Raw genomic sequence first — 133,289 nt, 5'->3', positions numbered from 1 at the left:
CCTAAGGTTCATTAGGTGTTCAACCTCTTACCTTTCTTCCTTTTCCATAAAAAGAAAAAGGAGAAACCAAGATGGGGGCATAGGTAAACATCTGAAATTGCTGCCTTGCACAACCACTTCAAAGCTAAAACTTAAAGACAAAACTACAACTTAAAAACAGAACCACAGGAAGGCTGGCTGAGTGGAAATTCTACCAGTAGAAGGAAAGAGAAAAGCACACGAAGACTCAGAGGAAGTGAGGAAGTGCAAAGGTACGGAGGCGCGCACGGAAAGTGTTGGCAACTTAGTACGCGGTTGTCTTTCTCAATCAGGAGGGAGACACAAGCTCCTGGCTGCTCTGAACTCCCGTTCTGGGAGAGACTCTGGGGACCCAGACTCATACGGGGAGAAACTGGACTGTCTGGGAGCGGTTGGAACTCGAGGGCCGCTTTCTCTCAGAGGTGCTCACAGTGATTACTGTGGAACACTGAGAACCCGGGGCCTCTTAGTGCAGGTCTGAGGAGCAGCCATTGCTGTTTACTCTGCCCTGTTGATTCCCAGAGACCCCGGCTCACCCAATCTCTGCACAGAGGCTTTTGCATATGAATCAATTTGTCCTTTGCAATCTAAAATTACATAAAAAACTACAGCTCGGTCAGAGAGACCCAGAACATCCAAAAGAAGGCCCAAGGCCCCACAGCAGCTTGCATTGCTTCACAGCTGGGCCTCATCTGGGCACTTCCAAACCCCAAACAAAGAAGAGGAATCTGCAGATCTCTCCATAGCTCCCACTGGGTGGTCTCAGGCAGAAGCTAAATTAGCACCTCCTTGAGATCCAAAAGCCAGTGTACCCAATGGTCAGAGTGGGACCATCCAGATTACAACTCCTCAGATCCATAAGCGACATGCTCAGGGGGCACTCAGTGAGCACCAAAGCCCCAATGAAGCAAGTATTGCCCCATAAGGGTGTCTCCAGCACAGAAGTTCTTCCATCGTAGACACAGCTGATTCTCACAGTCAATGGGCCTGGAGGTCAATTCCTCCCAGTGATACCAACAACAATCAAGGCTTAACTACAACAAGACTGTGCACACAAGAGAGTCCACCGCAGGTAACTGGGGAGGCTGAGCTACTGGGCCCTAAAGAACACCTAGCACATAAAGCCACACTATCAACACAGGGAAGCAGCCAAATGCGGAGACAATGAAACAGGTCACAAATGAAAGAAATGGAAAAGGGAAAGGAAAGGAAGGAAAGTGAAGGGAAAGGAAGGGAAGGGAAGGGAAGGGAAGGGAAGGGAAGGGAAGGGAAGGGAAGGGAACGGAAGGGAAGGGGAGGGGAGGGGAGGGGAGGGGAGGGGAGGGGAGGGGAGGGAGGAAAGAGAGAGCATTAGCCAGAAATGTCCAGACCTTATCCTCTGCTCTATGCTGGTCTCAGAGGTCCCTGGTTCTGCTGCCTCCACACTCCTAAAGGATGAAATTTCAGTCAGAATATAAAGAACCCTAGACATCACTTTCTGAGTAGGACTTGATGACTTATCCTTCGGGCTAAAGGAAGCAGAGCAACTGTTGCCTGGATAACCAGTCCTTGCAAGATGGGAGCAGAAGTAAAGGCTGTTTATGACCCGATGAGGATGGAGAGCTGCTGGTTGACTCCCAAGCTCACAAAGAAAGAAGGTGTCCTGGGACCACATCAGGCCTAATTAGCAGTTTTAGAGAGGCTGTGTGGGGGTGGGAGAGAAATCCCAAGACAGCTGGTTGAAATGAATCTGAGTAATTGCTCCAATATTAACATTGCAAATTTCTTGAGAAATGAATCTGTTTACAAGGCATAAACCAATTCCACATCAGTAGCAAACCTAAAAGATGCCCTAAAGGTCTGAGCCAGCCAGAAATAATGAAGACCTCCTATTGTGCAGCTTAGCTCTGAGTCATCGAGGTCTGGGAAATCTCAAGCATGAAGCTTGGATTACGACGATCCCCAGATTCCTAGTGACTCCAAATACTAAGTGGAAGAAGACATAACAACAATTTATACCTCAAATTATTTCTCTTAATCATATTTTCAAATGTAATATCCAAAGATAACAGATGTGTAAGAAAATAAGATTCCAAAAGCAAGAACCAATAGCTGTAGGCATACAGGTTTATCAATCTTCATTTTAAAATTACGGCTTTTTACATTTTGTTTAAGAATTTTTGCCAATGTTCTTCTAAAGAACATATTGCTTAACCTGTCACATTTAGATTTGATAGGAACCTAGAATTGACTTTTGTCTCAGGTGAGGGAGAGGTCAAGGCCTTTCTTGCAGGTTTGATAAAGGCATGCAACGGGGTATGTGGCTGCACTTTAAAAACTACAGAGTGTTAAGACAATTGGAGGGCTTGTTATGTTGCCTTTAAATAATAAGGAGTTATATTATATGTTTGTATGTGAGGGAGAGTAAATAGAGAGAAGAAAAGAAAAGGAGGAAAGAGCAAGCACTAACCAGAAATGTCCAGACTCTGCTCTGTGGTGGTCTCAGAGGTCCCTGGTTCTGCCGCCTCCACTCTGGTAACCTGGTAACTACTGTTCTGGTCTCTGCTTTGATGAATTTGACTCTTCTAGATCCCATATATAAGTGAGATTTTGCTGTATTTGTCTTTCCATGTTTGGCTTATTTCACCTGGCATAATGATGTTCAGGCCCATCCATGCTGTTTCAAATGGCAGAATTTCCTTCCTTTTTAAGGGTCCATAATGTTCCATTATGGGTATACATCATACTTTCTTCATGTGTCTGTGGATGGACATTGAGGTTCTTCCTATATTTTTAATACTGTGACAAGTGTTGCAAAGTGCATAGTAGTGCAGGTATAAAAAAAAAAACAAATGAAAGAAATGGAGGAAATATAGTTCAAAACCATAGTTATAAGGTTTTTCAAGAATTTTCTAGAAACCACTGATAAATTTAGTGAGACCCTTGAGGGTATGAAAAAGGACTAATTAGAAATTAAGCATACACTGACTGAAATTAAGAATAATATACAGAGATCCAACAGCAGACTAGAGGATCGCAAGAATCAAGTCAAAGATTTAAAATATAAAGAAGCAAAAAACACCCAACCAGAAAAACAAAAAGAAAAAAGAATAAAAAAATCTGAAGATAGTGTAAGGAGCCTTTGGGACAACTTCAAGCGTACCAACATCAGAATTTTGGTTGTGCCAAAGGAAGAGAGAAAGAAGATATTGAAAACCTATGTGAAGAAATAATGACTGAAAATTTCCCCCAACTGGTGAAACAAATAGACTTACAAGTCCAGGAAGCACAGAGAACCCCAAACAAAAGGAATCCAAAGAGGACCACACCAAGACACATCATAATTAAAATGCCAAGGGCAAAAGACAAAGATAGAATATTAAAAGCAGCAAGAGAAAAACAGTTAGTTACCTACAAGGGAGTACCCATATGATGGTCAGCTGATTTCTCAACAGAAACTATGCAGGCCATAAGGGAGTGGCAAGAAATATTCAAAGTGATTAATAGCAAGAACCTACAACCAAGATTACTCTACCCAGCAAAGCTATCATTCAGAATTGAAGGTCAGATAAAGAGCTTCACAGATAAGAAAAGCTAAAGGAGTTCATCATCACTGCCAAAGCAGTATTATATGAAATGCTGAAAGGTATTCTTTAAGAAGAAAAAGAAAAAGGTAAATATAAAAATTATGAACAACAAATACATATCTATCAACAAGTGAATCTAAAAATCAAGTGAATAAAAATCTGATGAACAGAATAAACTGGTAAATATAATAGAATCAGGGGCATAGGAAGGGAGTGGACTGACAATTCTCCAGGGGAAAGGAGTGTGGGAAGAGACTGGACAAAAATTGTACATCTATGGATGAGGACAGTGCGGGGAGTAAGGGCAGAGGGTGGGGTGGGAGCCAGGGGGAGGGAAACTATGGTGGGAGGAAAAACGAGGAACAACTGTAATAATCTGAACAATAAATATTTATTTAAAAATTTTTTTCATTGATTTTGGTGATTAAGGGAGAGGAGGAAGAGTTAGAAACATTAATGTTGAGATAGAATCATTCATTGGCCTCCTCATGCATGCCCCCCACCTTGGGATGGGGCCCCCCAACCTGGGAATGTGCGCTTGACCAGAATCAAACTCAGGACCCTTCAGTCTGCAGATCCACGCCCTCCCTTTCCATATGTAATTTCCTTCTCTGAAAGTGAAAAACCAGCCTTCAATTATCTATAATATATTTACTTATTTGCTTAATCCTAGAATACATGGAATATAGTTGCATAATTGCTAAGTTTGCTGTGGAAAACAAATCTATTACATAGAGTTCAATATTCGTTAATATCTGAGAGTATGGAGGCAAAATACTGGTTCAAAATGTACTCCCCTTTTCACTATGTCTAAGAGGTTTTATTAGTTTATGACCCCAAGAATAACCCGTGTGTCACCTGGCTCACACACATGCAAACACCGGGAATTAGCATGCCTTTCCTTCTTTTCTGGATCAGGAGGTGAGTCGAGTGAAAATGGTGTCACATTTCTGTCTTGTTAGAAATTCTGAGGTTACTGGTAAAGGTGGACTTTCCTTTTGTGAGTCCACCTGGACTCGTGATGCTGTTATCTGGAGAGATGGTCACTGTGCTGCAGGGGGGCCTGTCTGTGAGAAGATGTGGCCTTACCATTGCCGTCCTCTTCTACTGCCCCATATGTCACACAGAGGCCTCAGGTCAGAGAGAGGGAGGGCTCTAATGCTTATGCCATGTGGGGACAGTGTAATGAAAATTGGCCACAGGAAGAACAGTATGGAGTTTCCTCAAAAAACTGAAAATGGAACTCCCATTTGACCCAGTAATCCCACTCCTGGGAATATATCCGAAGAAACTAGAAACACCAATCAGAAAGGATATATGCACCCCTATGTTCATAGCAGCACAATTCACCATAGCTAAGATTTGGAAACAGCCTAGGTGCCCGTCAGCAGATGACTGGATCAGAAAACTGTGGTACATCTACACAATGGAATACTATGCTGCCATAAAAAAGAAGGAATTCTCATCATTTGCAGCAACCTGGATGGAATTGGAGAACATTATGTTAAGTGAAATAAGTCAGTCAATGAAAGAAAAATACCACATGATCTCACTCATTTATGGATAATAAAGAACATTATAAAATTGAACAAAAAGATAGATACAGAGACAGTAAAGCATCAAACAGACTGTCAAATTACAGGGGGAAGGTTAGGGAGAGATGGGGGAGATAAGAGATCAATCAAAGGACTTGTATGCATGCATATAAGCATAACCAATGGACGCAAAACTCTGGGGGGTGAGGGCATATATGGGAGTGGGGTGGGGGGGGCAATGGTAAGATATGTACACATATAATACCTTAATAAAAAAAATTGGAGAAAAGAAAAAAAAAAAAGAAAATTGGCCACAGGAGAAGAAAAGAGGTACTTGCAGGAGAAAACAAGATGGCAGCATAAGTAAGCACCTAAACTGCTGCCTCGCACAACAATTTCAAAACAACAACTAAAAGACAGAATGTACATCATCCAGAACCACAGGAAAGCTGGCTGAGTGGAAATTCTACAATTAGAAGGAAAGAGAAAAGCTCACGGATCAGAGGAGTGGAAAAGCTCTGAGGTAAGGAGACGTGCACGCAGAGAGAAAGGGCGGCCAAGTGCCTGGCTGGCAGGAGGGGAAAGGAAGCCCCCGACTGCAATGAACCCCAGTTCTGACTGCACTGAACCCAAGTTCCGGCCGAAACCTGGTGGACTCAGGCTCATACGGGTGGAGTCTGGACTGTAGAGAAAGGCACATGGAGACTCAGAGACTTGGATACTCGGGGGAGCCGCGGTGGGCAGGGGTCTGGAGATGCACATGCACAGAGAAGAAGGGTGGCCGAATGCCTGGCTGGTGGAAGGAGAAAGGAAGCCCCTGACTGCACTGCACCCCAGTTCCAACTGCACTGAACCCCAGCTCTGGCCGAAACCCCGTGGACCTAGGCTCATACTGGTGGAATCTGGACTGTAGAGAAAGACACACGGAGACTCGGGGAGCCGCGGTGAGCAGGGGTGTGGAGGCGCGCACGCGTTTAAGCTTGAGTGCGCACAGAGAGGTCTGACTGTGGAGGTTGCTGCAGGCTTTTCCTAGTGGAAGGGAGTGGGAAGCTCCTGACTGCACTGAATCCCAGTGCTGACTGCACTGAAACCCAGTTCCGGGTGAGCCACTGGGGGACCCACTCTCTTACAGGGGGAATCTTGATTGTCAGGTGGAAACTCAGGGGAGCCGCGAAAGGAGGCGTGTGAGCAAGGGTAGGGCTTATGGGAAGCCAAGACTATCTGTTCAGCCCTGAGTCCTCGCCCCATCCAAACTGAGCACAGAGGCTTTTGCAACTTTGCAAGTCTGATCCTAGAAGGATGTCTCCAGCACAGGTCTCCCGGTGTAGACACAACTGATACTCACAGCCAATTGGCCTGAAGGTCAATTCCTCCCAGTGATACCAACAACAATCAAGATTTAACTACCAAAAAAAAAAAAAGACTTAACTACAACAAGGCTGTATACACAGTCCACAAAGGGGTGCACCAAGAGTGTCCACCTCAGGTAACTGGGGAGGCTGAGCCATTGGACACCTAGCACACCAAGCCATCCTACCAATTCAGGGAAGCAGCGAAAATGAGGAGACAATGAAACAGATCACAAACGAAAGAAATGGAGGAAAACAAACGACTGGATAGAGTTCAAAACCACAGTTATAAGGTTTTTCATGAATTTCCTAGAAAAGGTCGATAAATTTAACGAGACCCTCAAGGATATGAAAAAGGACCAACTAGAAATTAAACATACACTGACTGAAATAAAAAATATTATACAGAGACCCAACAGCAGACTAGAGAATGCAAGAATCAAGTCAAAGATTTGAAATATAAAGAAACAACAAACACTCAACCGGGAAAGCAAAAGGAAAAAAGAATCCAAAAAGTTGAAGAAGGTGTAAGAAGCTTCTGAGACAACTTCAAGCGTACCAACATCAGAATTATGGGGGTGCCAGAAGAAAAGAGCAAGATACTGAAAACCTATTTGAAGAAATAATGACTAAAAATTTTCCCCACCTGGTGAAAGAAATAGACTGACAAATCCCGGAAGCACACAGAACCCCAAACAAAAGGAATCCAAAGAGGACCATACCAAGACACATCATAATTAAAATGCCAAGAGCAAAAGACAAAGAGAGAATCTTAAAAGCAGCAAGAGCCCTAACCGGTTTGGCTCGGTGGATAGAGCGTTGGCCTGCGGACTGAAGTGTCCCAGGTTCGATTCCGGTCAAGTGCATGTACCTTGGTTGCGGGCACATCCCCAGTAGGAGCTGTGCAGGAGGCAGCTGATCGATGTTTCTAACTCTCTATCCCTCTTCCTTCCTCTCTGTAAAAAAATCAATAAAATATATATTTTTTAAAAAAGCAGCAAGATAAAAACAGGTAATTGCCTACAAGGGAGCACCTATACAATTGTCAGCTGATTTCTCAACAGAAACTATGCACACCAGAAGAGCGGCAAGAAATATTCAAAGTGATGAATTGCAAGAACCTACAACCAAGATTACTCTATTCATCAAAGCTATCATTCAGAATTGAAGGTGAGATAAAGAGCTTCACAGATAAGAAAAAGCTAAAGGAGTTCATCACCACCACACCAGTATTATATGAAATGCTGAAAGGTATTCTTTAAAAAGAGGAAAAAGAAGAAAACAGTAAAGATAAAAATTATGAACAACAAATACATATCTATCAACAAGTGAATCTAAAAATCAAGTGAATAAAAAAATCTCATGAGCATAATAAACTGGTGAATATAATAAAATCAGGGGCATAGAATGCTAGTGGATTGATAATTCTCAGGGGTAAAGGGGTGTGGGGGGGTGCAGGAAGAGACTGGTCAAAAATTTTACACCTATGGATGTGGACAGTGCGGGCAAGGTAAGGGCAGAGGGTGGGGTGGGAGCCAGGTGAGGGGAGCTATCGGGGGGAAAAGAGGAACAACTGTAATAATCTGAACAATAAATATTTATTAAAAATTATTTCCATTGATTTTTGGAGAGGAAGGGAGAGGAAAAAGAGATAGAAACATTAACGATGAGAGAGAATCTTTCATTGGCCTCCTCCTGCATGCCCCCATCTTGGGATGGAGCCCCCAACCTGGGCATGTGCGCTTGACCAGAATCAAACTCAGGACCCTTCAGTCTGCAGGTCCATGCCCTCCCTTTCCATATGTAATTTCCTTCTCTGAAAGTGAAAAACCAGCCTTTAATTATCTACAATATATTTACTTATTTGCTTAATCCTAGAATACATGGAATATACTTGCATAATTGCTAAGTCTGCTGTGGAAAACAAATCTATTATATAGAGTTCCATATTCATTAGAATCTGAGAGTAAGGAGGCAAAATACTGGTTCAAAACGTACTCCTCTTCTGACTGTGTCTGAGAGGCTTTATTAGTTTATGACCCCAAGAATAACCCATGTGTCACCTGGCTCACACACATGCAAACACTGGGAATTAGCATGCCTTTCCTTCTTTTCTGGATCAGGAGGTGAGTCGAGTGAAAATGGTGTCACATTTCTGTCTTGTTAGAAATTCTGAGGTTACTGGTAAAGGTGGACTTTCCTTCTGTGTGTCCACCTGGACTCGTGATGCTGTTATCTGGAGAGATGGTCACTGTGCTGCAGGGGGGCCTGTCTGTAAGAAGATGGGGCCTTACCATTGCCGTCCTCGCCTACTGCCCCATACGTCACACAGAGGCCACAGGTCAGGGAGAGGGAGGGTTCTCATCCTTATGCCATGTGGGGACAGTGCAATAAAAAGTGGTCTGAGGAGAAAAGAGGAACTTGTTCTCATCATACACAGTGAAGAATGGGAAGTCGTTCTCGAGGCAGAAAACTGTTAACTACAACATGAGGCTGAGAAGGTCTCCTATGAGAAATGGACAAGGACACAATTCACATAGCATAGACAGGCCTAGAACAGAGACACAGAGAGAGCAGGTCAGTGGCTGACAATGAGGCAGCAGAACTGAGGAATTCTTTAACCCAGAAACTCCGAGCAGCACAGTCTGTGGCTGTGTCACTTATTAGCCCTGTGATTTGGGAGTTTGGCTCACTCTGCTAAGCCTTAGATTCCTGTTCAATAAAATGGGATAACAGAATTAGTCCATCATGGTAATGTTTTAGGAACGGAGAACTGTGTAAGCCAGTCTTACTATATTTAAGTCTCAACAAACTTTACTTCTTAGAAACTCTCTCATGGTGAAAGGAGCTCCTATTCTTTGAAAGGTCATCTAGTTAGTGCAAATTTCAACTCAGGGCTCTTGTCACATTGCAGTGCTGCCTCTAAACTGACTGTGAAGATCAGTCTCAACTGGTTCATTTTTCCCTTCCCCTTAGTGCCTCATCTTGATAATCTCTGAAGCTCACTCTGATGTCCCCAAGAATGACCTATTTCCACATAGTCCTCTAGCCCCCTGCTTATACTGCCAACTCCTCTCGGACAAATGAGCCAATAATACACAGTTGGGAGGATAGCTTCTCTTCAATAACAATGCTGGGAAAACTAGATACTCACATCCAAAGGAATGAAATAAGACCTTTATCTTGAGTTAATTGTTGATTTTATTTTTTTTCCAATATGAAAAACACTTATCCTACAAAGCAAAAACGACACAAAATGAGTGAAATTCCAACCCGCATTTTTGTTGTTGCACTGCCCATTAAAGAAAATTGCCAAAATTCATAGAAATGGCAGAACATATACTCAGACATTTAACCAAATATAGAGATAGCAATGCACATCTGAAAAAGTCTCACCATAAATGGATAGAAAAAATGCAATCGAACAATGATATAGCATGATGAAGTTACAAAAAAGTTTAAATAAAGGACGACTGACCAAACCAAATCTTTTCTAGGACGTGGAAGAATTAAATCTGTCAAACACTGCTGGAAGGATGCAAAAATGTGCAATTGGCTTAAATCACAACTTCCTAATTTCTTTAAGTTAAACATTCACCTCCCCTCTGACTTGGACATTGCATTTTGAGTTATTGATGAAGATAAATGAAACCTATCTCCATTTTAAGAATTATGCACAATCCCTATTAGGCCAGTGATTCTGTAGCAATGATGCTTTCCCCTAAACCCTACTGTCCCTACACCCAAGTGACCATCACCCATAGAATTGCAGACATTAGGACACATGGCCATTAGCAAAATCTATGAAAGTGATTCCCTTTAAAAGTAATGGCACACGCTGTGAACACTCTGATAACAATGAAAGTGACTGTTTCTGTCAAAATATTTCCCACATTCACTGCAATCCTGAGGCCTTTCTCCTATGAACTCTCTGATGATGATGCAAGTGTTTGTTCACGGCAAACGATTTCCCACATTCGCTGCATTCATAAGGTCTTTCTCCAGTGTGAATTCTCTGATGATAATGGAGGCCTTTCCTAGTGGTAAAAGCTTTCCCACACTGACTGCACTCATAAGGCCTTTCTCCAGTGTGAAGTCTCTGATGAGAACGAAGGCCATCGCTAGTGGTAAAAGACTTCCCACAATGATTGCATTCATAAGGCCTTTCTCCAGTGTGAATTCGCTGATGACGATGGAGGCTACTCTTATAGGGAAAATATTTCCCGCACTGACTGCACTCATAAGGTCTTTCTCCAGTGTGAAGTCTCTGATGACAACAGAGGCCATCACTAGTGGTAAAAGATTTCCCACACTGACTGCATTCATAAGGCCTTTCTCCAGTGTGAATTCGCTGATGACGACGGAGGCTACTCTTATAGGGAAAATATTTCCCACACTGACTGCACCAATAAGGTCTTTCTCCAGTGTGAAGTCTCTGATGACAACAGAGGCCTTCACTGGTGGTAAAAGATTTCCCACACTGACTGCATTCATAACGGCTTTCTCCAGTGTGAATTCGCTGATGACGAAAGAGTCTACTCCTATAGATAAAAGATTTCCCACAATGACTGCACTCATAAGGCCTTTCTCCAGTGTGAAGTCTCTGATGATAACGGAGGCCATTACTAGTGGTAAAAGATTTCCCACAATGATTGCATTCATGTTTTTCTCCAGTGTGACGTTTCTGATGATTACTCAAATAATATTTCCTGACAAAAGATTTCCCACATTCACTGCAGTTATAAGGCCTTTCTCCAGTGTGAAGTCTCTGATGATAACGGAGGCATTTGCTAGTGGTGAAAGATTTCCCACAATGATTGCATACATGTTTTTCTCCAGTGTGACATTTCTGATGATATCTCAAGTGACATTTCCTGACAAAAGATTTCCCACATTCACTACAGTTATAATGCCTTTCTCCAGTGTGAAGTCTCTGATGATAATAAAGGCTTGAGATTCTTGTAAAATATTTCCCACATTCAACACACTGAAATGGCTTTTCTCCACTGTGAACTCTCTGGTGTTGGACGAGGGTAGAACTTTGACTAAAGGATTTCCCACACTCATCACATTTATATGGCTTTTCTCCAGTGTGAACTCTCTGGTGTTGCACAAGGCCTCCCCTTTGGCTAAAGAATTTCCCACATTCGCCACACTCATGACTCTTTTCTTTAGAATGAACTCGCTGGTGTTGAATAAGTATGGAGAGTTGTTTATAGCATTTCCCACATTCACTGCACTCATATGGACTTTCTCCTGTGTGCAATTTTTGATGATAACGGAGGTCAGAGATTTTTGTAAAAGATTTCTCACATTCACGGCACACAAAACACTGTATTCCATTACGGACACTATGACCCTGAGCAAGCATCCGGTTGCAGCCAATGGCTTTCTTGCTGAAATAAAACTGCTTTGCACATGCCCCACACCTCAACAGTTTCAGGCTGTGTTGTGTTCCCTGCTGCTCAAGCAAGTGAAAAATGTCTCTCAGGACTGGCCCACAACTCTCACAAGGGTGGCTCTTCTGGGAGGACAAAGCTACATTGGGGTTCTTTGCCTGTGACAATCTCACAGAAACATGCTGTTCAGTAGGTGCCTCCACATCCTCTGCTCCACAGCAGCAACCTAGAGAGGATATGAGTTCAAAGTTCTCCAGCATCACTTCCAGGAACAGGTGTCTCTGAGCCTCATCAAGGAGGCACCATTCCTTCTTAGAGAAGCGCACAGCAATATCCTCAAAGGTCACACCAACCTCTGCTTGGGGCCTCTGTGGGTTGAACAGGGTGAGGGTGGCAGGAGAGGAGGCAGCCAGCGACACAGTGGTCCATGTCCCAGGCCCAGCACTGGTCACCTGGGATGCTGGTTGGTGGGGACCAGGACTCTTGCGCCTTCTCATTCTGCAATCTCCACAAAGACGTGGTGCTCAGGATGCTCTCACTGACGAAGGTGATCCTGATAGAAGAGGAAAAGCCCATCACAAGGAGAACACTGGAAGTCAACTATTGACTTTATTTATACCTAGGCATATGCCCTTGACAGGAATCAAACCTGGGTAACCTTCAGTCCACAGGCCAACCCTCTTCCAATGAGCCAAACTAGCTAGGGCCAATTGTTGACTTTAAAAATGGTAAACAACTCCTCTGCAAAGCTTTCTATAAGCACCTCAAAGAATCTGTATGAGCTAGTGTAGCTTTAAAGGAGTTAGTTTACCCATGTGCTAAAATACACTTGTTGCCTGGGTTTGAAGAAATTTGGATGAGATGAACAAACTCATGAGTTTGGCCAAAGAAATACAAGAGTTGCTATTGATTTCAGATGAAAAGGTGTCTGGGGAAGATGGACATTCTCACAGAAGTAATTACAGAGAGATATAAAATAACTTTGAGAGAAACATTTTTTTCTAGGATAAAAAAATTTAAAATGGATAAAAAAGAAGCAGTAACAAAAAAGACACTCATAACATTAAAAATACACTAACTATAAGGGAAAAACATTTCAGTAAAAAGGAAAATTAAATATATCATGTTTAGCTAAAAGTAAAAACTCTGAAATTGATGAGGAGTTGAACAGTGGCCAGAATTGGAAGGAAGGCCCATGGAACCACATGTCACCACTTCCTCTAGCTCTTAGTGCCACATCTGTCAGCTGTCACAGCACTGGCTCACGCTAACAAGACTTCCCCGAGTCTCAGCAACAGATGAAGAGGAACAGTTACCGTGGCACTGGAGATAATTTTGTGACGACACAAAGTCCTGTCCTACCTAGAGAAGATAAGGCTCTGAGAGAATTCTTGCTCTAGATGTTCCCCATCTGCAGAGCAGAGAGGCCTATATGAAGCAGTCACTTAATTGAAGGGGTTGTTTCCTCAGGTAACTTCTCAAATTTATTGTCAAGAGCCTCCTTCTAAATGTAGACTTACTGTCTGCTCAAAATGATAGTGTTTAATATGGAAAGTGAAACTGTGGAAATTTAATTAAAAAAACAACAACTAATGGATCGGTACACTGGTACACCCATCGGCACATTTGCACCATGAAGCCGGGTAAGAACTTCACATGTGCACTAGCTCAGACTACAAACTCCACCGTTAAGAGGGGGACCGACTAAACCCAGTTTTCCTTGGGCTGCTCTGTCATGCTAGTCTGCCTCCCGGGAATCCTCTGAGTCCTGGGAAATCTCAGAGAATTGCCATTGGAGCTGAACAGGTTTCAGTGAGGCTCAGGGAAAGTAACTGGATAAACGGCAAAAAAAAAAAAGTCGGTTCAGGCAGTAATTTGGTTCTCCTGGCTCCAGGGAATGGCAATTTCCATTAAACTAAGTAGTGACATCACAGAGAATGACGAGGAGAGCCCAGCTGGAGAGAACTGAGTTTCAGGCAGGGAAACTGAGACCTCATCATGCCCAGGATTTGATTTCCTCAGGAGGGAGGTCATCCTGACAGGTGGGAGGGAGCAGAGGCCACTGTTACATATTCCTCTACTCAGGCCTGGACATATTTCTGAGGCTAAAATCTGAACTATGGACTAGAACTCACCTGAGGAGTGTTTCATGGATCTTCTTGGGGAAGAAGAGCAGCTGGAGCTCAGGTAGCTTGGAGGAAGCACAGAGAAAAATATTAACCTGAATACTTCTTCCAAATTAGATTTTTTTAAAAAATAAATGTTTATTGTTCAGAGTATTACCATTGTTTCTCCTTCCCCCCCCATATCTCCTCACCACCCGGTTTCCACCCCCCCCTCTGCCCTTACCTCCCCACCATTGTCCTTATCCATAGGTGTATGATTTTTGTCCAGTCTCTTCCCGTAACCCTCACACAGACACCTCTTTCCCCCTGAGAATTATCAATCCACTCCCATTCTATGCCTCTGATTCTATTATGTTCACCAGTTTATTTTGTTCCTCAGATTTTTAATTCACTTGATTTTTAGGATCACTTGTTGATAGATATGTATTTGTTGTTCATAATTTTTATCTTTACTTTTTTCTTCTTTTTCCTCTTTTTAAAGAATACCTTTCAGCATTTCATATAATACTGGTTTGGTGGTGATGAACTCCTTTAGCTTTTTCTTATCGGTGAAGCTCTTTATCTCACCTTCAATTCTGAATGATAACTTTGCTGGGTAGTGTAGTCTTGGTTGTAGGTTCTGGCTATTCATCACTTTGAATATTTCTTGCCATTCCCGTCTGGCTTGCATAGTTTCTGTTGAGAAATCAGCTGACAGTCGTATGGGTGCTCCCTTGTAGGTAACTAACTGTTTTTCTCTTGCTGCTTTCAAGATTCTCTCTTTATCTTTTGCCCTTGGCATTTTAATTATGATGTGTCTTGGTGTGGTCCTCTTTGGATTCTTCTTGTTTGGGGTTCTGTGCGCTTCCTGAACTTGTAAGTCTATTTCTTTCACCAGGTGGGGGACATTTTCTGTCATTATTTCTTCAAATAGGTTTTCCGTATCTTGCTCTCTCTCTTCTTCTGGCACCCCAAAAATTCGGATATTGGTACGCTTAAAGCCATCCCAGAGGCTCCTTACGCTATCCTCACACTTTTGGATTCTTCTTTCTTTCAGCCTCTCTGGTTGGGTGTTTTTTTCTTCCTCATATTCCAGATTTTTAGTTTGATTCTTCGGGTACAGTGGTCTACAGTTGAGTGTCTGTATATTCTTTATTTCAGACAGTGTATGCATAATTTCTGACTGGTCCTTTTCCATTTTTTTGGTATTTTCATTAAGGTCCTTAAAGTTCTCTTCAAGTTTCTCAGCCGTTTTTAGAAGATTCTTGAGTAACCTTATAAATGTGGTTCTGAACACTGTGTTGTCCATTAGTTTGCTTTCCTCTATCTCTCCTTCTCGTGACATACTTCGGTGTATCCGCATTTTGGCTGCATCCCTGTGTTGATGGAGTGGCTTGGTGTGGTCAGTGACCTATAGGGGCCGGTAGCTCAGCTTCCCCAATCACTCTAGGTGGTCGCTCTTGGTACACCCCTTTGTGGGCTGAGTGGAAAGTCTTGGTGTAGTTAAAAGCCTTGACTGCTGATGGTACACTGGGAGGAATTGACCTCAGGCCAATTTGGTGCTCACAGAGTCTGCCTCTTGAATGTGTCCTTTATGAGAGTGGTTGAAATCTGGTGTTGTCCACAACGACCACTAGATACCCTAGTGTCTGGATCTCCAATGGGGTGCATGTCTGAGGCCTCCCAGCAGGAGCTACAGCAAGAGCTAGTTTTCTCCTCTTTGCTTGGGCAGTTTTGGAGCAGTCTGACTGGAACTGCAGTTAATTTGGTTGAGTTGCCATAGAACAGGCCATTTATATGTAAAAGCCGCTGTGTGGAGCCTGGACGGGTTTGTAGAATGTGCGGGGCGGGGTCTCAGGGCGGGGCGGGGTCTCAGGCCGTCACTAGGCTGGGGTGTGGCCAACGGCCATGGCTGCCTTCAGCCGTCTCTGCCTTTCCACGTTTCCAAGTCCCTGTGTCCCGCGCTCCAGAGCAGCAAACCCTGATTGCTGGGTGCACCTCTGCAGAAAAGTCACTCTCACTCTCCGACCGATGGCCGAGAGTCCAGCTTCTCCCCGTAGGTGTCTGGGTCCCCTGCGTGTCCCCAGAAACTGGAGTTGAGAGTGATCGGGAGTTTGTCTCCCTTTGGTTGGAAGAAGAGCCGCGCGCCCAGTCGCCTGCCGCCAGCCCGCTTCGTGCGCACCTCCGTACCTCAGCTCTCCAGCGTTTGCACTCCCTTCTCTTCTTAGTTGTAAATCTACCACTCAGCCAGCTTTCCTGTGGTTCTGGGTGGTAGACGTTTTGTTTTTTAGTTGTATTTTTGAAATTGTTGTGCGAGGTGGCAGTTTAGTTGTTTAACTTTGCCGCCATCTTGGTTCCTCGGTGTGAAAATCCCAAATTAGATTTATTATATGCAAAAATAATAGTTCTTAATATAAAAAGTAAAACTCTCGAGATTTAATTTTGAAAAATTAATGGATCTCTAAACTGGTACACTCATTGGCACATGCACGGTTTCACAAATTTCTCATTTTGGGCCTCAAAGAACTAGGGAAATGGTTTTATTGCATGAAAATGTTGATTTCTTTGTCCTCTTACTCACTGCAGTAATTTCAACTGTATACTCACTCTGTTACACCTTTTTTAAAGTTTTATACCAGAGGCCTGGTGCATGAAATTCATGCACATTCAAAAGGAATTAGAGGAAATACTTTCATATTGCTATTTGCCCTTTCTCTATAATAGAAGTGTCAGAGATGAAAGAAAATTAGTAAAATGTGTATGAAAATCTTCCTCCTGTCAGAGTCTGTGGTGTGCCATGGGACCCCAAGTCAAGTCCCCAACCCCCTGCGAGCTCCTCGAAATTGCGCAAGACCCAGACCCGGCCAGACCCACTCCTGTCAAGCCTGACCAGTCAGGGTCGCAGCCTCAGGTCCTCTGGCCCCAGTATTGGGCACAGCCTCAGGTACCCCGTCAAGTCCTGGCAGGTGGGGGGCGTGACCTGAGGTTCCCCGGCCTGGTGCCAGGGCTAGGGTAAGTGATGTGAGGTCCCCAATAAAGTCCCGCCAGACGGGGTACCCAGCCTCAGTTCCCCCAGCAAGCCTCCCTGCTGGGTGGGTGGTGCAGGCTTAGGTCCCTCCTGATTGCTCATTAAGTCTCATTACTGGTACTCAGCCTCTGCTTTGGTGCAGCCATCTTGTGTTACGAAACCCCCCCCCCCCCTGCTGTGGGCGCCTCCATCTTTGGGTTAGTTAATTTGCATATTCCCTCTTTAATAAATAGGATATTTGTATTGATTTCAGAGAGGAAGGAAGAGGGAGTGAGAGAAAGATTCTCATGATGAGAGAATCTTTGATAGGCTGCCTTTTGCACGCCCCACACTGGGGATTGAGCCTGCAACCCAGGCTTGTGCCCTGACTCAGAATCAACCTGTGACCTTCTGGTTCACAGGTCAATGCTCAACCTCTGAGCCTCGCTGGCTGGGCCGCACAACTGTTTAACCTTGCTACTGTTGCTTTCAACCTAGGGACTGGCAATCTTGCCCAGGACATGTACAGCTTAGAAACTGACAAACACCTCAAGTGGAAACTGCACATTGAATTTTGGGCTCATTTCTCTAAGGTTCCCGCTTCCATTTCCAATCTGACTCCATGGTATCTCTGATCTCCAACTTCCTTCTTCCCAGCCAACTGAAATGCCACAAGCCCTGGCCACCTCTTTCAGCTTGGTCTCTGTTCCCTGCTCTATGAGTTAGTAAATGTTCTGGGGGGAAAGCACAGGTAAATGTGGAGCTTGCCTAGGTGCTCCCACATTCTCTGCAGCAATTTCCTTCAAGTTCTGTCTGATGTGATTTTTCTCTAATACCTTCAGTTGCTCTAAGTATTTTATTCAGCTTTTCTACGATATTGAGAAGGCAAACCCCTATTATATGAAAACTGCTGTTTGAAATTTTAACCCTGCTAATTGGCTTCTGTAAATTCTTGCTTGCTAAGACTACTCCCACTTCAGCAAGGCCATAAAACTTTCCTTAGACAAGGTTATCAGTGCTGGCGCCAGGCTAGGCCTCTGGTTGAAATCTCAAGGCCCAGCACGTACGGGCTCTTTAAGAACTTGCAAAAGGGGCCAGAACCACTCCATATTTGGGAGACAACGAAGGTAAAATGATATAAATAGGGAGAATTCCTGCATGTTTGGGCCCAGAATTTGAGAGACATTTTCCTCTGGCCCCGCGCGTACATAATAAATGTAAATCTATCTCTCTAAGTATTGCTTTGTTCTTCTTCAGTTTTCTGTAACAATATAAGCTACACTGTCACCCTCCGATGTGGAGGTTGCATGCACTCCATGCTCATCCATAAATGTCCTAAAGCTCCAAGGTACTGACTGGTTTAGGTTTCATTCACTCCAGATTTCTGACTGTTCTCTCACCCCTTCCTTACATGTTGGAGAGCACAAGAGACTTGGTTGGAAAGTTTGTAAGGAGGACATTCTGATAAAAGGGAAGTGAGCGGAAGGAAGGCTGCCCTGTTTATTGGAATTCCGACTTAGAGGTGTGTTGAAGGTGGCGCATCTAATTATTTCTTGACCTTTCCAAACAAGTCTGTGCTTATGCATTCCCTGGGTGTTTACTGGAATCGCTATGCTTAATCCCTGGATGCCCTTGCCTAGAGGGCAGTGTAAACACGTGTTCCCCCAAGGATCTAAACTACTCTAACATATAAGCCAAGAGTTTGTTTGGTTTAATTACTTTCCTTTTGAAATTCCAAGGGACTAATGCATTATTTTGGAAGCAGGTAAGGGGGGACACTAAGCATACCTCTCCTCTGTAACCTGTGTTCCCACTGCCAAATCTAAAACTTTTCGGGCTTCAGTAAAAGTGGGACAGGATGTACCTACAAACCGCTCTTGGCCAAACCCAATGCCCTCATGTGGTTCTTAGGGTCCTCACGGCGTCTCGGTGGCTTTAACCCAGGGGAACACTCCGCTCTTGGGGAGACTTTCCTCCCTTGGTCTTCAGAACACTTTCCCTTCTGTCCTTCCCTTCGCTCTCCATCTCTCTGCCTCCCTGCCCCTCGTTGCCCAGTGCCCGTCCGCGGGGCCGCCTCCCTCTGCCCCGCCAGACTCACCTGCCACACTTCACCTGTGCGTTTCCCTTTGTGTCCCGCAGGGAGCGGCCGCCGGCGCTCCGCAGGCTCTCCGGGCCCGGCTCCGCGGGGGACGGGTGGGGGACGGGCCCAGCCCTGAACTTCTGAGGAGTCCGCGGCCGCCTCTCAGACACTGAAAAGCGGACGGGGAGGGCCAGGGCGCACCAACACCGCCGGGCGGGCGCGCACCTCCATTCCCTGGGAGCGGACACGTGGTAACCGGAAGCTCCGTCCTGGAGACCCGCCCTCGTGGGCGGGGCTAACTGGTCCCGCCCCGTCACAGGCAGAGCCAGCCCCACAGTCTGGGCTGACTTAGGCGCTCAGCCGGACCGGGGTGCTGGTGAGAGGGGATGGAAGCCCCGTGGTGGGATCAGGTCCTCTGGGCGGTGCTACCCCGTCCTGCCCGGTTAGAGGCCCAGCCCCGAGCCCTGGTGCGCTCAGTGAGCGCTGGTGGTCTGGGTGCTGTTGTTAGAAATGCTCTTAAAAGGGGCCACGGGAACTGGAAACCGCTCGGCAAGGCAAAGTTACTTCTCCAAAAGCGTGCAAGGCCGACAGGAAAGGGAGCGGGCAAAGCACAGCCAAGGGGAAGGCCGGTCTCTGTAGCTCTGACCCATGGCTACACTCTGCTCCGATTGGTTTAGGGCGTGGTTTCACCATCTGGCGCGAATGGTAATTCCAGCGGCGCCCGAGGGGTGGGGTTGGTACTTCAGGTCCCACTGAAAACCGGGAACTGGGGCTTAGCTAAGTACAAGGAAGGGAAACCGCAACAACAAAGTTGATCCAAGGCTAAATAAGAAGGAAATAAAGTTAGTATCTAAACTATTATTATTTTGATAGAAAAGACCCTTTGATTCGTACATTGTCACTGCATCTGGTGGCTTAACTCCTCCTACCCCTGCGGGTCCTCAGTGTGGGTCCCACTCAGGGCGTCCCAGGAACAAGGAAAGGAACCCTTCCCTGGCCACCCTTTAATGAAACAGACAGTATGTGTATCTTTGAGGGGGACTAGCTTGGTTAGGGGTTAGGTATAGAAATAGTTCCATCTGTTCCATGCACTTCAAGGGAGTTGTAAAATGAGAGTGCAGGAGGGAAATATTTTTTTCTCATTAAAGTTTTTTAAAATTGAATTTATTAGACTGACATTGACTTACAAAACCATACATGTTTCAAGTGTACAACTCAATAAAGCATCATCTTTTTAGCATAAAAAACATTCAAACCTGTGAAGAATTTTTGTGAGTTTACTTGAGCCAAACTGTCCGCAATTGCTAGGAAGCAGAATCTCTAAGTATTGGGATAATGCTCCAGAAAATGGCAGGAGACACAAGTGGGTTAGATGAAATCCATTGGTGATGGATCAGGGAGGCGGGAGAAAACAAAGTGGGAAGGGGAAACCTGTGGGATTGGATAAAAAGTAAGATGATAGCCGAAAGCGGTTCGGCTCAGTGGATAGAGGGTTGGCCTGCGGACTGAACGGTCCCAGGTTCAATTCCGGTCAAGGGCATGTACATTGGTTGCGGGCACATCCCTGGTGGCGGGTGTGCAGGAGATAGCTGGCCAATGATTCTCATTGATGTTTCTAGCTGTCTATCCCTCTCCCTTCTTCTCTGTAAAATATCAATAAAATGTATTTTTTAAAAAAGTAAGATGATAGACACATACTCCTTTTACTTAGGTGGAGGCAGGATAATGAACAGTGAACAATTAACATGATTACAATAACAGGGAAGGAATTTGTGATATTTGTCCTGGGGCCCAGGGCATTTGGTTGTGTCCTGAGGGGTCCAGAAAAAAGGTAATTAACAAGTTACCTGACATTTCAATGTTGTGTTATATAGATGTAAAAAAAGAATAGACTCAGTTAAGGTAAAGATTGACCTTGCCAGGGAAGATAGCATCCTAGGATGTGATTACCCAACATAAATGTTTTAGATGAGGTTTTAGTTTAAAACTGTCCTTTGTGGATACTTTAGGTCTTTGAGTTTGCATGACTTCTGTGCAGGCTTTCCCAGAGCTTGTCAGATTAGCATGTGGCCACTCCCCCCCCTCCCCGCATCTGCACACTGCATTGTGTGCCTATTTCCATAAACAAAGTCTCTTTCCATTCCCATTTATACCACCCTTTACCACCTCCTCTTATCCTTCTTTCCCTTTTGCTATATATTTTTTGGATAATCCTGTCACTTTCTTTTATCCAGTCCTCCCCCTGAGCCCCCTCCCGACAGCTGTCAGTGTGTTGCATGTATCTATGCCTGTATTTTTCTTTTATTCATTAGATTCCACTTATGCCCAGTTGGTTTTCCTCAGGGGATAGATTATTGGCATGTGGACTAAAGGATCCTAGGTTCAGTTCCGGTCAAGGGCATGTTGGGGTGCATGTGGAAGGCAGCCCTTGGATGTGTCTCTCTCATGTTGATGTTTCTTCCCATCTCTCCCCCTCCCACTCTCTCTAAAAATCAGTGGCAAATATTGTGGTAGTGTACCCCCATCTTACAAAGGATTCCTTTAGAAGTCGAATTATGGAGTCATTTATTAAAGGCCAGCGGCATACTAGGGGCTAAAGCTCCAAATCTCGCAGCCCCGAACAGCTTGCCACATCCAGCTTATATTGGCAGAATATCACAAAGTTATCGATTACATCTTTGGGTCTGGAATGAGGAACCTGTTTTGTGCAAAGCTTTTACAAAAGCGAAATTGAGAAAATCAGTAACCTAAATTATGAATCAATGGAAACATTATCTGGGACCACCTGGGCAATTTAGAATAATTGTGTTGTCCAGATTCTGGGATCACTGAGTCAACAGGGATGCACTATCTGTTGCTACTGAGACAATTTAGGATAATTTGTGCTCTTCTGATTCTGGGACCACTGAGTCAACCAAAACTCAGTTATCAGTAGCTACTCAGACAATTAAGGATAATTGAACTGTCCTGGTTCCCAGAAGAATGTGCTTTGATGACCAGTGAGATCACAATCAATGGGATATTCAAACCATCATCAATTGAGTATTGGGATAGCATACATAAGTTCAGAAAATCAAAATAATTTTCTATTGTTTTAGCAAACAAATAAGTACAGAACCCAAACAGCAGTTTCTACCTGAGATGATTGCTACCATATTTCAATATCCTTGGGTGAGAATTAACAAAAACTAAAGCTTACACATGTGAGTGAGATCACATGGTATTTGTCTTTCCTTGACTGACTTATTTCACTTAGCATAATAATATCCAGGTCTATCCATGCTGTCCCAAAAGGTAAGATTTCCTCTTTTATATGGCCAAATAATATTCCATTGTGTAAATGTAATACTCATCTATGGATGGGCACTTGGACTGTTTCCATATCTTGGCTATTATAAATAATGCTGCAATAAACATAGGGGTGAATATATTCTTTTGAATTGGTGTTTTGGGCTTCTTAGGATATATTCCCAGAAGTGGGATCACTGGGTCAAAAGGCAGTTCTATTTTTAATTTTTTAGGAAACTCCATAACAGTTTTCTTTTTCTTTTTTTAAAATAAATTTTATTGTTCAGATTATTACAGGTGTTCCTCTTTTTTTCCTCCCATAGCTTCCCTCTACCTGATTCCCCACCCCACCCTATGCCCTTACACCCTGCCACTGTCTTCATCCATAGGTATAAGATTTTTGTTCAATCTCTTCCCGCCCCCCTCACACCCTCTTCTCCCTGAGAATTGTCAGTCCACTCCCTTTCTAGATTCACTTGCTGGTAGGTATGCATTTGATATCATTTTGTTGTTCATAATTTTTATCTTTACCTTTTTCTTCTTCTTCCTCTTCTTAAAGAATACTCTTCAGCATTTCATGAAATGCTGGTTTGGTGGTGATGAACTCCTTTAGCTTTTTCTTGTCTGTGAAGCTCTTTATCTCACCTTCAATTCTGAATGATAGCTTTGCTGGGTAGAGTAATCTTGGTTGGAGGTACTTGTTATTCATCACGTTGAATATTTCTTGCCACTTCCTTCTGGCCTGCATAGTTTCTGTTGAGAAATCAGCTGACAGTCATATGGGTGCTCCCTTGTAGGGAATTAACTGTTTTTCTCTTGCTGCTTTCAAGATTCTCTGTCTTTTGCCCTTGGCATTTTAATTATGATATGTCTTGTTGTGGTCCTCTTTGGATTCCTCTTGTTTGGGGTTCTGTGCACTTCCTGAACTTGTAAGTCTATTTCCTTCACCAGGTAGGGAAAGTTTTATGTCATTATTTCTTCTAAGAGGTTTTTAGTATTTTGCTCTCTCTCTTCTTTTGGCACCCCAAAAATTCAGATGTTGGTACACTCGAAGTTGTCCCAGAGGCTCCTTACACTATCTTCATATTTTTGGATTATTTTTTCTTTTTGTTTATCTGGTTTGGTGTTTTTTGTTTCCTCACATTGAAGATCTTTGGTTTGATTCTTGGGGTACGTTGATCTACAATTAAGTTTCTGTATATTCTTTATTTCAGACAGTGTATACTTAATTTCTGACTGATCCCTTCCCATTTTTTTGCCATTCTCATTATGGTCCTTGAAGGTCTCACTAAGTTCCTCAGAGGTCTCATCAAGTTTCTCAGCGGTTTTTAGAAGATTCTTGAGTAACCTTATAAATGTGGTTTTGAACTCTATGTTGTCCAGTAGCTTGCTTTCCTCCATTTCTTTCATTCTTGACATGTTTCTTTGTCTCCACATTTTGGCTGCTTCCCTGTGTTGATGGAGTGGCTTTGTGTGGTAGGTGACCTATAGGGGCCAGTAGCTCAGCTTCCCCAATCACCTGAGGTGGACGCTCTTGGTACACCCCTTTGTGGGCTGAGTGCAAAGTCTTGGTGTAGTTAAGTCTTGATTGCTGTTGGTACACAGGGAGGAACTGACCTCCAGGCCAATTGGCTATGAGGACCCTCTGTCTATAATGGAAGAACTGCTGTTCTGGAGACATGTTTATGATGCAGGACTTGTTTCAGTGGGGCTTTAGTGCTCACTGAGTCTGCCTCTTGAGTGTGTCACTTATGGATGTGAGGAGTTGAAATCCGGTGTCTCACACTGACCACTAGGTACACTGGCTCCTGGATCTCCAATGGGGTGCAGGTCAGCTACTGTCTGAGGCCTCCCAGCAGGAGCTACAGCGAGAACTACATTTTTTTCCTCTTTGCTTGGGGTTAGGAGGTTTTGGAGCTGACCTAGCTAAAGTTTATTTGGTTAAGCTGCAATAAGGCAGGCCATTCATATGCAAAAGCCACTACTTGGAGCTTGGGTTGGTTTGTAGGTTGTGCAGGGCGGGGTCTCAGGGCATCACTAGGCTAGGGTGTGGCAAACAGCGATGGCTGCCAGTCAGCCATCTCTGCGTCTCAGACCACATCCCAGACCATGTCCCCGCGTCCCAGCGCAGTAAACAATTATTCCTGCGCACAGCTCTGCAAGCAAGCCACCCCCACTTTCCAACCTGATGGCAGACAGTCCAGCTTCTCCCCGAAGGAGTTTGGGTCTCCCCATAAAATGGATTTCAGAGTAATCGGGAGGTTGTCTCCCTTTGGGTTGTAGAAAGCAACGCCCGCCACCAGCCTGGATTGCTCGCGCCTTCGTATCTCAGCTTTTCAGTGCTTGTTCACGTCTCAATGCTCTTTTCCCTTTCCTTCTAGTTGTAGAACTTCCACTCAGCCGGCTTTCCCATGGTTCTGGGTGATAGACATTTTGTCTTTTAGTTGTAGTTTTGAAATTGTTGTGTGAGGCAGCAGATTAGGTGTTTACCTATGCTGCCATCTTGGATCCTCCCCATAACAGTTTTCTACAGTGGCTGCACTAGTCTGCATTCCCACTAACAATGCACAAGGGTTCCCTTTTCTCCACATTCTCACCAACACTTTTTTGTTGACTTTTTGATGATAGCCATTCTGGCAGGTGTGAGGTGATATCTTATTGTGGTTTTAATTTGCATCTCTCTGATGATTTGTGATGTTGAGCATCTTCTCATATGTCTATTAGCCATCTGTATTTCCTCTTTGGAGAAGTGTCTGTACAAGTCCTTTGTCAAATTTTTCATTGGATTGTTTGTCTTCCTGGTGTTGAGTTGTATAAGTTCTGTATATATTTTGGAAATTGATTCCTTATCAAATGTATCATTGGCACATATGTTCTGCCATACCATTTTGTTGATGGTTTCTTTTGTTGTGCAAAAACTTTTTAGTTTGATGTAGTCCCATTTGTTTATTTTTGTTTGTTTCTTTCCCTTGCCCTACGAGATATATTGACAAAAATATTGCTACCAGAGATGTCTGAGATTTTACTGCCTTTGTTTTCTTCTAGGATTTTTATGGTTTTGTGACTTACATTAAGTCTTTTATCCATTTTGAGTGTATTCACGTGTATGGTGTAAGTTTGTGGTCTATTTTGATTTCTTTTGCATATGCCAAGATTGATGAACCTTTAACCAGATTCATCAAGAATAACAGAGAGGACCCAAATAGATAAAATCAGAAATGAAAGAGGAGGATTAACAACTGACAACACAGGAATACAAAGGATTGTATGAAAATATATGAACAACTATATGTCAACAAATTGTAGAACATTAGTTAAATGGACAAATTTCTAGAAACATACAATCTCCCAAAACCGAATCAGGAAGAATAAGAATACTTGAATAGAGAGATTACAACTCACAGAAATTGAAGCAGTAATAAAAATTTCCCAGGACACAAAAGTCCTGGACTGAATGTCTTTGCAGTCAAATTTTACCAAACATTCAAAGAAGAACTAACACCTATCCTTCTCAAACTATTCCAGAAAATTTAAGAGGAGGAAAACTCCAAGCTTTTTTTATGAAGCCAGCATTATCCCAATTCCAAAACCAGATAAAGACACTACAAAGATAGAATTATCGGTCAATATTCTTCATGAAAATAGATGTAAAATCCTCAACAAAATATCAGCAAATTGGATCCAGTAATACATGAAAATATCATGCACTGTGATCAAGTGGGATTTATGCTGGGGATCCAAGGTTAGTACAATATTATCAAATCAATAAATGTGATACATCACATAAACAAAATGAAGGATAAAAAACACACAGACTTATCAATAGATGCAGAAAACACATTTGATAAAATCCATCACCCATTTATGATAAAAATTCTCAGCAAAGTGGGAATAGAGCATACCTCAAAATAATAAAGGCCATATATGACAAATGTACAGCCAACATTATACTCAGTGGCCAAAAGCTAAAAGCATTTCCTTTAAGATCGGGAACAAGACAGGGATGTCTGCTTTCACCATTGGAATTTTTAGCCACAGTAATCAGAGACGAAGAAATAAAAGGCATTCAAATTGGGAAGGAAGAAATAAATCTATATACATAAAGGCTAAGTGTCTGACTGGTAACTATGATGCACACTGACCACCAGGGGGCAGACGCTCAATGTAGAAGCTGCCAAGATGACCACTGGTTGGCACCATGGATCTGGAGGCCACAAACCAGCTCTTGGCTTCCCACAAGTGTAAGGTGACCAGATGTCCCGCTTTTGGCGGGACAGTCCCAATTTTTAGCAATTTGTCCCGTGTCCCGCGGCATCTTAAAAAAGTCCCGATTTTTGGAAAGAATGCACGACAAGCTAGGGAACGACTGGAGAATGGGAAGGGAATATACGGTTTTCAGCGGCCAAGTGGCTATTTAGCCAGGATATGAGTTTTATATTATTTTTGTTAATTTTATAATGTTAAACTTTAATAATAACAAATAATTGTTGAGAACTGATTATCGAGAACTGCTTATCAAAGTTCGCATTGTTGATCACTTGTTAGAATTCGACCACCATTGTTTGGACTTAATGAACAATGGCATTTTTTGGGATTGGCAATGACGAAAACATTTTGTAACTGTCTCTCAGACGATACACATCGTACTGCGTGCTAGTAAGCTAGTTAAACAAGTGATGTCATTACAAATCAACTATTCAGATAATTTAGGTAATTTATTTATTTATTTCATAAATACATAAATTTTCTTGAATTTCGCAGACAGTACTCATATTATTTATATTTTATAGTGGCGGCAAAAGGTCTAGCGCCGGCCATGAAAGTGACACTTACGACTTACGTTATGGCAAATTCATGACCTTTTAAACAACGACAGCAATCTACTAAAAAAAATTCACTCAAATGAGAAATATGCCAAAGAATAAAATAATACTATACATAATTTTTTATTTATTGTACTAGAAGCCTGGTGCATGAAAATTCATGCACTGGAGGGGGCGTCCCTCAGCCCGGCCTGCCCCCTCTCACAGTCTGGGAGCCCTCAGGGGCAGGAGGCAACCCAGCGATCAGGGGAAGGCATCGCCCCCATCACACCTCTGCTGCTGCTACTGCCAGCAACAGAAGCCTCGGCTGGCCCTGGTTACCTGAGCCTTGGGCAGCCCTGAGTGGCTGGGCAGCTGCCATCTGAGGCTTGCCTGCACCTTGGGCTGGCTCTGGGTGGCTGGGGGGCTGAGAGGACTGGGGGACTCCAGAGGCAGGCGCACAGAGCGTGCCTTGCTACGTGCCTGCCTCCCCAGCGGGGCTGAGGGGACTGGGTGCCACCATCTTGTGGCTGTGGGCACTGCCATATTTGAGGGCAGGGAATTCAATTAGCATATTCCCTCGTTATTGGCTGTGGGCGCCGCCATCTTTGAGGCGGAGCAGTCAATTAGCATATTCTCTCCTTATTGGCTGTGGGCGCTGCCATCTTTGAGAGTGGGACAGTCAATTAGCATATTCCCTCCTTATTGGCTGTGGGTGCTGCCATCTTTGCGATGGTGTGAGGGTCAATTAGCATATTCCTTCTTTATTAGATAGGATTTGTAAATTGTATTTATGTTGAAATTTAAAAAAATATATTACAATACTATTTTTGCGTTCTATGAAAATTTTTGTTGCTCCATATAGACTAAATTTTTAATCAAGAACCTCCCCTCCCCCCCCGTCAATGGTGTCCCGCTTTACCAATGTTAAAATCTGGTCACCTTACACAAGTGGGACACAGATCCTGCCTCCACCCTGGAGCGACACCTCACCAAATTGCAGCCGATGCTGCACAGACCCCATGGTGCAAAATGCAGACCATAGCCCAGCACAGTCTGGAAAAGGTCGCTGTGGGTGCCGGTGAAGATGTCACATAGGAATGCCCGGCTTCATTTCCCTAGTGACTAGCCTCCTTGGAGTTTTTTCAGCCCTGGAACACGACTTGCTTTATAGCCAGGTGTAGACATTTTACAGTTTAACCAAATGTCTTTGAAGCATTTCCATGTGCCTCATCTCATTTGATCCTCACAGAAGTCCTGGAGTAGGTATATAAGAGACTTGGTAGAATCCTATTTTCTTTTCATTAGCTGGGAAATGGAGATTTAGAACATTTAGAAACTTGATCCAACTGAAAAGAAGTAAGAAATGGTGGAACTTGAAAATGACTTCAGGTTTTCTCACTGCACCGAATATAGTCAAACACTGCTACAGTTAAATATTTCACCCTTTGTTCTCCCTGTGTTATCTACAATAATAATCTGCTTTGTGTTTATATTTACTGCTGTGTTGCTGACAGTTACCTGAAAGAGAAGTTGGGGTGCTTCACTGGGCTGAATAAAGTTTAGCTAAATCAGAAAGCAGGTCTAATTAACCAAATATATATATCTCTCGCTGGTGCCAATCGCACACATGTGTTTTTATCTTTCATGTTCGAACATAAATTTGGTTGACACTTGTATTATAGAGAAAGGGCAAATAGTGATATTAAAATATTTCTTCTAATTAAGTTCCTTTCAATGTGCACAAATCCATGCACTGGGCCTCTAGTGTTTAGATAATTTATTATAAAGTGTAATGGAAAAAGTTGTGACCAGGCAAATGAAATAGAAATGTGGCTGAGGTAATCAAGACTCACATGTCTCCTACTAATTGTTATGTTTGTACAATTCTCTATCCTTAGACATCAGAGTTGAACATTATTAATGACTCTGGAATTTGAAACTATGTGAGTTTTTATGTAATTCTTTTCATGAAAAATAAACCTTTAAAAACCACGAGTCCATATTAATTGTAAGTACTTATATTCCCACTAGAGGCCCAGTGTATGAAATTTGTGCACGGGGAGTGTGTGTACCTCAGGACAGCCTGCACCCTTTTCAATCTGGGACCCCTTAAAGGATTGGGCCTAAACGGGCAGTCGGACTTCCCTCTCACAATCTAGGACTGCTGGCTCCCAACCGCTCACCTGCCTGCCTGATTGCTCCTAACCCCTTCTGTTTTCCAGCCTGATCACCCTGTAACCATTCTCCTGCCTGACTGATCGAGACCTAACTGCTCCCCTAACTGCCCTCGCCTACTGGCCTGATCACCCCTAACTGCCCTCCCCTGCCAGCCTTATTGACCCTAAGTATCCTCCCCTGCAGGCCTGTTTGCCCCCAACTTCCCTCCCTGCTAGCCTGGTCACCCCTAACTCCCTCCCTTGCAAGCCTGGTAGTCTCTAACTGCCCTGTCCTGCAGGCCTGGTCATCCCCAACTGCCATCCCCTGCAGGCCTGATTACCCCCAACTGTCCTCCCCTTCAGGCCTGGTTGCCCCCAACTGCCCTCCCCTAGCATCCTGGTCACCCCTAACTTCCTTCCCTTGCCAGTCTGGTCACCCCAAACTTCCCTATTTTGCTAACCTGGTCACCCCTAACTGCCTTCCACTGCTGGTCTGGTTGCTCCTACTGGTCTTCCCTTGCAGTCCTGGTTGCTCCCAACTACCCTCCCCTGTTGGCCAGGTCGCCCACAACTGTCCTCTGCTGCTGGACTGGTCACCCCTAACTGCCCTCCCCTGCAGGCCTGATCACCTCTAACTGCCCTTCCTTTCAGGCCTGGTCTCTCCCAACTGCCCTCCCCTGCTGGCCTGATTGCCCACAACTGCCCTCCCCTGCCAGCCATCTTGTACTACAACCATTCTTTAATAACTTGGCACCATCAGCATCTCCAGGAAAATCTGCATTTTCCTCTGTCTCTGTGAATGAGAAGTGATGTCTGTGGTGGTCTTCCCAGGTATGGCTACCTCAAACCACACTAGTGTTAGCCACACAGTCTTCTACTTGCTGGGCATCCCTGTCCTTGAGGACCAGCACATGTGGATTTCCATCCCCTTCTTCATTTGCTATGACATGGCCCTGCTTGGCAACAGTCTGCTCATCTTCATTATCCTCACCAAGCCCAGCCTCCATGACCCCATGTACCTCCTCCTCAGCATGCTAGCTGGAACAGATGTTGTCCTCTCTACGTGCACAGTACCTCAGGCCTTGGCCATCTACTGGTTCCATGCTGGGGAGATCTCCCTGAACCGCTGTATCACTCAGGTATTCTTTCTCACTTCCACTTTCATGTATGAGTCAGGGATTTTGCTAGTGATGGCTTTTGACCTCTACATTGCCATTTGCTACCCGCTGAGATACACAGCTATTCCTACATATGCACTGATTGGGAAAATTGGTCTGACTATCTTTCTGAGAAGTTTTGCTACAGTATGTCCCATAATATTTTTTTCTGAAAAGACTGCCTTTTTTGCAAAAGTAATATTCTTCCACACACTCTTTGTGAGCACATTGGGTTGGCCAAAATATTCCTGTGATGACATACGAGTAAACATCTGGTATGGACTTTTTCTTCGAATGTTAACAATTGCTTTAGATGTTTTTCTAATTATTGTTTCATATATGCTTATTCTCCGTGCTGTCTTTCACATCCCTTCCCAAGATGCTTGCCATGAAACGCTCAACAGGTGTGGCTCCCACATCTGTGTCATCATCCTATTTTATGTGCCTGGGATCTTCTCAGTTCTCACTCAGAGCTTTGGATGCCACATTTCACCCCATATCCATATCCTGCTAGCCCATATCTCTATTCTGGCTCCTCCTATGCTGAATCCCATTGTTTATGGAATTAAGACCAAACAGATCCGGGACCAGGTGACTCATATCTTATTTTCAAAACAGATATGACTTTGGGAATGGAAACCAGACTAGTTTTCTCAACATTTCTAGTCATACATTGAGGTAAGATTTAGAAGCTTCTAGTAGGTGGGGGATAGTTAAGACTACATACCTATGTAGTTTATAGACTGCCTCATGAGTATATGTTTCTGGAGCAAGTGCACAGGGGACCTTGGTACATGCTTTTCATAGTCCCTGATCAATACTAAGAGATCAATTTCTTTGTGGCTCAGTGAGTTTTCTCACTCAGTGTCTGATAAGTAAACCACTCCTAGTCCATAGCCCTAGATAGGTATTTGGAAAGTGATGAATTGTTGATAATTACTGGACTATTCTTTATTGGTTTGTTTTATGCCTTGCTGTGGTGAAATAATTCCCATTAATCTTATTTACATTGGATGTTGCTCTAAATATTATTTCATTTGCCCTCTCTATCATAAAGTTTTTTGGTTTTTTTTTTTTCTATCATAAAGTTTTATTCTCATCAGGATCACCTCCATCTGTATACATTCCATTATTTGTCCTGAAATTTAAAGAAAGGTAGAGAGGGAAGCAGGCACAAAACTTTGGCACCCACATCCTCCTATAGTAAGGTGACCAGACGTCCTGCTTTTGGCGGGACAGTCCCGATTTTTGGAAAGAATGCACGACAAGCTAGGGAACGGCAGGAGAACAGGAGAACGGGAAGGGAATATACGGTTTTCCGCCACCATGTGGCTATTTAGCCAGGATAAATAATGCACTAAAAATTGTGGAATACGCGCTGTCCTTAGCAGGAACTAATGCTGTGACTGAACGTGTTTTTTCTACGGTAAATAAAGTGTGGACATCAGAAAAATCACAATTAAGTGTTGAGACTTTGAAAGCCATTTTATGTGTGAAATATAATTTAACAAATTCTTGTGAAAAATTTCATGACCTTTTAAACAATGACAGCAATCTACTAAAAAAAATTCACTCAAATGAGAAACATGCCAAAGAATAAAATAATACTATACATAATTTTTTTATTTATTATATTTGTAAATTGTACTTATGTTGAAATTTAAAAAAATATTACAATACTATTTTTGCGTTGTATGAAAATTTTTGTTGCTCCATATAGACCAAATTTTTAATCAAGAACCCCCTCACACACCCCCACACACACACCCCTGTCAATGGTGTCCCACTTCACCAATGTTAAAATCTGGTCACCTTATCCTATAGCCTTTCCTTTGATTTTCCTTTTCTTCTTCTTTCTTTTTTTCTTTCTTTCTCTTCCTCTTCATCCTTCTCTTCCTCTACTTCTTATTCCATCAGATCTTCCTCTTTCCAGTCTTCTTCTTATTTCTCACTCTCTATCACAGTAAAAGACTTTGAAAGAGTTGTCTCTACATTCAGGAATCAATATCTTTCTCTATTTTTCTTCTTCTCACCCCAGCCAGACAGTTTTCCTATACCATGGCACGGCCTGTCACAGTAACATCTACATTACTGAGTCCAATGGTCAATACTCAGTTACATCGTTCATGACACATCAGCACCATCTGACACAGTGAAACATTCTCTCATTCTAGAAACTCCTTATTCATTCCATCTTAGACAGTGTATTAGACATAAAATGTGTACAAAATCCCATTTTTCAACACAGAGATATTCCCAGCTAATATAACTTTATAGAAGGCTGCAATATATTTTATACTGTATATGTGCGTGCAGGTAAACAAAAATTTTTAGTGGGACAATATTCCACCTACTCTTCTTGAATGTACTTTTCTCCGTTAGCAAAGTAATGTGGACATAATCCCATGCCAAAATTATACATCTCTGTAGGCATTTTTATCACCTCTCTATTTTACTTGTATAAGATATGCCACATATCAATTATCCAAGTATACTCTTTTTTTTAAAATCCAAGTATACCCTAAAAATGCATTTATCCTGTGTCATTGTAATTATTTATTCACTGTTCATTTCTCAATTGACGGAAGCTTGGCATTCTATACATTACTTCTCTAGTGTCTATTATGTCATCTGAAAGGGTACGCACTAAATCAAGATGTTTAAAAGACATTTCCTTGTAAACTATGGAATTTTCACTTTAAATAAATTGGAGATAATAAAATGCATAAAGAAGTCACATTTATTACTTCTGTGTCATTTATCTTCTCTTTTGTTTTAAAAATTTTTTACATGTCTCAAATTTTTACATATATTTCACATAGATTACATATATTATCTATGCAAAATCTTTTTGTATTTATAAAGTATTAAACTATTTTTACATAGATTTATATGTATAGCATAAGTATTTATTATATTTTTAATGTATTTTTAGCTGCCTATAAAATATACTTGTTTATGAAAAAACTGTAATTTACCTAAACCATTTCATTATTATTATTATTATTATTTACTTTTATTTTTGAACATATATTTTTTATTGATTTCAGAGACCAAGGAAGAGAGATAGATAGACACATCAATGAAAGAGAAGCATTGATTGGCTGCCTCTTGCAGGCCCCCTACTGGGGGAGATCAAACCCAGGCATGTACCCTTGTTTGGAATGGAAGCTGGGTCCCTTTAGTCTCCAGGCCATCGTTCTATTTGCTGAGCCAAACCCGCTAGGGCCATTTCATTATTATTAACATGCAGTATATTTCACATTTTTCAGTTGTTTAAGAACATAATGTTTATTAAAACATTTCCTCATTTTGCCTGTCCATGAATTTTAGTTATACATGAGTCCTTAAATAGTATGTTGACAACTGATTTCTCTTTGTTTCCTTTGTGTTCCTCAGAAGTTTTTCAAAATCAAACAAGAATTATATTATTTTGTTGTAAAATTTTGCTTCTATTTAATTTAGCATCTGAATAATTACAGTCCATATTTCAAAAATATTTGTTGTTTGTTTCAGCAGAAATACAAAATAAATAAGCATTTCAATGACCACTAGTCTTGCCTATTAACAAAATATTTTGTAATTACAAAATATCTGTCATTTAAGCTTATTTTCACATAACTGAATTTTATGCTTTCCTTTTTTTTTGCTTAATGTTATATAACAAGTATTTTCTTTTAGAATCAAGAACGTTATGCAAATGACTCTGTATGCTATCAGCTGGGTACTGGAAATATGAGGGGGAAGACTTTGTAAAGTATATCCTTGTCTAACCACTTTTCTGTACACCTGAAACTTACACAAAATTTTATTAAATGTAAAGTGTAATTGAAAAAAATTAAAAAAGGAACATTATGTAAATAAGTTTACTTTACCTAATAAAAGAGTAACATGCTAAAAAAAAAATAAAGAGTAACATGCTAATTGACTGTACCTTTGTGATACCCACCAACCAATCAGGAGCAAATATAAAAATTAACCCAAATAATAGGGTGGATTAATTTGCATATGCAGATGCCAAGTGGGCGGGGAAGGGGCAGGATCCTTGCGTTGTCACCATGGAGACTCTTTAAGAACTTGCAAAAGGGGCCAGAAACAGCCCATATTTGGGAGACAAAGGAGGTTAAAACATATAAATAGGGAAAATTCCTGCATGTTGGGACCCAAAATTTGAGAGACATTTTCCTCTGGACCCGTGCGTAATAAATGTAACTCCATCTCTCTAAGTATTGCTTTGTTCTTCTTTGGTTTTCTGTAACATTGTTGGTTCCCTGAACCGGGGAACAACTGAGCTTGGCTTTCTGGCCTCTGATGAATGGGCCAGGTTTGGGGTCCGGGGGAGCCGGATAGGCCTTCGGGAGGTGCTGCTCTGCTGATTTAGCCAAATTGAACCGGGGGACTCCGGGCACTCCCGGACCTCAGCCCAGGACCCGGCTGACATCTGGAGAGAGTGGATGAACACTTCTGGACCTGTCGACAGAATCTGTAAGGTAGGGGACCCGTCAGTTCAGCCCACTCCAAGTGAGTGGAAGGGGGAGCTTGATCACCTCCCCGGAGGCCATAGGGCTTCCTCAGGCAAATTAGGAAACTCTGGGTAACTATCTGGTAGAAGTCAAAAACTTGGACTAGCTAGTATATAAATGTGGGACTCTAGATTTGTTATCTCTTTCTATTGTTTAATTTGTTTAAAGATAGGGCAAACCTGCTGTGATGGTCTGCAAACATCTTAAGCAGAGCCACTGAGTTATTTTTCTCAGAGATGTTTGCTCTCTATCATAGTGGGAGGGAATCAGCCCACTTAGCTAATACAAATTTCTCTCTAATTTTGTATAAGTAAGGCTTTCAGTGTGCTCTGATTTGTGAATTTGCTATATTAAATTGAAATTGTAAAGTCCTAAGGTTAATTTAAAGGTATAAATTTGTGATATTTCAAAGAACAAAGAACTTTTATTTACGGCTTTCTTATCTCTTTTGGTGGTCAGAGATTTCCAGGGGCAGGGCTTACAGCTGCGCAGGGCAGAGAGATTTATCACAGTCCAACGTGGAACTAAGGCTGAAGTTATTATTAACTATCTATGGACCAAGTTAACCCTAGTTATGTGTCTTGTGTGGTCTCTTGACTTTATAGACATGTGTTTGTTTGACTTGTTTTCAGTTATTTATTAGGATCTTCATAGGGGACATAACCTGGTCCTTCCTTTCCTCTCTCATCCGGATTCTAAAAGCATCTGTAACTGGATTAAAGATCTTTTCTTTCAGGAGGCCATCCAGGCTTTCAGTTCACAAGAAATCTCCCTACACATCCTTTTCCTCATCCGCTATCTTTCCAGGCTGATAATAGTCATTTTTCCCACAGGTCGAACCTCAGCCTTCAAAAGGGAGGGCTGCTACAGCAGTAGTCTGTAGTTTTCTCTGAAACTCCCACTGTTTCTATTTCTCCCCTCTGTAGAAATTGTATTCCTCTGACTCAATAGAAAAGGGAGACAAGCAACTGGACTGGGGGACGGGACGGGGTGGGGAGCAAGTAGTTGGAGAAATCAACAGTGGTTAAGGGTGAGGATTTAAGATCCTCTAGGAGTCTAGGGGCTTAGAGTAAAAATCTATGAGGAAAAACAACAGTTACAGAAATAAAAAAGTATCCTTAAATGTAAAAAGCATGGTTATACAGGATCTCAGACGGATTGTCTTATTTCCCCTGCTAAGGATAGAGTAAATGGTTAATGCAGAAAAGGGGAGGGGGGTGTCAGCAGTTAATTATGAAGCTGGGAGAGATTGGTTTTTGTTTATTTTTACTGGCTGCAGACCGCTCTGCTGGCGTAGGGGTAAATCTGCCCTGGTGATTTAAAACTGGTTGTTAGGCAGACTCAGCCCGCAAGAGCCAGATGAAAGAAGGGTTGAGGGGGGCTGGATGCCTGAGCTGCCTGCAGTGGCCCTGAAAGAAACCGCAGCAGCGAGAAAAGCGGGGGACAGCAGACATTTACCTGACACTAGAGCTGCCCCGCTGCTGCCCAGTGAGTAATAAGTGTTTTACAACAAGCAATACAAGACTTAGGCCTTTGGCTTGCTGGCTGCAGCAGTTAAAACAGAAGCCAGTGACTGTTATTAGCATCCTGAAGCCCCAGGAATAGAGCAGCAGGCCCGGGATCTGTAAAAGCAGCAGATAGAGCTAGTGAAAGTTCCCTGTTTGCAAATGTACTGAAAGGGTGCAGTACCTGTTGCTGCTGGAAGAGGAGGGGCTGAGATATCTTTCCAGTGCACTGCCTTGGGAGAGGCCTGGTCGCTGCTCTGCCACTAAGGGGACTGGCAGGAGACATGGGGCCTAATCCCCAAGCCACTGCCATAGAAGTGCTTTGCAATATGCAAAGCTGTTTCTAACTACAACTCTGGATATTTTAGAATGCCAGCTTAAAGTCAAAGGGCAAAGGAAAGGCACTCTCCCTGGACCAGGGAGCCTTCAGGACTTTGAGATTCTCCAAGAGAGGAGGAGGCTGACTGAGGGATGGCAGAGACCCTGTTGGGTTAGAAGGACCTAAGGCCACATGTTAAACTCATAACTTACGGCTTTCTAGGGCGATGTCCAAGCCCAGTTATGTAGGGGTTAAGCTGCCTGTTTACAGCAAAACAACTTTCTCCCGTGCCAGAATAAATTTCAGGGAAATTAGACAGGCTGTGTTTGTGGCTAGAAAGAAGAACTGGCCACCATGCACAGCCCTGACAGTGACCTGCAGAAAACTGTATAATAGATTTAGATGATACCTGCGACTTCATGGACATGACACCAGAAAGATAAGGACAATTTTGCTTTGTGTGGGAAGGTCAAAAATAGACTTTAGTCACTTCCCTAAGATATTTGTATAGCCCTGCCATGTGTCATATATGGTAGCAGAAGATTTGGCTACCTGAGGTGGTCACAGTGCCAATGTTACTGTCATGCAGGGCTGTGTGACCATGCCCATGTCAGAGGTGGCACAAACCTCAACTTTAGGAAACTGGGGAAGGCCTGTTTGGAACAGAGGGAAGTGGTGAGTACCAGCCCTTTTTTACAGGAATTACAGACCCCGTGAGGTCCTGTGACATGTGAGACCCTGTAAAGCAATAAAGCTCCCTTAATCCGTTCTCAGAGGGCATGTCACTCCCCCCAGAGACCATATGAAATTTTAAGGACAGGTGAAGTAGGGGGAACCCTACTACAAGGACAGCTATAATTGTCTACTTGAATATAGACACATTTTTAATTTCTCCTTGTCAATTAAAGACAGTTATATTACTCTGCAGAATCCATAGAAAGGACTCACACAAAAAAACAGAAGATCTTAAAGCAGGTCAGTATATTTTTCTCCTTATATAATTCCTCTAAAATTTGGCAATGCTTAATAAATCATGGCAATACATTTCTTTACATAAATTTAATAAGGCTGGTTTCTAATAGTAGTTTTATTGACCAGAAACTTTGACTGGAGTATAATGTTTTAAAGATCCCTGTCTGGACTCTGAAGACTTGAAGCCAATGAGAGTGCCAAGTAAAAGCCTGGTATCCTGCTTGGGAGCTGAAAATGGCTGGCGCTGGAGCGTCAGGCCCATGCCCTACCATCATTGGCAGTTGGTCAGAATAGAAGGGGAGTAATAAGGACGACTCTGCGACCCTGCAGATCTCCACATACTCTAGGCCAATGATGGTGAACTTATGACACGTGTGTCAGCACTGACACGCGTAGCCATTTTTGATGACACGCGGCCGCGGAGGCGGCCGCATGTAGAGGATGAAACATTTGCTGTGCCTGAGGATGAAACAGTTGCGACTAGAGTCTTGGAGTTAGAGTCTAAAACATGTGAGCACTGCCTGCATTATGCTCAGTTTTTTTTGGCGGTTTGACACACCAAGCTCAAAAGGTTGCCCATCACTGCTCTGGGCTTTGACGAGTAGGAGGGCTACAAGAGATGGGCCTTAAAACCTAGGGCGTGGGCCCAAGTGGATTCGATGCAGGTGAGGGATTCACCTAACTCAGCAGATACTACAGGCAGGCCTGATGGCAGCTGGATGGCTTGGCTTCCTGGCCATACGGGGCACAATAAGATTCAATCATGAAATTCCGGCAAAGGTAGTCAGTTACCATTCTTGTTGTGTTTATGCAAACAATCAGGCCAAATTAAGTACAATAGGTAAATAGGTCTTAATCTGGCTCTTTTGATAAACATAGGGGTAATTTTGAGGAGGAAAATTCTATTTCAATAGAGGTCATTAAAACTGAAATGTTTCGCCGAAACCGGTTTGGCTCAGTGGATAGAGCGTCGGCCTGCGGACTCAAGGGTCCCAGGTTCGATTCCGGTCAAGGGCATGTACCTTGGTTGCAGGCACATCCCCAGTAGGGGGTGTGCAAGAGGCAGCTGATCGATGTTTCTCTCTCATCGATGTTTCTAACTCTCTCTCATCGATGTTTCTATCCCTCTATCTTCCTCTCTGTAAAAAATCAATAAAATATATTTTTTTTAAAAAAAGAATAAATGGTTTACACTTCTCCTCCCCAACCAGAGGGTAAATAGTTCAAATCACACTGCTCAGAGACAGCAAAAATCCAGTTTGTGCCAACCACACCCAAGGACAGATGAAGTTAAGGGAATAAATCTCATTAAACAAACAAACAAACAAACAAACAAACAAACAAACAAACAAACAAATGTTTCCTTTCCCTTCCACTGGATCATTTGCTACAGTTTGTCTCTGCTAGGTCACAAGCCCACCTCCTTCTGTGCCCAGACCTCATCGTCCCTGTGACGGACAGCAAGGATCTCTTGGCTCTGAGGGAAAACTTCGTCCCTCCTCAGCACGAAGCAGCTACAGAAGAAATTCAACATCCATTTTCCCTAAAAGAATTCAGAGCCAGGATCCTTGAGGTAATATATTAGGCAGTTAGATAGATATGAGCAGAGCAAGGACGATGGGACAACTAGCGCTACCAGATGTAACTAAGTCTTCCACCTCTATGTATTTAAGACAAGGGGCATAGCCAAAGAGGTATTCACCCAAAGTCTTAGCCCCTAGAAAAGGCTGGTAGCCTATTTGTCCAAAAGACTTGACCCCTTTGCATTTGGGTGACCTACTTGCCTCTGGGCGGTAGCAGCCACAGCTATGCTTATTGAAAAAGCAAGTAAGTTAACCCTAGGGCAGTAACTAATCCTAACTCTCCCACATGAGGTTGAGGTTTTACTCCAGAACACACTAGAGCACTGGATATCAAACACTTGAGTCACCCAGTTTCAGGCTCTCTGGTAGACAAAGGAAAAATCAGTAACAATTTATACTGATAGCAGGTACGCATTTACAGCAAGGTAAGGGTTCTCCACTGAAGAGGGAACCGGGCCAAAGATGAAGCTGCCCAGGAGGCTGCCCTAAAACCAGTGGGGCCTCTACAGATTCTAGTGACTCTTCCAGACCCTGATCTACCCAATGTAGAAAAGCTGAAATCCATAACCAGTCTTTGTTCAAGTTCTTACAGGCTTTACAGTTTACCCAGGAAGCATCTGAGATGCTCTGCCTGTACCAACTTCTGATCTGGTTCATCCCTTCCACCCTGGTGCCTCTGTTTGGGTAAAGAAATCTGCCATTCAAGGACTGACTCCTATCTGGAAAAGACCACCTCCACAGCAATCAAGGTCAACGGAATCCCAACGTGGCTTCATCACACCCAGCTTAAGACAGCCCAGGCAAGAGAGTCCAGGACTCTTCGGATTCTCTAAAGATTACTTCTGGCCCTCATTCTGGGCCCTTATCTTATAAGCAGGCCCACTAACTTTATTAGGCAGAAAATTAAGATTATAGTCCTCAAGCGTAAATATAACTACAATGACTAAGAGTCAATGATTTGACTCATGTACATAAAACCAGTGGGGAATGAAGCATCCATCTTATATAAAAACTGCTGTTTTTGCCGAAACTGGTTTGCTCAGTGGATAGAGCGTTGGCCTGGTGACTGAAAGGTCCCAGGTTCGATTCTGGTCAAGGGCATGTACCTTGGTGTGCAAGAGGAAGCTGATCGATGTTTCTCTCTCATCGATGTTTCTAACTCTCTATCCCTCTCTCTTCCTCTCTGTAAAATATCAATAAAATATATTTTTTAAAAAAGGGATAACAGAACTAGTACATCATGGCAATATTGCGGGAACAGAGAACTATGTAGGTCACTGTCTTACTATATTTAAAAGTCTGAACAAACTTTATTTCTTAGAAACTATCTCATGGTGAAAGGAGCTCCTATTCTTTGGCCGAAACCGTTTGGCTCAGTGGATAGAGCGTCGGCCTGCGGACTCAAGGGTCCCAGGTTTGATTCCGGTCAAGGGCATGTACCTTGGTTGCAGGCACATACCCAGTGGGGAGTGTGCAGGAGGCAGCTGATCGATGTTTCTCTCTCATCGATGTTTCTAACTCTCTATCCCTCTCTGTAAAAAATCAATCCTATCTAATAAAACAGTAATATGCAAATTGACCGTACCTTCACTATGCCCACAGCCAATCAGAGCGAACAAGATGGCGGTTAATTTGCATATGCTGAGGGAGGGAGGAGTGAAGAAAGCAGAAAGCATGGCGGCTGCGCGGGTGGGCGGTGGCACAGCTGTGGAGCACGCGGCTATGGTGGCCTCTGAGGCGGTGGCGGGCAGTGTGAGCGGCGGCAATGCGGCTGCGGTGGGCGGGGCGCGCAGTGGAGGCGGCAGGTGGGGCATGGCGGGCGGTGTGCAAGGCCACGGTGGCTTTGGAGGCAGTGGTGGCTGCGGGTGGGGCGTGACGAGGCGGGTGGGCAGGTGGGGCGCGCAGCAGCAGCGCGCGGGGCTGAGGAGGCGGCGGAAGCGTGCGCGGCGGGTTGGGGTGATCAGAGGCGGCGGCAGTGCACGGCCACAGAGGCAGCTGCGTCAGCGGGCGCAGAGGGTCGGGAGTGCGGGGCGAGGTGAGCTGGGTTGGGTGGGCGGGACGGGCGGGAGGCACCTCGCCCCGCCCGCCGCAGCGGGAGAAGTGGGGGGGTGGGAGGGAAGCCCGCCACCAGAAGTAATAATGCCTAGTAAAATATATTTAAAAAAAAAAAAAAAAGGAGCTCCTATTCTTTGAAAGGTCATCTAGTTAGTGCAAATTTCAACTCAGGGCTCTTGTCACACTGCAGTGCTTCCTCTAAACTGACTGTGCAGATGAGTCTCAATTGGTTCATTTTTCCCTTCCCCTTAGTGCCTCATCTTGATAACCTCTGCAGCCCACTGTGATGTCCCCAAGAATGACCTATTTCCAAGTAGTCCTCTAGCCCCCTGCTTATACTGCCAACTCCTCTCTGACAAACGAGCCAATAATACACAGTAGGGAGAGGATAGCTTCTCTTCAATAAACAGTGCTGGGAAAACTAGATACTCACATCCAAAGAATGAAATAAGACCCTTATCTTGAGTTAATTGTTGATTTTATTTTTTTTCCAATATGAAAAACACTTAACCTACAAAGCAAAAACGACGCAAACTGAGAGAAATTCTACCCTGCATTTCTGTTGTTTCACTGCCCATTTGTTAGAGAAAATTGCCAAAACTCATAGATTTGGCAGAACATATACTCAGACATTTAACCAAATACAGAGATAGCAAATGCACATCTGAAAAAAGGCTCACCACAAACCCTTAGAAAAAATACAATCGAACAATGATATAGCATGATAAAGGTACAAAAAAGTTTAAATAAAGGATGACTGACAATACCAAATCTTTTCTAGGATGTGGAGGAATTAAATCTGTCATATACTGCTGGAAGAATGAAAAAAATGTGCAATTTGTTACGTCACATCTTTCTAATTTCTTTAAACATTCACCTCTCCGCTGACTTAGACATTGCATTTTGAGTTATTGATGAAGATAAATGAAACCTATCTCCATTTTAAGAATTATGCACAATCCCTATTAGGCCAGTGATTCTGTAGCAATTATGCTTTCCCCTAAATCAGTGTCCTACACCCAAGTGACCATCACCTATGGAATTGCAGACATTAGGACACATGCCCTTTGCAAGATCTTTGAAAGTGATTCCTTTCAAAAGTATGGGCACACCCTGCGAACACTATGATTACAATGAAAGTGACTGTTGCTGGGAAAATATTTCCCTCATTCACTGCAATCCTGAGGCCTTTCTCGTGTGAACTCTCTGATGACGATGCAAGTGTTTGTTCATGGTAAACGATTTCCCACATTGGCTGCATTCATAAGGTCTTTCTCCAGTGTGAAGTCTCTGATGATAAAGGAGGCCTCCGCTAGTGGTAAAAGATTTCCCACAATGAGTGCATTCATGTTTTTCTCCAGTGTGAAGTCTCTGATGGCGACAAAGGCCACCACTAGTGGTAAAAGATTTCCCACACTGACTGCACTCATAAGGCCTTTCTCCAGTGTGAATTCTTTGATGCTCACGGAGGCCTCCACTAGTGGTAAAAGAATTCCCACAGTGACTGCACTCATAAGGCCTTTCTCCAGTGTGAATTCTTTGATGGTGACGAAGGCTTTTGCTAGTGGTAAAAGATTTCCCACAATGAGTGCACTCATAAGGCCTTTCTCCAGTGTGAAGTCTCTGATGATAAAGGAGGCCTCTGCTAGTGGTAAAAGATTTCCCACAATGAGTGCATTCATATTTTTCTCCAGTGTGAAGTCTCTGATGGCGACAAAGGCCACCACTAGTGGTAAAAGATTTCCCACACTGACTGAACTTATAATGCCTTTCTCCAGTGTGAAGTCTCTGATGACAATAAAGGCCAGAGATTCTGGCAAAGTATTTCCCACATTCAACACACTCAAATGGCTTTTCTACAGTGTGAACTCTCTGGTGTTGGACGAGGCTAGAACTTTGACTAAAGGATTTCCCACACTCATCACATTTATATGGCTTTTCTCCAGTGTGAAGTCTCTGGTGTTGCACAAGGAATCCCCTTTGGCTAAAGAATCTCCCACATTCAAAACACTCATAACGCTTTTCTATAGAATGAACTCGCTGGTGTTGAATGAGTGAGGAGTGTTTTTTATAGCACATCCCACATTCACTGCACTCATATGGCCTTTCTCCAGTGTGTAATTTCTGATGATGATGGAGATCAGAGATTTTTGTAAAAGATTTCTTACATTCACGGCACACCAGACACTGTATTCCATTACGGACACTATGATTGTGAGCAAGCATCTGGTTGCAACTAATGGCTTTCTCGCTTAAATAAAACTGCTTTGCACATGCCCCACACTTCAACAGTTTCAGGCTGTGTTGAGTTCTTTGCTGCTCAAACAAGTGGAAAATTTCTCTCAGGACTGGCCCACAACTCTCACAGGGATGACTCTTCTTAGAGGACAAAGCTACATTGAGGTTCTTTGCCTCTGACACTGTCACAGAAACATGCTGTTTAGTAGGTGCCTCCACATCCTCTGCTCCACAGCAGCAACCTAGAGAGGATATAAGTTCAAAGTTCTCCAGCATCACTTCCAGGAACAGGTGTCTCTGAGCCTCATCAAGGAGGCACCATTCCTTCTTAGAGAAGCGCACAGCAATATCCTCAAAGGTCACACCAACCTCAGCTGCTGGCCTCTGTGGAATGAACGGGGTGAGGGTGGCAGGAGAGGAGGCAGCCAGGGTCACAGTGGTCCATGTCCCAGGTGCAGCACTGGTCACTTGGGAGGCTGGTTGGTGGGAACCAGGACTCTTGCACCTTCTCATTCTGAATCTCCACCAAGACGTGGTGCTCAGGATGCTCTGACCCACTTAGGTGATCCTGAGAGAAGAGGAAATGCCCATCACAAAGAGAACACTGGAAGTCAACTATTGACTTTATTTATACCTAGGCATATGCCCTTGACAGGAATCAAACCTGGGAACCTTCAGTTCACAGGCCAACGCTGTTCCACTGAGCCAAACTAGCTAGGGCCAACTGTTGACTTTAAAAAAGGCAAACAACTGCACTGCAAAGCTCTCTATAAGAACCTCATATAATCTTTATGAGCAAGCATAGCTTAAAATGAATGAGTATACCCATGTGCTAAAATACACTTGTTGCCTGGGTTTGAAGTAATTTGGATGAGATAAACAAACTCATGTGTGTGGCCACAGATATATAAGAGAATTGCTACTGATTTCAGATGAAAAAGTGTCTGGAGATGATGGACATTCACAGACGTAATTACAGAGAGACATAAAATAACTTTGAGAGAAACATATATTTTTTTTTGGATAAAAATTTTTTAAATGGATAAAAATGAAGTAGTAACAAAAAAGACATCCATAACATTAACAAAAACACTAAGAAGCCAAGATGGGGGCACAGGTAAACACATGAACTGCTGCCTCGCACAACAACTTCAAAACTACAACTAAAAGACAAAACGAACATCATCCAGAACCATAGGAAGGTTGGCTGAGTTGAAGTTCTACAATCAGAAGGAAAGAGAAAAGCACACTGAGACTGAGAGGAGCTGCAGAAGTAAAGGCAGAAGTACAGAAGCGCACGTGGAGAGGGCTGGCAACTGAGCACGCGGCTGTCTTTATCAAGCGGGAGGCAGACAAAAGAAAAAGGTAAAGATAAAAATTATGAACAACAAATACATATCTTTCAACAAGTGAATCTAAAAATCAAGTGAATAAATAATCTGATGAACAGAATACACTGGTGAATATAATAGAATCAGGGGCATAGAAATGGAGTGGACTGACAATTATTGAGGGGGAAGGGGTGCAGGGTGCAGGAAGAGACTGGACAAAAATTGTACACCTATGCATGAGGACAGTGGTGGGGAGGTAAGAGCAGATAGTTGGGTGGGAACCGGGTGGAGGGGAGCTATGTGGGGAAAAAAGGGGAACAATTGGAATAATCTGAACAATAACAATTTATTAAAACAAACAAAGAAACAAACAAAAACCCACTAACTATAAGGGAAAGCCATCTCAGTAAAAATGAAAATTAAATACATCATGTTTAGCTAATAGTAAAAAATCTGAAATTGATGAGGAGGTCAACAGTGGCCAGAACTGACAGATCTCCGGAAGTTCCATGGAGCCACACATCACCACTTCCTCTAGCTCTTAGTGCCACATCTGTCATCTGTGACAGCACTGGCACATGCTAAGAATACTTCCCCGAGGCTAAGCACAAGATGGAGAGAAACAGTTACCATAGCACTGGAGATAATTTTGTGACGATACAAAGTCCTGTCCTACCTAGAGAAGATAAGGCTCTGAGAGAATTCTTGCTCTAGATGTTCCCCATCTGCAGAGCAGAGAGGCCTATATGAAGCAGTCACTTAATTGAAGGGGTTGTTTCCTCAGGTACCTTCCCACGTTTATTGTCAACAGCCTCCTTCTAAATGTAGACTTACTGTCTGCTCAAAATGATAGTGCTTAATATGGAAAGTGAAACTCTGGAAAATTAAGTTCGACAAAAACACTAACGGATCGGTACACTGGTACACCCCCTGGCACATCCTCAACAGGAAGGGCAAGAACTTCACATGTGTACGAGTTCAGACGACAAACTCCACTGTTAAGAGGGGGACAGACTCAACCCAGTTTTCCTTGGGCTGCTCTGTCATGCTAGTCTGCCTTCCGGGAATCCTCTCAGTCCTGGGAAATCGCGGACAACTGCCATTGGAGCTGCACAGGTCTCAGTGAGGCCCAGGGATAGTAACTGGATAAACTACAGGAAAAAAAAGTAGGTTCAGGCAGTAACTCGGTTCTCCTGGCTCCAGGGGCTGGTAATTTCCATTAAACTAAGTGGTGACATTACAGAAATCTGAGAATGATGAGGAGAGCCCAGCTGGAGAGAACCGAGCTTCAGGCAGGGAAACTGAGATCTCATCAAGCCCAGGATGTGATTTTCTCACGGGGGAGGTCATCCTGACAGGTGGGAGGGAGCAGAGGCCACTGTTACATATTCCTCCACTCAGGCCTGGACAGATTTCTGAGGCTAAAATCTGAACTATGGACTAGAACTCACCTGAGGAGTGTTTCATGGATCTTCTTGGGGAAGAAGAGCAGCTGGAGCTCAGGTAGCTTGGAGGAAGCAGAGAAAAATATTAACTTGAATACTTCTTCCAAATTGGATTTATTGTATGCAAAAATAATAGTGCTTAATAAAAAACTCTAGAAATTTAATTTTGAAAAAATATTAATGGATCAGTACACTGGTACACTCATTGGCACATCCAGTGTTTCACAAATTTCTCATTTTGGGCCTCAAAGAACTAGGGAAATGTTTTTATTGCATGAAAAATGTTGATTTCTTTTTCCTCTTACTCACTGCAGAAATTTCAACTGTATACTCACTCTGTGACACCTTTGTTTAAATTTTATACTAGTGGCCTGGTGCAAGAAATTCATGCACATTCAAAGGGAATTAATAAAAGCAAATATTTTAATATTGCTATTTGCCCTTTCACTATAATATAATAAGTGTCAGAGGTGAAAGAAAATTAGTAAAATATATACGAAAATCTTCCTTCTGTCACAGTCTGGGATGTGCCTTGGGACCCAGAGTCAAGTCCCCACCCACCTGTGCACTCTTCGTAATCACGCCAGACTGAGAGCCATCGGGTCCCACCCCTGCAGGTGGGGGGACGTGACCTGAGGTTCCCCGGCCTGGTGCCAGGGCCCGGGGACCCAGCTTCAGGTCCCTGCTGACTGCTCGATAAGTCTCATTACTGGACGTCAGCCTCTGCTTGGGTGCAGATATCCTGTGTTACAGAAACCCCCGCCTCTGCTGTGGGCACCTCCATGTTTGTGTTGGTTAATTTGCATATTCCCTCCTTATTAATTAGGATATTTGAATTGATTTCAGAGAGGGAGTGAAAAACAGAAAGATTCTCATGATGAGAGAGAATTATTGATCGGCTGCATTTTGCACACCCCACACTGAGGATGGAGCCTGAGGTTCTCTGGCCTGGTGCCAGGGTAGGGTGGGGTGGGGGCACGGCCTGAGGTTCTCTGGACTGATACCAGGGCCAGGGTGAGTGGCCTGAGGTCCCCCGATAAAGTCCTGCCAGGCGGGGGACGCAGCCTCAGTTCCCCCAACAAGCCCCCTCTGGGTGGGTAAACCAGCCTCAGGTCCCTGCTGATTGCTCATTAAGTCTCATTACTGGAACTCAGCCTCTGCTTGGGAGCAGCCATCTTGTGTTACAAAAACCCCACCTCTGCTGTGGGTACCTCCATCTTTGTGTTAATTTGCATATTCCCTCTTTATTAAATAGGATATTTGTACTGATTTCAGTGAGGAAGAAAGAGGGAAGGAGAGAGAGAGAGATTCTCATGCTGAGAAAATCATTGATCGGCTGCCTTTTGCACGCCCCACACTGGGGATTGAGCCTGCAACCTAGGCATGTGCTCTGACTCAGAATCAACCTGTGACCTCCTGGTTCATAGGTCAATGCTCAACCTCTGAGCCACACAACTGTTTAGCCTTGCACCTGTTGCTCTCAACCTAGGGGCTGGGAATCTTGCCCTGGGCATGTACAGCTTAGGAACTGACAAACACCTAAAGTGGAAACTGCACATTGAATTTTGGGCTCATTTCTCTAAGGTTCCCGCTTCCATTTCAAATCTCAGACTCCACGGTATCTCTGAACTCCAACTTCCTTCTTCCCAGCCAACTGAAATGCCACAAGCCCTGGCGACATCTTTCAGCTTGGTCTCTGTTCCCTGCTCTGTGAGTTAGTAAATGTTCTGGGGGAAAGCACAGGTAAATGTGGGGCTTGCCTAGGTGCTCCCACATTCTCTGCAGCAATTTCCTTCAAGTTCTGTCTGACTTGATTTTTCTCTAATACCTTCAGTTGCTCTGAGTCTTTTATTCAGCTTTTCTACGATATAAACTGCACCGTCACCCTCCGATGTGGAGGTTGGATGCACTCCATGCTCATCCACAAATGTCCTAAAGCTCCAAGGTACTGACTGGTTTAGGTTTCATTCACTCCAGGTTTCTGACTGTTCTCTCACCCCTTCCTTACATGTTGGGGAGCACAAGAGACTTGGTTGGAAAGTTTGTAAGGAGGACATTCTGATAAAAGGGAAGTGAGTGGAAGGAGCCTGCCCTGTTTACGGAATTCCAACTTAGGGGAGTGTCGAAGGTGGCACCCCTAAATATTTCTTGACCTTTCCAAACAAGTCTGTGCATATGCAGACCCCCGGGTGTTTACTGGAATCGCTATGCTTAATCCCTGGATGCCCTTGCCTAGAGGACAGTGTAAACACATGTGTCCCCCCAAGGATCTAAACTAATCTAACATATAAAAGCCAAGAGATAGTTTGGTTTAATTACTTACCTTTTCAAATTCCAAGGGACTAATTCATTATTTTGGAAGCAGGTAAGGGGAGGACACTAAGCATACCTCTCCTCTGTAACCTGTGTTCCCACTGCCAAACCTAAACCTTTTCGGGCTTCAGTAAAAGTGGGACAGGATGTACCTACAAACCGCTCTTGGCCAAATCCAATGCCCTCATTTGGTTCTTAGGGTCCTCACGGCGTCTCGGTGGCTTTAACCCAGGGGAACACTCCGCTCTTGGGGAGACTTTCCTCCCTTGGTCTTCAGAACACTTTCCCTTCTGTCCTTCCCTTCACTCTCCATCTCTCTGCCTCCCTGCTCCTCGTTGCCCAGTGCCCGTCCGCGGGGCCGCCTCCCTCTGCCCCGCCAGACTCACCTGCCACACTTCACCTGTGCGTTCCCCTTTGTGTCCCGCAGGGAGCGGCCGCCGGCGCTCCCCAGGCTCTCCGGGCCCGGCTCCGCGGGGGACGGTGGGGGGACGGGTCCAGCCCTGAACTTCTGAGGAGTCCGCGGCCGCCTCTCAGACACTGAAAAGCGGACGGGGAGGGCCAGGGCGCACCAACTCCGCCGGGCGGGCGCGCACCTCCATTCCCTGGGAGCGGACACGTGGTAACCGGAAGCTCCGTCCTGGAGACCCGCCCTCGTGGGCGGGGCTACCTGGTCCCGCCCCGTCACAGGCAGAGCCAGCCCCGCAGTCCGGGCTGACTTAGGCGCTCAGCGGGAACCGGGGTGCTGGTGAGAGGGGACGGAAGCCCCGTGGTGGGATCAGGTCCTCCGGGCGGTGCTACCCCGTCCTGCCCGGTTAGAGGCCCAGCCCCGAGCCCTGGTGCGCTCAGCGAGCGCTGGTGGTCTGGGTGCTGTTGTTAGAAATGCTCTTAAAAGGGGCCACGGGAACTGGAAACCGCTCGGCAAGGCAAAGTTACTTCTCCAAAAGCGTGCAAGGCCGACAGGAAAGGGAGCGGGCAAAGCACAGCCAAGGGGAAGGCCGGTCTCTGTAGCTGTGACCCATGGCTACACTCTGCTCCGATTGGTTTAGGGCGTGGTTTCACCATCTGGCGCGAATGGTAATTCCAGCGGCGCCCGAGGGGTGGGGTTGGTACTTCAGGTCCCACTGAAAACCGGGAACTGGGGCTTAGCTAAGTACAAGGAAGGGAAACCGCAACAACAAAGTTGATCCAAGGCTAAATAAGAAGGAAATAAAGTTAGTATCTAAACTATTATTATTTTGAGAGAAAAGACCCTTTGATTCGTACATTGTCACTGCATCTGGTGGCTCAACTCCTCCTACCCCTGCGGGTCCTCAGTGTGGGTCCCACTCATGGCGTCCCAGGAACAAGGAAAGGAACCAGTCCCTGGCCACCCTTTAATGAAACAGACAGTATGTGTATCTTTGAGGGGGACTAGCTTGGTTAGGGTTTAGGTACAGAAATAGGTACATCTGTTCCATGCACTTCAAGGGAGTTAATTAAAAATGAGAGTGTAGGAGGGAGATTATTTTTCCTTTTCAAAAATTTTTAAATTTAATTTATTAGAGTGACATTGATTCACAAAACCATACAGGTTTCAAGTGTACAACTCAATAAAGCATCATCTTGTTAGCGTAAAAAACATTCAAACCTTTAAAGAATTTTTGTGAGTTTTTTTGAGCCAAACTGTCCGCAATTGCTGGGAAGCAGAATCTATAAGATTGGGATAATGCCCCAGTGAAGGGCAGGAGACACAAGTGGGTTAGCTGAAAACAAATGGGGAGGCGGGAGAAAGCAAAGTGGGAAGGGGAAACCTCTGGGATTGGATAAAAAGTAAGATATACACATACTCCTTTTACTTAGGTGGGTGCAGGATAGTTAACAGTCAACAGTTAACACGATTACAATAACAGTGAAGGAATTTGTGATATCTGTCCTGGGGCCCAGGGCATTTGGTTGTGCCCTGTGAGGGGTCCAGAACAAAGGGAAGTTACAAGTTACCTGATATTTCAATGATCTGTTATATAGATGTAAATAAACAATAGACTCTGTTAAGGTAAAGATTGACCTTGCCAAGGAAGATACCAGCCTAGGATGTGATTACCCAACATAAATGCTTTTAGTTGAGGTTTTAATTTCAGACTGTCCTTTGTGGTTACTTTAGGTCTTTGAATTTGCAAGACTGCCATGCAGGCTTTTCCTGAGCTTGTCAGATTAGCATGTGGTCACTTCCCTCCCTCCCCCCGCCCACTCCCGCCCCCTAATCTGTAAACTGCATTGTTTGCCAAATTTCAGAAGCAAAGTCTCTTTCCATTGCCATTTCTACCACCCCTTGCCCACCTCCACCTCACCTTATCCTCCTTTCCCTCTAGGTATATATTTTTTGGATAATCCTGTCACCTTCTTTCATCTGGCTCCTCCTCCTCTCCCCCTGACAGAAGTTAGTCTGTTGCATGTATCCATGCCTCTATTTTTCTTTTATTCATTAGATTCCACTTATGCCCTAGGTGGTTTAGCTCAGTGGATAGAGCATTGGCATGTGGACTAAAGGATCCTGGGTTCAGTTCCACTCAAGGGCATGTTGGGGTGCATGTGGGAGGCAGCCAATGGATGTGTCTCTTTCATATTGATGTTTCTTCCCATCTCCACCCCCTTCCACTCTCTCTTAAAATCAGTGGAGAGCATGAGCTCACTCATCTAGGGGAAAAGATGAACAACATAGACTGAAGAACAAGAACAGCATTGATCAGACTGTCAGACCTCAGAGGGATGGTAGGGGAGGGTGGGGACAAGGGAGATAGATCAACCAAAGGACTTGTGTGCTTGGATATGAGCCTAACCAGTGATCACGAACAACAGGGGGAGGGGGGCATGAGTGTGGGGGGGTTTGGGAAGGGAACGGGGGGAGGGGGTTGATGACAAATATGTGATACCTTAATCAATAAAGGTATTTAAAAAAAATAAAATAAAATCAGTGGAGAGATATCCTTGAGTGAGGATTAACAAAAAACCAAAAGCTTGCACATGTGCGTGAGATCTCATGGTATTTGTCTTTCTTTGACTGATTTATTTCACTTAGCATAGTAATATCCAGGTCTATTCTAGCTGTCACAAAAGGTAAGATTTCCTTTTTTTTATTGCCAAATAATATTCCATTGTGTAGCTGAAACCGGTTTGGCTCAGTGGATAGAGCGTCGGCCTGAGGACTCAAGGGTCCCAGGTTCGATTCCTGTCAAGGGCATGTACCTTGGTTGTGGGCACATCCCCAGTAGGGGGTGTGCAAGAGGCAGCTGATCGATGTTTCTAACTCTCTATCCCTCTCTCTTCCTCTCTGTAAAAAAAATCAATAAAATATATTTTTAAAAAATTCCATTGTGTAAATGTAACACTCATCTGCTAATGGGTACTTGGACTGTTTCCATACGTTGGCTATTATAAATAATGCTGCAATAAACATAGGGGTGGATATATTATTTTGAATTGGTGTTTTGGGCTTCTTAGGATATATTCCCAGAAGGGGGATCACTGGGTCAAAAGGCAGTTCTATTTTTAATTTTTTAGGAAACTCCATAACTGTTTTCTACAGTGGCTGCGCTGTTGCAGAAGATCAGGAAGACCAAGGACGCTTCTGAGGAAGTAGGAGGGACACTGTTTAATACGCCAGTGGACTCAGGGAACAGCTTTCCAAATCTGAGTGAAGGAACATGCATGGGGCCACCCTTATATCTCTCTACCTGTGATCTTTGTCCCACAAACATGGATCATGCTTTCGGTCCTTTTCGCGGGACTTGCAAGAAGGCCCCCAGGTGTTGGGGGTCTCCAGGCCATATCTGATGGTCTGGCCTGGTACTAGCGTTAATAACCCTCCCTCCAGGGCAGTTCAATGTTCATAGTAACAGGTTCTTCAAGACTAGTATCTGGGAAGGAGAGAGAGACTTAATTATAGGTTATCAGGAATGTACACTGAGCTTGCTGACTTGGATTCAGCTCACTAGCCTCCAAATATGAGGGTTACATTGGAATTACCCCTTTTAGCCTCCTCAGCACTAGTCTGCATTCCCCCTAACAATGCACAAGGGTTCCCTTTTCTCCACATCCTCACCAACACTTGTTTGTTGATTTTTTGATGATAGCCATTCTGGCAAGTGTGAGGTGATATCTTATTGTGGTTTTAAATTGCATCTCTCTGATGATTAGTGATGTTGAGCATCTTCTCATATGTCTATTAGCCATCTGTATTTCCTCTTTGGAGAAGTGTCTGTACAAGTCCTTTGTCAAATTTTTCATTGGATTGTCTGTCGTCCTGGTGTTGAATTGTATAAGTTCTTAATATATTTTGGAAATTAACTCCTTATCAGATGTATCATTGGCACATATGTTCTCCCATACCATTTTGTTGATGATTTCTTTTGCTGTGCAAAAACTTTTTAGTTTGATGTCGTCCCATTTGTTTATTTTTTTTCTTTGTTTCCCTTGCCCTAGGAGATATATTGGCAAAAATATTGCTACCAGAGATGTCTGAGATTTTACTGCCTCTGTTTTCTTCTAGGATTTTTATGGTTTTGTGACTTACATTAAGGCTTTTATCCATTTTGAGTGTACTCACGTGTATGGTGTAAGTTTGTGGTCTAGTTTCGTTTCTTTTGCATGTGCCAACATTGATGAACCTTCAACCAGATTCATCAAAAATAATAGAGAGGACGCATATAGATAAAATCAGAAATGAAAGAGGAGCAATAACGACTGGCATCACAGAATACGAAGGAGTGTATAAAAATATATGAACAACTATATGTCAAGAAATTGTAGAACCTTATTAAATGGACAAATTTTTAAAACATACAATATTCCAAAATCATGTCTTGCAGTCTCATTTTAAAACTCCCTTGAAGTGCATGGAACAGATGTACCTATTTCTATACCTAAGCCCTAACCAAGCTAGTCCCCCTCAAAGATACACACACTGTCTGTTTCATTGAAGGGTGGCCTGGGAAAGGTTTCTTTCCTTGTTCCTGGGACGCCATGAGTGGGACCCACACTGAGGACCCGCAGGGGTAGGAGGAGTTGAGCCACCAGATGCAGTGACAATGTACGAATCAAAGGGTCTTTTCTCTCAAAATAATAATAGTTTAGATACTAACTTTATTTCCTTCTTATTTAGCCTTGGATCAACTCTGTTGTTGCGGTTTCCCTTCCTTGTACTTAGCTAAGCCCCAGTTCCCGGTTTTCAGTGGGACCTGAAGTACCAACCCCACCCCTCGGGCGCCGCTGGAATTACCATTCGCGCCAGATGGTGAAACCACGCCCTAAACCAATCGGAGCAGAGTGTAGCCACGGGTCAGAGCCACAGAGACCGGCCTTCCCCTTGGCTGTGCTTTGCCCGCTCCCTTTCCTGTCGGCCTTGCACGCTTTTGGAGAAGTAACTTTGCCTTGCCCAGCGGTTTCCAGTTCCCGTGGCCCCTTTTAAGAGCATTTCTAACAACAGCACCCAGACCACCAGCGCTCGCTGAACGCACCAGGGCTCGGGGCTGGGCCTCTAACCGGGCAGGACGGGGTAGCACCGCCCAGAGGACCTGATCCCACCACGGGGCTTCCGTCCCCTCTCACCAGCACCCCGGTTCCGGCTGAGCGCCTAAGTCAGCCCGGACTGCGGGGCTGGCTCTGCCTGTGACGGGGCGGGACCAGGTAGCCCCGCCCACGAGGGCGGGTCTCCAGGACGGAGCTTCCGGTTACCACGTGTCCGCTCCCAGGGAATGGAGGTGCGCGCCCGCCCGGCGGAGTTGGTGCGCCCTGGCCCTCCCCGTCCGCTTTTCAGTGTCTGAGAGGCGGCCGCGGACTCCTCAGAAGTTCAGGGCTGGACCCGTCCCCCCACCCGTCCCCCGCGGAGCCGGGCCCGGAGAGCCTGCGGAGCGCCGGCGGCCGCTCCCTGCGGGACACAAAGGGAAACGCACAGGTGAAGTGTGGCAGGTGAGTCTGGCGGGGCAGAGGGAGGCGGCCCCGCGGACGGGCACTGGGCAACGATGGGCAGGGAGGCAGAGAGATGGAGAGTGAAGGGAAGGACAGAAGGGAAAGTGTTCTGAAGACCAAGGGAGGAAAGTCTCCCCAAGAGCGGAGTGTTCCCCTGGGTTAAAGCCACCGAGACGCCATGAGGACCCTAAGAACCAAATGAGGGCATTGGATTTGGCCAAGAGCGGTTTGTAGGTACATCCTGTCCCACTTTTACTGAAGCCCTAAAAGTTTTAGATTTGGCAGTGGGAACACAGGTTACAGAGGAGAGGTATGCTTAGTGTCCTCCCCTTGCCAGCTTCCAAAATAATGAATTAGTCCCTTGGAATTTCAAAAGGAAAGTAATTAAACCAAACAAACTCTTGGCTTTTATATGTTAGATTAGTTTAGATCCTTGGGGGGACACATGTGTTTACACTGTCCTCTAGGCAAGGGCATCCAGGGATTAAGCATAACGATTCCAGTAAACACCCGGGGGTCTGCATGAGCACAAACTTGTTTGGAAAGGTCAAGAAATAATTAGAGGTGCCACCATCGACACTCCCCTAAGTTGGAATTCCGTAAACAGGGCAGGCTCCTTCCACTCACTTCCCTTTTATCTAAATGTCCTCCTTACAAACTTTCCAACCAAGTCTCTTGTGCTCCCCAACATGTAAGGAAGGGGTGAGAGAACATTCAGAAACCTGGAGTGAATGAAACCTAAACCAGTCAGTACCTTGGAGCTTTAGGACATTTTGGATGAGCATGGAATGCATGCAACCTCCACATCGGAGGGTGACAGTGCAGCTTATATCGTAGAAAAGCTGAATAAAAGACTCAGAGCAACTGAAGGTATTAGAGAAAAATCAAGTCAGACAGAACTTGAAGGAAATTGCTGCAGAGAATGTGGGAGCACCTAGGCAAGCCCCACATTTACCTGTGCTTTCCCCCCAGAACATTTACTAACTCACAGAGCAGGGAACAGAGACCAAGCTGAAAGATGTCGCCAGGGCTTGTGGCATTTCAGTTGGCTGGGAAGAAGGAAGTTGGAGATCAGAGATACCATGGAGTCTGAGATTTGAAATGGAAGCGGGAACCTTAGAGAAATGAGCCCAAAATTCAATGTGCAGTTTCCACTTGAGGTGTTTGTCAGTTCCTAAGCTGTACATGCCCAGAGCAAGATTCCCAGCCCCTAGGCTGAAAGGAACACTTTCAAGGCTAAACAGTTGTGCAGCCCATTCAGTGTGGCTCAGAGGTTGAGCATTGACCTATGAACCAGGAGGTCACAGATTGATTCTGAGTCAGGGCACATGCCTGGTTTGCAGGCTCAATCCTCAATGTGGGGCGTGCAAAAGGCAGCAGATCAAAGATTCTCTCATCATGAGAATCTTTCTCTCTCTCCCTCCCTCTCTCTTCCTCTCTGAAATCAATAGAAATATCCTATTTAATAAAGAGGGAATATGCAAATTAACTAACACAAAGATGGAGGTGCCCACAGCAGAGGCAGGGGTTTTTGTAACATAAGATGGCTGCACGCAAGCAGAGGCTGATTTCCAGTAATGAGGCTTAATGAGCAATCAGCAGAAACCTACGACTACTCCAGCCATCCGGCGGGAGGGCTTGGTGGGGGAACTGAGGCTGGGTACCTCGCCTGGCGGGACTTTATTAGGGACCTCATGCCACTCACCCTAGCCCTGGCACCAGGCCGGGGAACCTCAGGTCACGCCCCCCCCACCTGGCGGGGCTTGACGGGGGGGACCTGACACTAGACCAGGGGACCTGAGGCTGTGCCCCCGCCTGGTCAGGCTTGACAGGAGTGGGTCCGGCCGGTTCTGGGTCTTGCACAATTTTGAGGAGCACGCAGATGGGTGGGGACTTTATTCGGGGTCCCATGGCACACCCCAGACTCTGACAGGAGGAAGATTTTCATACAAATTTTACTACTTTCTTTTTATTTTGGACACCTCTATTATAGAAAACGGGCAAATAGCAATATTAAAGTATTTCCTCTAATTAATGCCTTTTGAATGTGCATGAATTGCGTGCACCAGGCCACTAGTATAAAATTTTTAAAAAGGTGTCACAGAGTGAGTATACAGTTGAAATTTCTGCAGTGAGTAAGAGGAAAAAGAAAGAAACATTTTTCATGCAATAAAAACATTTTCCTAGTTCTTTGAGGCCCAAAATGAGTAATTTGTGAAACAGTGGATGTGCCAATGAGTGTACCAGTGTACATGATCCACTTAATATTTTTTCGAAATTATAGTTCCAGAGTTTTAATTTTTATATTAAGCACTATTATTTTTTCATAACAATAAATCTAATTTGGAAGAAGTATTCAGGTTAATATTTTTCTCTGTGCTTCCTCCAAGCTACCTGAGCTCCAGCTGCTCTTCTTCTCCAAGAAGATCCATGAGACACTCCTCAGGTGAGTTCTAGTCCATAGTCCAGATTTTAGCCTCAGAAATATGTCCAGGCCTGAGTAGAGGAATATGTAACAGTGGCCTCTGCTCCCTCCCACCTGTCAGGATGACCTCCCTCCTGAGAAAATTACAACCTGGGCTTGCTGAGGTCTCAATTTCCCTGCCTGAAGCCCGGTTCTCTCCAGCTGGGCTCTCCTCATCATTCTCAGACTTCTGTGATGTCACCACTTAGTTTAATGGAAATTACCAGCCCCTGGAGCCAGGAGAACCAAGTTACTGCCTGAGCTATTTTTTTTTTTCTGCAGTTTATCCAGTTACTTTCCCTGGGCCTCACTGAGACCTGTGCAGCTCCAATGGCAGTTGTCCGAGATTTCCCAGGACTGAGAGGATTCCCAGGAGGCAGACTAGCATTACAGAGCAGCCCAAGGAAAACTGGGTTGAGTTGGTTCTCCTCTTAATGGTGGAGTTTGTCGTCTGAGCTAGTGCACATGTGAAGTTCTTGCCCCGCTTCATAGTGATGGTGTGCCAATGGGTGTACCAGTGTACCGATCCATTAGTATTTTTTTTTTTAAATTAAATTTCCAGAGTTTCACTTTCCATATTAAGCACTATCATTTTGAACAGACAGTAAGTCTACATTTAGAAGGAGGCTGTTGACTATAAATGTGGGAAGGTACCTGAGGAAACAACCCCTTCAATTAAGTGACTGCTTCATATAGGCCTCTCTGCTCTGCAGATGGGGAACATCTAGAGCAAGAATTCTCTCAGAGCCTTATATTCTCTAGGTAGGACAGGACTTTGTGTCGTCACAAAATTATCTCCAGTGCCACGGTAACTGTTCCTCTTCATCTGTTGCTGAGACTTGGGGAAGTATTGTTAGCGTGAGCCAGTGCCCTGACAGCTGACAGATGTGGCACTAAGAGCTAGAGGAAGTGGTGACATGTGGCTCCATGGGCCTTCCTGAGATCGGCCAAATCTGGCCACTGTTGAACTCCTCATCAATTTCAGATTTTTTACTTTTAGCTAAACATGACGTATTTAATTTTCATTTTCACTGAGATGGTTTTCCCTTATAGTTAGTATTTTTTTTTAATGTTATGAATGTCTTTTTTGTTACTGCTTCTTTTTATCCATTTAAAAAATTTTTATCCTAGAAAAATATATGTTTCTCTCAAAGTTATTTTATATCTCTCTGTAATTACTACTGTGAGAAGGTCCATCTTCTCCAGACACCTTTTCATCTGAAAAGAGTAGAAACTCTTATATTTCTGTGACCAAACTCATGAGTTTGTTTATCTCATCCAAATTACTTGAAAACCCAGGCAACAAGTGTACTTTAGGACAAGGGTAAACGGACTCTTTTTAAGCTACACTTGCCCATACAAATTCTTTTGAGGTTCTTATACAAAGCTTTGCAGTGGAGTTGTTTGCCGTTTTTAAAGTCAACAGTTGGCCCTATCTAGTATGGCTCATTGGAAGAGCGTTGGCCTGTGGACTGAAGGTTCCCAGGTTTGATTCCAGTCAAGGGCGTATGCCTAGGTATAAATAAAGTCAGTAGTTGACTTCCAGTGTTCTCCTTGTGATGGGCATTTCCGCTTCTCTCAGGATCACCTAAGTGGGTCAGAGCATCCTGAGCACCGAGTCTTGGTGGAGATGCCAGAATGAGAAGGCACAAGAGTCCTGGTCCCCTCCAACCAGCATCCCAGGTGATCAGTTCTTTGCCTCGGACATGGACGACTGTGTCCCTGGCTGCCTCCTCAACTGCCACCCTTACCCCGTTCAACCCACAGAGGCCACCAGCCGAGGTTGGTGTGACCTTTGAGGATATTGCTGTGCACTTCTCTAAGAAGGAATGGTGCCTCCTTGATGAGGCTCAGAGACACCTGTTCCTGGAAGTGATGCTGGAGAACTTTGAACTCATATCCTCTCTAGGTTGCTGCTGTGGAGCAGAGGATGTGGAGGCACCTACTGAACAGCATGTTTCTGTAAGAGTGTCACATGCAAAGAACCCCAATATAGCTTGGTCCTCCCAGAAGAGTCATCCCTGTGAGAGTTGTGGGGCAGTCCTGAGAGACATTTTCCACTTGGTTGAGCAGCAGGGAACACAACACAGCCTGAAACTGTTGAGGTGTGGGGCATGTGCAAAGCAGTTTTATTTCAGCAAGAAAGCCATTGACTGCAACCGGACGCTTACTCAGGATCATAGTGTCCGTAATGAAATACAGTGTTTTGTGTGCCTGGAATGTGAGAAATCTTTTACAAAAATCTCTGACCTCCGTTATCATCAAAAATTGCACACAGGAGAAAGTCCATACGAGTGCAGTGAATGTGGGAAATGCTATAAACAACTCTCCATACTTATTCAACACCAGCGAGTTCATTCTAAAGAAAAGAGTCATGAGTGTGGCGAATGTGGGAAATTATTTAGCCAAAGGGGACACCTTGTGCAACATCAGAGAGTTCACACTGGAGAAAAGCCATATAAATGTGATGAGTGTGGGAAATCCTTTAGTCAAACTTCAAGCCTCGTTCAACACCAGAGAATTCACACTGGAGAAAAGCCATATGAATGTGATGAGTGTGGGAAATCTTTTACGTTTAGAAATAGCTTCCTTCGTCATCAGAGACTTCACACTGGCGAAAGGTCTTATGAGTGCAGTCAGTGTGGGAAATCACTTACCACTCATGAAGGCCTCCGTTATCATCAGAGACTTCACACTGGAGAAAGACCTTATGAGTGCACTCAGTGTGGGAAATCTTTTACCGATAGGAGAAATCTGCGTTATCATCAGAGACTTCACACTGGAGAAAGGTCTTATGAGTGCAGTCAGTGTGGGAAATCTTTTACCAGTAGTCATAACCTTCGTTATCATCAGAGACTTCACACTGGAGAAAGGCCTTATAAGTGCAGTGAATGTGGTAAATCTTTTACCGGTAGTAGTAGCCTCCGTTATCATCAGAGACTTCACACTGGAGAAAGACCTTATGAGTGCACTCAGTGCGGGAAATCTTTTACGTTTAGGAGTAGCTTCCTTCATCATCAGAGAGTTCACACTGGAGAAAGGTCTTATGAATGCAGTCAGTGTGGGAAATCTTTTACCAGTAGTAGTAGCCTCCGTTTTCATCAGAGACTTCACACTGGAGAAAGACCTTATGAGTGCACTCAGTGCGGGAAATCTTTTACGTTTAGGAGTAGCTTCCTTCATCATCAGAGACTTCACACTGGAGAAAGGCCTTATAAGTGCAGTGAATGTGGGAAATCTTTTGTCAGGAAAGGTCTCCTGACTTATCATCAGAAATGTCATACTGGAGAAAAACATGAATGCAGTGAGTGTGAGAAATCTTTTTCCACTATTAAAGGCCTCCATTATCATCAGAGACTTCACACTGGAGAAAAACATGAATGCAGTCAGTGTGGGAAATCTTTTACCCGTAGGAGTGGCCTCCGTTGTCATCAGACAGTTCACACTGGAGAAAAGCCTTATGAATGCAGTAAATGTGGGAAATCGTTTGCTGTGAACAAACAGTTGCATCGTCATCAGAGAGTTCACACTGAAGAAAGGCCTTATTAGTACAGTCAGTGTGGGAAATCTTTTAACAACTAGCGAAGTCCTCCGTCCTCATCAGAGGAGAAAAGCCTTATGCGTGCAGTCAGTGTGGGAAATCTTACCACTATGGAAGGCCTCCATTAGCATCAGAGACTTCACACCAGACAAAGGCCTTATGAATGCAGCGAATGTGGGAAATATTTTGCCAGAAACAGTCACTTTCGTTGTCATTAGATTGTTCGATACATTTGAAGGCTATCACTTTCAAAGATCGTGCTAAGGGCCATGTGTCCTAATGTCTGAAATTCCATGCGTGATGATCACTTGGGTGTAGGTCAGTAGGGTTTAGGGCAGTGATGGCGAACCTATGACACGCGTGTCAGCACTGACACGTGTAGCCATTTGTGATGACACGCGGCCGCTAAGGCGGCCGCATGCCAAGGATGAAACATTTATGTTATTTAAACTATAAATATCGCGAAATAATGTCTTTTCCTCAAAGTGACACACTACCCGAGTTATGCTCAGTTATTTGGCGAAGTTTGATACACCAAGCTCAAAAGGTTGCCCATCACTGGTTTAGGGGAAACATAATTGCTACAAAATAACCTAATAGGGATTGTGTATAATTCTTAAAATGGAGATAGGTTTCATTTATCTTCATCAATAACTAAAAATGCAATGTCCAAGTCAGACGAAAGGTGAATGTTCGACTTAAAGAAATTAGGAAGTTGTGATTTAAGGCAATTGCACATTTTTGTCATTATACCAGCAGTGTATTACAGATTTAATTCCTCCACATCCTAGACAAGATTTCGTATTGTCAGTCGTCCTGTATTTAAACTTTTTTGTAACTTTGTCATGCTATATCATTGTTCGATTGCATTTTTTCTAAGGGTTTATGGTGAGCCTTTTTTCAGATGTGCATTTGCTATCTCTATATTGGTTAAATGTCTGAGCATATGTTCTGCCAAATCTATGAATTTTGGCAATTTTCTTTATCAAATTGGCAGTGAACAAAAATTCGGGTTGGAGTTTCACTCATTTTGTGTCTTGCTTTGTAGGATAAGTGTTTTTTCATATTGGAAAAAAAATAAACAATTGACTCAAGATATGGGTTTTATTTCATTCCTTTGGATGTGAGTACCTAGTTTTCCCAGCACTGTTTATTGAAGAGAAAGTATGCTTTCCCAACTGTATATTATTGGCCCGTTTGTCCGAGAGGAGTTGGCAGTATAAGCAGGGGGCTAGAGGACTATGTGGAAATAGGTCATTTTTGGGGACATCACAGTGGGCTGCAGAGGTTATCAAGATGAGGCACTAAGGGGAAGGGAAAAATGAACCAGTTGAGACTGATCTTCACAGTCAGTTTAGAGGCAGCACTGCAATGTGACAAGAGCCCTGAGTTGAAATTTGCACTAACTAGATGACCTTTCAAAGAATAGGAGATCCTTTCACCATGAGAGAGTTTCTAAGAAGTAAAGTTTGTTGAGACTTTAAATATAGTAAGACAGTGGCTTACACAGTTCTCACTTCCTGAAACATTGCCATGATGGACTAGTACTACTATCCCATTTTATAGAACAGAAAGTAAGGCTTAGCAGAGTGAGCCAAACTGTCCCAAATCACAGGGCTAATAAGTGACACAGCCACAGACTGTGCTGCTCAGAGCTTGTGGGTTAAAGACTCTTCCTCGGTTCTGCTGCCTCATTGTCAGCCACTGTCCTGCGCTGTCTGTGTCTCTGTACCTATCCTTCTGTCTCTATGCTGTGTGAATTCTGTCCTTTTCCATTTCTCATAGGAGACCCTTCTCAGCCTCCTCTTGTAGTTAACAGTTCTCTGCCTCTAGGATGACTTCCCATTCTTCACTGTCTAATGAGAACAAGTTCCTCTTTTCTCCTGTGGCCATTTTTCATTGCACTGTCCCCACATGGCATAAGCATGAGAGCCCTCCCTCTTGCTGACTTGTGGCCTCTGTGTGACGTATGGGCAGTAGGAGAGGACGGCAATGGTAAGGCCCCATCTTCTCACAGACGGGCTCCACTGCAGCACAGTGACCATCTCTCCAGAAAACAGCATCACGAGTCCAGGTGGACTCACAAAAGGAAAGTCCACCTTTATCAGTAACCCCAGAATTTTTAAAAAGACAGAAATGTGACCCCATTTTCACTTGGCTCACTTCCTGATCCAGCAAAGATGGAAAGGCATGCTAATTCCCTGTGCCGGCGTGGGTGTGAGCCAGGTCACACATGGGTTATTCTTGGGGTCATAAACTAATAAAACCTCACTGGCTGATATTTCAGCTTTTTAAGTTTTTTTAACACCTTAAACACATATGTCTGCATTTTACCCATCAATCAAAATCCAGCTATTCTCAAGAAATAACCAGACAAATTATAAAATGTACATTAAAAGACAATGATTGTATCATTGTTCAGAATACAAAAGAATTGGGAAGAGCGCATCAATACAAAAATATTTTCAAAAATGGATAAATTAGTTTTGGTAAATCCATGTAATGGACTGCTTGCTTGCATTAACAACACAGTTGAACTTTGAACAATATAGGGGTTAGGGCACCAAACCCCCATTCTGCCATAGTGGAAAATTTGAGTTTAACTGCTGACTCCCCAAAAGCTTAACTACAGTCATACCTTGGTATCCACAGGGGATTGGTTCCTGGATCACCGAGTGGATACCAAATCCATGGATATTCAAGTCCCTTATAAAAAACTAGAGGCCTGGTACATGATATTTGTGCACTGAGGATTGGGGGTGAGAGTGTCCTTCAGCCTGGCCTGCGCCCTCTTGCAGTCCGGGGCTCTCAGTCTGAGGCTCTCGCAGTCCGCAACCCCTGGCTCCTTTCTGTCCACCTGCAGTGGAGGCAGGAGAGGCTCTCACCACCACCGCTCCACTCGCCAGCCGTGAGCCTAGCTTCTAACTGAGCGGTGCTTCTTCTGTGGGAGCGTACTGAATACCAGGAGACAGCTCCTGTGTTAAGCATCTGGCCGGGGTGGTCAGTGCACATCATATCGACTGCTCATTCTGCTGATTGGTCAATTTGCGTATTGTGGTTTTCTTATATAGGATGGCATAGAACAGTGCCTACAGTCAGCCCTCCATGTCTGTATATCCCCAAACACAGAGAAAACACTGTTTTTTATCCTCAGTTGGTTGAATCCATGAATTTAAAACCTGGAGGTATAGGACTGACTGTGTACTTACTGAAAAAAATCCACGTATGAGTGGATCCACACAATTCCAACCTGATTTTCTGAGAGAAGCTTAAAGGTAAATTTAAGTCTGTGATAGCATCACCTGCTTGGCAATTTTAACTTTTTCTTTTCAGGTATGAACCAACCACAAACAAACCAAGCAGTATCTAAAAGATCCACTAGGAGCATGATTAGTTTTATACCAGGTAAAGCAACCATGGGTTCTCCGTCGGTAGGTACAGGAAGGAGGATGGCCAGGCTTAGAGTATTGCAGCAGTGCAATATATGGAATAAATGCTTTTCATATTGGTGTGTGAGGAGGAAGGTAACAATGTATCACAGGAGTTGACTTGAAACCAAATTTCATTAGGCAGCAGTGGAAAATGAGAATTTTCTGTCTATAAAAGTCTGTACAGCACAGGGAAGTGCAGTGGAGACCTGAAAACTAAGTCCTTTGAAGCTTCCTCCAGCTTTACTGCTGCTACTGCCATAGTTCTTGAGCAGCGGACACGCCTTGTTACTGCTGCTAAGGGTTATGGGCCTCTGGCCAGTGCGCTGCTGAGCCATATTGGAGCCTGTGTCCTTAGGTACATGTTTTTATTTGTTAAATGATTGCCTTTTCCCAGAACATTTTATTAAATGGAAAAATATTTAAAAATGGAAAAGTAGGTTATTATAATTCACATTATTTTAAGCTCAAATATTTTATTTATAGCAAAAAGAGTTTATTATAATTGAACATTCCTAGGTTTTATTAAAAGAAAATTCATCCAGAAGCAATAAAAGAGTAATAAATTTTTTATATGAAAATAAAATTATTTTATTGTAAGAAAACAAGAAAAGTAAAATATATGACAAGCTGAGAGAAACTATAACATGTAACATACATGAATGTATAACATCTCTAACATACAAGAACTTTTAAAAATTGAGGGGGGAAAGTTGCAGAAACGTGTCATGAACAGATGATTCACACACGAAAAAGAAGAATAAAAAAATGTTCCTTAAGCATATGAAAAGCTATTCAACCATTTAATAAGAAAAATGCACATATAAATAACACTGAGATATTTCTCACCTATCAGATTAGCAAAAATTTAAAAGTACACCAACATATTCTGTTGGCAAGCCTGGGGGAAATAGGGACTCTTAAATATCGCTGGTCGGAATGCAAATTTTATGCTAATTCTGGGAAAGTAGGCAATATAGAACAAAATGACACATGCTCTTCCCAGTTTACCCTGGTCAAACATCTCCAGTTGTACAAGATTATGAATGACCAAAGTATTTCATCTTGGCATTGTACTTGCAAAATCCTAGAAACATCCTAAATAATTGACATGGCAGAATGGCTGACTGAACAACAGAGGATCAATCCAAGGGAATACCATACAGCTATAAAAAAGAGAACAATATCTATAAGCTGATATGGAACGGCTTCCAAAATATGTTGTTAAATGAAAGAGCAAAATCTGAGAAACTATGCGACCTTTTGCGAAAGAAAGGAAAAATAAGAAAATATATATGTCATCTGTACGATTTCACAAAAAGAAATTTGGGAAAGGTAACCCAGAAACCAATGAGATTGGTTACATCCTGGTAGTGGGTGGAAAAGGGGTCAAAATAATGAGATGGAGGAAACAGGGAAGAAAAGTGGCAACAGTGAGACTTGGTAGAATTTATGATTTTCTGCATTTCTTACTTTTAGAACCACGTTAACATTTCACATTCCCAACCTTTTCAATGAATAAAATCAAGAATAAAAGGAGAAAACTCTAACATAGAATACAATTGGGAGAAAATGAACCCGAAACGAATGTCAGACACAGTGAAAAGGGGAGTACGTTTTGAACCAGTATTTTGCCTCCATACTCTCAGGTTCTAAAGAATATTGAATTCTATGTAATAGATTTGTTATCCACAGGAGACTTAGCAATTATGCAACTATATTTGATGTATTCTAGGATTAAGCAAATAAGTAAATATATTGTAGATAATTGAAGGCTGGTTTTTCACTTTCGGAGAAGGAAATTACATATGGAAAGGGAGGGCGTCAACCTGGAAACTGAAGGGTCCTGGGTTTGATTCTGGTCAAGGGTACATGCCCAAGTTACTGACTCCATCCCAAGGTGGGGGGCATTCAGGAGGTGGCCAATCAATGATTCTCTGTCATCATTGATGTTTCTATCTCTTCCTCCTCTGCCTTCCTCTCCAAAATCAATGAAAAAAATTTTAATATTTATTGTTCAGATTATTACAGTTGTTCCTCTTTTATCCCCCGCAAAGATCCCCACCACCTGGTTTCCACCCCACACTCTGCCCTTACTCTCCACACTGTCCTCATCCATAGATGTACGATTTGTGTCCAGTCTCTTCCCACCCTCCCCACATTTCTTTCCCCCGGAGAATTGTCAGTCCACTCCTTTTCTATGCCCCTGATTCTATTATATTTACCAGTTTATTCTGTTCATCAGATTTTTATTCACTTGCTTTTTAGATTCACTTGTTGATAGATATGTATTTGTTATTCATAATTTTTATCTTTACCTTTTTCTTCTTCATCCTCTTCTTAAAGAATACCTTTCAGCATTTCATATAATACTGGTTTGGCAGTGATGGACTCCTTTAGGTTTTCTTATCTGTGAAGCTCTTTATCTGACCTTCAATTCTGAATGATAGCTTTGCTGGGTAGAGTAATCTTGATTGTAGGTTCTTGCTATTCATCACTTTGCATATTTCTTTCTACTCCCTTCTAGCCTGCATAGTTTCTGTTGAGAAATAAGCTGACATACATATGGGTACTCCCTTGTAGGTAACTAACTGTTTTTCTCTTGCTGCTTTCAAGATTCTCTCTTTGTCTTTTACCCTTGGCATTTTAATTATGATCTGTCTTGGTGTGGTCCTCTTTGGATTCCTTTTCTTTGGGGTTCTCTGCACTTCCTGAACTTGTAAGTCTATTTCTTTCACCAGGTGGGGGAAGTTTTGTGTCATTATTTATTCAAATAGGTTTTCAATATCTTGCTATCTCTCTTCTTCTGGCACTCCCATAATTCGGATGTTGGTACGCTTGAAGTTGTCCCAGAGGCTCCTTACACTATCTTCATATTTTTGGATTCTTTTTTCTTCTCGGTTGGGTGTTTTTTGCTTCTTTGTATTTCAAATCTTGGACTTGATTCTTTTGTAATTACTTTATTGATTAAGGTATCACATATTTGTCATCAACCCCCCCCATTCCCATCCCAACCCCCCCCACACGCATGCCCCCATCCCCCTGTTGTCCGTGATCACTGGTTAGGCTCATATGCAAGCACACAAGTCCTTTGGTTGATCTATCTCCCTTGTCCCCACCCTCTCCTACCTTCCCTCTGAGGTCTGACAGTCTGATCAATGCTGTTCTTGTTCTTCAATCTATGTTGTTCATCTTTTCCCCTAGATGAGTGAGCTCATGTGATACTAGGAATACACTTATAGGAACCGAAAATGAGACAAGCAATAATGGTTATGCTGAGAGGCAAATAAATCAGTCTATAGTGAGTTTCTTTCTGGGCCAACAGTTCTTTTGAGTCCTGATTTCTATGTCCAACAGTTTTTTCGTGTACATAACAGCAATGGTATTTCAGTTCTGGATGGTGGACAAATGGTGGTAATGCAGGTACGACCCTCTCTGGTTTGGTCCTGGGCAATCTGCAGTGACGCACATATGTTGACTGCTAGTATGGCAAGGCATGGTCAGCGTCTTCCATCTCTGGACTGTTTCTCTTCTGACTTCATGGCTGGAGCACTCCTGTCAATTCCTCTCTGTTGCAGGAATCCACATGGTCTCGGAGTTGTTTTCTGAAAATATACAAACATATTCTCGACCAAAAGTTAATAAAGGAATATTTTCTATAAACTTGACTTGCGATCCTTTTTCATTTTTTTGCCCAAATGATTTTCCTTTGGCTTGTTTTGACACCATGTATGTTTTACCTGGGTGTCTTGCTGTTAGCATTACAAATGAAAGTTAATTTTCTAAAGTAAAATTTTTCTAGATGTAATTTATTTACAGGATATTTTTCCTTACATGATATTCTTCTACTATCCCCCATTTTTTGGTTTAAATATTGGGAGGCTTTTGAAAATTTTATGCTGTAATCTTGATAGCTTTTAAATTTTACTTTTTTGCACTAAAATGTGACTGCTTTAGGTTCATTATATGTTATGCAATTTTACCATGATGTGAACTACCAATAAAAATTTTAGTTAACACTTTAGGAACAGATTTTTTGTCCAGTGCAATTGATTTTTCTAGAGTATTTGCTTATTTTGATTGGCCAATTTAAATTAGTCTGAAAACTTGACTACTATTTTACTGTCGAATTTAATACTCTAACAACCATCTTGTTTTACCCTGTAATTATTAGTGGAGAGGATTATTTGGCTTCTTGAGTAGGCCCTGAGCATTCCTGGTGCTAGATTGGATTTAGATATCATAGACCCCAGTTCCCCGGATCATGGGTGCAAGACATCTCCATCAAGTCTTGTTGCAGTGAGAGGGCATCTGCTGTCGGCCAAGTTGGACTTGATTCTTGCGATCCTCTAGTCTGATGTTGAATCTCTGTATATTATTTTTTATTTCAGTCAGTGTATGCTTAATTTCTGGTTGGTTCTTTTTCCTATCCTCGAGGGTCTCAATAAATTCATCAGTGGTTTCCAGAAAATTCTGGAAAAACCTTATAACCATGGTTTTGAACTCTATATCCAGTATTCCCCCCCCCCCCCCCCATTTCTATCATTTCTGACCTGTTTCTTTGTCTCCACATTTTGGCTGCTTCCCTATGTTGACAGAGTGGCTTTATGTGCTAGGTGTCCTATAAGGCCCAGTGGCTCAGCCTCCCCAGTTACCTGACGTGGACTCTCTTGTGTGCACAGACTTCTCGTAGTTAAGCCTTGATGGTTGTTGGTATCACTGGGAGGAATTGACCTCCGGGCCCATTGGCTGTGAGGATCAGCTGTGTCTATGATGGGAGACCTTTTGTGCTGCAGACACCCTTATGGGGCAAGACTTGCTTCAGTGGGGCTTTGTTGCTCACTAAGTCTGCCCCCTGAGTGTGTCCCTTATGGATCTGAGGAGTTGTAATCTGGACGGACCTACTCTGACCCCTGGGTACACTGGCTGTTAGATCTCTAAGGTGGTGCTAATTTAGCCTCTGCCTGAGGCCACACTGCAGGAGCTATGGAGAGATCTGCATTTTCCTCTTCTTTATTTGGGGTATGGAAGTGCGCAGATGAGGTCCAGCTGTGAAACAATGCAATCTGCTGTGGGGCCTTGGGCCTTCTTTTGGATTCTGGGTCTCTCTGACCAAGCTGTAGTTTGTTAGGTAATTTTAGATTGCAAAGGGCCAAACAATTCATATGCAAAAGCCTCTGCGCACAGCTTGGTTGGGGTGGGGTCTCAGGGAAACCAAAGGGTGGAGTAAACAGCAATGGCTGATCCTCAGCCCTGCGCTCAGAGGCCGCTGGGTCTCAGTGTCCCACAGTAATTGCTGCAAGCACCTCTGAGAGAATGCCGCCCTTGAGATTCGCCCATTGCCAGACAGTCCACTTTCTCCCCGTATTTGTCTGGGTCACCAGAGTCTCGCCTGGAACTGGAGTTCAGAACAACTGGGAGCTTGTGTCTCCCTCCCGATTGAGAAAAAAACAACAACACGTACTCAGTTGCCAGCCCATTCCGTGTGCGCCTCCGTACCATTGTACTTTATTTCTGCATTTTCTCTGAGTCTCAGTGTGCTTTTCCCTTTCCTTCTAGTGGTAGAATTTCCACTCAGCAAGCCTTTCTGTGGTGCTGGATGATGTCCGTTTTGTCTATTGGTTGTAGTTTTGAAGTGGTTTTTTTGAGGCAGCAATTTCAGGTGTTTACCTATGCCGCCATCTTGGTTTCTCCTATTTATTTATTTTTAAGAAAAGGAAGAAAGGTAAGGGGTTGAAATGAACCTTAGGTGTTTGGTTAGACCTGGAGGTATCATATAACTTCTTAGTTTTTAAGATGGATAGATAGGGAGTGTGGACACAATGGGCCCCATGGTGACCTGACAATCTCAGGGAAGGCCTGCATGGTGGTCTTGCAAACTCAGAGACCTAAAATAACCACAAAGGATTATCTGAAATTAAACTTTAATTAAAAGCAGTTATACTGGGTACTTATATCCTAGGCTGGTATTTTAACTGACAAGGTCAACCTTTACCTTAACTGAGCCTATCTGTCTTTTTGTATCTATAATAACAAATCCTTGAAATATCTGGGTAACTTGTAACTTCCCTTTTTCCAAACCCCTTAGGACACAACCTAATGTGCCTGAGCTCCTGGACAGATACACAGATTCCTTCCTTGTTATTTTTATCATGTTAATATAACTATCCTATACCCATCTAAGTATCCCACCATTTTCCGGAGCACTATCCCAATCCATTGAGATACTGCTTCCCAGCAATTATGAATAGTTTGGCTCAAATACACTCATAAAAATTCTTTACAGGCTTGAATATTTTTACACTAACGGGAGATACATAGGAAAAGGAATAGGAGGATGACAGATGTGTGTGATATTTATGCTAGATATATGTGTGTGTGTGTGTGTGTGTGTGTGTATAAGTATGTACACATGTATGTAAATAATATAAACGTGTAAATATATTTAAATATACACTCATATGTATGTATACACTGTATATATCCATACTGTATACATACATGCCGGGGTTCTTGTCTTAGCATTACAAAGGGTTCCGCAATCTGGAGAAAGGCTTTGCATAGATTAAGGAGGAGCCCAAAGATGAAAGATAATTTTGAAAGGCATTGGGGGTCAGAGGAGCTTCAGCTAAAGGAGCTATAGACTACAAGTTCTTAGTTCTTCTTCCTTCTTGTCTCAGGACTCCGTACGTTTCATTAACACAAATTGTTCTAAGACAAGGTGGAGACATACACTTCAAAGGGTAGGGTTTCAAAGGGTAGGGTTTACAGTAGCATTGTCAGATTGGGGAATAGCCTACAGCTGTTCAGCTGTTTGGCCAACAGGAGGCAATAACATGTAGATTAAGATGCCCTGGGCTGTCTGGCAGTTAACTATAATCCTCTTCAGGTTTGGGGGAAATGCCTATGAGCCATGCCAACATATGTGATTACATATGTGACTCAGCCCTCCTGAGCCCCCAAGTTTCATCAACCTTTTGATAAAACTCTTGTAATTACGACAAGCTAGAATTGGCTTTCAAGAACATACATACGTGTATATATTTAAAGCATAGGGTAAAGGCCATGCACAGACATCAGGTCCTGGGAAGGCAGAGTTTTAATTACACCCCTCTTTCCAGCTACAATATGGCACATATTTGGCAGCAAAGAAATCACCAGCTCTACCAGTGTTGGCTCTCACCTTCCTGATGAGGCCTTAGATCCAGAGCAGCCAAGACTCCATGGTGCCAAGACCACAGCATGGTATCCCCATGCCGCAATTCAGGTCCCACACCTCCCTGTCACCACAATGACCTGCCCAACAACTCCAACTTAAAGATCTCACCTCTCCTACAAGGTTTCTGGCTTTCCATACAAACAGAAACACTGGCAAGACCAGAGTGAACCTAACTACCTCATGGATCCTACCGCCATGGGGTGCAGGCCTACCCCAAAGCTACACATACACATAGACACACACACACACACACACACACACACACACACACACACACACACATGCATGGACACTCCAGAAAGAGCTGATGCTGAGGGACAACCAGTGGCTGTGGGAATGCAGCAGCTACAAAGCAGCTACAACTCTGACAGGAATCGGCCAAGCAAAAGCAGATTCAGGCTTCCTCAGCAGGAAGAGAGAAGGCACCAGAGGTCAGAAAGGTGGGTCCTCAGGTGACCTCTTTGTGGGGGAAGGGATGGATTCTGCCCAAGAAGAGCACCTCCTGCATGGAAAGGAAGTGTTGTCAGGCAAAGAACCGCACCTGACAACCCATCTTCCTCCCTGAGCTGTCACCACCACCCTGTTCCCATCACCCTCCTAAGGGTCCTCTGGACGTGGGCATCGTCCTCCCAGCCTGGACACCAGTGCCTGCCGAGCCACACCGCTTGGCCTCTTGGCAGCTAATCCTAGACAACAGAATGCTGTGACCCTCTCCCAGATAGAGAAGAACATCAGTGTGCCCAGGAAAAATTCTTCCAGGCCCTGAGTAGGAGCAGGGGTGATGGAAGGAAGGCCAGGCCACCTCCCAGAAATAGGCCTCCCAGAGTCCACAAGTCACCATTGTGGGGAGGCCCAGGACAGCACAAGGGCACCCCCCCCTCCTCTCTCTTTTTATTTTATTTTATATATTTTATTGACTTTTTACAGAGAGGAAGGGACAGGGATAGAGAGCTAGAAACATCGATGAGAGAGAAGCATCGACCAGCTGCCTCCTGCACACCCCCCACCGGGGATGTGCCCGCAACCAATGTATATGCCCTTGCCCGGAATCGAACCTGGGACCCTTGAGTCCTCAGGCCGATGCTCCATCCACAGAGCCAAACTGGTTTCGGCAACCCCCCCTCCTCTCTTCATGGGAGAACTCCCACACTGCAAAGCCCTCCTCAGCCCGAGGCCAGGCAGACCCACTGAAGGAGCAGAGGCAAGCTCAGAGTTGTCACAGAACCTGGTTAACGTGACCTGGGCAGCAGACTATTGTAAGCCACCATGAAACAATGGATAGTTTAGTTCTTGCAAACCTCAGTTTGCTTCTGTTGGGGTCAGCAAGAACAGCACCAGGTGTTAGATAAGTGGGGTCAGAGTGGACCTGGGTTCAGAAACCTTGGTACTTTAGTTCTGGCTAGGAAAGAGTTCAGAGTCAATAGTCAAACTATAAGAGAACATTTATTTAGACAGTCACAGAGATAAAACAAGTAATTCATAGGAGAAATGGGCTTAGGAAACAAGTTATAGAGGCAAAGAAAGAGCCCTTGTAGTTTAGAAGTGAGGAAGGTAAAGGTGAGGGGGGTGGGCAGCAGGGAGGGGAGGGAAAGGTGCTGGTGAGCTCCCTGGAGGGAGAGTGCCCTGGGTCCTCCCTCCTAAGGGCTTAAGGGTGGAGATTTTAGGGGAGGTCCCAGGGGAAGATCTCAGTAGAACATTCAGCAGCTTTCCAGGTGTGTCCTTTGGAAGGTCAAGGTCTCCATGGATTGATTGGTCTGCACCAGGACAGGGGTGTAGCTGGTCCTGAGGCAGCTATGGTGTCGCTTGTCTGGTTTTGCTGCTTTTCTGGGCCTGGAGCTGAACGACAACCCAGGCCTAGATGTTATCTTTAGGGAAGAAAGGGTCAGGGGCGTCTAAACAGTACGACTAGTGATGTGAAAAGCCAGGGGGTCCAAACTGCATGACCAGTGATATGCTCCGGGAGGGCAGGTTACCCCGGGAATGACAAGATTTCTGTTTTCCCAGTGTTGCCCTTTGCTGGGCATCCCACCTGGTGACCTGTACCTGGCACACTGTCCTTGCTCTGCTCATGTCAGTCTAACTGCCAGTAAGCATTTCAGATGGGGCAAGCAGGGAGCCACAGCAGGCTCCAGACCCTGCTGACCCTCTGATGCCCTTTCCAGAGCAAGAGGACTGGGCCCCTGCCAGCTGGCCGCACACCTGCCTATTTAGATCCAGAGGATTCATCCTCCACCCAATTCCTGCCCCAGGGCACAAAGGCAGAGGCAGAGCAGCCCATTCAGGAAATCTGCCCACCCCAGGGCCCCCAGTCTCTGGGGTATCACTTGTTCTTTGAGAGCCTTCTGAGCATCTGATGAAATGAACTAGAAACGTGCTTTGCAAACAGTAAAGCACCCTGCAAACGCCCAGTAGGGTTTAAGGGGAGGAAATCCAGGAAGGTGCTCAGGTGCTAGACCAGCAGGAGAGGCACACTGGAGGATCCCAGGAGAATCCTGCTAGGGACGGTGCCACCCAGAAGGATTCTAGGGAAATGGGCCAGTGCCAGCGACAGAGGCAGGATTGCCTGGCAAAGACACCCCCAGTGCAGCCTGTGGTGCCAGGCAGGACTCACTGCCAGGAACGGGCCACAGGGATGAGATTAGCGGTGACAGGAAATGGCCCAGGGAAGCAGGGACTCAGCCTGCCAACCCCCCACAGAGGGTACAGGCAGAAATCACTGCCAGCATTGGCAGGCACTGATACCCAGCAGGACTTGGCTCCCAGGAGTGCATCTGGGCCCAGGACTGGATGGCAGGAGGGAGTGGGTAATGTAGTCTGAGGTAGCAAGCTGTTGGCCCTGCCTGGGGAGAAGGTACCAGCGCCTCTAGGAACCCCTGTGGGCTGGGTTTGGCACCCACAACTCTGTTCACCACAGCTGAGGATCATAAGCCCTAGTGGAGAGGCTGTGGATACAGAAGGGCCACATACTACACGTGACAAGCTCAGGGGAGGCCTGCTTGGCGGCCTTACAAACTCAGAGGCCTGAAGTACCCACAAAGGAGGGTCTGAAATTAAAACTTTCTAACTAAAAGCAGAGATCATGTCGGCAGTCACGTCCTAGGCCTAGTACCTTCCCTGACAAAGGTTAATCTTTACCTCAAGTGAGCCTGGCTATTGTCTTCTTGCATCTACGAAAACCTACCTTTGGAATGTCAGGGTAATTTCTGTTTTCCAGACGCCTCCAAGACAGGCATTGGCTCTGTGGAGACAACAAATCCACTCATTGTTATTGTTTTCATGTTACTTATTGACTCTTAACTACCTTGCACCCACTACCTGTGTAAAGGAAACATGTGTCTATCATTTTACTTTTTATCCAACCCCAGAGGTTTCCCACCTCCTTTGCTTTCTCCTACTCTCTAATGACCAGTGGCGAGAAAGAAGAACACTGGAAAGAGGAAGATGTGATGGAATAGGAAGTAGAGGAGGAGAAGAATGAAGAGGAAGAGTAAGGAAAAACAAAAAGAATAAGAAAAAGAAAATAAGAGGAAAGGCTATAGGAGAATGTGGGTGCCAAAGTTTTGTGCCTGCTTCCCTCTCTTCCTTCCTTTAAGTTTCAGAACAAATAATGGAATGTATACAGATGGAGGTGATCCTGTAAAGAATAAAACTTTATGAAAGAGAGGGCAAAGGGAATAATATTTAGAGCAACATCCCAATGTAGATAAGACAAATGGGAATTATTTCACCACAGCAAGGCATAAAACAAACCAAGAAAGAATAGTCCAGTAATTATCAACAATTCATCTCTTTCCAAATACCTATCTTGGGCTATAGACTAGGAGTGGTTTACTTGTTAGACTATGAATGAGAAAGCTCACTGAGCCACAAAGAAATTGATCTCTTAGTATTGATCAGAGACTTTGAAAAGCATGTCCCAAGCTCCCCTGTGGACTTGCTCCTAAAACATATGCTCAGTGAGATAGTCTATAGATGACATGGACATGTAGTTTTAGCTATCCCCCACCTACTAGAAGCTTCTAAATCTTACCTCAATGAATGACTAGAAATGTTGAGAAAACTAGTCTGGTTTCCATTCCCAAAGTCATATCTGCTTTGAAAATAAGATATGAGTCACCTGGTCCCGGATCTGTTTGGTCTTAATTCCATAAATGATGGGATTCAGCATAGGAGGAGCCAGAATGCAGACATTGGCTATGTGGCGTCCAAAGCGCTGAGTGAGAACTGAGAAAATTCCAGGCACATAAAATAGGATGATGACACAGATGTGAGAGCCACACGTGTTGAGCACTTTGTGGCGAGCATATTGGGAACGGATGTGAAAGACATTATGGAGAATAAGTGTATATGAAACAATAAATAGGAAAACATCTAAAACAATTGTTGACATTAGAAGAAAAAGTCCATACCAGATGTTTACTCGTACGTCATCACAGGAATATTTGGCCAACCCAATGTGCTCACAAACAGTGTGTGGAAGAATGTTACTTTTGCAAAAAGTCAGTCTTTTCAGAAGAAATATTATGGGAAATACTGTACCAAAACTTCTCAGAAAGATAGTCAGACTAATTTTCCCTATCAGTGAATATGTAGGAATAGCTGTGTATCACAGCGGGTAGCAAATGGCAATGTAGCGGTCAAATGCCATCACTAGCAAGATCCCAGACTCAGACATGAAAGTGGAAGTGAGAAAGAATACCTGAGCGATACAGCGATTCAGGGAGATCTCCCCAGCATGGAACCAGAAGATGGCCAAGGCCTGAGGTACTGTGCACATGGAGAGGACAACATCTGTTCCAGCCAGCATGCTGAGGAAGAGGTACATGGGGTCATGGAGGCTGGGCTTGGTGAGGATAATGAAGATGAGCAGACTGTTGCCAAGCAGGGCCATGTCATAGCAAATGCAGAATGGGATGGAAATCCACATGTGCTGGTCCTCAAGGCCAGGGATGCCCAGCAAGTAGAAGACTGTGTGGCTAACACTAGTGTGGTTTGAGGTAGTCATACCTGGGAAGACTACCACAGACATCACTTCTCATTCATAGAGACAGAGGAAAATGCAGATTTTCCTGGAATATCCTTTGTGAAGACACCATGAATTTCAATATATTCTTCACTTCCATTTTCTTTGAACATACAAATAAATAATAGGACACAAACAATGGTGAAAAAAAGATGTGCTCTGCCCTCAATGAGTGATGTTCTCATTAAAAGATACACGTTTCCAAGCAATTAAAGTACAAATATAAGTGTATGTTCTTTCCTACAAAACAGGTGGTTATCAATGTAGAGAAGAAACCATTGTGTGTGTCTGGGAAGGCAGTCACAAAATGATTCTTGACCTTGAGATTAAGCAGTGAACATAAGGTGAAGAATGAAAATAGGGGATCACCATGAGAAAATGTTTGCATTCTTGAAACATTTTTAGCCCAGGTAGCTGATGCATAGGAAGTGCTGGGCAGAGCAGGGAGGATTCGCACAGGCAGATTTTTCCTGATTGTGAAGGGCCTTGATCACAGTGGGGAACTCTCCCAATTGCAGTCTTGATTACCTGCACAGGGAGCATTATCAGATGTCTTGAAGCCAAGAGTTTAGAACAATTATTATAGTTTGGAAAAATTACTGGTAGAGATTCATCAAAACAGTAATTGACCAGCCCTAGCCAGTTTTTTTCAGTGGATAGAGCGTCAACCTGCAGACCAAAGTGTCCAGGGTTTGATTCTGGTCAAGGGAACATAACTTGGTTGCAGGCTCCTCCCCAGATCGAGCCCTGGTCAGGGCTCATACAGTAGGCAACCAATAGATGTGTTTCTCTCACATCTATGTTTCTCTCTCTTCCACTCTCCCTAAAAATCAATGGAAAAATATCCTCAGGTGAAGATTAACAAAAAAATAATAATAGTAATAATATCTAAAATTATCACATACAGTTTTCTCATTCATTTGAGAAGAGAATCAAAAGACCTATAAGAGGCAACATTCTCAGGGAATATGTACCTCACCTGAGGCACTCCTTTTGCTCAGACCTTAGGTTACTAAGTTTAGCAATAACTGAAATAGGAAAAAGAAAGGCATGGTTGCTAGGCACGCAACACCATGATATTTGAAAGACTCTTCTGAAGTGGAAATTATATCACATGTTTGCAAGTGTACTTTCACTCATTAACTCAGTCATTTAGCAAGTGTATTTAAAGTGTTACCATTTTTCAAATACCATATTACAAACTGGGACTATCAAAAAAATGAAAAACATCCAGGATCCTAAGGGCTTACATTTTGAGGGTGAAACAAATTTGTAAACAGGTGGTTTTGCAGAACTGGAGACCAACGTTAATTCCCTCTGATGAAGGGTTATCTCTAAGTATCTATCACAGTAGCTGTTATATGCACATTATGATTATTTCTTCCCATCCAGGTCTCCCCTTTTGGTGCCGCTGTTTTCTTCTTTCTGAAAAAAAAAAAAAAGCAGCTCCTATTACCATCCTATAAGCGATGACGGAAATTGTTCTGCCATTAGAGTTACTGGTCAAGACAGCCCAGTCATGGCCTGGAGAAGGGAACTATCCCTATAGAGCGTATGGCTGCTCTGTGAGAGGAAGAGGCCAGGGAACACACAATTCTACAAAGAGCAGAGCTTCAGATGAGGAAAGATTATAGACGCTGATGGTGCCAAGTTATTGAAGAAAGGTTGTAGCACAGAATTTTTATTAATTTCAGCCCATGACCAAAGCCAGAGAACTAAGAGGTTGCCTGTTTGATCTCCTGTTGGAAAGATTTTGCTCTAACACATGTTTATCCTAGAAATCCCTTCTCAAATGACTCCTCCTCCATAGGTTCTTCTCACTCCTGCCCGAGATGGTCTGGCTGCCTCCTCAAAGCCCTTCCCACACCCTGCTTTGGGAAGCCTGGCACAGATCTCCGTCATCATCAAGGCTCTTCTCATATTTTCCAAGATATGTCTTCAATCCTCTGTGGGGTTTTTTCAGACCCAGTCAAATTATTCGGGGACCTGTTATTTTTTGGATGGTATTGCTTTACTTACATATGTTCAATAACATCAGGAAACTCCTACCCCACACCTCAACCTTCACTTGTCCTGTAAGCAACCAGATTTGTGTGTCTGGTCTTTTCTAATCAGCACCACATATATCAATATCTTTCAGAGTCCTGTATCTCTGGCCTGTCTGGGACATTATATCAGCCCAGCCCTTACCTTGATCATAGAAGCACCCCAATCACAAATGTCTAATTCACTCACCAGCCTTAGATTAAGGTTCAGAAACAGACATTAAATTGGAGATGAAATTCAGCTTGTTGCATTCTAAAAGTTGGTTAATTTATCCTCTGTTATAAAAGCCCTTGAGGGAAGCACTTACACCAGAGCTCTAGAGACAGAGCTGTCTCCACCATGTTTGCTAATACCATTTCCCAATGCCTGTACCTCTTCAAGTCCATTTCTCTCTTGCTCCTCTCCAGAGGTTCCTATAAAAAAAAATCATTTAGCACCTAAGCTAGCCTTGCTACAGGCCTATTTTATTACAATTCTATACAATAAAGAGGTAATATGCAAATTGATCATCACTCCAACACAGAAGATGGACATCCCCATGTGGTCAAAGATGGCCGGACCCATGTGGACATAAGATGTCCATCACAAGATGGCTGGCAGGGGAGGGCAGTTGTAGGCAATCAGGCAAGCAGGAGAGGGCAGTTGGGAGAGATCAGGCCTGAAAGGGAGGGCAGTTGGAGGCGATCAGGCCTGCAGGGGAGGGCAGTTAGGGGTGACCATTCCAGCAGCGGAGGGCAGTTGTGGGCGACCTGTTCAACAGGGGAGGGTAGTAGGGAGCAACCAGGCCTGCAGGGGAGGGCAGTTATGGGTGACCGGGCCAGCAGAGGAGGGTATTTTGGGGTAACCAGGACTGCAGAAGAAGACCGTTAGGGGCAACCAGAACAGCAGTGGAGGGCAGTTAGGGGCGACCAAGTTATCAAAGTAGGGAAGTTAGGGGTGACCAGGCTGCCAGGGGAGGGCAGTTGGGGGCAACCAGGCCTGAAGGGGAGGACAGTTGGGGGTAATCAGGCCTTCAGGGGAGGGCAGTTGGAGATGACCAGGCCTGCAGGAGAGGGCAGTTAGAGACGACCAGGCTTGCAAGGGAGGGAAGTTAGGGGTGACCAGGCTAGCAGGGAGGGCAGTTGGGGGCAAACAGGCCTGCAGGGGTGGACAGTTGGGGTCAATCAGGCTGGCAGGGGAGGGCAGTTAGGGGTGACCAGGCAGGGAGGAGAATGGTTACAGGGTGATCAGGCTGGCAGGCAGAAGGGATTAGGGGCAATCAGGCAGGCAGGTGAGCGGTTGGGAGCCAGCAGTCCTGGATTGTGAGAGGGATGTCCTACTGCCCATTTAGGCCCAATCCCTCAAGGGGTCCCAGATTGAAGAGAGTGCATGATGTCCTGAGGTACACACACTCCTCGTGCACAAATTTCATGCACTGGGCCTCTAGTGGGAATATAAGTGCTTACAATTAATATGGACTCATGGTTTTTATTTTTTTTTAAATTTCTTTATTGATTAAGGTATCACATATTTGTCCTCGTCCCCCCATTCCCATCCCACACCCCTCCCCACACATGCCCCCACCCCCCTGTTGTCCTTAACCGCTGGTTAGGCTCATATGCCTGCACGCAAGTCCTTTGGTTGATCTCCCCCTTTACCCCCACCCTTCCCTACCCTCCCCCTGAGGCCCGACAGTCTGATCCATGCCTCCTTGTTTCTGGGTCTGTTCTTGTTCATCAGTCTATGTTGTTCATTATTTCCCCTAGATGAGTGAGATCATGTGCTATTAGAAATACACTTATAAGAACCGAAAATGAGACAAGCAATAATGGTTATGGTGACAGGCAAATGAATCAGTGTGTAGTGAGTTTCTTTCTGGGCCAACAGTTCTTTTGAGACCCAATTTCAATGTCCAACAGTTCCTTATGTGTACATGTCAGCACTGACATTTCAGTTCTGGATGGTGGACAAATGGTGGTAATGCAGGTCCGACTCTGTCCGGTTTGGTCCTGGGCAATCTGCAGTGATGCACAGCTGCTAACTGCTAGTATGGGAAGGCCACATCAGCGTCTTCCGTCTCTGGACTGCTTCTCTTCTGTCTTCATGGCTGGAGTAGTCCTGTCGATTCCTCTCTGTTGCAGGAATCCACATGGTCTCGAAGTTGTTTTCTGAAAATATACAAACATATTCTCGACCAAAGGTTAATAAAGGAATATTTTCTATAAATTTGACTGGGGATCCTTTTTCAATTTTTGCCCAAATGATTTTCCTCTGGCTTGTTTTGTCACCTTGTGTGTTTTTCATGGGTGTCTTGCTTTTAGCCTTACAGTTAATTTTCTAAAGTATTAATTTTCTAGATGTAATTTACTTACAGGATATTTTTCCTTACATGATATTCCTCTACTATCCCCTCCTTTTTTGATTTAAATGTTAGGAGGCTTTTGAAAATTTTATAATGTATTCTTGATGGCTTTTAAATTTTAATTTTTTGCACTATAATATTACTGTTTTAGGTTCATTATATGGTGCACACTTTTATCATGAGATGAAGTACCAATAAAAATTTTAGTTGACTCTTTAGGAACACCTTTTTGTCTGGTACAATTAATTTTTCTAGAATATTCACTTGTTTCAACTAGCCAATTTAAATTTGCCTGAAAACTTGACTACTATTTTACTGTCAGATTTATTACTCTAACAATAATCTTGTTTTACCCTGTAAATATTGGTGGAAGGGATTATTTGCCTTCTTGAGTAGGTCCTGAGCATTCCTGGTGGTAGGCTGGATTTAGATATCGTAAACCCCCTTCCCCACACCATGGGTACAAGGCAACTCAAACAATTCTTGTTGGAGTGAGAGGGCAGCTGCTGTCGGCCAAGTCTCTGTCGGTCACCTGGGTCCTGATCTGAGCTGGGCATGGGAAGCACAAAGCAGCCATGGGGGCAGGAGACCTCCCTCAGAAGGGGCTAGGATTCAGGCCCCTGCAATGTTGGGGGGGTGAGGGTCTGTGCCCCACCTCTGTTGATCCCCAAATTCTCTCCTGATGGCCCCTCTGCGACTGTGCCTGTCTTAGGTTGTTCCTTCCTTGAGGAATCTTACCCGTCTCTGGCTAACCAGCCATCCTCCGGGGCCAAGCAGGGTGACGTGAGGTTCAGTTTTGTCTCCTTGGTAGCCTATGCCCCCGTGGCCTCCATGCCCAGCAGCAGCACTCTCACAATCCAAGACTGCTGGCTCCCAACTGCTCGCCTGCCTGCCTTCCTGATTGCCCCTAACCATTTCTGCCTGCCAGCCTGATCACCCCCTAACCACTCCCCTGGCAGCCTGATTGATGCCTAACTGCTCCCCTGCCAGCCTGTTTGCCCCTAACTGCCCTCCCTTGCCGGCCTGGTCACCCCTAACTGCCCTCCCCTGCAGGCCTGGTCCCTCCCAACTGCCCACCTCTACTGGCCATCTTGTGGCAGGCATCTTGTGTCCACATGGGGGCAGGATCTTTGACCACATAGGGGCAGCCATATTGTATGTTGGAGTGATGGTCAATTTGCATATTACTCTTTTACTAGATAGGATAGAGGCCTGGTACACAGGTGGAGGCTGGTTGGTTTGCCCTGAAGGGTGTCTCAGATCAGGGTGGGGGTTCCCTTGGGTCATGGGGTGGCCTGGGCGAGGGGCCTGTGGTGGTTTGCACACCAGCCATGCCCCCCAGTGAAGCAAGCAGAGACCCTGGTATCTGGGATTTATCTATCTTCTATAATTGAAACTTTGTAGCCCTGAGCAGAGCCAAGCCTCCTGCTCGCTCCATGGCTGCAGCCATTTTTGTTGGGATTTATTTATCTTCTATAATTGAAAATTTGTAGCCTTAAGCAGAGGCCAAGGCAGGCCAGGGCTACGGAAACTTGGCTTCCCCTATTGCCGCAGGCAACTCAAGCCTCTTGCTCTCTCCAGCTCCATGGCCACAGCCATTTTTGTTGGGATTTATTTATCTTCTATAATTGAAACTTTGTAGCCTTGAGTGGAGGCCTGGGCCCGCCAGGGTGTTTGGAAAGCTTGGCTTTCTCCATAGCCAGAGAAACCCAAGCCTCCTGCTCACTCCATGGCCACAGCAATCTTGGTTGGGTTAATTTGAATAACCCAAATTGACTAGTGGGTGTGGCAGAGTGATGGTTAATTTGCATATTACCCTTTTATTAGATAGGATAGCCAAGATATGGAAACAGTCCAAGTGCCCATAAGTAGATGAGTGTTACATTTACACAATGATTTATTATTTCACCATAAAAAAGGAAATCTTACTGTTCTGGGCTGCAAACATTGTACAGCTCCTCCATTGCTTGAACGCAGGATGCCTTAGGACAGAGGGAGGTAGAGTAGGTCACTGAACAATGAGTTGGTTGGAGTTTAGAGGGAGGTAGAGGTTCAAGCTCCGGCCAAGCGGCCAAGCTTGCCCAGGCATTGCACCTGTGCCCTGAGTTTCTAGGAAACGGCTGAAATAACTTTTGTAACCTTTGGGTTGTCATTGTAACTGTTCTAACTCCCGCTTGTGGTTTCTGAGTATAAATTTGCTGTAACACCTGAGGTCTGCACTGCAGTTCGGACTTTACTGCGGTAGAGTGCTGCAACTGTAGTCCTGGCCAGCTTAATAAAGGCTCATAAATTTTTAAAAATATATATTTTATTGCAGAGAGGAAACCAAAATGGCGGCATAAGGTAAACACCTAATTGTTGCCTACCACAACAATTTTGAAACTACAACTGGAAAACAGAGCGCAAACCGTCCAGAACCACCGGAAAGCTGGCAGAGTGGAAAACCTACAACTACAGAAAAACAGAGAGGGGGACACTGAGCCTCAGGAGCTGTGGAGGTGCTGAGATCCGTGAGTGCGGAAAGGACAGGCGGCTGAATACGCGGCAGGCTTACTCGCAGCGCACGGAGAGGGAGGGCAACAGACGCTATGTGGCTAGCTTTCTCGTTTGGGAGAAAAACAAAACCTCCCGGCTGCACTGAAATCCAGCCCCAGCTGGGGAGAAATTGGGCTGTTTGGCAGCAGGCGAGGCTTGAGAGCAGCCTTCTCTCAGAGGTGCCCAGCCATTAATTCGGGCACGGAGAAACCTGCCCTCTTAGGGCGGTGCGGACGGAAACCAAGTTTGTCTGCGCCATTCTGAGACTCCGCCCCATCCAAGCTGAGCACAGCCCTCCCAGTGACTGGATTTCTCGTTCGGGAGAAAAACCAAACCTCCGGTCTGCACTGAAATCCAGCCCCAGCTGGGGAGAAACTGGTCTGTTAGGCAGCGGGAGAGGCTCGAAAGCTGCCTTCTCTCAGAGGCGCACAGCCATTAATTTGGGCACGGAGAAACCTGCCCTCTTAGGGCGGCGCAGATGGAAACCAAGTTTGTCTGCGCCATTCCAAGACTCCGCCCCATCCAAGCTGAGCACAGCCCTCCCAGTCACTGGATTTCTCGTTCGGGAGAAAAACAAAACCTCGGGTCTGCACTGAAATCCAGCCCCAGCTGGGGAGAAACTGGTCTGTTAGGCAGTGGGAGAGGCTCGAAAGCTGTCTTCTCTCAGAGGCGCGCAGCCATTAATTCGGGCACGGAGAAACTGCCCCTCTAAGGGTGGAGCAGACGGGAAACCAAAGCTTGTCTGCGCCACCCTGAGACTCCGCCCCATCCAAGCTGAGCACAGAAGCTCTCCCAGCAGAGACACTGCTGATCCTCACAGCCAACTGGCTTGGAGATCAACTCCCGCCAGTGATACCAACAATCCCAACCACTCTGAACTCCAGTTTCTGGGGACACGCGGGGGACCCAGACACCTACGGGACTCTCGGCCATCGGTCAGAGAGTAAGAGTGACTTTTCTGTCGGTGTGGATGACACCAGATTTCAACCACTCTCATAAGGGACACATTCAAGAGGCAGACTCAGTGAGCACCAAAGCCCTACTGTGTCTCCAGCACAGCAATTCTTCCGTTATAGACACAGCAAGCCCTCACAACCAATTGGACCGAAGGTCAATTCCTCCCAACAGCAATCAGGGCTTTTAACTACACCAAGACTTTCCACTCAGCCCACAAAGGGGAGTACCAAGAGCGACCACCTAGGGTGATTGGGGAAACTGAGCTACCGGCCCCTATAGGTCACCGACCACACAAAGCCACTCCATCAACACAAGGAGGCAGCCAAAATGTGGAAACACCGAAGTATGTCACAAGTAGGAGAGATAGATGAAAGCAAACTAATGGACGACACAGTGTTCAGAACCATATTTATAAGGTTACTCAAGAATCTTCTAAAAAACCGCTGAGAAACTTGAAGAGACCTTCAAGGACCTAAATGAGAATACCAAAAAAATGGAAAAGGACCAGTCAGAAATTATGCATACACTGTCTGAAATAAAGAATATACAGAGTAGACCACTGCACCCGAAGAGTCAAACCAAAGATCTGGAATATGAGGAAGAAAAAAACACCCAACCAGAGAGGCGGAAAGAAAGAAGAATCCGAAAGTGTGAGGATAGCATAAGGAGCCTCCGGGATGGCTTTAAGCATACCAATATCCGAATTTTTGGGGTGCCAGAAGAGAGAGAGCAAGATACTGAAAACCTATTTGAAGAAATAATGACAGAAAACTTCCCCCACCTGGTGAAAGAAATAGACTTACAGGTTCAGGAAGCACACAGAACCCCAACCAAGAGGAATCCAAAGAGGACCACACCAAGACACATCATAATTAAAATGCCAAGGGCAAAAGACAAAGAGAGAATCTTACAAGCAGCAAGAGAAAAACAGTTAGTTACCTACAAGGGAGCACCCATACGACTGTCAGCTGATTTCTCAACAGAAACTATGCAGGCCAGAAGGGAGTGGCAAGAAATATTCAAAGTGATGAATAGCAAGAACCTACAACCAAGACTACTCTACCCAGCAAAGTTATCATTCAGAATTGAAGGGCAGATAAAGAGCTTCACAGATAAGAAAAAGCTAAAGGAGTTCATCACCACCAAACCAGTATTATATGAAATGCTGAAAGGTATTCTTTAAAAAGAAGAAAAAAGTAAAGATAAAAATTATGAACAACAAATACATATCTATCAACAAGTGATTCTAAAAATCAAGTGAATTAAAAATCTGAGGAACAGAATAAACTGGTGAACATAATAGAATCAGAGGCATAGAATGGGAGTGGATTAATAATTCTCAGGGGGAAAGGGGTGTCTGGGTGGGGGGTATGGGAAGAGACTGGACAAAAATCATACACCTATGGATAAGGACAACGGGGGGGAGGGAACCGGGTGATGGGGAGATATAGGGGAAAAAAGGATAAACAATTGTAATAATCTGAACAATAAAGATTTATTTTTAAAAAAAGTAAATATATTTTATTGATTTTTTATAGAGAGGAAGGGAGAGAAATAGAGAGTTAGAAACATCGATGAGAGAGAAACATCCATCAGCTGCCTCCTGCACACCCCCCACTGGGGATGTGCCTGCAACCAAGGTACATGCCCTTGACCGGAATCGAACCTGGGACCTTTCAGTCCACAGGCTGATGCTCTATCCACTGAGCCAAACCGGTCTCAGCAAGGCTCATAAATTTTTATCTCTGTTTCTGGTGGTTGTCTCTTGCGGGTCACCTCATAACATTTGGAGGCTCCAGTGAGATACACTCTGGACACATTGCCGGTGGATGCCCCAGGTGAGGACACTCCAGTCTCTGTCCCGGGTTCCAGAGTGTCTCCTCCTAAATTCGCGATCCGAAAGTAAGAGCCACCTGGGCCTCCAGTGGAGAGGTAAGCACCTGGTTTCCGTTCCCCTGTTGGACTACAGGAGGGCTGGACGCAGCGGAGCCTCCGAGTCCGGACATCCGGGTGTGACTGCGCCTGGGGTCCCTGTTACGTGTGACCTTAGGGTGCACATGTCTGGTTTGTCTTGTCTTTGTTGTGTTTGTCTTTGTTAAAATGGGTCAGGGCCAGTCATCTATGTCCACGTCTACCCCCTTACAATGTTTTCTTAAGAATTTTCAGGACTTTAAACAGCACAGAGGAGACTACTGGTTGTCAGTTAATAGTCTTGATTTGCAGAGATTGTTTGAATTAGAATGGCCCACATTTGGGGTTGGGTGGCCATCCACTGGGACCTATGACTTAGGAATGGCTTTTAAGGTTCATCATATTGTTTATGGCCGTCCAGGTCACCCTGACCAAATCCCTTCAAATTTGGATTGACATCCTCATTAAAAAATTGCCAGGGCCAAGAAAGGAAATTGGAACAGAGACAGACCGTTTTATTGGCTCATCCCCCAGAAGGAGACAAGAAGGTAGACTAAGGTCTTACCAAATGATCTGGAGGACGGGGTTCCTGACCACCAGCCTCCCCTTTTTATTCCCCCTCCAGAGCTCCAACCAGAGGAGGGCCCCTCGGCCTTGTTGGAGGCCCCAATACCCTCACAAATGCCTCCTAGTTCCATTGCTCCACTGCCTTCGGCACCAACATTATCAACAGGACAGAGGGGAGGAGCCCCTGGGAACCCAAACCCAGCAACACCCCTCTACCCTGCGCTCCCGCAGGCGCCTCCACCAGGAGTGAGAGAAAATCCAGACCCAAGTTCATGGCCCATGGAGGGTCCGGACAATTGGCCTCCGACTCAGACTTTGTCCACAAACAACCATTTCAGTCCACCCCACACCCAGACCGGGACCCATTATGGCCCACCGGATCAGCAGCCTTTTATGGTCTCCTATACAACTGGAAGAACCAAAACCCATCGTTCTCCCAGAATCCCCAAGGTCTGATTTCGCTCCTGGAGTTGGTCTTTTTCACCCACCAGCCAACCTGGGACGACTACCAGCAGCTACTTCAGACCCTTTTCACCTCAGAAGAGAGAGAGAGAGAGTCAGAGGGAAAGGGAGGAAGTTAGTCCTTGGGCCAGATGGCCAACCCACCACAGACCCAGGGAGGATCGAGGCTATTTTTCCATCCGGAAGGCCGCAATGGGATCACAGCACTGACCGTGGAAGGGAGGCTCTCGACAGGTATCGCCAGACTCTCCTGAGGGGCATCCGAGCAGCAGCTAGGAAGCCCACCAACCTTTCCAAGGTAACAGAAACAGCCCAGGGACCAAACAAGAGCCCCACCGCCTTCCTCTAGAGGCTCTGTGAGGCATATCGGGTGTACACCCAATAGACCCTGATGCCTCAGAGAATCGGCGGGCTATCAATGTAGCGTTTGTGTGCCAGTTGGCCCCAGATATTAGAAAAAATTACAGAATTTAGAAGGCTTTGAGGGGAAGTCACTTTCAGAACTGGTCGAGGTAGCCCAGAAGGTCTTTAACAACTGAGAAGATCAGACTGCTAACCTAAACACCAGAATGGCAAAGGTCCTTCTAGCCATGAATGAAGTGAAGAAACAACAAAGAGGGACGGGAAGAAAGTAATGGGAGAAGAGAGGACAGAACCAAAAGACCCGGCTGGGGAGAAACCAGTGTGCCTACTGTAAGAAAGAAGGGCACTGGAAATGGGAGTGTCCAGAGAAGCCAGGGAATAAGGCAGCCCCAGTGTTAGTGGAAGAAGTAGACTGAAGGCGTCAGGGCTCTGTGGGCCCCCAGGAGCCCCTGGTAAGTCTAAACGTGGGGGGGAAGCCAGTAGATTTTCTGATAGACACCGGAGCCACCTTCTCTGTACTGCAACACCCGACCGGGCCAGGTTCTAAAGACAGAACTCTCATCCAGGGGGCCACAGGACGAGTAAAGTCTTACCCGGGACACAAGCCCAGATTGCTAACCTAGGGAAAAAGACCGTTACCCATTCATTCCTCGTTATGCCTGAATGTCCCTATCCCCTCCTAGGGAGGGATCTGCTCAGCAAACTCCAGACCACAATTTCCTTTGAAGGAGGGGAGCCTCAGGTGCTTCTTCGGGGACCCACAGACCAGGAAAAAACTATCCTCCTCCTCACTTGTCCCCTACAGGAGGAATACAGGCTGCATGAAGGACCTTCGGAGGCCCCTCCGCAGGATCCTTACCTTGGGAGGCTCCGAGAGGAAATACCAGGGGTCTGGGTGGAAGGAAACTTGCCCAGATTAGCAGCTCACAGACCCCCTATATTGATCCAACTAACCAGTATGGCCACCCCAGTTAGGGTGCGGCAGTATCCTATGAGCCAGAAGGCGAAAATAGGAATAGCAAAGCACATCCTAAGATTAAGGGAGGCTGGGATCCTAATTCCCTGCCAGTCTGCATGGAACACCCCTTTAATCCCCATCCAGAAGCCTGGGACAGAGGACTTTAGGCCAGTCCAGGATTTACGAGAAGTTAATAAAAGAGTAGAGACTATCCACCCAACGGTGCCCAACCCGTACACCCTCGTGAGCCTGCTCCGGCCTGAGCACTGATATTATATGGTCTTAGACTTAAAGGATGCCTTTTTCTCCCTCCCATTGGCGCCGCAGAGCCAGCCAATCTTTGCTTTTGAATGGACAGATCCAGAAGAGGGGGAGTCAGGATAGTTACCCTGGACAAGGCTTCCTCAGGGATTCAAGAACTAACCTACCTTGTTTGATGAGGCTCTGAACCAGGACTTAAAGGGGTACCGTCATAGTCACCTGGGCGTCACCCTACTCCAGTATATCGATGACCTCCTACTTGCTACTGGGGACCGGGAGAAATATCAACAGGCAACCCGGGACCTGCTGGTGACGCTGGGTCAACTTGGGTACTGTGTATCGGCCAAGAAGGCCCAGCTCTGCTCAACCAAGGTAACGTACCTAGGATACAACATCGAAGAAGGTAAGCGGACCCTCTCAAATAGTAGAGTTCAGGCCATCCTCTCAAGACCCACCCCAAAGACGAAGCAGCAGGTATGGAATTCCTGGGAGCCGTAGGGTGCTGTAGACTTTGGATCCTGGGTTTTGCTGAAATAGCCAAGCCCCTATATTCAGCTACAGGGGGTAAAAACCCAAGCGTCTCCTGGACGGACGTAGAGGAAAAGGCGTTCCAAAAGTTAAAGCTGGCCCTCGCGAGTGCTCCAGCTCTGGCACTGCCTGACCTCACCAAGCCCTTCCAGCTTTATGTGGCAGAATCTCAGGGGGTTGCCAAAGGGGTACTAACACAAACTCTGGGGACCTGGAAGAGGCCAGTTGCCTACTTGTCTAAGAGGCTGCAGGATGGCCAGGCTGTCTGAAGGCTATAGCAGCCATGGCCATACTGGTTAAGGAAGCCTCTAAACTGACTTTTGGCAAAGACTTACAAGTGGTTGCGCCCCACGCAGTAGAAACCCTACTGCACAGCCCACCTGTGCGCTGGTTGTCAAATGCTTGTATTACCCAGTACTAGGTGATCCTGCTAGACCCCCCAAGGGTAAGCTTCTTGAAGACTACAGCCCTAAACCCGGCCACTCTCTTCCCAGATGAGGAAGCTGAAACTCCCCTCCAGGACTGTGAAGAGACCCTAACCTCCTTGAGGGCCGACCTAACAGACCAGCCCATCTCCAACCCTGAGGAGACCCTGTTCACTGACGGAAGCAGCTTTGTGGAGGATGGTGTCTGGTATGCTGGGGCAGCTGTAGTTACACAAGAAAGAGTCATATGGGCACAATCCCTAGGACATGGGACTTCATTCAGCACAGAAGGCAGAACTCATAGCCCTCACCCATGCCTTACGGCGGAAAAAGGACAAGAGAATCAATATCTACACGGACAGTAGATATGCTTTTGCCACAGTGCATATACATGGAGCCTTATATCAGGAGAGGGGCCTCCTAACCTCAGGGGGGAAGGATATTAAAAATGTTCCAGAGATACTAAACCTTCTTTCAGCCATTTGGGGCCCTAAAGAAGTTGCAGTCATACAATTCCCCTGTGACGAAGGGGAACCAATTTGCCGACAAATGGCTAAAGAAGACTGCAAAAAGACCAGCAGGGCCCCTAGAGGTGCTGGCAGCCATACCCACTCAGAATCTGGAGCCCAACCCCAGGTACACCCCCGAGGAAGAGGATATAGCCAGGAGATGCCAGATCTGCGCACAAGTGAACCCAGGACCTCCGATAACTGCCCCACCAGGAACCCGGTTTCGAGGGTCAAGCCCTGGTGAACACTGGGAAGTCGACTTTACTGAATTGCCCAGTGGACTGGGAGGTACCGATATCTCCTGTATTTGTGGACACTTTCTCCGGTGGCTGGAGGCATACCCGACCAGGGCTGGAACAGCACAGGTAGTAGTTAAGAAACTCCTCTCTGAAATTCTCCCCCGGTTTGGCCTACCTTTATTCATGGGGTCCGACAATGGCCCAGCGTTCATCGCTAAGGTAACCCGATCTTTAGTTAAGGCCCTTACAGTCACATGGAAACTACACTGTGTTTGTAGACCTCAGAGTTCTGGACAGGTAGAGAGAATGAATCGGACACTTAAGGACACCCTAACTAAACTAAAAGTAGAGACTGGCGAGAACTGGGTAAGTCTCCTCCCCATTTGTCCTACTCAGGGCTCGCTGTACCCCATATGTAAAAGAGCTGACTCCTTTTGAAATCATGTTTGGCCATCCACCACCTCTTCTCCCGCAGCTAAGAGAGGAAGGGCTAGCTGTGTTATCTAATAGAAGTATCCTCAAGTCTTTGCAGGCACTCCAGAGCAGTACAGCAGCTGCAAGGCGAATCGTCAGGGCAGCACACCAGGAAGCCCACCCACCCGACCCGGACAGCCCACCTGTGTGTGCTCCTGGCGACCTAGTCTGGGTGAAGAGGCATGAGGAATGCAGGCTGCGGAGCTCGTGGTCCTCCACACCCATTGCTGGCGAGTCCCCGGAGAAGGAGGGGAGGAATCTGAATCAAGGATTTGGTTCACTGTAAAGACCAGTAGGGAATTTTCTGGGCTGCAAACATTGCACAGCTCCTCTGTTGCCTGGAGGCAGGATGCCTTAGGACAGAGGGAGGTAGAGTAGGTCACTGAACAATGGGGTTGGTTGGAGTTTAGAGGGAGGTAGAAGTTCAAGCTCCGGCCAAGCATGCCCAGGCGTTACACCTCTGCCCTGAGTTCCTTGGAAACAGCTGAAATAGCTTTTGTAACCTTTGAGTTGTCATTGTAACTGCCCTAACTCTCTCTCTTGTGGTTTCCGAGTATAAATTTGCTATAACATCTGTGGTCTGTACTGCAGTTCGGCCTTTACCGCGGTAGAGTGCTACAACTGCAGTCACTGGCCAGTTTATTAAAGGCTCATAAATTTTTATCTCTGTCTCTGGTGGTCGTCTCTTGCGGGTCGCCCCATAACAATTATTATTTTGACACAAAGGAACCTTTGATTCTTACACTGTTACTGCATCTGGTGGCTCAACTCCTCCTACCCCTGAGCTTCCTCAGTGTGGGTCCCACTCATGAGGTCCCAGGAACAAGGAAAGGAACCAGTCCCTGGCCACCCTTTAATGAAACAGACAGTGTGTGTATCTTTGAGGGGGACTAGATTAGTTAGGGGTTAGGTAAAGAAATAGTTACATCTGTTCCATGCACTACAAGGCAGTTGTAAAATGAGAGTGCAGGAAGGAGATTTTTTTTTCTTATTAAAATTTTTTATTTTTATTATTATTATTTTGACAAAATCCAACACCCTTTCTTGATAAAAACTCTCAACAAGGTGGGAATAGAAGGATCATACCTCAACATAATAAAAGCTATATATGATAAACCCACAGCAAACATCATACTCAATGGGCAAAAACAAAAACCATTTCCCCTAAGAACAGGAACAAGACAGGGATGCCCTCTCTCACCACTCCTGTTTGACATAGTACTGGAAGTATTAGCCATTGCAATTAGACAAGAAGAAGAAATAAGAGGCATCCAAATTGGAAAAGAAGAAGTAAAGCTGTCCTTATTTGCAGATGACATGATATTGTACATAAAAAACCCAAAAGACTCCATCAAAAAACTAATAGACTTAATAAATGAATTCGGCAATGTAGCAGGATACAAAATTAACACCAAGAAATCTATGGCATTTCTATACACCGATAGTGAACTTACAGAAAGAGAGACTAAAAAAATAATCCCATTTACCATCACACCAAAAAAACTAAGATACCTAGGAATAAACTTAACTAAGGAGGTAAAAGACCTATACACGGAAAACTACAGGACACTGAAAAAAGAGATAGAGGAAGACATAAACAGATGGAAGAACATACCATGTTCATGGATTGGTAGAATCAACATCATTAAAATGTCCATACTACCCAAAGCAATCTACAGATTCAATGCACTCCCCATCAAAATACCAACAGCATATTTCACAGACCTAGAAAGAACTCTCCAAAAATTCATCTGGAATAAAAAAAGACCCCAAATAGCCACAGCAATCCTGAGAAAGAAGAATAAAGTAGGAGGGATCTCAATACCAGACCTCAAGATGTATTACAAAGCCACAGTTCTCAAAACAGCCTGGTACTGGCACAAGAACAGACATATAGATCAATGGAACAGAATAGAGAATCCAGATATCAACCCAAACCACTATGCTCAATTAATATTTGGCAAAGGAGGCATGAACATACAATGGAGTCAAGACAGTCTCTTCAATAAATGGTGTTGGGAAAATTGGACAGATACATGCAAAAAAATGAAACTAGATCACCAACTTACACCATATACAAAAATAAACTCAAAATGGATACAGGACTTAAACATAAGATGGGAAACCATAAAAATACTAGAGGAATCCACAGGCAACAAAATCTCAGACATATGCCAAAAGAACTTCTTCACTGACACTGCCTCTAAGGCAATGGAAGCTAAAGAGAAAATTAACAAATGGGACTACATCAAAATAAAAAGCTTTTTTACAGCAAAAGAAACCATCAACAAAACAACAAGAAAGCCCACTCTATGGGAGAACATATTTGCAAATGGTATCACTGATAAAGGTTTAATCTCCAACATCTACAGGCAGCTTATGCAACTTAATAAAAGGAAGATAAATGATCCAATAAAAAAATGGGCAACGGACCTAAATAGAATCTTTTCAAAAGAAGACAGAAGGAAGGCCAAGAGACACATGAAAACATGCTCAAAGTCACTAATTATCTGAGAGATGCAAATCAAAACAACAATGCGGTACCATCTCACACCTGTCGGAATGGCTATCATCAACAAATCAACAAACGACAAGTGTTGGCGAGGATGCGGAGAAAAAGGAACCCTCGTGCACTGCTGGTGGGAATGCAGACTGGTGCAGCCACTGTGGAGAACAGTATGGAGTTTCCTCAAAAAAACTGAAAATGGAACTCACATTTGACCCAGTAATCCCACTCCTGGGAATATATCTGAAGAAACTAGAAACACCAATCAGAAAGGATATATGCACCCCTATGTTCATAGCAGCACAATCTACAATAGCTAAGATTTGGAAAGAGCCTAGGTGCCTGTCAGCAGATGACTGGATCAGAAAACTATGGTACATCTACACTATGGGATACTATGCTGCCATAAAAAGAAGGAATTCTCATCCTTTGCAGCAACCCGAATGGAACTGGAGAACATTATGCTAAGTGAAATAAGCCAGTCAATGAAAGAAAAATAGCACATGATCTCACTCATTTATGGATAATAAAGAACATTATAAACTGATGAACAAAAAGATACATACAGAGACAGTAAAGCATCAAACAGACTGTCAAATTACAGGGGGAAGGTTAGGGAGAGGTGGGGGAGATAAGAGATCAACCGAAGGACTTGTATGCATGCATATAAGCATAACCAATGGACACAAAACTCTGGGGGGTGAGGGCATGTATGGGTGTGGGGTGGGGGGGACAATGGTAAGATATGTACACATATAATACCTAAATTTAAAAAAAGTGAAAAAAATAAATAAAATATATTTTATTGATTTTTTACAGAGAGGAAGGGAGAGGGATAGAGAGTTAGAAACCTCGATGAGGGAGAAACATCGATCAGCTGCCTCCTGCACACCCCCTACTGGGGATGTGCCCTCAACCAAGGTACATGCCCTTGACCGGAATCGAACCTGGGACCTTTCAGTCCGCAGGCCGACGCTCTATCCACTGAGCCAAACCGGTTTCGGCATCATTAAAATTTTTTTTAATTGAATTTATTAGACTGACATTGATTCACAAAACCATACAGGTTTCAAGTGTACAACTCAATAAAGCATCATCTTGTTAGCATAAAAAACATTCAAACCTGTAAAGAATTTTTGTGAGTTTACTTGAGCCAAACTGTCCAAGATTGCTGGGAAGCAGAATCTCTACTTATTGAGATAATGCTCCAAAGAATGCCAGGAGACACAAGTGGGTTAGATGAAATCCATTGGTGATGGATTAGGGAGTTGGGAGAAAGCAAAGTGGGAAGGGGAAACCTTTGGGATTGGATAAAAAATAAGATGATAGACAAATACTCCTTTTACTTAGGTGGGTGCAGGATAGTTAACAGTCAACAATTAACATGATTACAATAACAATGAAAGAATTTGTGATATCTGTTCTGGGGCCTAGGGCATTTGGTTGTGCCCTGAGGGGTCCAGAAAAAAGGGAAGTTACAAGTTACCTGACATTTCAATGTTGTGTTATATAGATGTAAAAAAACAGCTCAAACTGGTTTGGCTCATGGACCAGAGCGTAGGTCTGAGGATTGAAAGGTCCCAGGCTCGATTCTAGTCAAGGGCATGTACATTGGTTGGGGGCACATCCCCGGTAGGGGTTGTGCAGGGGGCAGCTGGTTGATGTTTCTCTCTCATCTATGTTTCTAGCTCTCTGTCACTCTTTCTCTCCCTTCCTCTCTGTAAAAAATCAATAAAATATGAAAAAAAAAAAAACCTACCAAAAAACAATAGACTCAGTTAAGGTAAAGATTGACCTTGCCAGGGAAGATAGCAGCATAGGATGTGATTACCCAACATAAATGCTTTTAGTTGAGATTTGAATTTCAGACTGTCCTTTGTGGTTACTTTAGGTCTTTGAGTTTGGAAGACTGCCATGCAGGCTTTCCCTGAGCTTGTCAGATTAGCATGTGGCCACTCCCCCCCTCCCCCGCATCTGCACACTCCATTGTGTGCCTATTTCCAGAAGCAAAGTCTCTTTCCATTCCCATTTCTACCACCCTTTGCCCACCTCCACCTCCCTTTATCCTCCTTTCTCTCTAGCTATATTTTTTGGATAATCCTGTCACCTTTTTTCATCCAGTTCCTCCTCCCCTCCCCCTGAAAGCTGTCAGTCTGTTGCATGTATCCATGCCTCTATTTTTCTTTTATTCATTAGATTTCATTTATGCCCTAGGTGGTTTTGCTCAGTGGATAGAGCGTTGGCATGTGGACTAAAGGATTCTGGGTTCAGTTCCACTCAAGGGCATGTTGGGGTGCATGTGGGAGGCAGCCAATGGATGTGTCTCTCTCATATTGATGTTTCTTCCCATCTCTCCCCCTCCCACTCACTCTAAAAATCAGTGGAAAAATATCCTTGGGTGAGGATTAACAAAAAAACAAAAGATTGCACATGTGAGTGAGATCACTTGGTATTTGTCTTTCTTTGACTGACATATTTCACTTAGCATAATAATATCCAGGTCTATTCTTGCTGTCCCAAAAGGTAAGATTTCCTTTTTTTTATGGCCAAATAATATTCCATTGTATAAATGTACCACTCATCTACTGATGAGCACTTGGACAGTTTCCATATCTTGGCTATTATAAATAATGCTACAATAAACATAGGGGTGAATATATTCTCTTGAATTGGTGTTTTGGGCTTCTTAGGATATATTCCCAAAGGTGGGATCACTGGGTCAAAAGGCAGTTCTATTTTTAATTTTTTAGGAAACTCCATAACATTGTTCTTTTTCTTTTTTAAAAAAATATATTTTATTGTTCAGATTATTACAGGTGTTCTTCTTTTTTTCCTCCCATAGTTCCCCTCCACTTGATTCCCCACCCCACCCCATGCCCTTACCCCCCACCACTGTCTTCATCCATAGGTGTAAGATTTTTGTTCAATCTCTTCCCACCCCTCCCTCACACCCCCTTCTCCCTGAGAATTCTCAGTCCACGCCCTTTCTATGTCCCTGATTCTATTATATTCATCAGTTCATTCTGTTCATCTAATTTTTTATTCACTTGATTTTTAGATTAACTTGTTGGTAGGTATGTATTTGATATCATTTGGTGTTCATAATTTTTATCTTTACCTTTTTCTTCTTCTTCCTGTTCTTAAAGAACACCTTCCAGCATTTCATATAACCCTGGTTTGGTGGTGATGAACTCCTTTAGCTTTTTCTTATCTGTGAAGATCTTTATCTGACCTTCAATTCTGAATGATAACTTTATTTGGTAGAGTAATCTTGGTTGTAGGTTCTTGCTATTCATCACTTTGAATATTTCTTGCCACTCCCGTCTGGCATGCATGGTTTCTATTGAGAAATCAGCTGATAATCGTATGGGTGCTCCCTTGTAGGTAACTAACTGTTTTTCTCTTGCTGCTCTTAATATTCTCTCTTTGTCTTTTGCCCTTTGCATTTTAATTATGATGTGTCTTGGTGTGGCCCTCTTTGGATTCCTTTTGTTTGGGGTTCTGTGCGCTTCCTGTACTTGTAAGACTATTTCTTTCACCAGGTGGGGGAAATTTTCGGTCATTATTTCTTCAAATAGGTTTTCAGTATCCTGCTCTCTCTCTTCTTCTGGCACCCCCATAATTCTGACGTTGGTACATTTGAAGTTGTCCCAGAGGCTTCTTACACTATCTTCAACTTTCTGAATTCTCTTCTCTTCTTGCTTCTCTGGAAGTGTCCTTGGCCTCTTTGTATTCCAAATCTTTGACTTGATTCTTGCATTCCTCTAGTCTGCTGTTGGGTCTCTGTATAATATTTTTTATTTCAGTCACTGTATGTTTAATTTCTAGTTGGTCCTTTTTCATATCCTCGAGGGTCTCATTAAATTTATCGGCCTTTTCCAGGAAATTCTTGAACAACCTTATAACCGTGGTTTTGAACTCTATGTCCAGTCGTTTGTTCTCGTCCATTTCTTTCATTTGTGATGTTTCCTTGACTCCTCATTTTCGCTGCTTCCCTGAGTTGGTAGGGTAGCTTTGTGTACTAGTTGTCCTATTGGTTCAATGGGTCAGCCTCCCAATTACCTGAGGTGGACACTCTTGGTGCACCCCTTTGTGGCCTTTGTGTACAGCCTTGTTGTAGTTAAGTCTTGATTGTTGTTGGTGTCCCTGGGAGGAATTGACCTCCAGGCCAATTGGCTGTGAGGACCCGCTGTGTCTGTAATGGAAGAATTGCTGTGCTGGAGACACGTTTATGGGGCAGGACTTGTTCCAGTAGGGCTTTGGTGCTCACTGAGTCTGCCTCTTGAATGTGTCCCTTATGAGAGTAGTTGAAATCTGGTGTCATCTCACACTGACCACTAGATACACTAGTTTCTGGATTTCCAATGGGGTGCAGGTCAGCTACTGTCTGAGGCCACCCAGCAGGAGCTACAGCAAGAACTACAGTTTTCTCCTCTTTGCTTGGGGTTTGGCGGTTTTGGAGCAGTCTGACTGAAACTGCAGTTTATTTGGTTAAGCTTCCACAGAACAGGTCATTTATATGCAAAAGCCACGGTGTGGAGCCTGGGCGGGTTTGTAGAATGTGCAGGACAGGGTCTCATGGCAGGGTGGAGCAGGGTCTCAGGGCAGGGCGGGGTCTCAGAGCATCACTAGGCTAGGGCGTGTCAAACGGCAATAGCTGCTGTCAGCCGTCTCTGCCTTTCTGTGTTTCCAAGTCCCAGCGTCCCACGCTCCAGCACAGTAAACAATGATTGCTGGGCACACTTCTGCAAAAAAGTCACTCTTACTTTCCGACCCGATGGCCTACAGTCCAGCTTCTCCCTGTAGGCGTCTGGGTCCCCCGCGTGTCCCCAGAAACTGGATTTCAGAGTGATCGGGAGCTTGTCTCCCTTTAGGTTGAAAAAAAGCTGCACGCCCAGTTGCCCGCCACCAGCCCGATTCGCGTGCCTCCGTACCTTAGCTTTTCAGCGTTTGTGCTCCTTTATCTTTCCTTCTTAGTTGTAAAACTTCCACTCAGCCAGCTTTCCCATTGTTCTGGGTGGTAGACGTTTTGTCTTTTAGTTGTAGTTTTGAAATTGTTGTGTGAGGCGGTAGTTTAGTTGTTTACCTTTGCCGCCATCTTGGTTCTCCTCAAGACTGGTTTCTAATAGTAGTTTTATTGACCGGAAACTTTGACTGGAGTATCATGTTTTAAAGAGCCCTGTCTGGACTCTGAAGACTTGAAGCCAATAAGAATGCCAAGTAAAAGCCTTGTGTCCTACTTTGGAGCCCTGAAAATGGCTGGCACTGGAGCGTCTGGCCCATACCCTACCATCATTGGCAGTTGGTCAGAATAGAAGGGGAGCAATAAGGATGACTCTGCGTCCCTGCAGAACTCCACATACTCTAGGTTTGACGAGTAGGAGGGCTACTGAAATGGGCCTTAAAACTTAGGGCGTGGGCCCAGGTGGATTCGCTGCAGGTGAGGGATTCACCTAACTCAGCAGATACTACAGGCAGGCCTGATGGCAGCTGGATGGCTTGGCTTCCTGGTCCTAAGGGGCACAATAAGATTCAATCATGAAATTCCAGCAAAGGTAATCAGTTACCATTCTTGTTGTGTTTATGCAAACAATAAGGCCAAATTAAATACAATAGGTAAATTAGTCTTTATCTGGCTCTTTTGATAAACATAGAGATAATTTTGAGGAGAAAAACTCTATTTTAGATAGAGGTTATTAAAAATGAAATGTTTTATTTCCCTTCCATGGGACCATTTGTAACAATTAGTCTCTGCCAGGTCACAAGCCCAATTCCTTCTGTGCCCAGCCTCATCATCCCTCAGACAGACAGCAAGCATCCCTTGGCTCTGAGGAAAAACTTTGTCCATCCTCAGCACAAAGCAGCTACAGAAGAAATTCAACATCCATTTTCCCTAAAAGAATTCAGAGCCAGAATCCTTGAGGAAATATATTAGGCAGTTAGACAGATATGAGCAGAGCAAGGACGGTGGGACAAGTAGTGCTACCAGATGTAACTAAGTCTTCCACCTCTATGTATTTAAGACAAGGGGCATAGCCAAAGAGGTATTCACCCAAAGTCTTAGCCCCTAGAAAAGGCTGGTAGCCTATTTGTCCAAAAGACTTGACCCATTTGCATTTGGGTGACCTACTTGCCTCTGGGCGGTAGCAGCCACAGCTATGCTTATTGAAAAAGCAAATAAGTTAACCCTAGGGCAGTAACTAATCCTAACTGCCCCACATGAGGTTGAGGTTTTACTCCAGAACACACTAGAACACTGGATATCAAACACTTGAGTCACCCAGTTTCAGGCTCTCTGGTGGACAAAGGAAAAATCAGTAACAATTTATACTGATAGCAGGTACGCATTTACAGCAAGGTAAGGGTTCTCCACTGAGGAGGGAACCGGGCCAAAGATGAAGCTGCCCAGGAGGCTGCCCTAAAACCAGTGGGGCCTCTGCAGATTCTAGTGACTCTTCCAGACCCTGATCTACCCAATGTAGAAAAGCTGAAACCCATAACCAGTCTTTATTCAAGTTCTTACAGGCTTTACAGTCTACCCAGGAAGCATCTGAGATGCTCTGCATGTACCAACTTCTGATCTGGTTCATCCCTTCCACCCTGGTGACTCTGTTTGGGTAAAGAAATCTACCATTCAAGGACTGACTCCTACCTGGAAAGGACGACCTCCACAGCAATCAAGGTCAACGGAATCCCAACATGGCTTCATCATACCCGGCTTAAGACAGCCCAGGAAAAATTGAGAGTCCAGGACTCTTCGGACTCTCTAAAGATTATTTCTGGCCCTCATTCTGGGCCCTTATCTTATAAGCAGGCCCACTAACTTTATTAGGCAGAAAATTAAGATTATAGTCCTCAAGGGTAAATATAACTACAATGACTAAGAGTCAATGATTTGACTCATGTACATAAAACCATCCATCTTATATAAAAACTGCTGTTTTTGCCGAAACTGGTTTGCTCAGTGGATAGAGCATCGGCCTGTGGACTGAAAGGTCCCAGGTTCGATTCTAGTCAAGGGCATGTACCTTGGTTGTGGGCACATCCCCAGTAGGGGGTGTGCAGAAGGCAGCTGATCGATGTTTCTCTCTCATCGAAGTTTCTAACTCTATCCCTCTCCCTTCCTCTCTGTAAAAAATCAATAAAATATATTTTAAAAAGTTCAAAACAAAAACAAAACAAAACAATAAAACTCCTTTTTGAAATTTTAACCCTGCTATTTGGCTTCTGTAAATTGTTGCTTGCTAAGGCTACTCCCACACTTAAGAGAGGCCATTAAAACTTGCCCAGACAAGGTTATCAGTGCTGGCATCCAGCCAGGCCTCTGGTTGAGGTCTCAAGGCCCCTGCATATATGGGCTCTTTAAGAACTTGCAAAAGGGGGTGGAAACATCCCATATTAGGAAGACAAAGATGGTAAAAACATATAAATAGGGAAAATTCCTGCATGTTGTGGCCCAGAATTTGAGAGATATTTTCCTCTGGACCCGGGTGTAATAAATGTAACTCCATCTCTCTTGGTATTGCTTTGTTCTTCTTCGTTTTTTTGTAACAATATCCACATTTTGCTTTCTTTCTTTTTTTTTTTAAATATATTTTTATTGATTTTTCACAGAGAGAAAGGGAGAGGGATAGAGAGCTAGAAACATCGATGAGAGAGATACATCGACCAGCTGCCTCCTGCACACCCCCCACCGGGGATGTGCCCGCAACCAATGTACATGCCCTTGACCGGAATCGAACCTGGGACCTTTCAGTCCGCAGACCGACGCTCTATCCACTGAGCCAAACCGGTTTCGGCAACACATTTTGCTTTCTAATGTCTGCGTTCTGTTTCCACCTATGATGAATCCCATCATATATGGGATCAAGACCAAGCAAATCCGAGAGCAAGCTGTTCACATGTTTTTCCCAAATCAGGAATAACTTTGGAAGAGGACTAGAGTTTTCAGCATCTATAGCTAGTTATTCATGGTGTGATCTATGGAAGTGGTGGGTGGAAATATTAGTGGTAAACTGAAACACTAGGAAATAGCTTGATTATTGTGTTTCTGAAGCAAGTTCACCAAGAATGTTATAGGATGTGAGTATTCAACTGTCAATGAGAGAGAGAGAGAGAGAGAGAGAGAGAGAGAGAGAGAGAGAGAGAGAGAGGGAGAATGGCCATGGTTTGCTTTCTACAACTTTCTTAGTCCTCTTAGTTGCTTTTTCTTACTAATTTAAAAATAACAATCCTTATTTTAAGGACAAAGCACTTAAAATTATTATTTTTTTAAATTCTTACCCAAGGATATTTTTCCTGTTGATTTTTAGAGAGAGTGGAAGGTAGGGAAAAAGGGGGAAAAAGAAGGTGGGGGAGAGATAAAGAGGGGGTGGAAAGGGAGAGAGGTGAGTGAAGTAGCATGAGAGAACTTTGTGGTAATAGTGAAACAGGAATTTTTGGTGTAAGCTAGGACAAGTTTAGGATATTTTAGAAATTTTGGAAATTAAGGGGACCATGGAGAAAAGCACAGGGCTGTTTTAGAGCAGCAGAAGGTATATTTCCATAGAATGAGGAAGCTGGAAATCTGCAACAGGTACATTTCCATAGAATGAGGAAGATAGGAACAGCAAAAGGTCTATATTTACAAAAGAAAGAGAAGGAATCCCTTCATTCTGAGGGAGGAGAAGAATGCCCAAGTGGGGGGGGGACAATAAGGAAGGAGGGGGGAGAATCTCACATTTGCCTTGGGAGGTTCAACCTTTGAGCCCAGGAGTTACTATAGTAACCAGTCTAAGGGAATAATGACCAATCAGAGGGGGGAATATCAAGGCACCAGGACCTGCAGCCTTTATAAGCCACTGGGAAGAGGAAGTCAGTGGGACCCTTTCCCCCTCCCTACTTGGGAGTCCATTCTGTGGGACTCTTCCCTCTCCCCACGTGGGAGTTTGTATTTGCTCTTCAATAAATCTCCACTTTTGCTATACCACTTGATAGATCCTCCCTTCCCCCAACTGATGGACGGAGTATGACGTATACTCCACCTGCAGCCGGACATTCCTGAACACCTTATATGGACTGTACATTGAACCACCAATCAGCACCTGCCAAATACCCTAAGCCCCCATTCCTAAGTCCCTAGGTACCTAATCATGTACCTTACATGAAACCACCAATCAGCGTGTACTGAGTACCCTAAGCCCTGTCCCCTCTTTTCCTCCCCTCAAAAGGCGCTTTCATCCCCGGCCCGGCCCTTTTTCCCCTCTGGAAGGCGGCCGGCAGGGTGATCTCCAATAAAGCCTGTATTCTGGTATCCCATGGTCTCCGGCCCTCTGTTTCATCTTTCATGTTGGTGCTGAAACCCTCTGTTTCATCTTTCACCACTTTCAGTCCGTGCATTCATTCTTCGATTCCTATAGATAAATAATCCAGGTTCCAGTCCAAAAATTCGGTATCAATAGAACACTTCTCTAAATTGATTGCAGTGGTGCTTACATAAATCTACACATATGTTAATATTGCATAGAACTACACAACACAATAAGTGCATTTAAAATTGTTGATATTTAAATAAGATATGTGGATTTTACCAATGTCACATCTGGGACCCCTCGAAGGATGTCTGACTGCCCGTAAAGGCCTGATCCTACTGGGATCGGGCCTAAACGGGCAGTCGGACATCCCTCTCACAATCCAGGACTGCTGGCTCCCAACTGCTCGCCTGCCTTCCTTCCTGATTACCCCTAATTGCTTCTGCCTGCCAGCCTGATCACCCCCTAACCCAGTGATGGTGAACCTATGACACGCGTGTCACCACTGACACACGTAGCCATTTCGATGACACGCAGCTGCTGAGGCGGCCACATGCCGAGGATGAAACATTTGCTGCTCCTGAGGATGGACTGTACATTGAACCACCAATCAGCACCTGCCAAATACCCTAAGCCCCCATTTGGATGAAACATTTGCTGTTCCTGAGGATGAAACATTTGCGACTAGAGTCTTGGAGTTAGTTTTTTCCTCAAAGTGACACACTACCCGAGTTATGCTCAGTTTTTTGGCGAAGTTTGACACACCAAGCTCAAAAGGTTGCCCATCACTGCCCTAACCACTCCTCTGCCAGCCTGATTGATGCCTAACTGCTCCCCTGCCAGCCCAATTGCCCCTAAGTGCCTTCCCCTGCAGGCCTGGTCACCCCTAACTGCCCTCACCTGCCAGCTTCATTGCCCCTAACTGCTTTCCCCTGCTGGTCTGGTCCCCCACCACTGCCCTCCCCTGCAGGCCTGGGTCCCCCCAAACTGCCCTCCCTTGCAGGCCTGGTCCACCCAACTGCCCTCCCCTGACAGACCACCACCTGACACTCTATCCAATGAGCCAAACAGGCTAGGGCATCCTTCTCAATTTTTAAATGTCACACATGGGTATAGGACCAGCTCATTCTGCACCTTTTGCCTCTTCTTCCAGTCTCGATGTGGCTGCTTCTTGATATTCTTAGTTACAGGACTTCTGCTCAGCGAGATTTCAGGTGGTTGTTCTACAAAGTAGTTGTAATTGTGATGTGGTTGTTGGAGGTGGCAGGTACTGTACCTACACCACTATCTTGACCAGAAGACCTGTAGGCCTGGTCCCCCACAACTACCCTCTCCTGCAGGCCTGGTCGCCCCCAACTGGCCTCCCCTGCAGGTCTGGTGGCCCCCAACTGCCCTCCCTCCCCTGCAGGCCTGGTGACCCTCAACTGCCTTCCACTGCAGGCCTGGTCACCTCACTGCCCTTGCCTGCAGGCCTGGTCCCCCCAAACTGCCCTCCCCTGCTGGCCTGGTTGCCCCCAAGTGTCCTCCCCTGCAAGCCTAGTTGCCCCCAACTGCCTTCCCTCCTCTGCAGGCCTGGTCGCTCCCAACTGCCTTCCCCTTGCAGGCATGATTTTCCCCAACTGCCCTCTCCTGCAAGCCTGGTCCCCCACAACTGCCCTCCCCTCCTGGCCTTGTCATCCCTAACTGCTCTCCCCTGTTGGCCTGGTCACCCCTAACTGCCCTCCCCTGCAGGCCTGGTCCTCAAATACTGCCCTCTCTCCCCTGCAGACCTGGTTGCCTCCAACTGCCCTCCCTTGCCGGCCATCTGTGGCAGCCATCTTGTGTGTTAAAATGATGGTCAATTTGCATATTACCTCTTTATTAGGATATATATTATATGCCTGTTCTCATATCTTTATCCATTCATATGTTGATGGACAATTAGGCTATTTCCATATATTCTAACTGTAAATAATGCTCCAGCATTATGGGAATACAGATATCTCTACAAGTTTCTGATTTTAATTTCTTTGGATGTACACTCAGAAATGGAATTGCTGAATCATATGGCAGTTTTGTTTTTTTTAAATATATTTTATTGATTTTTTACAGAGAGGAAGGGAGAGGGATAGAAAGCTAGAAACATCGATGAGAGAGAAACATCGACCAGCTGCCTCCTGCACACCCCCTAACGGGGATATGCCCACAACCAATGTACATGCCCTGGACCGGAATCGAACCTGGGACCTTTCAGTCCGCAGACCGACGCTCTATCCACTGAGCCAAACTGGTTAGGGCTTATACTTGATTTTATTCATTAAAAAGGTTGGGTATGTGAAATGTTAACCTGGTTCTAAAAGTCAGAACTGCACAAAACCATAAATTCTACCAAGTCTTACTGTTGCCATTTTTCTACCCTGTTTCCACCATCTTATTATTTTCAACCCGTTTCCACCCACTCCCTGGATGTAACCTATCTCATTGGTTTCTGGGTTACCTTTCCCAAGTTTCTTTTTGTATAATAGTATAGATGATATATATTTTTTCTTATTTCTCCTTTCTTTTGCAAAAGGTGACATACTTTCTCAGATTTTGCTCTTTCATTTAACAATATATTTTGGAAGCCATTCCATATCAGTTTATAGATGTTGTTCTCCTTTTTATAGCTGTATAGTATTCCCTTGGATGGATCCACTGTTGTTCAGTCAGCCCTTCTGCCATGTCAATTATTTAGGTTGTTTCTAGGGTTTTGCAAGTACAGTGTTAATATGAATTACTTTGGGCATACATATTATTGTACAAATGAAGATGTTTGGCCAGGATAAACTGGGAAAAGCATGTGTCATTTTGTTTGATATTGCCTGCTTTCCCAAAATTAGCATACCAATATGCATTCCAACCAGTGATGTCTAAGAGTCCCTATTTTCCCCCAGGCTTGCCAACAGAATGTGTTGGTGTACTTTTTAATTTTTGCTAATTTGATATGTGAGAAATATCTCAGTGTTATTTTAATGTGCATTTTTCCTATTAAACAGTTGAATAGTTTTTCATATGCTTAAGGAACATTTTTTAGTTTTATTTTTTTTTTAGTGTGAATCATCTGTTCATGTCCTTGACTCATGCATCACATTTCTGCAAGTTTCCCCCTCAATTTTTAAAAGTTCTTGTATGTTAGCAATGTTATATATTCATGTATGTTACATGTTATAGTTTCTCTCAGCTTGTCATTTATTTTAGACATTTCTTGTTTTCCTACAATAAACTAACTTTATTTTCATATAAATAAATTTTTTACTCTTTTATTGCTCCTGGATGAATTTACTTTTTATTAAACCCAGGAATGTTCAATTATAATAAACTCTTTTTGCTATAAATAAAATATTTGAGCTTAAAATAATGTGAATTATAATAACCTACTTTTCCATTTTTAAATATTTTTCCACTTTAAAAAAATGTTCTGGAAAAAGGCAATCATTTAACAAATAAATAAAAACATGTACCTAAGGGCACAGGCTCCATATGGCTCAGCAGGGCACTGGCCAGAGGCCCATAACCCTTAGCAGCAGTAACAAGGCATGTACGCTGCTCAAGAACTGTGGCAGCAGCAAAGCTGGAGGAAGCTTCAATGGACTTAGTTCTCAGGTCTCCACTGCACTTCCCTGTGCTGTACAGACTTTTATAGACAGAAAATTCTCATTTTCCCTGCTGCCTAATGAAATTTGGTTTCAAGTCACCTCCTGTGATACACTGTTGCTTTCCCCCTCACACACCAATATGAAAAGCATTTATTCCATATATTGCACTGCTGCAATACTCTTAGCCTGGCCATCCTCCTTCCTTTACCTACCGACGGAGAACCCATGGTTGCTTTACCTGGTATAAAACTATTCATGCTCCTAGTGGATCTTTTAGATACTCTTTTGTTTGTTTGTGGTTGGTTCATACCTGAAAAGAAAAAGTTAAAATTGCCAAGCAGGTGATGCTATCACAGACTTAAATTTACCTTTAATCTTCTCACAGAAAATCAAGTTTGGATTTTTTTCAGTGAGTACACAGTCCTATACCCCCAGGTTTTACATTCATGGATTCAACCAACCGAGGATCAAAAACAGTGTTTTCTCTGTGGTTGGGGATCTGCAGATATGGAGGGTTGACTGTAGGCAATGTTCTATGCCAACCTATATAATAAAACCACAATATGCAAATTGACTGAAAAGCGGAAGAAGCGGTCGCTGTGATGTGCACTGACCATCGGGGACAGATGCTTAACACAGGAGCTGTGCCCTGGTGGTCAGTGGGCTCCCACCGGGGGAGCGCAGCTCAGCTTGAAGCTGGACTCACGACTGGTGAATGCAGCCTTGGTGGTGGGAGCCTCTCCTGCCTCCGCTGCAAGTGGGCGGTAAGGAGCGAGGGGTCCTGGACTGCAAGCGCCTCAGAATATGAGAGCCCCAGACTGTGAGAGGGTGCAGGCCAGGTTGAGGGACACTCCACTCCCCGCAACGCCCAGTGTACGAATATCATGCACCAGACCTCTAGTTTTTAATAAGGGACTTGAACATCCATGGATTTTGATATCCACTGGGTGGTCCTGGAACCAATCCCCTGTATATACCAAGGTATGATTGTAGTTAAGCTTTTAGGGAGTCAACAGTTACACTCAAAATTTCCACTATGGCAGAATGGGGAATTGGTGCCGTAACCCCTAGTAGCTCAATATTCAACTGTGTTGCTAATGCAAGCAAGCAGTCCATTACATGGATTTACCAAAACTAACTTATCTATTTTTGAAAATAATTTTGTCTTGATGTGCTCTTCCCAATTCTTTTGTATTCTGAACAATGATATAATCATTATCTTTTAATGTACGTTTTACAATTTGTCTGGTTGTTTCCTGAGAATAGCTGGATTTGGATAGATGGGTAAAATGTAAACATGTGTTTAAGGTTATAAAAAAAATTAAAAAGCTGAACTTTCAGCCAGTGAGGTTTTATTAGTTCATGACCTCAAGAATAACCCATGTGTGACCTGGCTAACACATATGCCAAAACCGGGAATTAGCATGCCTTTCCATCTTTGCTGGATCAGGAGGTGAGCCAAGTGAAAATGGTGTCACATTTCTGTCTTGTTAGAAATTCTGGGGTTACGAGTAAAGGTGAACTTTCCTTTTGTGTGTCCAGCTGGACTAGTGATGCTGTTTTCTGGAGAGATGGTCTCTGTGCTGAAGTGGAGCCGGTCTATGAGAAGATGGGGCCTTACCATTGCCGTCCTCTCCTACTGCCCATACATCACACAGAGGCCACAGGTCAGGTAGAGGGAGAGTTCTCATGCTTATGCCATGTGGGGACAGTGCAATGAAAAATTGCCACAGAAGAAAAGAGGAACTTGCTCTCATCAGACACAGTGAAGAATGGGAAGTCATTATAGAGGCAGAAAACTGTTAACTACAAGAGGAGGCTCAGAAGGTCTCCTATGAGAAATGGAAAAGGACAGAATTCACACAGCATAGAGACAGAACAGGTACAGAGACACAGACAGAGCAGGTCGGTGGCTGACAATGAGGCAGAAGAACTGAGGACGAGTCTTTAACCCAGGAGATCCGACCAGCATAGTCTATAGCTGTGTCACTTATTAGCCCTGTGATTTGGGACAGTTTGGCTCTCTCTGCTAAGCCTTAGCTTCCTGTTCTATAAAATGGGATTACAGAACTAGTACATCATGGCAATATTACGGGAACTGAGAACTGTGTAAGCCATTGTCTTACTATATTTAAAAGTCTGAACAAACTTTATATCTTAGAAACACTATCTCATGGTGAAAGGAGCTCCTATTCTTTGAAAGGTCATCTAGTTAGTGCAAATTTCAACTCTTGTCACACTGCAGTGCTTCCTCTAAACTGACTGTGAAGATCAGTCTCAAGCTGGTTCATTTTTCCCTTCCCCTTAGAGCCTCATCTTGATAACCTCTGCAGTCCACTGTGATGTCCCCAAGAATGTCCTATTTCTAAGTAGTCCTCTACCTCCCTGCATATACTGCCAACTCCTCCCTGACAAACGAGCCAATAATACACAGTTGGGAGAGGATAGCTTCTCTTCAATAAACAGTGCTGGGAAAACTAGGTACTCACATCCAAACAATGAAATAAGACCCTTATCTTGAGTTAATTATTGATTTTTTTTCCCCAATATGAAAAACACTTATCCTTCAAAGGAAAAGCGACGAAAACTGAGAGAAATTCTAACCTGCATTTTTGTTGATTCACTGTCCATTTGTTAAAGAAAATTGCCAAAATTCATAGATTTGGCAGAACATATGGTCACACATTTAACCTAATATAGAGATAGCAAATGCACATCTGAAAAAAGGCTCACCATAAAACATTAGAAAAAAATGCAATCGAACAATGACATAGCATGACAAAGCTACAAAAAGTTTAAATAAAGGATGACTGACAATACCAAATCCTTTCTAGGATGTGGAGAAATTAAATCTGTTATACACTGCTGGAAGGATGCAAAAATGTGCAATTTGCTTACGTCACATATTTCTAATTTCTTTAAAAAAAAAAAGTTAAACATTCACCTCTCCGCTGACTTAGACATTGCATTTTGAGTTATTGATGAAGATAAATGAAACCTACCTCCATTTAAACCTTTTGCACTTGGATGTTGAGTGTGACTCGACACGGTTAGCATTAGAATAAAGGAATCGAGAAAAAAGCAAGCGAGTGCAAAGGGTTAAGAATTATGCACAATCCCTATTAGGTCAGCGATTCTTTAGCAATTATGCTTTCCCCTAAACCATAGTGTCCTACACCCAAGTGACCATCACCTATGGAGTTGCAGACATTAGGACACATGGCCCTTTGCAAGATCTTTGAAAGTGATTCCCTTCAAAAGTATGGGCACACCCTGCGAACGCTCTGATGAAAACAAAAGTGACTGTTTCTGGCAAAATATTTCCCTCATTCACTGCAATCCTGAGGCCTTTCTCGTGTGAACTCTCTGATGACAATGCAAGTGTTTGTTCATGGTAAACGATTTCCCACATTCGCTGCATTCATAAGGTCTTTCTCCAGTATGAAGTCTCTGATGATAAAGGAGGCCTCTGCTAGTGGTAAAAGATTTCCCACAATGAGTGCATTCATGTTTTTCTCCAGAGTGAAGTCTCTGATGGTGACGAAGGCCACCACTAGTGGCAAAAGATTTCTTACACTGACTGCACTCATAAGGCCTTTCTCCAGTGTGAAGTCTTTGATGGTGACGGAGGCCATGGCTATTGGTAAAAGATTTCCCACACTGACTGCACTCATAAGGCCTTTCTCCACTGTGAAGTCTCTGATGACCAAGGAGATTACTCCTACGAGTAAAAGATTTTCCACAATGAATGCACTCATAAGGTCTTTCTCCAGTGTGAAGTCTCTGATGACCAAGGAGAATACTCCTACGAGTAAAAGATTTCCCACACTGACTGCACTCATAAGGCCTTTCTCCAGTGTGAAGTCTCTGATGATAAAGGAGGCCTCCGCTAGTAGTAAAAGATTTTCCACAATGACTGCATTCATGTTTTTCTCCAGTGTGAAGTCTCTGATGGTGACGAAGGCCTTCCCTAGTGGCAAAAGATTTCCTACACTGACTGCACTCATAAGGCCTTTCTCCAGTGTGAAGTCTCTCATGATAATGGAGGCCTCCGCTAGTGGTAAAAGATTTCCCACACTGACTGCATTCATGTTTTTCTTCAGTGTGACATTTCTGATGATAACTCAACTTAGAGGTCGTGACAAAAGATTTCCCACATTCACAGCACTTATAAGGCCTTTCTCCAGTGTGAAGTCTCTGATGATAACGGAGGCCTCCACTACTGGTAAAAGATTTCCCACACTGACTGCACTCATAAGACCTTTCTCCAGTGTGACTTTTCTGATGATAACTCAAATGACAGCTCCTGGTAAAAGATTTCCCACACTGACTGCACTTATAATGCCTTTCTCCAGTGTGAAGTCTCTGATGACAATAAAGGCCAGAGATTCTGGCAAAATATTTCCCGCATTCAACACACTCAAATGGCTTTTCTCCACTGTGAACTCTCTGGTGTTGGAGCAGGGTAGAACTTTGACTAAAGGATTTCCCACACTCATCACATTTATATGGCTTTTCTCCAGTGTGAACTCTCTGGTGTTGCACAAGGGGTCCCCTTTGGCTAAAGACTCTCCCACATTCAGCACACTCATGACGCTTTTCTATAGAATGAACTTGCTGGTGTTGAATGAGTGAGGAGTGTTTTTTATAGCACATCCCACATTCACTGCACTCGTATGGCCTTTCTCCTGTGTGGAATTTCTGATGATAATGGAGATCAGAGATTTTTGTAAAAGATTTTTCACATTCCCGGCACACCAGACACTGTATTCCATCACGGACAGTATGATCCTGAGCAAGCGTCTGGTTGCAGCCAATGGCTTTCTCGCTTAAATAAAACTGCTTTGCACATGCCCCACACCTCAACAGTTTCAGGCTGTGTTGTGTTCCCTGCTGCTCAACCAAGTGGAAAATGTCTCTCAGGACTGCCCCACAACTCTCACAAGGGTGGCTCTTCAGGGAGGACAAAGCAACATTGGGGTTTTTTGCCTGTGATACTGTCACAGAAACATGCTGTTCAATAGGTGCCTCCACATCCTCTGCTCCACAGCAGCAACCTAGAGAGGATATGAGTTCAAAGTTCTCCAGCATCACTTCCAGGAACAGGTGTCTCTGAGCCTCATCAAGGAGGCACCATTCCTTCTTAGAGAAGCGCACAGCAATATCCTCAAAGGTCACACCAAACTCAGCTGGGGGCCTCTGTGGGTTGAACAGGGTGAGGGTGGCAGGAGAGGAGGCAGCCAGGGACACAGTGGTCCCTGTCCCAGGCCCAGCTCTGGTCACTTGGGAGGCTGGTTGGTGGGAACCAGGACTCTTGCACCTTCTCATTCTGGCATCTCCACCGAGACCTGGTGCTCAGGATGCTCTGACCCACTTAGGTGATCCTGAGAGAAGAGGAAATGACCATCACAAGGAGAAAACTGGAAGTCAACGGTTGATTTTATTTATACCTAGGCATATGCCCTTGACAGGAAGCGAACCTGGGAACCTTCAGTCCACAGGCCAACACTCTTCCACTGAGCCAAACTAGCTAGGGCCAACAGTTGACTTTAAAAACGGCAAACAACTGCACTGCAAAGCTTTCTATAAGAACCTCATATAATGTGTATGAGCAAGCATAGCTTAAAATGAGTCAGTTTACCCATGTCCTAAACTACACTTATTGCCTGGGTTTGAAGTAATTTGGATGAGATAAACAAACTCATGTGTGTGGCCACAGATATATAAGAGAATTGCTACTGATTTCAGATGAAAAAGTGTCTGGAGATGATGGACATTGTCATAAAAGTAATTACAGAGAGACATAAAATAACTTTGAGAGAAACATATTTTTTTCTAGGATAAAAATTTTTTAAATGGATAAAAAAGAAGTAGTAACAAAAAAGACATTCATAACATTAACCCTTTGCACTCGCTTGCTTTTTTTCTCGATTCCTTTATTCTACTTGGGATTTAATTTTTTAAATACCCCAGATTTTACAAAGCATGGCAGTAGAATAAAAAACTGGAGTTTCTTCTCATACAAACTTCTTTATTTGGATTTTTTTATATTTCAAATTATTGATACATTCAAAGAGTAATTTTAATCTCTATAATTTTTCATGGTGTGATATTTTTTGAAACATTCACCCACATGAAGACCTGGTTTACATTCACATGTTTCGCAAATATAAATTGTCCCTCTTCTTCCTCCTTTGATTTTTCTGTTAGAACAAACAACACAATCTTTGTGTTTTTTGTTAGGGTGAGGTATTATTATATGGAGCTTTCCATCTAAACGTTGCTCTAAGTTAGTGGATAATAATCTACCTCTGGAAGTTAGTGTACCATCTCTGAATTCTCCAACAAGATCATGTACTAGTATCCTAATAAATTTCAAATGCGTTATCGGTTTTTCATTTTTTCTTTTTTGGCATCAGTTGAGACGGCATTTACATTTTACTTGTCCTTTCATGCTAATGAAAACAAGAAAAGATACTGGAAAAATAGACAAAAATCCCCCTTCCCCCCGCGGTGAAACTACGTGTCGAGTGTAGCTCGACATACGAGCTGCTACCGATGCTAACTTTGTCGAGTCACACTCGACATCCGAGTGCAAAAGGTTAACAAAAACACTAACTGAGAAGCCAAGATGGGGGCATAGGTAAACACATGAACTGCTGTCTCACACAACAACTTCAAAACTACAACTAAAAGACAAAACGGACATCATCCAGAACCACAGGAAGGTTGGCTGAGTGGAAATTCTACAACCAGAAGGGAAGAGAAAAGCACAATGAGACTGAGAGGAGCTGCAGAAGTACAGAAGCGCACATGGAGAGGGCTGGCAACTGAGTACGCGGCTGTCTTCATCAGGTGGGAGGGAGAGAAAAGCTCCCGAATGCTCTGAACTTGTTTTTGGTGAGACTCTGGGGACCCAGACTCATATGGGGAGAAAGTAGACTGTCTGGCAGCAGGCGGAATATAAGGGCAGCTTTCTCTCAGAGGTGCATGCAGTGATTACTGCAGTACACTGAGACTCGGGGGCCTCTTAGGACAGGGCTGACGGGAAGCCATTGCTGTTTCCTCTGCCCTGAGACTCCACCCCATCCAAGCTGTGCGCAGAGGCTTTTACATATGAATAGCCTGGTCCTTTGAAATCTAAACTTAGCTAACAAACTGCAGCTGAGTCACTGAGACCCAGAACATCCAAAAGAAGGTCCAAGGACCCGCAGCCGCTTGCATTGCTTCAGAGTTGGGCCTCATCTGGGAACCTCCAAAACCCAAACAAAGAAGAGGAATCTGCAGATCTCTCTATAGCTCTGGCTGGGTGGCCTCTGGCAGAGGCTAAATTCGCACCTCCTTGGAGATGAAAGAACCAGTGTACCCAGGGGTCACAGTGGGACCATCCAGATTACAATTCCTCGGATCCAGAAGGGACACACTCAGGGGGCAGTCTCAGTTAACACTAAAGCCCCACTGAAGCAAGCCTTGCCTCATAAGTGTGTCTCCAGCACAGAAGTTCTTCCATCGTAGATACAGCTGATCCTCACTGCTAATTGCCCTGTAGGACAATTCCTCCCAGTGATATCAATAATAATCAAGGCTTAACTACAACAAGAGTGTGCACACAGCCCACAAGGGGTGCACCAAGAGTGTCCACCTCAGGTAACTGGGGAGGCTGAGCCACTGGGCCGTATAGGACACCTAGCACACAAAGCTACCCTACCAACCCAGGGAAGCAGCCAAAATGCGAAGACAAAGAAATAGGTCACAAATGAAAGAAATGGAAGAAAGCAAACACCTGGATATTGATTTCAAAACCATGGTTATAAGGTTTTTCAAGAATTTTCTAGAAAAGGCAAATAAATTTAGTGAGACCCTCGAGGCTATGAAAAATGATCAACTAGAAATTAAGCATACACAGACTGAAATAAAGAATAATATACAGAGATCCAACAGAAGACTAGAGGATCGCAAGAATCAAGTCAAAGATTTGAAATACAAAGCAGCAAAAAACACTAAACTGGAAAAGCAAAAAGGAAAAAGAATCCACAAATATGAAGATAGTGTAAGGAGCCTCTGGGACAATTTCAAGCGTACCAACATCCGAATTATGGGGGTGCTAGAAGAAGGGAGAGAGCAAGATATACTGAAAACCTATTTGAAGAAATAGTAACAGAAAACTTGCACCACCTAGTGAAAGAAATAGACTTATGACACCAGGAAGCGCAGAGAACCCCCAAAGAAAAGGAATCCAAAGAGAACTACACCAAGACACATCATAACTAAAATGCCAAGAGCAAAAGAGAAAGAGAGAATCTTAAAAGCAGCAAGAGAAAAACAGTTAGTTACCTACAAGGGAGCACCCATACGATTGTCAGCTGATTTCTCAACAGAAACTATCCAGGCCAGAAGGGAGTGGCAAGAAATATTCAAAGTGATGAACATCAAGAACCTACAACCAAGATTATTCTACCCAGGCTATCATTCAGAATTGAAGGACAGATAAAGAGCTTCACAGAGAAGAAAAAGCTAAAGAGTTCATCACTGCCAAGCCACTATTATATGAAATGCTGAAAGGTGTTCTGTAGGAAGAGGAAGAAGAAAAAGGTAAAGATAAAAATTATGAACAAATACATTATCTACCAACAAGTGAATGTAAAAATCAAGTGAATAAAAAATCTGATGAACAGAATAAACTGATGACTATAACAGAATCAGGGGCATAGAAATGGAGTGGACTGACAATTCTTGGGGGGAAGGGGTGTAGGGTGCGGGAAGAGACTGGACAAAAATTGTACACCTATGCCTGAGGACAGTGGTGGGGAGGTAAGGGCAGAGGGTGGGGTGGGAACCGGGTAGAGGGGAGCTATGTGGGGAAAAAAGAGGAACAATTGTAATAATCTGAATAATAATAATTTATTATAACAAACAAACAAACAAAAAACCACTAACTATAAGGGAAAACCATTTCAGTAAAAATGAAAATTAAATATATCATGTTTAGCTAATAATAAAAAACCTGAAATTGATGAGGAGTTCAACAGTGGCCAGAACTGACAGATCTCCGAAAGTTCCATGGAGCCACACGTCACCACTTCCTCTAGCTCAGTGATGGGACACCTTTTGAGCTTGGTGTGTCAAACTTCGCCAAAAAACTGAGCATAACTCGGGTAGTGTGTCACTTTGAGGAAAAAACATTATTTCACAAATGTTTCATCGTCAGGAGCAGCAAATGTTTCATCCTCGGCATGCGGCCGCCTTAGCGGCAGCGTGTCATCAAAAATGGCTACGCGTGTCAGTGCTGACACGTGTGTCATAGGTTCGCCATCACTGCTCTAGCTCTTAGTGCCACATCTGTCATCTGTGATAGCACTGGCTCATGCTAAGAATACTTCCCCGAGGCTAAGCACAAGATGGAGAGAAACAAGAAACAGTTACCATAGCACTGGAGATAATTTTGTGACGACACAAAGTCCTGTCCTACCTAGAGAAGATAAGGCTCTGAGAGAATTCTTGCTCTAGATGTTCCCCATCTGCAGAGCAGAGAGGCCTATATGAAGCAGTCACTTAATTGAAGGTACCTTCCCACATTTATTGTCAACAGCCTCCTTCTAAATGTAGACTTACTGTCTGCTCAAAATGATAGTGCTTAATATGGAAAGTGAAACTCTGGAAATTTAAGTTCGACAAAAACACTGGTACACCCCCTGGCACATCCTCAACAGGAAGGGCAAGAACTTCACATGTGTACGAGTTCAGACGACAAACTCCACCGTTAAGAGGGGGACCGACTCAACCCAGTTTTCCTTGGGCTGCTCTGCCATGCTAGTCTGCCTCCTGGGAAAACCTCTCAGTCCTGGGAAATCGCGGACAACTGCCATTGGAGCTGCACAGGTCTCAGTGAGGCCCAGGGAAAGTAACTGGATAAACTGCAGAAAAAAAAAGTAGGTTCAGGCAGTAAATCCGTTCTCCTGGCTCCAGGGGATGGTAATTTCCAGTAAACTAAGTGGTGACATCACAGAAGTCTGAGAATGATGAGGAGAGCCCAGCCCAGCTGGAGAGAACCGAGCTTCAGGCAGGGATACTGAGACCTCATCAAGCCCAGGATGGCATTTTCTCACGGGGGAGGTCATCCTGACAGGTGGGAGGGAGCAGAGGCCACTGTTACATATTCCTCTACTCAGGCCTGGACATATTTCTGAGGCTAAAATCTGAACTATGGACTAGAACTCACCTGAGGAGTGTCTCATGGATCTTCTTGGGGAAGAAGAGCAGCTGGAGCTCAGGTAGCTTGGAGGAAGCACAGAGAAAAATATTAACCTGAATACTTCTTCCAAATTAGATTTATTGTCTGCAAAAATAATAGTGCTTAATATAAAAAGTAAAACTCTAGAAATTTAATTTTGAAAAAATATTAATGGATCAGTACACTGGTACACTCATTGGCATATCCACTGTTTCACAAATTTCTCATTTTGGGCCTCAAAGAACTAGGGAAATGTTTTTATTGCATGAGAATGTTGATTTCTTTTTCCTCTTACTCACTGCAGAAATTTCAACTGTATACTCACTCTGTGACACCTTTTTAAAAATTTTATACTAGTGGCCTGGTGCAAGAAATTCATGCACATTCAAAGGGAATTAATAAGAGCAAATATTTTAATATTACTATTCGCCCTTTCACTATAATATATAAGTGTCAGAGATGAAAGAAAATTAGTAAAAGGTATATGAAAATCTTAGTCCTGTCATAGTCTGGGGTGTGCCGGGGGACCCAGAGTCAAGTCCCCACCCATCTGCGCGCTCTTTTTAATCACGCAAGACTCGGAGCCATCCAGTCCCACCCCCGCAGGTGGGGGGCACAGCCTCAGGTCCCCTGGCCCAGTGGGGAGCGCAGACTTAGGTCCCCGGTCCGGTGTGGGGGGCACAGCTTCAGGGCTGCAGTGAAGCCCCACTGGATGGGGGGTGCATCCTCAGGTCCCCCTGGCCCCGGCCAGGGATGTGTCTTGAGGGCCCCAGTCAAGTCCCGCTGGGTGGGGGGACGTGACCTGAGGTTTCCTGGCCTGGTGCCAGGGCACCCAGCCTCAGGTCCCTGCTGATTGCTCATTAAGTCTCATTACTGGAACTCAGCCTCTGCTTGGGTGCAGCCATCGTTTTTTGGTTTTTGGGTGCAACCATCTTGTGTTACAAACCCCCGCCCCCCTCTGCTGTGGGTGCCTCCATCTTTGTGTTAGTTAATTTGCATATTCCCTCTTTATTAAATAGGATATTTGTATTGATTTCAGAGAGGAAGAAAGAGGGAGGGAGAAAGAGATTCTCATGCTGAGAGAATCATTGATCGGCTGCCTTTTGCACGCCCCACACTGGGGATTGAGCCTGCAACCCCGGCATGTACCCTGACTCAGAATCAACCTGTGACCTCCTGGTTCATAGGTCAATGCTCAACCTCTGAGCCACACTGAATGGGCCGCACAACTGTTTAGCCTTGAAAGTGTTCCTTTCAGCCTAGGGGCTGGGAATCTTGCCCTGGGCATGTACAGCTTAGGAACAGACAAACACCTCAAGTGGACACTGCACACTGAATTTTGGGCTCATTTCTCTAAGGTTCCCACTTCCATTTCAAATCTCAGACTCCATGGTATCTCTGAACTCTAACTTCCTTCTTTCCAGCCAACTGAAATGCCACAAGCCCTGGCCACCTCTTTCAGCTTGGTCTCTGTTCCTTGCTCTGTGAGTTAGTAAATGTTCTGGGGGGAAAGCACACGTAAATGTGGGGCTTGCCTAGGTGCTCCCACATTCTCTGCAGCAATTTCCTTCAAGTTCTGACTTGATTTTTCTCTAATACCTTCAGTTGCTCTGAGTCTTTTATTCAGCTTTTCTACAATATAAGCTGCACCGTCACCCTCGTGGAGGTTGGATGCACTCCATGCTCATCCACAAATGTCCTAAAGCTCCAAGGTACTGACTGGTTTAGGTTTCATTCACTCCAGGTTTCTGACTGTTCTCTCAACCCTTCCTTACATGTTGGGGAGCACAAGAGACTTGGTTGGATGTCAGTTCCAGCCTGACAAGTTGAACCGGGCTGAGGTAGGGACGTGGGATTTGAGAAAAGAAAGACAGGACAGCGGGAATCAGGAGGACTACAGGTATTCCAGAGTCTGTAGCGTAGTTTATTAAGTGTGTAATGCCTTTTATACACAAAACACTGAATAGGAGGTCTGTGAAGAGGAATGTACTCTTTGTTCCTCTTAATCTCTAAGGGAGAGATAGAGTAGAAGGACAAATTCTCGGTACAGTAAATCAGGCAGATTTTCAGTAAATAGTTACAGACTTCTTGGCAAAACTGTGTGGGTAAAAAAAAACAAAAAACAAAAAACAAAAAACAAAACAAAACAAAAAACTGTATGGGTAGGGGGCCAGCCTTGCTAGCCCCTTCAGGTGCAAGGACCGTGTCAGCTTACACCCGGTCTCCAACAGTTGGGAAGTTCGTAAGGAGGACATTCTGATAAAAGGGAAGTGAGTGGAAGGCTGCCTGCCCTGTTTATTGGAATTCCGACTTAGGGGAGTGTCGAAAGTGGCACCCCTATTTCTTGACCTTTCCAAACAAGTTTGTGCTCATGCAGACCCCCGGGTGTTTACTGGAATCGTTATGCTTAATCCCTGGATGCCCTTGCCTAGAGGACAGTGTAAACACTTGTGTCCCCCCAATTATCTAAACTAATCTAACATATAAAAGCCAAGAGTTTGTTTGGTTTAATTACTTACCTTTTGAAATTCCAAGGGACTAATTCATTATTTTGGAAACAGGTAAGGGGGGACACTAAGCATACCTCTCCTCTGTAACCTGTGTTCCCACTGCCAAACCTAAACCTTTTCGGGCTTCAGTAAAAGTGGGACAGGATGTACCTACAAACCGCTCTTGGCCAAATCCAATGCCCTCATTTGGTTCTTAGGGTCCTCACGGCGTCTCGGTGGCTTTAACCCAGGGGAACACTCCGCTCTTGGGGAGACTTTCCTCCCTTGGTCTTCAGAACACTTTCCCTTCTGTCCTTCCCTTCACTCTCCATCTCTCTGCCTCCCTGCCCCTCGTTGCCCAGTGCCCGTCCGCGGGGCCGCCTCCCTCTGCCCCGCCAGACTCACCTGCCACACTTCACCTGTGCGTTTCCCTTTGTGTCCCGCGAGGAGCGGCCGCCGGCGCTCCCCAGGCTCTCCGGGCCCGGCTCCGCGGGGGACGGGTGGGGGGACGGGTCCAGCCCTGAACTTCTGAGGAGTCCGCGGCCGCCTCTCAGACACTGAAAAGCGGACGGGGAGGGCCAGGGCGCACCAACTCGGCCGGGCGGGCGCGCACCTCCATTCCCTGGGAGCGGACACGTGGTAACCGGAAGCTCCGTCCTGGGGACCCGCCCTCGTGGGCGGGGCTACCTGGTCCCGCCCCGTCACAGGCAGAGCCAGCCCCGCAGTCCGGGCTGACTTAGGCGCTCAGCCGGACCGGGGTGCTGGTGAGAGGGGATGGAAGTCCCGTGGTGGGATCAGGTCCTCTGGGCGGTGCTACCCCGTCCTGCCCGGTTAGAGGCCCAGCCCCGAGCCCTGGTGCGCTCAGTGAGCGCTGGTGGTCTGGGTGCTGTTGTTAGAAATGCTCTTAAAAGGGGCCACGGGAACTGGAAACCGCTCGGCAAGGCAAGTTACTTCTCCAAAAACGTGCAAGGCCGACAGGAAAGGGAGCGGGCAAAGCACAGCGAAGGGGAAGGCCGGTCTCTGTAGCTCTGACCCGTGGCTACACTCTGCTCCGATTGGTTTAGGGCGTGGTTTCACCATCTGGCGCGAATGGTAATTCCAGCGGCGCCCGAGGGGTGGGGTTGGTACTTCAGGTCCCACTGAAAACCGGGAACTGGGGCTTAGCTAAGTACAAGGAAGTGAAACCGCAACAACAAAGTTGATCCAAGGCTATATATGAAGGAAATAAAGTTAGTATATAAACTATTATTATTTTGAGAGAAAAGACCCTTTGATTCGTACATTGTCACTGCATCTGGTGGCTCAACTCCTCCTACCCCTGCGGGTCCTCAGTGTGGGTCCCACTCATGGCGTCCCAGGAACAAGGAAAGGAACCAGCCCCTGGCCACCCTTTAATGAAACAGACAGTATGTGTATCTTTGAGGGGGACTAGCTTAGTTAGTGGTGAGGCATAGAAATAGTTACATCTATTCCATGCACTTCAAGGGAGTTGTAAAATGAGAGTGCAGGAGGGAGATTTTTTTTTTTCTCATTAACGTTTTTTTTTTAATTGAATTTATTAGACTGAGATTGACTTACAAAACAATACATATTTCAAGTGTACAACTCAATAAAGAATCATCTTGTTAGCATAAAAAACATTCAAACCTTTAAATAATCTTTGTGAATTTACTTGAGCCAAACTCTCCACAATTGCTGGGAAGCAGAATCTCTAAGTATTGGGATAATGCTCCAGAAAATGGCAGGAGACACAAGTGGGTTAGATGAAATCCATTAGTGATGGATCAGGGAGGCGGGAGAAAGCAAAGTGGGAAGGGGAAACCTCTGGGATTGGATAAAAAGTGAGATGATAGACACATACTCCTTTTACTTAGGTGGAGGCAGGATAATGAACAGTGAACAATTAACATGATTACAATAACAGGGAAGGAATTTGTGATATCTGTCCTGGGGCCCAGGGCATTTGGTTGTGTCCTGAGGGATCCAGAAAAAAGGTAATTAACAAGTTACCTGACATTTCAATGTTGTGTTATATAGATGTAAAAAAAGAATAGACTCAGTTAAGGTAAAGATTGACCTTGCCAGGGAAGATAGCATCCTAGGATGTGATTACCCAACATAAATGTTTTAGATGAGGTTTTAGTTTAAAACTGTCCTTTTTGGATACTTTAGGTCTTTGAGTTTGCAGGACTGCCGTGCAGGCTTTCCCAGAGCTTGTCAGATTAGCATGTGGCCACTCCCCCCCCCCCTCCCCGCATCTGCACACTGCATTGTGTGCCTATTTCCAGAAACAAAGTCTCTTTCCATTCCCATTTATACCACCCTTTACCACCTCCTCTTATCCTTCTTTCCCTTTTGCTATATATTTTTTGGATAATCCTGTCACTTTCTTTTATCCAGTCCTCCCCCTGAGCCCCCTCCCGACAGCTGTCAGTGTGTTGCATGTATCTATGCCTGTATTTTTCTTTTATTCATTAGATTCCACTTATGCCCAGTTGGTTTTCCTCAGGGGATAGATTATTGGCATGTGGACTAAAGGATCCTGGGTTCAGTTCCGGTCAAGGGCATGTCGGGGTGCATGTGGAAGGCAGCCCTTGGATGTGTCTCTCTCATATTGATGTTTCTTCCCATCTCTCCCCCTCCCACTCTCTCTAAAAATCAGTGGCAAAATATTGTGGTAGTGTACCCCCATCTTACAAAGGATTCCTTTAGAAGTCGAATTATGGAGTCATTTATTAAAGGCCAGCGGCATACTAGGGGCTAAAGCTCCAAATCTCGCAGCCCCGAACAGCTTGCCACATCCGGCTTATATTGGCAGAATATCACAAAGTTATCGATTACATCTTTGGGTCTGGAATGAGGAACCTGTTTTGTGCAAAGCTTTTACAAAAGCGAAATTGAGAAAATCAGTAACCTAAATTATGAATCAATGGAAACATTATCTGGGACCACCTGGGCAATTTAGAATAATTGTGTTGTCCAGATTCTGGGATCACTGAGTCAACAGGGATGCACTATCTGTAGCTACTGAGACAATTTAGGATAATTTGTGCTCTTCTGATTCTGGGACCACTGAGTCAACCAAAACTCAGTTATCAGTAGCTACTCAGACAATTAAGGATAATTGAACTGTCCTGGTTCCCAGAAGAATGTGCTTTGATGACCAGTGAGATCACAATCAATGGGATATTCAAACCATCATCAATTGAGTATTGGGATAGCATACATAAGTTCAGAAAATCAAAATAATTTTCTATTGTTTTAGCAAACAAATAAGTACAGAACCCAAACAGCAGTTTCTACCTGAGATGATTGCTACCATATTTCAATATCCTTGGGTGAGAATTAACAAAAACTAAAGCTTACACATGTGAGTGAGATCACATGGTATTTGTCTTTCCTTGACTGACTTATTTCACTTAGCATAATAATATCCAGGTCTATCCATGCTGTCCCAAAAGGTAAGATTTCCTCTTTTATATGGCCAAATAATATTCCATTGTGTAAATGTAACACTCATCTACGGATGGGCACTTGGACTGTTTCCATATCTTGGCTATTATAAATAATGCTACAATAAACATAGGGGTGAATATATTCTTTTGAACTGGTGTTTTGGGCTTCTAGGATATATTTTCAAAAGTGGGATCACTGGGTCAAAAAGCAGTTCTATTTTTAATTTTTTAGGAAACTCCATAATAGTTTTCTTTTTTTATTTTTAAGTAAATTTTTATTGTTCAGATTATTACAGGTGTTCTTCTTTTTTTCCTCCCATAGCTCCCCTCCACCTGATTCCCCACCCCACCCCATGCCCTTACTCCTGCCACTGTCTTCATCCATAGGTGTAAGATTTTTGTTCAATCTCTTCCCACCCCACTCACACCCCTGTCCCCCTGAGAATTGTCAGTCCACTCCCTTTCTAGGTGCCTGATTCTATTATATTCTTCAGTCCATTCTGTTCATCAGATTTTTTTCTTCACTTGATTTTTATATTCACTTGTTGGTAGGTATGTATTTGATATCATTTTGTTGTTCATAATTTTTATCTTTACCTTTTTCTTCTTCCTCTTCTTAAAGAATACCCTTCAGCATTTCATATAACACTGGTTTGGTGGTGATGAAATCCTTTAGCTTTTTCTTATCTGTGAAGTTCTTTATCTGACCTTCAATTCTGAATGATAGCTTTGATGAATAGAGTAATCTTGGTTGTAGGTTCTTGCTGTTCATAACTTTGAATATTTCTTGCCACTCCCTTCTGGCCTGCATAGATTCTGTTCAGAAATCAGCTGACAGTTGTATGGGTACTCCCTTGTAGGTAACTAACTGTTTTTCTCTTGCTGCTTTCAAGATTCTCTCTTTGTCTTTTGCCCTTGGCATTTTTATTATGATGTGTATTGGTGTGGTCTTCTTTAGATTCCTCTTGTTTGGGGTTCTGTGCGCTTCCTGAACTTGTAAGTCTATTCCGTTCACCAGGTAGGGAAAGTTTTCTGTCATTATTTCTTCTAATTGGTTTTCAATATTTTGCTCTCTCTATTCTTCCTGCACCCTAAAAATTCGGATGTTGATATGCTTAAATTTGTCCCAGAGGCTCCTTACACTATCTTCATATTTTTGTATTCTTTTTTCTTTTTGTTTTTCTGGTTTGGTGTTTTTTGTTTCCTCATATTTCAGATCTTTGGTTTGATTCTAGGGGTACGTTGATCTACAGTTGAATTTCTGTGTATTCTTTATTTCAGAGAGTGCATGCTTAATTATGGACTGGTCCTTTTCCTTTTTTTTGACATTCTCATTAAGGTCCTTGAAGGTCTGATGTTCAGCATCTTCTCATATGTCTATTAGCCATCTGTATTTCCTCTTTTGAGAAATGTCCGTACAAGTCCTTTGTGATATATTTCATTGGATTTTTTGTCATCTTGGTGTTGAGTTGTATAAGTTCTTTTTTTTTTTAATAAATCTTTATTGTTCAGATTATTACAATTGTTTCTCCTTTTTCCCCCCCCATATCTCCCCATCACCCGGTTCCCTCCCCCCCCCCCCCGTTGTCCTTATCCATAGGTGTATGATTTTTGTCCAGTCTCTTCCCATACCCCCCACACAGACACCCCTTTCCTCCTGAGAATTATCAATCCACTCCCATTCTATGCCTCTGATTCTATTATGTTAACCAGTTTATTCTGTTCCTCAGATTTTGAATTCACTTGATTTTTAGAATCACTTGTTGATATATATTTGTTGTTCATAATTGTTATCTTTACTTTTTTCTTCTTTTTCCTCTTTTTAAAGAATACCTTTCAGCATTTCATATAATACTGGTTTGGTGGTGATGAACTCCTTTAGCTTTTTCTTATCTGTGAAGCTCTTTATCTGCCCTTCAATTCTGAATGATAACTTTGCTGGGTAGAGTAATCTTGGTTGTAGGTTCTTGCTATTCATCACTTTGAATATTTCTTGCCATTCCCGTCTGGCCTGCATAGTTTCCGTTGAGAAGTCAGCTGACAGTCGTAGGGGTGCTCCCTTGTAGGTAACTAACTGTTTTTCTCTTGCTGCTTGTAAGATTCTCTCTTTGTCTTTTGCCCTTGGCATTTTAATTATGATGTGTCTTGGTGTGGTCCTCTTTGGTTTCCTCTTGTTTGGGGTTCTGTGCGCTTCCTGAACTTTTAAGACTATTTCTTTCACCAGGTGGGGGAAGTTTTCTGTCATTATTTCTTCAAATAGGTTTTCAGTATCTTGCCCTCTCTCTTCTGGCACCCCAAAAATTCGGATATTGGTACGCTTAAAGCCATCCCGGAGGCTCCTTATGCTATCCTCACACTTTTGGATTCTTCTTTCTTTCCACCTATCTGGTTGGGTGTTTTTTTCTTCCTCATATTCCAGATCTTTGGTTTGATTCTTCGGATGTGGTGGTCTACTCTGTATATTCTTTATTTCAGACAGTGTATGCATAATTTCTGACAGGTCCTTTTCCATTTTTTTGGTATTCTCATTAAGGTCCTTGAAGGTCTCTTCAAGTTTCTCAGCGGTTTTTAGGAGATTCTTGAGTAACCTTATAAATATGGTTCTGAACACTGTGTCGTCCATTAGTTTGCTTTCATCTATCTCTCCTACTTGTGACATACTTAGATGTCTCCACATTTTGGCTGCCTCCCTGTGTTGATGGAGTGGCTTTGTGTGGTCGGTGACCTATAGGGGCCGGTAGCTCAGCTTCCCCAATCACCCTAGGTGGTCGCTCTTGGTACTCCCCTTTGTGGGCTGAGTGGAAAGTCTTGGTGTAGTTAAAAGCCCTGATTGCTGTTGGTACACTGGGAGGAATTGACCTCCGGTCCAATTGGTTGTGAGGGCCTGCTGTGTCTATAATGGAAGAATTGCTGTGCTGGAGACACAGTAGGGTTTTGGTGCTCACTGAGTCTGCCTCTTGAATGTGTCCCTTATGAGAGTGGTTGAAATCTGGTGTCGTCCACACAGACAGAAAAGTCACTCTCACTCTCCGACCGGCCCAGAGTCCCGTAGGCGTCTGGGTCCCCCGCGTGTCCCCAGAAACTGAAGTTCAGAGTGGTTGGGATTGTTGGTATCACTGGCGGGAATTGATCTCCAAGCCAGTTGGCTGTGAGGATCAGCAGTGTCTCCGCTGGGAGAGCTTCTGTGCTCAGCTTGGATGGAGCGGAGTCTCAGGGTGGTGCAGACAAGCTTTGGTTTCCCGTCTGCTCCGCCCTAAGAGGGGTGGTTTCTCCGTGCCTGAATTAATGGCTGCGCAACTCTGAGAGAAGGCAGCTTTCGAGCCTCTCCCGCTGCCAAACAGACCAGTTTCTCCCCAGCTGGGGCTGGATTTCAGTGCAGACCGGAGGTTTTGCCTTTCTCCCGAACTAGAAATCCAGTCACTGGGAGGGCTGTGCTCAGCTTGGATGGGGCGGGGTCTCAGAATGGCGCAGACAAACTTGGTTTCTGTCCACGCAGCCCTAAGAGGGCCGGTTTCTCCGTGCCCTAATCAAAGGCTGCGTGCCTTTGAGAGAAGGCAGCTTTCGAGCCTCGCCCGCCGCCAAATAGACCAGCTTCTCCCCGACCGCAGCTGGACCTCAGTGCAGTTGGGAGGCTCCGTTTTTCTCCCAAACGAGAAAGCTAGCCATGCAGCGTCTGCTGCCCTCCCTCTCCGCGCGCTGCGAGCAAGCCTGCCGCGTATTCAGCCACCCGCCCTTTCCGCGCTCACGATCTCCGCACCTCCACAGCTCCTGAGGATCAGCGTCCCCTCTCTGTTTTTCTCTAGTTGTAGGTTTTCCACTTTGCCAGCTTTCTGGTGGTTCTGGACGGTGTGCGCTCTGTTTTCCAGTTGTAGTTTCAAAATTGTTGTGGTAGGCAACAGTTAGGTGTTTACCTTATGCCGCCATCTTGGTTTCTCCGAGTTGTATAAGTTCTTAATATATTTTGGATATTAATTCCTTATCAGATGTATCATGAGCACATATGTTCTCCCATACCATTTTGTTGATGATTTCTTTTGCTGTGCAAAAACTTTTTAGTTAGATATAGTCCCATTTGTTTATTTTTTTTCTTTGTTTCCCTCGCCCTAGGAGATATATTGGCAAAAAAATATTGCTACCAGAGATGTCTAAGATATACTGTCTCTTTTTCCTCTAGGATTTGTATGGTTTTGTGACTTACATGTAAGTCTTTTATCCATTTGAGTGTATTCACGTGTATGGTGTAAGTTTGTGGTCTAGTTTCATTTCTTTTGCATATGCCAAGATAGATGAACCTTTAACTAGATTCATCAAGAATAACAGAATGGACCCAAATAGATAAAATCAGAAATGAAAGAATAGTAATAACAACTGACATCACAGAAATAAAAAGGATTGTATGAAAATATATGAACAACTATATGTCAACACATTGTAAAACCTGAGTTAAATGGACAAATTTCTAGAAACATACAGTCTCCCAAAACTGAACCAAGATGAATCAGAATACTTGAATAGAGAGATTACAACTCATGAAATTGAAGCAGTAATAAAAATTTCCCAGCACGCAAAAGTCCTGGACTGAATGGCTTTGCAGTCAAATTTTACCAAACATTCAAAGAATAACTAACACCTATCCTTCTCAAACTGTTCCAGAAAATTTAAGAGGAGGAAGACTCCAAGCTTTTTTTATGCAGCCAGCTTTATCCTAATTACAAAACCAGATAAAGACACTACAAATAAAAAATTATCATCCACTATTATTCATGAACATAGATGTAAACTCCTCCACAAAATATTAGCAAATTGGATCCAGGAATACATGAAAATATCATGCACCGTGATCAAGTGGGATTTATGCTGGGGATCCAAGGTTAGTACAATATTAGCAAATCAATAAATGTGATACATCACATAAACAAAATGAAGGATAAAAAACACACAGTCATATCAATAGATGCAGAAAACACATTTGATAAAATCCAGCACCCATTTATGATAAAAACGCTCAGCAAAGTGGGAATAGAGCATACCTCAAAATAATAAAGGCTGTGTATGACAAATGTACACCCAACATTATACTCAGTGAGCAAAAGCTAAAAGCATTTCATTTAAGATCAGGAACAAGACAGGGATGTCTGCTTTTACCACTCTTACTCAACATAACACTGGAATTTCTAGCCACAGTAATCAGACAAGAAGAAGAAATAAAAGGCATTCACATTGCGAAGGAATAAATAAATCTATATATATAAAGGCTAAGTGTCTGACTGGTAGATATGATGCACACTGACCACCAGGGGGAAGACACTCAATGCAGAAGCTGCCAAGATGCGCACTGGTTGGCACCATGGATCTGGCACCACAAACCAACACTCGGCTTCCCCCAAGTGGGACACAGGTCCTGCCATCACCCTGGAGCAACACCCCACCAAATTGCAGCTGATGCTATGGAGATCCCATGGTCCAAAATGCAGAATATAGCCCAGCACAGTCTGGAAAAGGTCGCTGTGGGTGCCAGTAAAGATGTCACAGAGCAATGCCCGACTTCATTTCCCTAGTGACTAGCCTCCTTGGAGTTTTTCCAGCCCAGGAACACGACTTGCTTTATAGCCAGGTGCAGACATTTTACAGTTTAACCAAATGTCTGTGAAGCGTTTCCATGTGCCTCATCTCATTTGATCCTCACAGAAGTTCTGGAGTAGGTAGATAGAAGACTTGGTAGAATCCTATTTTCTTTTCATTAGCTAGGAAACAGAGATTTAGAAAGTTTAGAAACTTGATCCAACTGAAAAGAAATAAGAAATGGTTGAACTTGAAAATGACTTCAGGTTTTCTCACTGAACAGAATATAGTCAAACACTGCTATGGTTAAATATTTCACCCTGTGTTATCCACAATAATAATCTGCTTTGTGTTCATATTTACTGCTGAGTTGCTGACAGTTACCTGAAAGAGAAGTTGGGGTGCTTTATTGGGCTGGAAAAAGTTTAGCTAAATCAGAAAGCAGGTCTAATTAAGCAAATTTATCTATATATATAAAGCTCTTGCTGGTGCCAATCGCACACGTGTGTTTTTATCTTTCCTGTTCGATCATAAATTTTAGTATTATAGAGAAAGGGCAAATAGCGATATTTAAATATTTCTTCTAATTAATTTCCTTCAATGCGCACAAATCCATGCACTGGGCCTCTAGTATTTAGATAATTTATTATAAAGTGTAATGGAAAAAGGTGGGACCAGGCAAATGAAATAGAAATGTGGGTGAGGTAATCAAGATTCACATGTCTCCTACTCATTGTTAAGGCTGGACCAACAGCTTGCCACTGCAGACCACATTACCTACTCCCTTCTGCCATCCAGTCCTGGGCCCAGATGCACTCCTGGGAGCCGAGTCCTGCTGAGAGCCAGTGCCTGCCAATACTGGCAGCGATTTCTGCCTGTACCCTCTGTGGGGGGTTGGCAGGCTGAGTCCCTGCTTCTTGGCCACTTCCTGCCACCGCTAATCTCCTCCCTATGGCCCGGTCCTGGCTGAGTCCTGCCTGGTACCACAGGCTGAACTGGGGATGTCTTTGCCAGGCAATCCTGCCTCTGTCGCTGGCACTGGCCCATTTCCCTAGATTCCTTCTGGGTGGCACTGTCCCTAGCAGGATTCTCCTGGGATCCTCCAGTGTGCCTCTCTTGCTGGCCTAGCACCTGAGCACCTTCCTGGATTTCCTGCCCTAAAACCCTGCTGGGCATTTGCAGGGCGCTTTACTTTTGGAAAAGCACTTTTGTATTTCATTTCATGAGATGCTCAGAAGGCTCTCAAAGAAGAAGTGATACCCGGGAGACTGAGGGCCCTGGGGTGGGCAGATTTCCCGAATGGGCTGCTCTGTCTCTGCCTTTGTGCCCTGGGGCAGGGATTGGGTGGAGGATGCATCCTCAGGATCTAAATAGGCAGGTGTGCGGCCAGCTGGCAGAGGCCCAGTCCTCTTGCTCTGGAAAGGGCATCAGAGGGTCAGCAGGGTCTGGAGCCTGCTGTGGCTTCCTGCTTGCCCCATCTGAAATGCTTACTGGCAGTTAGACTGACATGAGCAGAGCAAGGACAGTGTGCCAGGTACAGGTCACCAGGGTGGGAATTCCAGGATGCCCAGCAAGGGGCAACACTGGGAAAACAAGAATCTTGTCATCCCCGGGGTAACCTGCCCTCCCGGAGCATATCACTGGTCGTGCAGTTTGGACCCCCTGGCTTTTCACATCGCTAGTCATATGGTTTAGACTTCCCGGAAGTTTTCTTCCCTAAAGATAACATCTAGGCCTCAGTTGTAGTTCAGCTACAGGCCCAGAAAAGCAGCAAAACCAGACAAGCAACACCATAGGTGCCTCAGGACCAGCTACACCCCTGTCCTGGTGCAGACCAATCAATCCATGGAGACCTTGACCTTCCAAAGGACACACCTGGAAAGCTGCTGAATGTTCTACTGAGATCTTCCCCTGGGACCTCCCCTAAAATCTCCACCCTTAAACCCTTAGGAGCGAGGACCCAGGGTGCTCTCCCTAGAGGGAGCCCACCAGCACCTTTCCCTCCCCTCCTTGCTGCCCACCTCCCTCACCTTTACCTTCCTCACTTCTAAACTATAAGGGCTCTTTCTTTACCTCTATAACTTGTTTCCTAAATCCATTTCTCCTATGAATTACTTGTTTTACCTCTGTGACTATCTAAATAAATGTTCTCTTATAGTTTGACTCTTGGCTCTGAACTCTTTGCTAGCCAGAACTCAGGTACCAAGGTTGCTGAACCCAGGTCCACTCTGACCCCACTTATCTAACACCTGGTGCTGTTCTTGCTGACCCCAACAGATGCAAACTGAGGTTTGCAAGAACTGAACTAGCCATTGTTTCATGGTGGCTTACAGCAGTCTGCTGCCCAGGCCACGTTAACCAGGTTCTATGACAACTCTGCGCTTGCCTCTGCTCCTTCAGTGGGTCTGCCTGGCCTCGGGCTGAGGAGGCCTTTGCAGTGTGGGAGTTCTCCCATGAAGAGGGGAGGAGGGGCACCCTTGTGCTCTCCTGGGCCTCCTCACAATGGCGACTTGTGGACTCTGGGAGGTGTATTTCTGGGCGGTGGCCTGCCTTCCTCCCATCACCCCTGCTCCTACTCAGGGCCTGGAAGAATTTTTCCTGGGCACACTGATGTTCTTCTCTATCTAGCAGAGGGTCGCAGTGTCCTGTGGTCTAGGGTTAGCTGCCAAGAAGTCAAGCGCTATGGCTCGGCAGGAACTGGTGTCCAGGCTGGGAGGACGATGCCCATGTCCAAGGGACCCTTAGGAGGGTGATGGGAGCAGGGCGGTGGATGACAGCTCAGGGAGGAAGATGGGTTGTCAGGTGCGGTTCTTTGCCTGAAGACACTTCCTTTCCATGCAGGTGGTGTTCTTCTTGGGCAGAATCCAGCCCTTCCCCCACAAAGAGGTCACCTGAGGACCCACCTTTTCGACCTCTGGTGCCTTCTCTCTTCCTGTTGAGGAAGCCTGAATCTGCTTTTGCTTGGCCGATTCCTGTCAGAGTTGTAGCTGCTTTGTAGCTGCTGCATTCCCACAGCCACTGGTTGTCCCTCAGCATCAGCTCTTCCTGGCGTGTCCACGCGCGCGCACGTGCACACGCGCGTGTATGTGTGTGTGTTTGTGTGTGTGTGTGTGTGTGTGTGTGTAGCTTTGGGGTAGGCCTGCACCCCATGGCTGTAGGATCCATGAGGTAGTTGGGTTCACTCTGGTCTTGTCAGTGTTTCTGTTTGTATGGAAAGCCAGAAACCTTGTAGGAGAGGTGATATCTATAAATTGGAGTTGTTGGGCAAGTCATTGTGGTGACAGGGAGGTGTGGGACCTGAATTGGGGCATGGGGACACCATGCTGTGGTCTTGGTAGTATGGAGTCTTGGCTGCTCTGGATCTAAGGCCTCACCAGGAAGGTGAGAGCCAACGCTGGTAGAGCTGGTGATTTCTCTGCTGCCAAATATATGCCCTATTGTAGCTGGAAAGAGAGGTGTAATTAAAACTCTGCCTTCCCAGGACCTGATGTCTGTGCATGGCCTTTACCATATGCTTTAAATATTTACACGCATGTAAGTGCCGGGAGCCAATTCCAGCATGTCATAATTACAAGAGTTTTATCAAAAGATTGATGAAACTTGGGGGCTCAGGAGGGCTGAGTCACATATGTAATCACATATGTTGGCATGGCTCATAGGCACTTCTCCCAAACCTGAATAGGATTATTATTTACTGCCAGACAGCTCAGGGCATCTTAATCTACATGTTATTGCCTACTGTTAGCCAAACACCTGAATATCTGTAGGCTATTCCCCAATCTGACAATGCTTCTGTAAACACTACCCTTTGAAACCTACCCTTTGAAGTGATGTCTCCACCTTGCCTCAGAACAATTTGTGTTAATAAAAAGTATGGGGTCCTGAGACAAGAAGGAAGAACTAAGAACTTGGAGTCTATAGCTCCTTTAGCTGAAGCTCCTCTGACCCGCAATGCCTTTCAAAATTATCTTTCATCTTTGGGCTCCTACTTAATCTATGCAAAGCCTTTCTCCAGATTGCTGAACCCTTTGTAATGCTAAGAGAAGAACCCCGGCATGTATGTATACAGTATGGATATATACAGTGTATACATACATATGAGTGTATATTTAAATATATTTATACATTTATATTATTTACATACATGTGTATATATTTATATATATATACACACACACATATGTATCTAGCATAAATATCACACACATCTGTCATCCTCCTATTCCTTTTCCTATGTATCTCCTGTTAGTGTAAAAATATTCAAGCCTGTAAAGAATGAGTGTATTTGAGCCAAACTATTCACAATTGCTGGGAAGCAGTATCTAAATGGATTGGAATAGTACTCTGGAAAATGGTGGGATACTTAGATGGGTATAGGATAGTTATATTAACATGATAAAAATAACAAGGAAGGAATTTGTGTATCTGTCCAGGAGCTCAGGAATATTAGGTTGTGCCCCAAGGGGTTTGAAAATAGGGAAGTTGCAAGTTACCCAGACATTTCAAGGATTTCTTATTATAGATACAAAAAGACAGATAGGCTCAGTTAAGGTAAAGGTTGACCTTGTCAGTTAAAATACCAGCCTAGGATGTAAGTACCCAGTATAACTGCTTTTAATTAAAGTTTAATTTCAGATAATCCTTTGTGGTTACTTTAGGTCTCTGAGTTTGCAAGACCACCATGCAGGCCTTCCCTGAGATTGTCAGGTCACCATGGGGCCCATTGTGTCCACACTCCCTATCTATCCATCTTAAAAACTAAGAGGTCATATGATACCTCCAAGTCTAACCAAACACCTAAGGTTCATTTCAACCCCTTACCTTTCTTCCTTTTCTTAAAAAAAAAAAATAGGAGAAACCAAGATGGCGGCATAGGTAAACACCTGAAATTGCTGCCTCAAACAACCACTTCAAAACTACAACCAATAGACATCATCCAGAACCACAGAAAGGGTTGCTGAGTGGAAATTCTACCATTAGAAGGAAAGGGAAAAGCACACTGAGACTCAGAGGAAATGCGGAAACAAAGTGCAATGGTACGAAGGCGCATGCAGAAAGGGCTGGCAACTGAGTACGTGGTTTTGTTTCTCAATCGGGAGGGAGAAACAAGCTACCAGATGCTCTGAACTCCAGTTCCAGGCGAGACTCTGGTGACACAGACTCATACGGGGAGAAAGTGGACTGTCTGGCAATGGGCGA

The 133,289-nt window shown here is 44.4% G+C and overlaps 2 protein-coding genes and 2 pseudogenes across 6 annotated transcripts; 1 reads left to right on the top strand and 3 right to left on the bottom strand.

The window, feature by feature from the left end:
- Positions 1-30,141: 30,141 nt before the first annotated feature.
- LOC307109878 (olfactory receptor 52B4-like) lies at positions 30,142-31,089 on the top strand (annotated as a pseudogene). The gene has a single exon. The product of its transcript is annotated as an olfactory receptor 52B4-like (transcript).
- A 10,874-nt stretch (positions 31,090-41,963) lies between these two features.
- Positions 41,964-49,362, bottom strand: LOC307109973 (uncharacterized protein). Of its 2 annotated transcripts, XM_079788972.1 has the most exons (3): positions 49,136-49,362; positions 46,443-46,498; positions 41,964-44,228 (listed from the first exon to the last, which is right to left on the bottom strand). In XM_079788972.1, the coding sequence occupies exon 3, from the start codon at positions 44,171-44,173 to the stop codon at positions 42,593-42,595; it is 1,581 nt and encodes a 526-aa protein (XP_079645098.1). In that variant the 5' UTR covers positions 44,174-44,228; positions 46,443-46,498; positions 49,136-49,362; the 3' UTR covers positions 41,964-42,592. The 2 variants fall into 2 exon arrangements, with proteins under 2 accessions (XP_079645098.1, XP_079645099.1); XM_079788973.1 differs by lacking the exon at positions 46,443-46,498.
- A 26,066-nt stretch (positions 49,363-75,428) lies between these two features.
- On the bottom strand, positions 75,429-76,349 carry LOC307108718 (olfactory receptor 52B4-like; annotated as a pseudogene). Its single transcript has one exon. The product of its transcript is annotated as an olfactory receptor 52B4-like (transcript).
- Positions 76,350-96,448: 20,099 nt separating this feature from the next.
- Positions 96,449-119,701, bottom strand: LOC307109531 (uncharacterized protein). 2 transcript variants are annotated; one of them, XM_079788336.1, is made up of 3 exons: positions 119,479-119,701; positions 116,573-116,628; positions 106,854-111,737 (listed from the first exon to the last, which is right to left on the bottom strand). In XM_079788336.1, exon 3 carries the CDS (start codon positions 111,679-111,681, stop codon positions 109,684-109,686), a length of 1,998 nt encoding a protein of 665 aa, XP_079644462.1. In that variant the 5' UTR covers positions 111,682-111,737; positions 116,573-116,628; positions 119,479-119,701; the 3' UTR covers positions 106,854-109,683. The 2 variants fall into 2 exon arrangements, 1 of the variants encoding a protein (XP_079644462.1); XR_013814405.1 differs by lacking the exons at positions 106,854-111,737; positions 116,573-116,628 and adding an exon at positions 96,449-98,962.
- Positions 119,702-133,289: the final 13,588 nt, after the last annotated feature.

Source organism: Cnephaeus nilssonii (genome assembly GCF_951640355.1).
Source record: "Cnephaeus nilssonii genome assembly, chromosome: 13".
NCBI lineage: Eukaryota > Metazoa > Chordata > Mammalia > Chiroptera > Vespertilionidae > Cnephaeus > Cnephaeus nilssonii.
Note: the sequence above shows the minus strand (reverse complement) of the source record. Positions and strands in the feature narration are given on the sequence as shown.

Excerpts from the sequence above, each read along its gene's own strand:
- LOC307109973 (XM_079788972.1), bottom strand. The coding sequence starts at position 44,173 with ATGAGAAGGTGCAAGAGTCCTGGTTCCCACCAACCAGCCTCCCAAGTG.
- LOC307109531 (XM_079788336.1), bottom strand. The coding sequence starts at position 111,681 with ATGAGAAGGTGCAAGAGTCCTGGTTCCCACCAACCAGCCTCCCAAGTG.